Source organism: Heteronotia binoei, chromosome 21 (assembly GCF_032191835.1).
Source record: "Heteronotia binoei isolate CCM8104 ecotype False Entrance Well chromosome 21, APGP_CSIRO_Hbin_v1, whole genome shotgun sequence".
Lineage (NCBI taxonomy): Eukaryota > Metazoa > Chordata > Lepidosauria > Squamata > Gekkonidae > Heteronotia > Heteronotia binoei.
Genome location: NC_083243.1, coordinates 180,139,027 through 180,281,093, shown reverse-complemented (window position 1 = coordinate 180,281,093; position 142,067 = coordinate 180,139,027). Strand labels below are relative to the sequence as shown.

At 45.2% G+C, this 142,067-nt stretch overlaps 2 protein-coding genes across 3 annotated transcripts in view; one reads left to right on the top strand and one right to left on the bottom strand.

Moving 5' to 3' along the window:
• MARCHF4 (membrane associated ring-CH-type finger 4) overlaps positions 1-26,242 on the bottom strand; it is a 278,747-nt gene extending 252,505 nt beyond the window's left edge. The window contains exon 1 of one of the 2 annotated variants that reach the window (XM_060262009.1): positions 25,612-26,242. In XM_060262009.1, the coding sequence (XP_060117992.1) occupies positions 25,612-26,115 (504 nt within the window). In that variant the 5' untranslated portion in view covers positions 26,116-26,242. The remainder of the gene's footprint in view (positions 1-25,611) is intronic. The other variant, XM_060262010.1, reaches the window with a different exon arrangement.
• A 50,503-nt stretch (positions 26,243-76,745) lies between these two features.
• SMARCAL1 (SWI/SNF related, matrix associated, actin dependent regulator of chromatin, subfamily a like 1) lies at positions 76,746-141,092 on the top strand. The gene is made up of 17 exons (XM_060263250.1): positions 76,746-76,909; positions 81,976-82,904; positions 87,998-88,048; positions 89,114-89,374; positions 89,692-89,742; positions 93,649-93,832; positions 94,490-94,640; positions 96,596-96,754; positions 101,296-101,361; positions 110,953-111,093; positions 121,696-121,914; positions 125,370-125,440; positions 126,867-126,969; positions 128,739-128,921; positions 131,116-131,216; positions 138,021-138,117; positions 139,864-141,092. The coding sequence occupies exons 2-17, from the start codon at positions 82,001-82,003 to the stop codon at positions 140,068-140,070; spliced, it is 2,949 nt and encodes a 982-aa protein (XP_060119233.1). The 5' UTR covers positions 76,746-76,909; positions 81,976-82,000; the 3' UTR covers positions 140,071-141,092.
• The last annotated feature ends 975 nt before the right edge of the window (positions 141,093-142,067 follow it).

Genomic DNA, 142,067 nt, shown 5'->3' with positions numbered 1-142,067 from the left:
TGAAACACCTAGGCAGAGCAAACACCCTTCTAAAGCTATTTGCTTCCACAGAAGCCAAATATGCTGCCAGTTCAATAGTACTTTTTAGCAACGCCCCAAGTTTTGATGCACTAGATTGTCGCTTTATATCCTCAACTCTGTGTTTAATTAACCCTTTTGCTTGTTGGGAGTCCCGTATGTACTAGAGATGGGCATGAATCAAATGACAAACTGTGATTTGTGTATGAATTGGGCTGGTTTGTGGGTTCGTTTTGAACCATTTTGGGAGCAAGTGCCTCCCATGGACCCTCCTGAACTTCCCAAACCTCCCATGGAGGTTCATTAGGGTCGGGAAGTTTTCGTCCTTCCCCCCAAGCCTCAGCTTCCCTAGGAGCCCTGGAACCATAGAGCACCTGGGGAAGACAATTCAGGGAGGGAAGCAGTTCAAGCTCTCTTCCCTCAGAGCCCCAGCTGTGACTGTGGGGAGACCTCTCCCTCAGGATCAGCTGTTTTGAAGGCTCTGCTGGGCTGTCCAGCTTCAACCAGGCAGCCCAGCAGAGCCTCAGCTGAGCCCATGGGAGACCTCTCCTGGATCTTTTTTTTTTGCTTCCCCAGCTGGCCTGCCAGGGCTGGGGCTGGCTGAGAAAGAGAACGATAGAAGGGGAGAGATCTCTCCATTGTACCCTTTAGGCCCATAGGATACAATAGACAGATTGTCCCACTTGTCTCCAGAGAAGAGTTTTAAACGTTAAACCCCTTCTCTCTAGTCACTCCCACAGTAGCGGCACTATCTCTTCATTGTATCTGGTGGGCCCATAGGATACAATGGAGACATCCTGGGCTGGAGAAGGGAGGGGTGGTATTTAAATGCCTCTCCCTCCCCCAGCCATGGGGCTGCTGCAGGCTGGCTGGAGATGAGAGGGGTGGCATTTAAATGCCTCCCCCTCCCTCCTCCAGCCATGCGACTGCTGTCTAGTCTCCCCAGCCCGTCTGCAGTGGCAGGCGGGCTGGGGAAGGGAATGGAAGGGTAGAGCAGGTCAGTTTCACAAACTGACCCACTCTCCCCCCCCTTTGCTTCCCCAGCAGGCTGCTGTAGAGGGCTGACTGAGGAAGGGAAGGGAAGGGAAGGGAAGGGAGGGAAGGGAAGGGAAGGGAAGGGAAGGGAAGGGAAGAGAAGAGAAGAGAAGAGAAGAGAGAGAAAGAGAAGAGAAGAGAAGAGAAGAGAAGAGAAGAGGAAGAGGAGAGGAGAGGAGAGGAGAGGAGGGGAGGGGAGGGGAAGGGGAGGGGAGGGGAGGGGAGAGGAGAGGAGGAGGAGAGGAGAGGAGAGGAGAGAGAGAAGAGTAGAGAAGAAGAGAAGAGAAGAGGAAGAGAAGAGAAGAGAAGAGAAGAGAAAGAGAAGAGAAAGGATGAGAAGAGAAAGAGAAGAGAAGGAGAAGAGAAGGAGAAGAGAAAAGAGAAGAGAAGAGAAGAGAAGAGAAGAGAAGAGAAGAGAAGAGAATGAGAATGAGAAGAGAAGAAGGGAAGGGAAGGGAGGGGAAGGGAGGGGGAAAGGGGAGGGGAAGGTGGAGGGGGGAGGGGGAGGGGGAGGGAGGGAATGGTAAGGGAAGGAGGAAGGGAAGGGAAGGAAGGGAAGGGAAGGGAAGGGAAGGGAAAGGGAAGGAAGGGAAGGGAGGAGCTGGTCAGTTTCAGTACCCAAGGGAAAGTAAACTCCAACAACATTTAAATGCCTGGAGCTCACTGGGAACTGGATGACCCAATGAACCAAGAAACAGTTCGGGCAATCAAACAAACTGTGAACCAAACTGAAAACACTGGTTCAGGCAATTAAATGAACCATGAACCAACACAAATCACCATTTTCCTGTTGTGCCCATCTCTAGTATATACAGATCTAGACCTTCACCTTGTTTTGTGGGTTGCCTCATTGTGCTGCCCCATTAGGTATAGTCATACAGAGATTTCAGAAGCTTTCGGACTACTTCGCTAAGGAACACTATCTTACCAATGTATTTATCTCACCTATCACAACAAGAAAGAAACTATGGCTAGAACAATATCTGGAAGTCTGTTCATTCCTTATTTTTATGGTAGAAATAATGCTGTGGTTTTGCTGTCCATTACATGAACTCTGAAATGATTTCCAGGTTATTTACAACTAGATTATTCATAGAAGACAGAAGAGAAGCTACTGCCCAATGAAACTTACTAGTAAAATGTTTTCTCATCAAAATCAGAGTGGTTTGCAGTAAAATACATATTGTCAATAAAATACTAGTATCCTCAGATATACCATGTAAAACTAATATCAGTATTTTAAAAATTAGGGCAGCCAGTGTGGTGTCATGGTTAAGAATGTCCGACTAGTATCTGGAAGTCCCCAGATTCTAATTCCAACTTGTGCCATGGGAAGCTTGCTGGGTGACCTGGAGACAGTCATAACCTCGCAGCCTAACATACCTCACAGGGTGGTTGGGAGGATAAAAATGGAGGTGAGAAGAATGATGTCAACTGTTTTGAGTCCCCACTGGAAGGAATATGACTTTATTTAGAAGAGTATAACTTTACTTAGGATTGCACTGTAAAATCTGAGTTATATAAACATGTTGTCCTACTCCACTCTACTAAGAGGTCAGCCCTATATGAACATATATGAGCATATGAAGCTGCCTTATACTGAATCAGACCCTGGGTCCATCAAAGTCAGTATTGGTCTACTCAGACTGGACATGCGGCTCTCCAGGGTCTCAAGCTGAGGTTTTCCACACCTATTTGCCTGGACCCTTTTTTTGGAGATGCCGGGGATTGAACCTGGGACCTTCTGCTTCCCAAGCAGATGCTCTACCACTGAGCCACAACCCATTCATGGCTCTCCCAGGGTCTCAAGCTGAGGCTTTTCACACACTACTTGCCTGGACCCTTTTTATTTGGAGATGCCAGGGATTGAACCTGGGACCTTCTGTTTCCCAAGCAGATGCTCTATGTCACGGCCCGAGTCTATGACACGAAGCTGCGGCTGCTATCGTCCTGGCAACGAGCCAGGACCTCTCGCAGACAGCCCAGGCGAAGCACAGGGAGTGGTCGTAAAACAGTCCAGTTGATTGATAACGTAAACAGGCAGGCTGGAGGGTGAGACGGAAGCTTGGTCAGGGAAGCCGAGAGTCAGGAGCCGGGGAGCCGAGCCGAAAGTCAGAAGCCGGGAACAGAGCCGAGAGGTCAGAAGCCGGGAAGCAAAGCCGAGATCAAACGATACCTAAGCCAGTCCGATAAGCAAAGCCAGAGTCCAGAATACCAGTCTATGGGTCAGGCCGGGTCAGGAATGCACAGGTTCTTTCCGAAGCAAGGGGTGCGAGACGCAGACACATCCAAGGGTGTGTCGCTTGTTGCCAGCACAGTTTGGCCTGAGGCCAGGATCCCAGATATACTGCTGGCTAATTGGCTCGTTAGAACTCCGGGCTCAGATCTCTTCTAGCCCGCATGCGCGCCTCTCTACGCCTGTTCCTGAATTCCAGGCGTCTCCTCTCGCGCAGGCGGGCCCCAGGTGTTGGTGAGTCTGGGGGAGATGAGCTAGTACCTGGTGTGGCCAGATTGGTTTCAGGTGGCCCCTGCTGCTGGCTGGCTCCTTCAGGACTTACGTCCTCTGTTGCTGAAGGCATCTGCACAGCAGGGGCGGGGTCAGAAGCAGGCACCTGCTCTGAGTCAGCAGGGGCAGGCATGACACTATCCCCCCCCTCAGGCCCCCCCTCATCCAAGCCGCCTGGCTTATCTGGGTAGGCCTCATGAAACTGCCGGAGCAGGTCAGGGGTATGCAGGTGGGCAGCCGGTTCCCAGGAGCGATCCTCGGGAGGGTAGCCTTCCCAGTCCACCAGGTACTGGAGTTGACCTCGGTGCAGCCGGGAGTCTAGGATCTGGTGGACTTCAAACTCTTCCTCATCGTCCACCAGCACCGGTGGCGGAGGCGGTGGTGGAACGTCCCTGTTTGGGTCCGGCGCTGCCGCTGGTTGGAGGAGGGAGCGGTGGAATACGGGGTGTATCCGGAGGTGGGCCGGAAGGCGTAGGCGGAATGCCACGGGGTTGACTTGCGCCTCTATGGGGAAGGGCCCGATGAACCGATCGGTTAGCTTGGAGGACCGGCCAGGAGTCCGGAGGTACCGGGTCGAGAGCCAGACAGAATCTCCGACCTTGAGGGGGGCTCCGTCCTGGCGATGTCGGTCCGCGGCCAGTTTGTAAGCGTCCTTGGCGCGCTGGAGCTGAGTGCGCAGGAGGGCGTGGAGCGCGTGGAGTTCCTCAAGTCGGTCGGTGGCTGCGGGAACGTTGGCGGAGGGGCCGAGCGGAGGGAAGAATCGGGGGTGCAGTCCATAGTTGGCGGCAAACGGCGTGGTCCGCGTAGAGCTGTGGACTGCGTTGTTATACGCGAACTCTGCCAGGGGTAGCAGAGTGGCCCAGTTGTCTTGCTGATAGCTGGTATAGCAGCGCAAGTACTGCTCCAAGGTGGCGTTGGTCCGCTCGGTCTGCCCGTCGGTCTGGGGATGGTAGGCGGAAGACAGGTGTAGTTCTGTCCCCAAACCGTGCTGGAAGGCCTGCCAAAAGCGGGATGTGAATTGTGGGCCCCGATCCGAGATGACCTGCGTGGGTAACCCGTGCAGGCGGAAGACGTGGTTTAGGTACAGCTGGGCAGTCTCCGGCCCGGATGGTACTCTGGCACAGGGGACGAAGTGGGCCATTTTGGTGAACAGGTCCACCACAACGAAAATGCAGGTGTGGCCCTGGGATCGTGGCAGGTCTACGATAAAGTCCATGGACACCACGTCCCAGGGACCGGCGGGAGTCGGCAGGGGTTGCAGGAGACCGGAGGGCTTGGCCGGTACGTTCTTGGCTCGGCGGCAGACCTCGCAAGAAGCCACGTAGCGACTAACGTCCGCTCGGACGCGAGGCCACCAGAAGTCCCGGGTCAACAGATGGGCGGTCTTGTGCTGCCCGAAGTGCCCAGCCGGGGGGGCATCGTGGGCCAGCCGGAGGATGCGGGATCGGAGAGGCCCGGGAGGGACGTACAACTGCTCCCGATGGTAGAGCAGCCCATCCCGGGTGGATAGTTCTCCGGCAGGGTCTTGCTGCGGTTCCTGCAGGTGTTTCTGCGCCCACGGGTCGGTGTCTTGGCTGGCCTGTATCTCGGCCACCAGGGCGGGTGCGGTCAGAGTGGCGGCAAAGACCGAGGGTGGCAGAATACTAGCCCTGGGGGCTTCGGTGGCACTAGAGGTGTTATAGTCCGGCCGGCGGGACAGAGCGTCGGCTCTCTGGTTCTGGGAGTGCGGGACGTAGGTGATGGTAAAGTCAAATCGTGAGAAGAACAGGGACCACCGGATCTGCCGCTGGTTCAGCCGGCGGGTGGTCTGCAAATGTTCCAGGTTACGATGGTCGGTGAAGACTTGGACCGGATGCCTGGCCCCCTCAAGGTGGTGGCGCCAGACCTCAAAGGCCACCTTGATAGCCAGGAGCTCTCTCTCCCAAATGGTGTAATTGCGTTCGGCAGCCGAGAGCTGCCGGGAGTAGTAGGCGCAGGGCTGCCATGGCTGGCTAGGCTCGTCCCGCTGGGAGAGCACGGCTCCGAGGGCCACATTGGAGGCGTCCGCTTCCACCATGAAGGGCAAGCTCGGGTCAGGGTACCGCAGAAGGGGACTGGAGGAAAAACTCTGCTTGAGCTGGCGGAAGGCCCGGTCGGCTTCGGGGGTCCACTGAAAGGGCTCCTTCGGTCGGAGGAGTCTGGTCAAGGGCTTGGTGAGGTCGGCGTAGCCCGCGATGAATTGCCTGTAATAATTGGCGAAGCCCAGGAGGCGCTGGATGTCCTTCCGACTTCGAGGGGCCTGCCATTGAAGGATGGCGTCGACCTTCCGCGGATCCATCTGGGTTCCCTGGGGGGAAATGATGTGCCCCAGGAACTCAACGGACTGGAGGTGGAAAGCACATTTCTCCAGCTTGGCATACAGGCGATTGGCTCGGAGTCGCTGTAGCACCTGGCGGACGTGGTGGATGTGCTCCTGTTCGGATGCAGAGTAGACCAAAATGTCATCTAAATAAATGATCAGGAACCGGTCTAGCAGGTCACGGAAAACGTCATTCATAAAATGTTGGAAGACGGCGGGGGCATTGGTGAGCCCAAAGGGCATGACCAGATGTTCGTATTGGCCATACCTGGTGCCAAAAGCGGTCTTCCACTCATCCCCGGCTTTGATACGAACCAAGTTGTAGGCCCCGCGAAGGTCGAGCTTGGTGTAGATCGTGGCCCCTTTGACGCGGTCGAGGAGCTCAGGGATCAGTGGGAGCGGGTAGCGGTTCCGAATGGTAATCTTATTGAGGGCCCGGTAGTCGTTGCAGAGTCGCAGGTCCCCGGTCTTCTTCTTAACGAACAGGACAGGTGAAGACAGGGGCGAGGTGGAGGGTCTAATGAACCCTCGGGCCAAGTTCTTGTCCAAGTACTCCCGGAGGGCAGCCAGTTCCGGGTCTGCCATGGGGTACAGGCGGCCCGCGGGTAGCGGAGCGCCGGGCACCAGGTCGATGGCGCAATCGTAGGGCCGATGTGGGGGAAGCTGGTCTGCTTCCTTCTCATTGAAGACGTCCGCGAACTCCTGGTAGGGAGTTGGGAGTGTGGTGGCGGCCCCCAGGAGGCTGGTGGTGCGTGGGGAACCGGGTTGGTTGACAGGCGGCACCTGAGTCGAGTCGGGTGGTAGCGGGGAACAGGGTGCGAGGGTACTCGAAAAGCTCAGTTCACGTTGCACCCAGTCCACATGGGGGTTGTGGGCTTGCAGCCAGGACAGGCCCAAGATAACAGGGAAGCGTGGCATGCGGGCCAAATCGAAGGTCTGCTTCCCTTGGCGCTGTTGGACCCACAAAACGAGTGGTAGAGTTTCGTGGCGGACCGGCCCCGAGCGCAGCAGACGACCATCCACTGCCTCGACCAGTGTAGGAGTTCCCTTTTCCCGAACGGGGACGCCATGCTCCTTGGCAAAGTGGCTGTCCATGTAGCAGCAGGCAGCCCCTGAGTCCAACATGGCATGGACGAAGATCCACCGGTCGTCGGGAAGCTGCAGGCGGATCGGGACCAGGAACGGGGTGGGTGGTGGATGGACGGAGCTAGAGGACCTCAAGGAGTGCCCCAGGCCAGGAGATCCGGCTAGACCTGGGGCTGGCCTTTTACCGAGGCAGCGGAGCTCGGGGTGCGCTTTGATTTGGCCGGGCAGGAGCTTGCAAAATGCCCGTCCCCTCCACAATACAGGCACAGGTTGTGGGTGCGCCGTCGGTTCTTCTCCTCAGGGGTCAGGCGAGGGCGGGCGCCGCCCAGCTGCATGGGTTCTACAGCCGGCGGTAAAGCTGGGGTACCTGGAACGGGAGCCGCCGGGGGGGGCCTTGTTGGAGTAGTGCCCCTCTTCTGCCTCTGGCGCCGACCTTGCAGTCGCCCATCAATGCGTAGACACAGCAGGATCAGGTCCTGGAGGGCGGCTGGGCGGTCGGTGCGTGCCAGTTCGTCCAGGACGGCATCGGAGAGGCCTTCAGTGTACTGGTCCACCAAGGCAGCTTCATTCCAGGCCAGGTCTTGAGCCAGCAGCTGGAACTCTGTGGTATACTGAGACACAGAGTTCTGGCCTTGGTGCAGAGCCCGTATCTTGCGATTAGCTGTCTCAGCACGCACAGGGTTGGCATAGGCGGCCTGGAAGTGTGCCTTGAACCGTGTGTAGTCTGCTAGCAGCGGCGAGGGCTCTAGCAGCAGAGGAGTGGCCCACTTGGCCGCTGGCCCTTTAAGCAGGCTCAGGATAAAACAGACTTTTGTTTTGTCTGTAGGGAAGTCGCCCTGCCTTATCTCCATGTATAGTTCACACTGGGCGAGGAAGGCAGGGAACTCTTCCAAGTTTCCTGCGAATTTCTCAGGAATGCTCACCGGGCAGCGAGAGCGGGGAGCGGCGGCGGCAGCCAAGGCCACGGCATTGGACGCAGTCTGCTGCTGCAGAGTAATCACCGCTTGGGTTAATTGCTGCACCTGGTCTAGGAGCCCCGGCAAGGGGTCCATGCCTCCTGCCGCTTGGTCCGTCATGAGCGTGCCTGGTGAGTTTTGGGTGCTGGCAAGCTGTCACGGCCCGAGTCTCTGACACGAAGCTGCGGCTGCTATCGTCCTGGCAACGAGCCAGGACCTCTCGCAGACAGCCCAGGCGAAGCACAGGGAGTGGTCGTAAAACAGTCCAGTTGATTGATAACGTAAACAGGCAGGCTGGAGGGTGAGACGGAAGCTTGGTCAGGGAAGCCGAGAGTCAGGAGCCGGGGAGCCGAGCCGAAAGTCAGAAGCCGGGAAACAGAGCCGAGAGTCAGAAGCCGGGAAGCAAAGCCGAGATCAAACGATACCTAAGCCAGTCCGATAAGCAAAGCCAGAGTCCAGAATACCAGTCTATGGGTCAGGCCGGGTCAGGAATGCACAGGTTCTTTCCGAAGCAAGGGGTGCGAGACGCAGACACATCCAAGGGTGTTCGCTTGTTGCCAGCACAGTTTGGCCTGAGGCCAGGATCCCAGATATACTGCTGGCTAATTGGCTCGTTAGAACTCCGGGCTCAGATCTCTTCTAGCCCGCATGCGCGCCTCTCTACGCCTGTTCCTGAATTCCAGGCGTCTCCTCTCGCGCAGGCGGGCCCCAGGTGTTGGTGAGTCTGGGGGAGATGAGCTAGTACCTGGTGTGGCCAGATTGGTTTCAGGTGGCCCCTGCTGCTGGCTGGCTCCTTCAGGACTTACGTCCTCTGTTGCTGAAGGCATCTGCACAGCAGGGGCGGGGTCAGAAGCAGGCACCTGCTCTGAGTCAGCAGGGGCAGGCATGACACTCTACCACTGAGCCACAGCCCCATTCATGGCTCTCCAGGGTCTTAAGCTGAGGTTTTTCACACCTATTTGCCTGGACCTTTTTTTGGAGATACCGGGGATTGAACCTGGGACCTTCTGCTTCCCAAGCAGATGCTCTACCACTGAGCCACCGTCCCACCCCATATTCTGCATCAGGTGAAGTTTCTAAACACTCTTCAAGGATAGCCCCTCCTAAGCCCCACACAAGCATATCTCTTCCTTCTCCTGATACGGCTGCAGCAACCAAATCAAATAGAGATGGTAAAATGTACCTTCAGTTAACCGGTGTTACTTATACGCTGATAAACAACATGGGCCCGATTGCCGCTCTGCACAATATGCTTTACTAGTCACATCTGGAAAGTGAGCATTGGCTGTCCTCATCACTTCCACCTTATCCGGATTCAGTTTCAGCTTGTTTGCTTTCCTCCACCCGACCAATAAATGCCAAGCGTTGCTTAAAAACCGAGACAGCTGCTCATGGGTCTGCCACTAATGAAAAATAGAGTCGGGTGTCATTAGCAAGTTGATGACACTGCACTCCCAAACCCAGCAGATTTCTAGAGATATTAAACACCAGGGAGGGGGAGAAGATGGAACTCTGCAAATCTTCTAATGAGATCAGGGAACAATTCCGAACCCCTGGTTCTGATACGCTCTGTCAGCTAGAGAGAGTCTATGAGGTCCTAGTGCTAAATGTTGTGCAGGCGCAGCAACTTTCTGCAAGGATCCTGAGGAAGAAAGTGCCAAACTGTTTTAAAAATTCTGAACCACTGCCAGCATGGACAAACTGCAGAACCTGGCAGAATCCTTTCTGGCTTGAAGTCAATGGGAAGCATCCTTTTCTGCCCAATCTGAAATGTACTAGGAAATGAGAGCTGGTGTCCATTTTACTCTTACTATGTGGGTGCTGCAGGAAGCAGCGTTTCTATGGCAAATTTGTATACTGGCTGCTGCCGTATCCTGGCATGTGAGCCAATGCTATCGTGTTGTCAGTTGCCTGCCATGGTGCATAACTGCAAGAAGGTGAGAACGCTTAGCATGCAATTACCACGATGATGGTTGTATCATGGTACAGCTGAATGGTGGGAAAACCATCCCAGGGCTGCCATTTGAACTGGTATCCTTGTGGCAAGCAATTTTCTGAATGCTATTTATTCGATTTGTAGACTGCCCTCCCCTGTTTACAATGTTTACAAAGCGGTTGTGATGACAACCCTCATCTACGGCTCCAAATCGTGGGTTTTATACCGTCATCACCTGCGACTCCTTGAGCGCTTTCATCAGCGCTGCCTTCGCACCATCCTCAACATCCACTGGAGTGACTTTGTGACCAACACTGAAGTCCTCAAGAGGGCGGAGGTTACAAGCATCGAGGCACTGCTGTTGAAGACGCAGCTGCGCTGGGCAGGGCATATTTCTAGGATGGAAAACCACCGCCTTTCCAAGATTGCTCTGTATGGCGAACTTTCCACCGGCCATCGAAATAGAGGGGCACCAAAGAAGAGGTACAAGGACTCCTTCAAGAAATCCCTTGGCACCTGTCGCATCAACCATCACCAGTGGTCTGACCTAGCCTCAGATCGCAAAGCATGGAGGCACACCATCCACCAGGCTGTCTCTTCCTTTGAGAACACACACATAGCTGGTCTTGAGGACAAAAGGAGATTGAGGAAGAATCGTACTGCTACAGCACCAACCCCAAATCAGACTTTTCCCTGCAGCCGCTGTGGCCGGACCTGCCTGTCCCGCATTGGTCTTGTCAGCCACCAGCAAGCCTGCAGCAGACGTGGACTACTGCACCTTTCTTAAATCTTCGTTCGTGAAGTCAAGCCGAGAGAGAGAGAGAGACTGCCCTCCCCTATACATAGGGTTAATTGTCACTGCAAGCAGCTATGTGAATACTATGCACCATTGGTGCCTGGGTGTTTTCTGACCAAGCATCACCCTCTCTCTTCCAGGAAGTAACAGAGCAGAGAAACCTCATATTGTTGGTCCTGCATACTGTTGCTATACGGAGCCATGTGTTACGAAGTGGCTGGTCACATGTACGTGTGTGGATGAGTTAGATAACCTGTCTTCCTTCCAAGGAAATATTGGACATTTTCAGATTGTGATACGAACACGCACAAGCAAAATGTTAATGGCCGTATTGGTTCCACAGAATAGTGTTATGTGTGATCCTTTTTAGTGGTGTTTTTTTTTTCACGTGCAGAAGGGTAGACCAGTATAGTGAACGATAGACCAATTTCGCACTGGACCTTTAATCCTGGTTTAACTCTGTCCCCAAACTGACATTCTACACTAGAATCAGAGAATCAAAGAAACCAACTCTATGACTCTGATTTTAGTGTAGAATGTCAGCTTGGAGCAGGGCTAAACAAGGATTAAAAGTCTAGCGCGAAATTGGTCATAGTTTTAAATTATTATTTTTTTCCCAGTCGTCTGTTTCTACAAAAAATTGCCGCACACCCCCAGCTGGCCTTACCTCTGCTGAAAACGACAACGAAAGATGTGGTAAGCTTGACATTCTACGAATACTTTCCTGAAAATAAGCCCCACTGAATAAAATAGGACTTATTCTGAGTAGATCTGCTTAGGATTGCTCCTTAAAAGGGGGTTGGGGTCAGCAGGGAAATAGCTTGAAAGGTGTTGTGTATGAGGCCCAGACTTATATGGGAGTTCCCGCCAGGCTCATTGGAGCCAGAAGGACTGAGCTGAAGGACTCAGCAACAATGGGCAGCAGGATCCAAATCCCTGCTGCCCTGCTCCAATCACGGGCCTCTGCTGGTTCGAATGATCCAATAACGTGCTTGTGCGGGAACCCTGAGTTGTACGTAGTTGGCCCCGTGGGCCCAGCTCTTCAGTCTTAGAGAGCAGCCCTATACGATGCTCTACCTAATAAAGAGCTATGATCACTGCCACCTCGCCTCTTCACCGCATTTGAACTGACTATAGTATAAAAGGGAACGCTTAAAAGCATCTCTGTCTGTCTGACTGCCTACTCCTCCGTTCCTGTCTCGACCTGTACATCACAGCTTCAGTGGCTGCATTCTTTAAAGAAAAAAAAGTTTTAAAATCCTATGAGTGAGCAACTCACCATGCCTGGACATTGTGGGGTGCTACATCACTCCTTGTGCGTATAGGTGCAACCTCCTTGGAGGGGATGCCTCTCTCTCTTTGTGTGAGCCCTACCGGACTTTAACCAGTTCCGCAAGGCTTGCAAAACCACCCTCTTTCAACAAGCCTATAAGGAACACTGATAGCAACTTCTAGCCATCTGAATATACTTTACTGAATGTAGCACCTTTAATTTATTGTAGTTTTAAAAAAAATTATGTAACTGTTTTTTAAATGTATTTATTAACTGTATTTTATAATTGACTTGTATAATAATCATGGTACATACCATATCCTGTTAGCCGCCCTGAGCCTGCTTCGGCGGGGAGGGCGGGATATAAATAAATTTTATTATTATTGTTATTATTATTATTATTATTATTATCTTTATCTTAATCTGGAAGCTGCCCTCTGACCCCTCCTCTCTCTGTGCATCCTTTGTTCTTCCCATTCTCTATATAGCTTTTCATGGAGTCACATGTCTCTGCAGGGTTCTCCTGCGGAAAGAATGGCCTCATACTCCCATACACACGATGCTGAATTCGCTGGCCATTTGTGATAGGGAAAGTTCCCTTTCGATTAGGCTTCTCTCTCACCTTTCCACTACAAGTTGAATGCAAATGGAATCTACTTGAATCAAGATTTATTGGGAGGGACGATGGCTCAGTGGTAGAGCATCTGCTTGGGAAGCAGAAGGTCCCAGGTTCAATCCCCGGCATCTCCAACTGAAAAGGGTCCAGGCAAATAGGCATGAAAAACTTCAGCTGGAGACCCTGGAGAGAAGGGGAGGGACAGTGGCTCAGTGGTAGAGCATCTGCTTGGGAAGCAGAAGGTCCCAGGTTCAATCCCTGGCATCTCCAAAAAGGGTCCAGGCAAGTAGGCATGAAAAATCTCAGCTTGAGACTCTGGAGAGCCGCTGCCAATCTGAGAAGGCAATACTGACTTTGATGGACCAAGGGTCTGATTCAGTATAAGGCAGCCTCATATGTTCATATGTATGTTCATAAGATGGCTAGCTGTGTTAGTCTGTCTGTAGCAGTAGAAAAGAACAAGAGTCCAGTAGTATTTCAAAGACTAACAAAATTTGTGGCAAGGTATGAGCTTCCCGAAGAAGCGGGCAGTGACTCAGGTAAGCTCATACTATGCCACAAATTTTGTTCGTCTTTAAGGTACTAGTGGACTCTTGCTCTTTTCTACAGCTGCTCGAATAAATTTTTGTCTTTTTGTAATATACTTCTTGGGAGATTTATTTACTGTACACAGTATCACACTTCTGTGACTGGGCAAAGCTCTGCTATATTAACCAAATATCCCAGTAACATGATCCATGAACAGCAAGAGATTACCATTTCCTGAACCAGCTAGTCTTTAAACTAGTAGAAGTGTGCTGTCAAACCGCTTGTTCTGGGTCGTTGTATGCTTTATTTAACTGGCTGCCAGTGTAATCCTAAAGATGTATACTCAGAAGTAAATTTTACTGACATCAATGGGACATTATCTAGTAATTGTGTTTTGGATTATAGCCTCAGTATGATACTCTTTAGAACAAAGGGTCAAAATGAGTGGAACAGCAACTATGCTAACTGCATTGCAAATAGTTGGGCATTTCTCTTGTTATTGAAAAAGGAAGAAAGCAACCTGCTAAAGACTGTTTCCTGCTAAAGACTCTGCAGAACTCTGAGTTTTTCATTGATGAAAGGACAGATGGTCAACAACTGTCCTTATGCTTGAAAGTACAGAGATGTAGGGTCTTAAAAGGCAAATATTCAGCTGTCTTAAAGCTCCAGTGCTCTCTAAAGCAGAAAGTTACCCCTTAACTCTCCTTACAATCTCTGTCTCTTACACACACACACACACAAATATACACAAGCGCATAGATTCCATGTTTTCTGGACTGGTACAGGAAGATAATCAATAAAATGAACAATATAAGACCTGTGATGGAAATAATTGCTTACAGCTCAAAAAGGGTGGTTCTCTAAACATATTAAAACAAATAAAGGCCCTGTTCAGAAGCACAGTATAACCAGATGTTGCTGCTATTTCCTTCTGGATTTAAAGTGGCTGATCAGGCAGCAACATCTGCCTCCTGGTATTAACTCATAGTAGCCCCCCCCCCCAATCCTTCTCGGAACCAGATTATTTTGTTACCTGCTCCTTTGCGGTGTTTTTTGAGTTCTCGTAGTTTTCTCCGTCTGGATAGTTCTGTTGTGATATTTACCAACTTCCAGATGTCGGAAGACTGTCCCAGAGCAAAAGGAACCTCAGAAATCCAGTTTACAGTCACCATTTTTTTTACTATTTAGTGATATGCGCATAACTGCATAATCATAATGTTTTAACCTATGTGCATGTGCACACATGCACACAATGCATGTATGTGCATGTACGTGCGTGCGCATAATGCACACATGTGCATAATAGTGGAGGGGAAAAAAGAACTGCATGGTGCCGTCGTGTGGACGGCAGAAGACAGTTTCACCGCGGAGTGATTCGAATTGCAGTATGGCAGTCTGATCAATAATATCCGGAACAAATATATTCGGAACAGAACCGGGTCAGTTTAACACGGACTCAACACGCTGTGTAAACCGGGCCAAAATGAAACTAAATAAATGAAACTAAATAAAAAAGGAACTAAAATTTCACAAAGGGCGTTTTCCCACATAGCTTACCTCGGAGCGACGTCCTCGGAGCGACGTCCCTCTTCACCACGCAGCGTTTGCGCGGATTTCGCACCAACTGTTCTGCAGAACCAGGAAGAGCCGTGGCTTTTGCGTCGCAGATGTAAACTGGTTTTAGCGGTTTACATCTGCAACACAAAAGCCACGGCTCTTCCTGGTTCTGCGGAGCAGTTGGTGCGAAATCCGCTCAGACGCTGCGCGGTGAAGAGGGACGTCGCTCCGAGGTAAGCTATTTGGGAAAACGCTCAAAGTTTACCTTGTTGGGGTTTTTTTTGAGAGGCACAGTTTTAAAGAAGAGGATTTTTTTTTTTAAATCTCAAGACATTTGGCTGAAGCCATCCAATTAAAAAACAATTACCAAGTACTGTATCCCAGCAGCCATCCTTTGCCTAACTGCCTGATCTTGCCAATCAGCACTCTGCTTCTGTATGGAGATCATGTGAAGGAACTAGAGTAGAACATCTGGATCTGATTCCAGGGCAATAGCGGCTTCCCTTGAAGCCCCCTGCCCCAATCCTGCATGTCACAGCTCTGCCTTCATGCAGCAACTTGTACAGTATTTTGGCCCTAGTAGACCCACGGAGTCTTGTACAAAGATATGTTAGCCAAAGTGGACAGTATATTACATTTCTGGGGAAGGTCAAGTTGCTTTCCATACTGTGAACTGCACTGACATTGCTCTGGAAGGCTGCTTCCACACGGATGTTCTGTTCCACCTTGTCTCCCAAAATGGGATCTCCCCCTGCTCAAGCATACACATGACATTGTCATACTGTCATCCACTTCCTGGGTTTCCCCCATCCTTCATTACGATCTTTCCCAGACCTGCTTTAGTATGATTTTTTAGAGTAAGATTTTTTAGAGTGGGATGGTTTAGTTTTTTACAGTAAGTTCATAGTCACTGCCATGTGAGTTGGAAGGTGTGGACTTTGAGACCTTCCTGTCCACATTGGTACCATTTCCCCAGTATTTATTTGTGTGTGCCATTTTAACTTCTCCTACCAATGTACCATTTCCCCTCAGTATTGATTTGTGTGTGCCATTTTAACTTCTCCTACCAATGTACCATTTCCCCTCAGTATTTATTTGTGTGTGCCATTTTAACTTCTCCTACCAATGTACCATTTCCCCTCAGTATTGATTTGTGTGTGCCATTTTAACTTCTCCTACCAATGTACCATTTCCCCTCAGTATTTATTTGTGTGTGCCATTTTAACTTCTCCTACCAATGTACCATTTCCCCTCAGTATTTATTTGTGTGTGCCATTTTAACTTCTCCTACCAATGTACCATTTCCCCTCAGTATTTATTTGTGTGTGCCATTTTAACTTCTCCTACCAATGTACCATTTCCTCTCAGTATTGATTTGTGTGTGCCATTTTAACTTCTCCTACCAATGTACCATTTCCCCTCAGTATTGATTTGTGTGTGCCATTTTAACTTCTCCTACCAATGTACCATTTCCCCTCAGTATTGATTTGTGTGTGCCATTTTAACTTCTTCTACCAATGTACCATTTCCCCTCAGTATTGATTTGTGTGTGCCATTTTAACTTCTCCTACCAATGTACCATTTCCCCTCAGTATTGATTTGTGTGTGCCATTTTAACTCCTCCTACCAATGTACAGGGCTTGGGGGGGGTTGGGCGGAGGAAGGGTGCCAGCTTTAAAAACACTAGTATTGATTACTCTTCTATAGTATCATAATGTTATAGCAATACAGCTACTGATTTTTTTTTAAAAGCTGCTAAAAAGCCCTCAAGTAGTATGTGTGAAGAGTGGGTAAGATCGGATACTGAGGATGGTGAATACCTATGAACAGATGTTCCATTTCCTCTGCAAGTACCCCTGCATTTGTAGTGGCAATGAGTGACAGTACTGAATGATCGCTGTGTGAATGCAGCTTAACTTATACCGTTTTCGCACACAGCTTACCTGGCAGTCACAATCCTGTTCCCTCCACAGCATCCGGTCGGATTTCCTACCATCTGCGCCAGAGTTACAGGAAGTGCCACAGCTTCTGCGTAGCAAACGTAAACTGGGTTTTAGCGGTTTACGTTTGCTACGCAAAAGCCACGGCACTTCCTGTAACTCCGGCGCAGATGGTGGGAAATCCGACCGGACGCTGCGGAGGGAACAGGATTGTGACTGCGAAGTTAGCTGTGTGCGAAAACGGTCTTACTCTACAGGACTGGGAAGCCAAAGAGGCTGATAACTTGGGGGGGGGGGGAAGAACCCTAATTCAGCAACTATCATGGTTGCAGGTAGCCATGCTGGTTGAAAATATAATCTAAAACACAAAAGCCATGTAAATATATTTTATTAGGCTCTATAAACTTAACACAAAGCAGTGTTCAAGTTTTCATGTTCTCCATAATTCTTCATCTGCCCAGATATAAGACAAAAGCAAAAGGCAAGAAAGGAAAAGGTGGTGGTGGGGAACTGTTTCAGGTCCTGCTTTTCAGGTTTTTGTATCTGTGCACCGTTTTATCTAGGCCAGCCTGCTTGGCATTCTACACAGCATGATCACAAAAGACCTTAAGATGCTTTGGAAGCAAACTTTTCACCGCTGGTACCTTGCATTTTATCGTTTTTTAAATTGTAATTGTAGATAGCCGAATCGATCGTTCGCCACCCTGAGTCCGCTTGTGAAGAAGGCGGGATGAAAGTCTAAAGTAACAAAGAAATAAATAATCCAGCCTGACAATGCTTTCCCACCGTTTGGGGGTTATTTTGGGTTGGTCTTAATAAAAGGCATTTCATGGGATTTGTTTTTTGGATTCTACTTGGCTTGCTATCTGCAGGATTACAAAAGTAATGCTATGGATGTATGTGCCTTCTTTGTTGGGGAAATGAGGGATGCAAGAACCCTTTAATGCTATGCCATTTCCATTGAGTTCATTTGGGGAGGGAGAGAAGCTGCCCAATTGCATCAAGAAAGAGCGATAGTTGTTCTACAAAAACCTCTTATTTATTTAACTTCAATCCCAAATGTAAATTCATTAAAACACATAAGAATCATACGTCCATAATCAAATTCTAATACTTAAGCCTTGTGCACAGTAATTTTGTAAAGGATATCCTTGATGTTCTCACCACGACCCGGAGAAAATGGGCTGTTGGCGAGAACAACCAAGAACAAGAATACATTTACACCTTAAGTACCTTTTCCCATCCATAGGAGCCAACGTAACTGTCAATCATTTCTTTGACAGGCATCTGACATACAGTGATATATACAACAGAGCTCAATCCTTTGTCTTTCAGAATCATGTGAATCTGAGAAAGCTGGGTTAAGCTAGGGTGACTCAGAGAGTCAGGATTAACTAAAACAGGAAGCAAGACTTTGATACCCTATCCATTTAGCATTTGATAGCATACAAACATTCCAAAATGCAAAAGTCATAGAAGACAAAATATATGTATAGCACTATCTGTACCAAGAAGGTCACATCACCTGAAGTGTCCTAAAGCCTCCTGGAAAACAAGCAAAGTTTTATCCATAGAGGCTAAGTACTATAGAAATTGAAATAACATAGGCTTAGCAGAGAAATGAGACTCAATCAAGCCCCAATTCTTTTTTTTTATTATTGTTCACATCTCACTTCAGCAGAATTTAGGGTTTTTCTTGCTCTCTTTATGCTCCCCAGAGAACTCTGGGTGGCAGGTTAGGCAGGCAACTGGTGACCGCCTGCCGTCACTTGGGAGAATCATGGCTGAGGGGAGATCTGAAACTGGATCTCTGCTATATAACACCACCTTTCCTTGGACTTTCAGGAGCCAGTGCCGATGTGATAACATTACTGTCATTGTAACCTCTGTTTCCTGTTGCCCAGTTCACTTGATCAATACTCCTCCTTGCTCCAGCAAAACTCAGACCCCCAACTCTTGTTAGAGAATCCTCCACCTTGAAGCTTCCATAACAAGTCTATATTTTCCATCCCCAGTGAACAATGCTTCCAGGAGTTTGCTGAAACTGTGAGACTGGCACCAAATCTCTGAAGCTTTTCTAAGTACAAGTTCCTTCCCACGACATAGGATTGCCTCCGTTTCCATTTCCCTTCACAAATCTCTGTACCAAATCCTTTACCTTCTGGATGCTGCACAAGTATTCACTGCCCCTTGCTAGATGGTGGATCTTTTCCTGCAGTACTTATTAGACAGTAAGACACACTCCAGCTGTCTCATCCCATTGCTTTAGAGGCACCACTGGAGACCATAAAATGGTACTTGCTCCTTCCATTCCGAAGACAATAAAGTTTACTTTTCTGGGATGGATAGTTTGTGCTGAGTTCCCCACCGTTGTAAGAGGAGGAGAAGCTGCTGTGCCTTCTGAGCCATTTCACGTATAACTTTAAGGATTCCTTTGTCTAGAAGGTATAAGTAATCTCATAAAAATCTGCATGAACCACTCTTTACATTCAACGTTTATAGAACTGCCCTAATAAATAAAGGCTAACTACACAAGTTAGGGCTGAAGAGTGAAATCTTTTTTCTATAAATGCTACATTTGCGGTCCAGGGTTGGAGTCTGCTCATACTCCTGGAAGTATTGTTCATATCAGTAACATTCCAGTTTAAGACAAAATACTTAGGACGGTCCTGTCCATAAGCAGAAAAGACCAAGTGTTGAGTAGCACCTTCGACTAACAAAATTTGTGACAGGGCATGAGCTTTCATTAGTCGCTGCTCACTTCTTCAGATACAGCTAGAATGTGAGTCCATCTGTCCTAATTATCGGAAAGTGGAGTGGTTTCAGATGATGAATGACATTAGCAGGCAAATGACAAGAGCAGGTGAATGCCAGTACTGCTGCAGACTGACTGACATGGCTACCCATCTTATTCTTATTCTTAAACACAATTTTATTGATAACGTATGGTAACCATATCCATTAATACCTTCTTTTTATCTATCCCATATGCTATTTTCTAATCCCCCCTCCCCCCGTTACTTGACTCCCGCCGAAGTCATACACTTAAAATACTAACATTTAAAGGTACCCTTAAACCATAAGAACCTATATTCATATTCTATTTTTTTCTATTACTTGATGGTTATTAAAAATTGTCCAAAATCCTTTTATATTCCATTCTTCTTCTACATAGCATCTAAACTTTTTCCACTCCTTTTCATACACTTCCAAATCATAGTCTCTTAAGATTCTTGTTAGTTTGTCCATCTCACTCCATGTTATAACTTTTACAATCCAATCCCATTTTTCTGGTATTCTTTCTTGCTTCCATAACTACGCAGACAATGTCCTAGCCGCTGAAAGCAAGTACCAGATCAAAGTTCTATCTTCTTTTGAAGATTTTTCCATTTGTAATCCCAATAAAAAAAAGTCTCTGCTACTTTCTGGAATTCGTATCCCAAGATCCTTGAAAAACATGGCTACCCATCTTGATCCTCTCCACAAATTGCAGTGAACGCATGCACAATCAATCCCATCTGTGCATTGACACACCATGCAGGGTGCTGGCCCTGCCTCTTTCTGTGTGATCTCTGAGTAGTCTGCAAGGTGCAAACATGGAGGAAATCTCTGTGCGCATGCTCCCTCCCCAAGGTCATCAGTGTTTGGAAAGTGTCAAGCATGTCTAAATCTGATTGATAATTGATGGTTGTAAGGTCCTGCTCGGGCCTGGTTTGGAGAATGTCACAGAGGACCCAGATCTGTGAGTTTGTTATTCTCTCATGTTTATTACCTTACTTTATGGTTGTTAGTTAGAAACGGTGAGAAGGGAACTAAATAATCAGTGCCTTCCCAGGGAACCTCTGAAGGGAGGATCCGCCATCTGTGCATGGCAAGGTCGGAACCAGATAGCACCCTGGGAATGTGAATAGTTTTGACACTGTCTGTGTGAATGCTCTCATCCCGTCCGTTCCCCCTCCCTTGGAATTCTTTTGAAGTAGTCCTCAAAAGTATTGTATCAATGTAACAGTTTCATTCTTCTTAAGGATCGGCTTCAGCCACAGTATCGGTCTATCACTAAACGTAGTCTTTGTATCAACCTCGACTCGTCATTGAACCCGCATGCTTGACAGGAAGTAGCCCAATTCATCATGGAGAGGAGGCATATGCATGGGCTCACCCTCCACATTTTTGCAACTCATCAGTCATGTGGACAGGGCCGCCATGCTTGGGCCCGCTCTCCGTCACCACAAGGTATGTCGTCTGTGCAAGGCTGGTTTTATGTGACACGAACACTTTATTTTTCTGGATTTTGGTGTTGAGTAATTCTCGTGTCCCATTCAGTGCCTGTACACCTGAACCCCACAGTTTGGTGTAGTGGTTAAGTGTGCGGACTCTTATCTGGGAGAAACGGGTTTGATTCCCCACTCCTCCACTTGCACCTGCTGGAATGGCCTTGGGTCAGCCATAGCTCTGGCAGAGGTTGTCCTTGAAAGGGCAGCTGCTGGGAGAGCCCTCTCCAGCCCCACCCACCCCACAGGGTGTCTGTTGTGGGGGAGGAAGGTAAAGGAGATTGTGAGCCGCTCTGAGACTCTTTGGAGTGGAGGGCGGGATAGAAATCCAATATCTTCTTCTTCTTATCCAGGTGTTGGTCCCTACTTTCAATTGTAAAATGAACACTCGCTGGATCTTGCCCAGATTGCCGGCGGTTTGGGCTGGGTTGCCATCAATATGCAGATGACACCCAGCTCTATCTACTAATGGACGGCTGGCCCGACCCCGCTCCAGGGAATCTCGACCGGGCCTTACAGGCTGTTGCGACATGGCTCAGGCTGAGTGGGCTGAAGCTGAACCCAGCGAAGACAGAGGTCCTTTGCGTGGGTCGCGGCGCTCTGGGAAGGGAAATAGCTCTCCCGGCCTTCGATGGTGCGCTGCTTTCAAGCAGCGCACCAGGTAAAGAGCCTGGGTGTTTTACTGGAGGCCCAGATAGCAGCCACCGCCAAGTCAGCATTCTTCCATCTGAAGCGGGCAAGGCAGTTGGCCCCTTTCCTTGAACACCGGGACCTCGCAACAGTGATCCACACAACGGTCACCTCAAGACTAGACTACTGTAACGCCCTCTACTTGGGGCTACCTCTGTGCCAGACTTGGAGGCTGCAGCTAGTGCAGAACGCGGCGGCCAGGCTGTTGTTGGGACTCCCGAAATGGGAACATATACGGCCGGGGCTACGTGGACTGCACTGGCTGCCAATTATATACCGGGTCCAGTACAAAGTGTTGGTCATTACCTTTAAAACCTTATATGGCCGAGGACCTGCCTACCTGAGGGACCGTCTTTCCCCATATGAACCCCAGAGAGCACTGAGGTCAGCCGGGAAAAACCTAATGACCATCCCTGGGCCGAAGGAGATTAAATACCAGAATACTAGAGCACGGGCATTTTCAATCGCGGCCCCTCCCCTATGGAACCGACTCCCCGAGGAGGTGCGGGCCCTGCGGAACCTTGATCAGTTCCGCAGGGCCTGCAAGACCGCCCTTTTTAAGCTTGCACACTTGGACTGCTAAGAAGATCGGTAATTAAAGATCCGCCAATGCGGTTTGAAGACCTATACCGCTGAATAACTGTACTTATTGGATTGGTTTTAATGTTATTAAGTTTAATGTTTTAATGTTTTATATTGTTAAATCTAAAGGTTTTTATCTACTATTGTATGTTTTTATAAAATGTTGTTAGCCGCCCTGAGCCTGCCGAGGTGGGGAGGGTGGGATATAAATAAAATTTATTATTATTATTATTATTATTATTATTATTATTATTATTATCTTTCTTGCAAACATACATGCAAGATATACTTGCTTTCATTGTAACATGTAAGCTGGCCTACTGTGGCTGGGGTATAACTAAAGAGGATATGCTGCCCACTTATTTGAGAAATTCCCAGTGAACACAGCACGGCTTGCTTTCGAGACAGTGCTTTCCCCCTTCTGAATTGGATTTGCATTCCACAGGTTGATTTTTAAAGAGAGAATTACTGCTCATTGTCCCTTTTAAATATCCGCATGGACCCTTTGTGGCAAAGACAGTCTTTTATCCCATATATTAGGATGGGCAAATATAGTTTAGTGCATCTCTACGGCTCAGTTGTGAGCCTATGTAAAGCTGATTAACGCAAGCTGCATTCCTCTCCAGACCGTTAAGAACATAAGAAAAGACCTGCTGGATCAGACCAGTGGGTCATCTCGTCCAGCACCCTGACTTACATATTGGCCAGCCAGTTCCTCTGGAGGGCCAACAACAGGGTATAGAGGCTGAGGCCTTCCCCTGACGTTGCCTCCTGGCTCTGGGATCCAGAGGCTTAGTGCCTCGGAATGTGGAAGTTCCCTTTAGACCATGAAGCTGTCTAATCCATTTTAAAGCTGTCTGTGCCTATCACTATATCCTCTGGCAGCGCATTCCATATTGTAATTACTTGCCGTGTGAAGAAGTTTTCCCTTTTTCCCTTGTGAATCTACCGCCCATCAGCTTCACTAGATGCCCTCAAGTCCTAGTATTTTGGGAGAGGGAGACAAAGTCCTCTTTATCGACTCTCTCCACCCCATGCATAATTTCATAAACTTCTATCATGTCTCCCTGAGTCATGTTTCACGTTCACTTTGTTTTCCACTACTGAATGAGATTTAAGGGCCGCCTCAGTCACACATTCACCCGTACCTGCTGCATGCTGTAAGCCAGAACCGTCCAAACGTTCTCCAGAAGTGAAAGTCAGAAGATACGGTCCAGTACAGAGTAAGAAAGTGGCAGCAATGGTACTTTTGCTCCCCATCTTTTGCTTCAAGTCCTCCAAGAGAGATGTGGCAGAGTGCAGATTGCATGAATTAGCTTCACATTGCTTCACAACCCAGCTGTAGAAAAGAGTACTGGAGTTGCATGAAATGAGCAGAGCGACAGCATTGGAAGGAAGTGGTGTACATTGTCTCAAAAGCAAGACCGGCTGTGTTCGCTGGGAATTTCAAATAAGTGGGCAGGACGCCCTCTTATTTAAACCATTGCTGCTCTCAGAGATCTAACCTCAGAGCGGACACCAGACCGTGCTACCATACCTTTAAACAGAGGGTGACCATCTGTGTACAATTCCAAAACAGACAGCCTCAGCACAAGGATGCTTGTTCCTCCTCTTTTCAACCGTTGCATTGCGTTTTTTAACATTCGCATTCCTGTTACATTTATAATTCTTTCAGAGTAGAAAGGGCTCTAAAATCCTCAAGTTGGTCAGTTTCTTAATCAGGTATGGTAAGGCATGCAGGGTTACACTTCCCTTAAAATAATTTGCAGTGGGGTTCTTATTGAGAGGCTCCAAGATAATGACACCCAAGGCCAGCCCATAGGCAAACCTAAGACCCCTTTTTCCAAGACCAGGGAGCTACCCCCACCTTTACAGAATTAAACGCTCTATATAAGCAGTACATCACAACATCATTATCATCATTCTCCTTTGCAATGCTGCTAAAGTTGTCTTAATCACTCGCAAATGGGAGACAACCCACGCAAAAAGCAATTGCCGCAAAACAACAAAGTTGAAGGAATGCACCATTAAGCGCCATTAATTTCAAAGAGATAAGTGTGCACAGCCATACTCATACAGCCCAATGGGAATCTTTCCCGCTCAGCAGTCAAAATGAAATCACATAGAAGTCACACAAACAGGAACTATGCATGAGAAACTCCCATTAGACACAATCCAGATCATCTGACTGTCCCGATGCCAGCAATGAAAGTTTCAGAACCTTAGTTGTACGACATCAATGGCTCATTATTTTTGTATATTAAGAATCATGATGTGGGCATGCTTTCTAAATACATTTCCTGGGGAAGCGGTTTCATCTCACTGTTTCTAGTGCCCCAGCTGTTTATTTCTTTACTTTGCTTTGACCTGCATGCCTTAAACATTTGTTTCAGAGCCACCCAGTGAAACAGTGTTCAGAGACAGAGATCTTTGATTAGGGAGCTTGCGCTTTTTCTCAGTATTTGAGATGGTGTTCTTGCCGTCATTGCTGAGCGTCAGAAATTACCCAATCAGTTACATCACACTGCATTTAAAAAAACAACAACAAAGCTCTCGTTTTTTCATGACTCACAATATTTCCAGCACGAGAAATGGCATGACATTTGAAAGCTTTATAATAAATTTGAAATACTATCTGGGAGAAACTGCGCAGTCCACCTTTTGTTTCCAAACTGGAAGCCACCGGTCCCACAAAATCAAGACACTTGCTATTTCATCAACCAACTAAAAGCAAAACAGAACCTCAGACCGTAATAAGAGGGCAATAATAAGGATGTCTAACTGGGAGTAATTCCCGGTGAACGTGGTAGGAAGCAGTCAATGTTCATTTCTATGTCCAAGGACTTTGGCAAGGCACAGAACGAAGTCTAGGCAATTGTGTGGCATCAACACACAAAGTTCGTTCATATACATGGCTTTCAAACAGGATATTAGCAGAACACTCTGTTCTCCTAGAGCCAAAGGCAGCTGACAGGAAGCCCCCAATATTAATTCAGTTGCACTTTCCCTTTTTCCTACACCATGCATGTCGTAGAAAAGTGTAGCCCTTCATTTGCAGCAATTTCACAGGAATACAAACAAATGCGTCTGCAAGAAAGCACCACGTGGATCTTGCTCTTTTTACCTGCGTTTTTTATATGTGTCTTTTACCTCTCTGTATGTTATGCTAGGCAAGGAAGATTAGTCCAGTGTGCATGCGATGCTTGGGGAAAGGAGAGACCTAAGTGTCTCTTGTTTCTTGATAAGTTCTGTCCGTGTCTGTGAGTGCTGTGGGCCCGCTGGGTTGGTAGTCCCTCTGATCGGGCTGCTTCTCTCTGTCTAAGTTCCAAGCTGGAACACTTCACTCCTAACTTCTTCTCTGTCCCATTTACCTCAGTCTTCCCAACAACACCCCCACACACACACACACACACACAAATGGAGCATCCCATGGGGTGGGGGAGAACTGTGTGTGTAGAACTTCATATCAAAAGGTGTACTCACCTGCTCTGGACCCTGAAAGCAGATCCTGCAGAGAGGGGTCCTCATCCCACTGTCCAAACTGCTCCCCAGAGAATACCGATCCTCTGCTTTTGCTTTGCAGAAGTCATCGGAGGAGGCGCTGCTCATCATAGACGCGGGCTGCTCTCCCTCTCCCCCAGGACTCCCCCACTCTTCTTCCATAGGGGTTGTTGTCCCCACTCCTCCTCCACCACCACCAGTGGTCGGTGCTCTCCAAGGTCCCCTTCGCCCTCCATGAAGCACAGTCAGCGTGTTGTTATTGGAAGCCTGCAAGCTCAAGGCCGGGTCTCCACTGTTCATGGGAAGGAAAGGTGGTGGCGAGGGGGGAGGGGGAGCAGGGGGTCTCCGCAGGAGGAAGACCTTCAGGTCATTGAACAGCATGCGACAACGGCACTTGAGGAGACCCTGGTGGCGCAACATCTGTCTGGAGATCAGCAATCCGTAGTAAGAGTACCATAAAATGATCGCACTAGTTGGTATTAACATGTGCCTTCCCTTCCAGACAGGGTTGGGTAGGAAAAAGGGCCAGTAGAGGGAGCCCAAGAACAAGAGGGCTGTTTTAGTTAATTTCAGTTTGCCTACCCTAGCTCCCACCCACCCTCAATCATACATATAAATTAGATCCAGTTTAATAACAAAAAAAAATGGAACTTGCAGGAAGATCTTTAGGATATTTCACAGCAACCCCGTTAAAAAAAAACAAACTAACAGCATGAGGTTATCATTAAAGAACTTCTCACCTTTTCCCTTCCAGGGCTCTCTTGTTGCTGTTTTAAGAAACAATTCCACAATTTTTCTTTCTTTTTTTCTTTTTAAAAGAAAAAAAAATTAAATCTCAAAGAAAACGTTCCTTCTACTCCCAATGTGCTGGGATGGTTCAGAGAAACAATGTCGTGGAAATGGATAACAATTTGTGACTCCCGAAAAGGAGGGGGGGGGGGGGAGAAGAGGAATTTCAAGTCACCAAAAGATGCAGAGAGAAAAATATAGTTCTTTCAACAGTATTTGGCATGTCAAGTATTTCTCCTTATTACAATTTTTTTTTAGTTTGAACATTTAAAAAAATGTGCTTCTGACAGAACAACGGCAGAGCAGGCAATTATGAAAATGCAAAATTACTTCTTGTTGCTATTGTCGTCGTTATTGTTAACAGTAATATCAAAATGTACTTCGTTGATCAAAAAAGATGCACATTTTTTTGGTGGGGGAGGAGAAAACACCCCCCTCAGTGTTAAATTCTCAGAGGTTACTGGAAACGTTGCTGTATGAAAATATTCTCAGTAAAAATATTGAAAGTCCTGAAAGGAACTGAGCGAGTATTAAATGAGGTTAATTTGCATTCCCCTATTCAAGGCAATTTGTTCTGCCTTTCCAAATGCCAGGGATTGCTTGGACCACACGCAAGCATTTTTTTTTTTTTTAAATGGGCATTGAGGAGGGGACCTGGGACCCTAGTTATTCCTCAATCCTTATTCCTAGTTATTCCTCAATTCCTTAAAGTCCCTTTTCCTGGACTTTAAAAAAGAAAATCCGTTGACATTGGTTCTCGCCTTTGCCTAAAATTGCCTACGGGAACGTGTCGCTTTACATGGTCGCATCCCCTTCCCCATTTCACAAAACGGGGACGTCATCGAACCCACGGGCAGCCCGCACAGACCACGGTGGCTGACGCGGAGGAGAAGGCGCTCTCAGCAGATGTAGGAATCTCCTTTGGATGCATAAGGTCCCTTCCTTTCCGCCGCCACAACCATCTCCGGTTTCGTCTTCCTCCTGCTCTGTCCGCCTCCTCCTCCTTCTCCTCCTCCTCCTCTTTCTCTGACTGCTGTTTTCGCTCAATGGCATCGACGCTCAACCATTGCGAGTCTTCGAAACAGCGAGCAAGACATCTAGCGGCGCGCCGCCCTCGCCTATGGAATCGAAACAAAGGAAGCCTCGCTGGAACGACGATGCGCCAGGCCGAGAGCGAGACGGCCCAAAAATGGGATCGTTTCCCTTACAGCGTCCACCTCTGGCGACGTTCGGGCTTCTTTTCCCCTTGCCTCGGTCTCCTCTCGGCTCTCCCATCCGGCTTGCCGTGATGATGTGGCTGTTGCTACCTCCTTGGGATGCAATGGGAAAGGAGGATAGTTTTGCAGTGCAAATGGGGCGGGGGGGGGGGGTTGGTTGTCGAGGAAGGGCGGGAGCGAGGGAGGGAGGATGGGTGGGACGTGAGCCGTTCTCCTCCTCCGCCTCCTCCCGCTCAATCCTTCCCTAAAGAAAGCCCAACCCGGGAGGAGGGAGGAGAAATGCAGGTTGTTTCCCCCCCCCCCCCAGCCTTGGCTCTTGTCGTCTCCAATCCCAACAAGCGGTGTCAATAACCCATTTGGGATTGGAGGGGAGTCGGGGGGGGGGGGGAGGAGGAAGGTATTGCTTACAGAGAAAAATGTGCCCGGGAACTTGGCAGCGGGAGCAGCAGGGAGCTGGTCAAAGAGCTACTGCAGACCAAGAGAGAGATCTTGGGGTCATGGTAGATAATTCACTGAAAATGTCAAGACAGTGTGCGTTTGCAATAAAAAAGGCCAACGCCATGCTGGGAATTATTAGGAAGGGAATTGAAAACAAATCAGCCAGTATCATAATGCCTCTGTATAAATCGATGGTGCGGTCTCATTTGGAGTACTGTGTGCAGTTCTGGTCGCCGCACCTCAAAAAGGATATTATAGCATTGGAGAAAGTTCAGAAAAGGGCAACTAAAATGATTAAAGGGCTGGAACACCTTCCCTATGAAGAAAGGTTGAAACGCTTAGGGCTCTTTAGCTTGGAGAAACGTCGACTGAGGGGTGACATGATAGAAGTTTACAAGATAATGCATGGGATGGAGAAAGTAGAGAAAGAAGTACTTTTCTCCCTTTCTCACAATACAAGAACTCGTGGGCATTCGATGAAATTGCTGAGCAGACAGGTTAAAACGGATAAAAGGAAGTACTTCTTCACCCAAAGGGTGATTAACATGTGGAATTCACTGCCACAGGAGGTGGTGGCGGCCACAAGCATAGCCACCTTCAAGAAGGGGTTAGATAAAAATATGGAGCAGAGGTCCATCAGTGGCTATTAGCCACAGTGTGTGTGTGTGTGTGTGTGTGTGTATATATATATATATATATATATATATATATATATATATATATATATATATTTGGCCGCTGTGTGACACAGAATGTTGGACTGGATGGGCCATTGGCCTGATCTAACATGGCTTCTCTTATATTCAGTTTCAGCACCAGGAGTCTCCGGACAGCTCCCTGGTCCTGCTTGGTACGTCAGGCTAGGCGCGACCAGCACAGGGAGCGGAGGGGGGAGAGAGAGAGAGAGAGACGCCGAGCTGTCAGCCGCCTGCTAGGCTCGCTCCCCTCCTTACGCAGCAGTAAATTGTTAGTTTCTGCAAGTATTTATTTGGACGGGGTGAGTTTATCGTTTCTGGGCGTTTGTCCTGTTCTGTTTTCACGTGCGCGTTTGGGAAGCCGTGGTCAAGCTCTAGGGAGCGTGTCCTCGTGTCTCTGCGTGTGCAGGCGCGCCTACGTCCTTTCACCTTTATGGATGGGGATGATATGGACGTCCTTGTTTGTGTATGCCTTTGTGTCTGTGTATAAGAACGAGCCATTCTACGTCTGAACAGACCGTTCCTGGGTTGTTGCCTCTGTGTGTGTGTGTGTGTGCACCATCAGTGCGTGCCATTGATTATCTTTTTATCTTTTTTTTTTTTTTTTGCAAAATCCATGGCTACCAGCTCTGTGCATATGGTTTATCTGTGTGAGAAAGAGGAATGTTCTCTTTTCAACATGTGTTGTTGGAGAACTGCAGGTATTAAGAACATAACGGGTGGGTGCACAAGAACTTCTGGTATACTTTTGCATCTGGCGATTGTTTTGCGAGTTTTTGTGTTAGTTTGTTAACTACGGAAGGTTTTAAGTGTATCAGTGTCAGTGTGTGGAACTATGTCTCTAAAAAAAGGTATGTCTCTGTGAATCCGTATGCTTGTTCCAGGGGAGAGTTATATGCGTGTGACAAGCTGTGGGTGCATGCATGTGATGTGAATAATATGAGGGCTAAAATTCTTTCTCTGTCAGTATCCATGTAATATAATCTGCATACTTGTGCTCTATATTTGTGTCGTCTCAAAGCTGTGAGAGTTGGCGTCCCCTGTTCTCAAGTGGCAGATTTTTTTAGCAAGTCTCCTCCCAGAAACACAAGCCAGCGCAGCCTCCAAGAACAATTACATTTAAGCACGCCTATTAATACTTTTCTGCAAGTAGAAAATACTTTTCCAAAGAGGGAATGAAAGTAGTCTAGGATCATTAAATATACAAATAAACATAGAATGGACATCGAACAATCCATTTTGTATACTGAATTTAGTGGTTAATCTGGAAGGACTGGAGGGGGGGGGGGTATAAATCTCTTGGCAGACTTTTTCCCAGCATTTTAACCAACTACAACAGGTGTGATGTTTAATAGTTTTCATTTCATACCAGAAGGCTTTTTGTTGTTGTTGTCGTCGCTGTTATTCGTTAGTACACTTTCTTTTATATACATTTCATTGCTGCAAACTCTGAATCCCATATTCTATGCGGCATGGGCAAATTACATTTGAGATTAATATGTCAGCCAATCAAGGATCTGAGGAAAGCATCTTGGCAGCAAAGTATGTAGCATTGCATGACCACTCTCTCTCTCTAAAAGCTTTGCCTTTTGCTACTTTTTCACCTGCAGCTGCTGATGGGTATTTGTCATCAACAGAAACCTTCACTTTTGCTCCAAATTTGCATTTTTAGGTAGGGGCGTGTGTGTAAAGGGCCATAAGTCTCAGCCAACCTATGGTGACCGCATAGAATTTTCACGGCAAGCGGTTTTTTTTCATGCAAGTGGTTGGCCATTGCCTTCCTCTGTAAAGTCTTCTCTGGTGGTCTGCCATCCAAGTACCAACCCTGCTGAGTTTCCAAGGTCTGACAAGTTTGGATTATACTATAGCATTCCACACCCCAGGGTTTTTAAATATACACCTGAAATATAATGTGGGAAGAGGTCTTTATGTATAGATATGTGTAGATCTGCCCCCACTTATTTGTCTGATGTGCCACCGCCGTTGTTATGCTGTTATTTCTACTTTATATGTGTGTGTTTCTTTTTAAAAGTAGTTGTTAGATTTTGAGGTTTATTCCCTTCTTTTTTCTCAAAGAAAGAAACAAAGAAACACACACACAAAAAAAACCCTAATGGTGTGCAAAGGTTATACTGGGCCAGGTCTCCCTTTGTGATCGAAATAGTCAGTAAGCTTGGCTGAGAAAGCAGCATGAAGTAAGATGAGGTTTCTGCCTTTCCCAAAGGGTGATTAACCTGTGGAATTCACTGCCACAGGAGGTGGTGGCGGCCACAAGTATAGCCACCTTCAAGAGGGGTTTAGATAAAAATATGGAGCACAGGTCCATCAGGGGCTATTAGCCACAGTGTGTGTGTATATATAAAAATTTTTGCCACTGTGTGACACAGAGTGTTGGACTGGATGGGCCGTTGGCCTGATCCAACATGGCTTCTCTTATGTTCTTATGTTCTTATGCCTTGAGACCTAAGAAAGGGCAGAGAGAAAACGAACTCCTCGGCAAAGCAAAGCAAGTGCAATTAATGTTCTGCAAATAAATTGCACATCAACATGCTGGAAGAGTTTAAAATACCTGTTATTGCAGGTGGCTGTACAATTGCAAATTAAATTTGTCTTTCACAATGGACCAAATTGCTTTGCCCAAACTTCGGAAATATATTCAGGATTCTGACTAATAGAGTACTCTAAGAGATTACCCTAATAGAGTAATCTGTTGAAAAAAATAACATTAAGGGGGGCAGTTTCTTGCTGACTGATAAGTGAGCAGAATCAGGGAGGAAGTACGTGGTGCGAGCAGAGAGAACTGTTTCCCCCTCCAGTTAAGCTGATAGCTTCATTCTTCTGAAATAAGTACTGTGCTGGATGATTTTGGTCAGGTTTGATTCAGAGATAAACATATACTTAAGAAGCCCTTGGCATCTCGTTGGCTTTCCTGTATCAGATTTTTATCTCCCAGCCAAGAGGTACTCCTCAGTAAATACTATTACAATCTCTCCATTTTAAGCTTTTTATTAAAGCATAACTATTAATTGCTTCACATTGACTAAAATGGCAGAGGATCACATCATCTGCCCATCATAGTTACCTAGATAATTAAAAGAGACCAATTACATGAGTCCATAAAATCTCTTACTCCAAAAATAAGCAGGCCACAGGCTAGAAGCCCCTTTTGGAGAGTGGAATCTATGTAATTATATCTGTCTGATGTCCCTCCCCTCCTAAAAGCCCACCTTCCCTAGACTCCACCCCTCAAATATCCAGGAATTTCCCAACCCAGAGTTGGCAGCCCTATCTCCTTCCCACCCAAAAGCCAACATACCTTTATCTGCCTTTCTGTCTTGAGCTTTCTATCACCTCCCTCCCTGCAGCCTTTGCCTAAGAAAACTACATTTTTTTTCTCTCAACCGTGGGGACCAAAGCAACTTATGTTATCCTCCTCTCCTCCTTTTCATCTGCAGAAGAGCCCTGTGAGGTAGGTTAGGCTGAAAATATGTGATTGGTCTAAAATTACCCACAGTGCGTTTCCACAGCCAGATGGAGATTCAAAACTAGGTCTCCCAGACTCTGCTCAGAAACTCTACTGCACCACACTGGCTTTCGTCGGGTGTTTGCTATTGAACTGTAGCAAGCAGCTAGGCTTAGTTGAGTCATGCAAGTCAGTTATCATCCCCCAGTTATCATCCCCCAGTTAGTTGAGTCATGCAAGTCAGTTATCATCCCCCAGAAATTGCTGCCAGGCCTAGGGTTGCCAGCTTCAAATTACAACTGAACTCCAGACATCTGTCCCCCTGGAACAAATACCTGCTTTGGAAGGTGAACACGCTGAGGCCTCTGCACTCCCCAAACTCTGCATTCCTCAGACTTCATTGCAAATTCTCCAGGAATTTCCCAATCTGGAGCTGGCAATCTTAGTCAAGCCTGGCCCCAATGACTCCTCCCTCAAACAAGCCCGGAAAGGGCTCTGCCCCCTCCCCCTGCCTTTTCACTCACATAAACTGAAGACTGAAATACTGTGGTTGCCTAGCACCAGCAACTGAGGGAATCTGTTCCTTAAAGCTACAAGTGCTCCTGTTATTATTTTGGGATTTTTTTTTAACCACCCAATGTGCTACAATTTGCCTGTTTTTTGTTGTCCATCTTTTTTTTTGTATTTAACAAAAGGTGAAAATTTCCAATTACGAGCTGTAATGATTGTTGTAAGTATAATCATGCCGCGCATGACTGATCTATGTTTTGTTGAAACATATTTACTTATCAAGGCCAAGGAATAAACCTGAGGGTCCCTAGGCAATTAAAAACCTGTCATTCTATGAATTTCATCAAGCACTCCAAACCAAACGTTCGGAATCACGTCACAGCGCCTTCCTTTTTTGTCTTAACGAAGTCTATTTAAATTACAAGTTTGTCATACAGATGGATCTATTTTGGTCGTCAACCAATGCCCCCATCTTTGAATAATATCTCCCCTTTTGTGGGGCTGGACTTGTCCGCCATTCTTAGATGCTCTCTGTACCTTTATTTTATTTATTTATTTATTTATGTTGATGGACAAAGGCTCTGCAAGTTCTGTAGAAAGTTCTTTGAACACTCTTGGGTGCATACCATCAATCAATCAATCAATCAATCATCAATTTTTATTTGTATCCCGCCCTCCCCGCCGAAGCAGGCTCAGGGCGGCTAACAACATAATCAATACATTAGTTTTACAAGGTATTTAAACATAACTAATTAACACATTAATTAAAATTCTACTAAAACTCTAAAATCAATAAAATCATTAAAATTAATATACTGGTGCTATTGTATAGGTTTCACTAGCAGTTTCCCTTAGTCGGTGAAGGCCAATCGAAACAGGGTGGTCTTGCAGGCCCCGCGGAACTGTTCAAATTCCCGCAGGGCCCGCAGATCCTCTGGATCTGGCCCAGGGGATTTGTACTCATTCAATTTGTACTCAACTAGGACAAATAAATAAGTTATTTATTTATGGGATTTCTATGCCACCCATTCTGCCAAAGCAGACACAGGGCAGGTTACAAACAAAATATAATACAACATATTGTTAAAATGATATGTGTTAGATGGCTTCTAATCTACACAAATCCATATAATTATGTCACTACTTTGTTTTCTTGCTCTTTTCCAAAGTCGTTCTATTCCAGGCATCTAGACTCCTTTTGGCATGCTTCTCTAAGAGCTCAGGCTAGTTCTGTTTTATTACAGAGAAGTTTCTTGGGTTTTTTTTAAAGACCAGCAACTGTTCCCCTATATTTCTGGCTATGTCCATGACAGTACACACATGCCCATTGAACCACTGACTCAAACTGGCTTACCATACATCAATATTACCCCTACTACCTTCCCAGCTGCGGGTGATAGCTACATGAGAACATCAAGGTCAGCCTCTGAATAACAGTTGCTTAGAAGCAATTAAGGGAGAAAAAGGAAATGCTCAAGAGATGGAGGCAAGGACATACCTCTGAAGAAGAGTATCTGTGGGTCGCTAGGCGCTGTAGGTCAGCCATAAGAGAGGCCAAAGCTCATGGTGAGCTAAAGCTGACCGGGGAGGCTTGCCGCAATGAGAACATCTTCAGATATGTGAGCAGCAAATGAAAGATAAAAGAGATGCTGGGTGAAAATGGACCAAGTGACAGAGGACAGAGAGGAAGCAGAGAGGCTTAATTATTTTGCCTCAGTTTTTTCCCCTGAAGAAGAGTACAGGCTCATCTAGAGAGGGTAGTAGGCAAGGCATGGCATCCAGACTGCTGGTTGACGTGGGCAGAGAAGTAGCTGAGAAGTACCTGGCTGAATTGAATGAGTACAAATCCCCTGGGCCAGATGGTATGCACCCAAGAGTGTTCAAAGAACTTTCTACAGAACTTGCAGAGTCTTTGTCCATCATCTTCCAGACCTTTGGGAGGACAGGAGATGACTGGGGGAGGACAGATGTAATCCCAATCTTCAAAAAAAGGAGGAGGGACGATCCAGGAAAAAAAGGAGGAGGGACGATCAGGCCAAGCAGTCTGACCTATGTCCCACTGGCAGTCTTTAAGCAGCAGCTGGACAAACACTTGTCAGGGATGCTGTAGGCCAGGGGTGCTAAGCTCATGGCCCGTGGGCCACATCCATCCCACACAGGGCTTAAATCCGCCTTCTGAGCAACTTCTGTCTCTTGCTTCCTTTCCTGGGCACAATAGCTTGCTTTCCCTCCAGCTCCCTCTTTGGCTCTTTGCTTTCTGCTTCCTGCCTTTTGCCTCCCCCCCCCCCCCCTCTCTCTCTCACACACACACACATAAACACAGAGAGCTCCATGGCTACTTCTTGCTTTGTGCAGGTGAGATACAAAAACCCCTCCCTCCGTCCCCTCTCTCTCACACACACAGGCAGAGCTTCTTTTCCCTTCCCCAGGGCTGTTCTTTCTCTTTTGGGGAGGAAGGGAGCGAGAGGAAAGTGAGAGATAAAAATGAAGTTGGAGTCCCCTGTTGGCAGCCTCAAGACCAATGTTTTTTTGTGCAAACACACTTCTTTGGTACAAATTTTTTTTATTAGTTTTAAGTAGAAGGAAAGACATAGAGGAATACAGAAAGAAAAAAGGGGAATACAGAAAGAAAAAAAGGGGGTACAACAGAAAAATAGGAGAAAAACAGAAAATATTTCAGTTACAATTCTACAACAAAAAGGGGGAAAAAATACCAAATTTCTTCTACCTGCAATTCTTTGAGTTTTAACCAAATATTACCATCAAATTCTACAGCTTTTGTAGCTTTTTAAACTTTTATACAATTCTAATACCTATGTTATAAATCTAAGTTATTTATCTTTGATGCGACAAGGATCAAATCACTTATCGAAAAAGAAAAGCAAAGAGAAAAACAAGAGAACTAAACTAACTGAATAGTTTTAAAATATTAGAAGTAAGCATATACAGGTAAGATGAATATACACTCTTTATCTATAAAACTAACTTATTTGCTTCCAACAGGAGTTGAAAATAAGAGCATGATACTTTGTCTATGTCAATATAAACCGATTCCAAAGTTGGCAATCAAGAGCAGATCTTGGGTATCATATAATATCTATATTCTCTTCATTAATGTGAGTTGAACATAACCAACTATTTGTGTAAGTTGATTATTAATTAATCATTCAGAAATTATTTAGAAGCTTTTGGAGAGACTATCTCCAACTATCATATTACTTTAAAAAGAGGAGGCTTGATAAACCATAACGACCTCATTCCCCATACATATTTATTTTTGCCTATGGAGAATATAAACCAATTCCAAAGGCAGAGGTCAGGAACAGATCTTTGATATCACCTAATATCTGTATTCTCTTCATTAAAATGAGTTGAACATAACCAACTATTTGTGTAAGTTAATTATTAATTAATTATTCTGAAATTATTTAAAAACTTTTAAAAACACTATCTCCAACTATCATATTACTTTAAGAAGAGGAGGCTTGATTAACCATAACGACCCCATCCCCCTTACATTTTTTTTTTTTTTGCCTAAGGAGAAAATAATGCAATCTCTACAACACAGTCTCTACTGGGTTACTCCGCTTGTATTATAAAGTATAAAACCTCCAGATTATAAAGTTCCAGCTTTCAGTTCAAAATAACATATCAGTTCCATTACGTTGTACCGTTGGTGACCAAATATAAAGTTTATAATCCCTTCTTTTTAAAGGCTTTTCAAGTTCTGATTTTTTTGAAGCAGTATATAGCTTCTCTCCTCAACATGCTCATCTGTTCTGCTGAGAATGATAAGGCTCTCACACTGTCACTTTCTCTTGCAACAGATTTAATGTCGTGATTTCCGCTCTTCTTTTAAAATTTCATAGGTTGTCTCCATCTTGATTTCATCCAGCACATTTCCAGGCTGCTGTTTATTCACTTTCTCCAACTCATTTGACACCTCTGGGATCTCTCAACATTCCTACTCATGTAGATTTTCAATTTTGCTGTACCTCAGAAAAATGTTTTCCACCCGCTTTTCTATCAACTCCGCTAAAAGACCGATTCCGTGCTTTACAGAAGATATAGTAGCAAAAAATGTTTTTTATCATCCACTTCATTTTGCCAAATCATCTTTCCACAGAATTACTCAATCCAATAACAAAAGTCAATAAATAGCTCAGAGTCCCACTTAGTTTATCCTCCAACTCTCCTTCTGCCGTGTGCTTTTTCTTTACATTCCAGTTCAAACTGCATCAATTCTGCTCCCTCATCAGATAAATTCTCTTAGAAAAATATTCAGCTTTTATTCAGACTGTATTATAATATGTTAATGTTCCAATTGTAGCTTATTTAATTATAAACCAAATCAATTTGAGTGTCTGTATTCAGTCCAATTAAAAATACCAGAGAAAAGAATGCCAGTTTTGAACAGTTTGTTCCTTTCCTGTGGGGGAGGCGGAAATCATCCTCTTCCCCCTCCTTTTGAACAGCCCCGTTTGGTTTTACTATAGGAATTCCATTAGTCGGTTAGATTGTAAAGTAAACTTACTTGCATGGTAGAGTTTCAGTAATTGCAGTAGAAAAGAAGACGCTTAGAAAAGCTGCTAAGATGAAGGAAAAGTTGGGCATTCACATCTTGTTGCCATCATGGCAATCGGTGCAGTGGAGCATCGGAACAACAGGAGACTCAGGGGCCGACTGCTGTCATTCTCCCCGGCTCCTGTCAAGCTCCTTGCTGTCAGGGAACCCTTGCCCAGGCCCCCTGGGGGTACCACAGCTGTGGCACCCCTTCAACTGTCCAATTCGGGGGGCCACTAAAGGCCCTGCGGACTTCATCGAAGACAAAGCGCTGAAACCCGGAAGCTCCCAAGCACACTTCTTTGGATGGATGATGGGTGGGAGGGAGAGTGGGTAGATGGATGGATTCTACTGACAAGCACAATGTACATTGAGGAAATTATTTTGGCAATGGCTGCTGCTGTTGTTGAAAAATTATTTTTTAAAAAAGATTAGATTTCTCTGATCCTATCTGGATTTTATTTTCTTTCAAAAAGACCACGATTAGGAATTAGAATCCTTGGACTGGTTCTTATATTTGGAGAGTGGAGTGATTTCAGATGTCAAATGATAACAGAACACATTGGTAATGAGGCAGGAAAACTAGCCTGTAGAACAGAGCTTCATCATCAACTGCAATTCCTCAGTCTCTTCCCTTTGAAATTTCTTCGTAAGAGCACTGCTATTCTTAGATCAGCAACTGAATGTTCTGGTTTCTAATGTCAGACTTATGTCCATTTATTCTTTGCATCCTCCTGGACTGATTTCTCCTGGATAGAACTGAGACCTACATTTTTTTTTTTATTTCTAGCATTTTACCAATGCTGGTATCTTCATGCCTACTACCCTTCTGCATATCGCACCTAATCCAATCAAGCCTGCTATTGTCATTCACCTGCTATTGCCATTCAGCATCTGAAATCACTTTTATAAAGTTTATATCTCTGGCACCACATGTTACATTTTATGGCATTCATGGCCCAGCCCAACAAAATGACATTTATATCAGATCCATCCCTTGTAACAAACAAGTTCAACACCTCCATTCTAGAATGATCCTGCATTGAGCAGGGGGTTGGACTAGATGGCCTGTTTAGCTCTTTCTGACTCCGTGATTCTATGAAACTGGGCCATGGCTGTTCTTTACTTATTTTTTGTGGAGTTCTCAGAAGCATTTGGCTGGTACTGTGGGAATGGGAACAGGATATTGGTCTAGAATGAACTTTTTACTGTGTTATCCTAAGCAGAGTTATATTGATGGGCTTAGAAGAGAGTAACTTTACTTAGGATTGCACTGTTAGCCTAGTTCATCAGAGTTTACCTTATGTTTTAACACCTTACAGAACTGTTCTCAGATCCTCACAGGATAAGTTTGATGATCTCATGAAACCAATTACCTAGGGTGTAGATGGGCTCGGTCTTGCTTGAGGTCTTCAAAAGAGGCTAGACCAATGTTTTTCTCAGATGTTCTAACTTTGGGTTGCCTACAATGAGTAGCAGATTGGACTATATGGCCAGTATGGTCCCACCCAACTCCTCAGTTCTAAGATCGTAAAACAAAATAGGGTACAGATCCTTGTAAAATCATTGCTTGGCACCTGAAATGGCAGAATTGGGCACTTCTGAAACAACCCATTCCTAAAGTCTGCTTCGGCTTTTTGTGGAAGATACAACTAGAAACTAGATGTAACTCATGATTCCTAATAGAGAAGGAAGGAAGCATAGCCATGGATGGACCATTCCTGAAATCTCTTGAATCACCCCTTTAGATGCCTGGGAAGAAGCCTCTCATGCATATACTTTTTTGCTTGCTTATATTTCTATTTCTGTGGAGAGGATTATTTATACTTACTAATTTGTTACTAGGAAATAACTGCAAAATATCCACAGGATGGGGGATAGCTTAGTGGGAGCAAATCTGATTTGCGTGCAGACGGTCCCAGATTCAGTTGTCAGCACTCCCAGTTACCAGGCTCAATTAGTAGGCTGTGTAAAACATGAAGCTGACTTATACTGAATCAGACTCTTGGTCCATCAAATTCAGTATTGTCTGCTCAGACTTGGAGGGGTCTCAGGCAAGTGGTCTTTCACCTACTGCCAGATCCTTTAACTGGAGACAGCAGGGACTGGACCTAGAACTTTCTGCATGCCAAGCAGATACTCTATCACTGAGCCGCAGTCTCCTCCCACATATTTTCCTGATTCCCTGGAGAGAATCCCTGCGAGTTTAAGTAGATAGTACCGACCTTAATAGACCAAGAATTTGATTCAATATAAGACAGGTTCATGTGTTCATGTGACAAAATTAATAATAATAATAATAATAATAATAATAATAATAATAATAATAATAATAATAAACAACTTTTATTTATATCCCGCCCTCCCCGCCAAGGCAGGCTCAGGGCGGCTAACAAGACATGGTAAGACCATGATACAGTAAAACAATATATAATATAATTAATAATTTAATAATAATAATAATAAATGTTATTTGTATCCCGCCCTCCCCGCCGAGGCGGCTCAGGGCGGCTAACAACATCCATACATGTACAACAATAGGTAATAGATAAGACTTAGTTAACAGTAAAAACATCTAAACATTATAAAAACCCGTTAATAATTTAAAAAATTTAAAATTCACAGTTTGAGTTAAATTAATCTGGCAGCATAATAATATTCTGATGCTGGTGCCTGCCAGTTTAAGTATCTATACTGACGAGAATCTTGAGACACGGTTACTCTAGGTCAGTAAAGGTCAATTTAAACAGTAAAACCAATAAAACAATACGACATTATAATAAATTATGTATAAGATGGCACGGTGGTTCAGGAGTTCCGTCTTAAAAAGCTAGCTGGAAGAGGACAGTTTTGCAGGCCCTACGGAATTGGTTAAAATCCCGCAGGGCCCGCACCTCTTCCGGCAGTTGATTCCACCACTGGGGGGCCTTCGTAGAGAACGCCTGTTCTCTGGTAGTTTTTAGTTTGGTTTCTTTTGGCCCAGGGATTTCGAGAAGATTTTTTGAACTTGATCGTAGTTCAAAATACAGATTAAAATACAGATTTTTTTTTTTGTTTAAAATACAGATTTTTTTGGGGGGGGGACATTTTTTCAAATCTCATTCTAATCCTCATTCCTACTCAATTATCAGACACGGTCATTAAGAAACGCTAGTCTTGTTTTACATCACAATAGTCTCACTAACTGATTAAGCAAATTTAATCACATTGACTTTTATCAAGTGAACTCCCTTTCTGGATTAGCTGGTGTGAGGATCCAGTTACCCTGGCGGGGGGGGGGGGGAGTAGATATGGATCATGGACAAAGTCATCCCTACTCACTTTGTGGCAGAAGAGAAGCCCAGACACAAGTCCAGTGTCTAACACCATGATTTAATTGATCTTACATAGCTAACTGGGGCTGTTCGACAAGTAATGTGTATTGCCACAGTTACTGAGGGATCTTTACTTGCCAAAGAAGACAAAGACTGATTCCTCACTAGCAGTTGCTTTGCCCCCAGGCTTCTGCTTTTCCTAGCCCAAGCAATCAATTCCCCACCAGTAGCTGCACAGGCACATTTGGATCTGTGGCTCCCTCTGATTTCCCTTGCAGCTTCCGGAACTCTACAAAACAAGAGCAGGAAGCTGCGAGGGAAATTGGAGGGAGTCACAGATCAAAATGCACCCACACAGCAACTGGTGGGGAATTGATCACTTGAGCTGAGGAAAGCAGAAGCCCAAGGCAGAGCAACTGCTACTGAGGAATCGGTCAGAGACATCTAGCCTTGACTTTTTGCCAGTCAAATCCTCCATCCATCTCTTTAGTGTCAACTAGTCTCCTGAGTTCCAAGTGGTTCAAACCTGCTGTAAAAGTTCCTTTCCATTTCTGCCCACTCCATATTTCCTCTTCACATAAACAATTGGCTCTCTGTGGCATATTTATGCCACAGTAGATGGAGAGATGAGTGGAAAACTCCATGATTCAACTTCATTTGATTACACTGGTCTAGTCCATGACACCTGGACATTGCGGTTGAAGTGAGATGGGTGAATCTCTGAAGTGCAGGTCTGAGATGCTATGCAGGTTGGTTGTTCTGACTCTCAGGCCTCTTCCAAGTCTGTAGTTCTAGAACTGTGGAAACAAGCTCTGATGGCTTTAGTGATGTCCAGTCCCTCAAGAAGCCTTTGCACCCGCCAGATGGAAATGAATGCTTCTCCCTCTGAGCCCATCTGACTGGTGATAGAGGTCAAGTAAATGGGTTTGAATGTGGTTATGTTTGTAAGACTATACCTGTCAGTTGTGTGCATGTGGGAGGGACGGTGGCTCAGTGGTAGAGCATCTGCTTGGGAAGCAGAAGGTCCCAGGTTCAATCCCTGGCATCTCCAAAAAAGGGTCCAGGCAAAGAGGTGCAAAAAACCTCAGCTTGAGACCCTGGAGAGCCGCTGCCAGTCTGAGTAGACAATACTGACTTTGATGGACCAAGGGTCTGATTCAGTATAAGGCAGCTTCATATGTTCATATGTATGTTCATGTGTACATTTGAGGGCTGACTGAAAGATTTTGGATGTCTAAAAAGTTGTCAACCTGGGATGAAGCTAAACTCTGTCTTAAGAACTCTTCAGCCTCTAGTTGTATAGTGTTGGACATAGGAGACCACCCAAAAGCACTTTTTTGAGCGGGCATGTCAGGAGCATCCCACAACATTTAAATGGCCCGTGCCCCAACCTTTAGGCACATCAGCAATACACAGCATGTTAGCACAGAGATGCTATATGCATGTGAAACTTTCAACTGCTAGGTATGCCTCCACATGTCCGATGTTATATTTAAATCAGCTCCTCGAAAGAGAGAGTGCAGTAGCAAGTGTCATAATGTTCTGACTAGGCCATTCAAAAGTAGAAAGCTGGAAGGCAGCCATTTTATTTTTAAAGCATTTTCTTCAACCTACCATCCTGCACTAAGCAAATCTTTCTTTTTTTCTGCCTACCTGCTCCATCAAAAGCAGCAGAGAGCTTCCAGTACCACTTCAGATTCCTTTAATGGGACAGAGACAGCCTTGATAGCTTTGTTCTCAGCCAAGTCCCCTGGCAAGCCGTCACTTAAAGATACATCAGTGAAGACTTCTGACTGAATGATCAGCAGCCACATGCTTCCTGCACTGTCTCCTATGAGCACTGTGAGTGTCACAGCAAGACTTCCTGTGTCTTTTCTGGAGGAAAATGCTATTACAGAAAAAAGTGTGCGTGATAATTAAGCAGAACATCTCAGATAAATACAGTGGGCAGAGGGTTTTGATATGTAAGAACATAAGAGAAGCCATGTTGGTTCAGGCCAGTGGCCCCTCCAGTCCAACACTCTGTATCACATAAGAACATAAGAGAAGCCATGTTGGATCAGGCCAGTGGCCCATCCAGTCCAACACTCTGTATCACATAAGAACATAAGAGAAGCCATGTTGGATCAGGCCAATGGCCCCTCCAATCCAACACTCTGAGTCACATAAGAACATAAGAGAAGCCATGTTGGATCAGACCAATGGCCCATCCAGTCCAACACTCTGTGTCACATAAGAACATAAGAGAAGCCATGTTGGATCAGGCCAATGGCCCATCCAGTCCAACACTCTGTGTCACATAAGAACATAAGAGAAGCCATGTTGGATCAGGCCAATGGCCCATCCAGTCCAACACTCTGTGTCACATAAGAACATAAGAGAAGCCCTGTTGGATCAGGCCAGTGGCCCATCCAGTCCAACACTCTGTGTCACATAAGAACATAAGAGAAGCCATGTTGGATCAGACCAATGGCCCCTCCAGTCCAACACTCTGTGTCACATAAGAACATAAGAGAAGCCATGTTGGATCAGGCCAATGGCCCATCCAGTCCAACACTCTGAGTCACATAAGAACATAAGAGAAGCCATGTTGGATCAGGCCAATGGCCCCTCCAGTCCAACACTCTGTGTCACATAAGAATATAAGAGAAGCCATTTTGGATCAGGCCAATGGCCCATCCAGTCCAACACTCTGTGTCACAGAAGAACATAAGAGAAGCCATGTGGGATCAGGCCAATGGCCCCTCCAGTCCAACAATCTGTGTCACATAAGAGAAGCCATATTGGATCAGGCCAATAGCCCATCTGGTACAACACTCTGTGTCACGAAAGAACATAAGAGAAGCCATGTTGGATCAGGCCAATAGCCCATCCAGTCCAACACTCTGTGTCACAGAAGAACATAAGAGAAGCCATGTTGGATCATGCCAATGGCCCCTCCAGTCCGGCTCTCTGTGTCACAGAAGAACATAAGAGAAGCCATGTTGGATCAGGCCAATGGCCCCTCCAGTCCAACGCTCTGTGTCACATAAGAACATAAGAGAAGCCATGTTGGATCAGGCCAATGGCCCCTCCAGTCCAACACTCTGTGTCACAGAAGAACATAAGAGAAGCCATGTTGGATCAGGCCAATGGCCCCTCCAGTCCAACACTCTGAGTCACATAAGAACATAAGAGAAGCCATGTTGGATCAGGCCAATGGCCCATCCAGTACAACACTCTGTGTCACATAAGAGAAGCCATATTGGATCAGGCCAATAGCCCATCTGGTACAACACTCTGTGTCACGAAAGAACATAAGAGAAGCCATGTTGGATCAGGCCAATAGCCCATCCAGTCCAACACTCTGTGTCACAGAAGAACATAAGAGAAGCCATGTTGGATCATGCCAATGGCCCCTCCAGTCCGGCTCTCTGTGTCACAGAAGAACATAAGAGAAGCCATGTTGGATCAGGCCAATGGCCCCTCCAGTGCAACACTCTGTGTCACAGAAAAACATAAGAGAAGCCATGTTGGATCAGGCCAATGGCCCCTCCAGTCCAACACTCTGTGTCACAGAAGAACATAAGAGAAGCCATGTTGGATCAGGCCAATGGCCCCTCCAGTCCAACACTCTGTGTCACAGAAGAACATAAGAAAAGCCATGTTGGATCAAGCCAATGGCCCCTCCAGTCCGGCTCTCTGTGTCACAGAAGAACATAAGAGAAGCCATGTTGGATCAGGCCAATGGCCCCTCCAGTCCAACACTCTGTGTCACATAAGAACATAAGAGAAGCCATGTTGGATCAGGCCAATGGCCCCTCCAGTCCAACACTCTGTGTCACAGAAGAACATAAGAGAAGCCATGTTGGATCAGGCCAATGGCCCATCCAGTCCAACACTCTGTGTCACAGAAGAACATAAGAGAAGCCATGTTGAATCAGGCCAACGGCCCATCCAGTCCAACACTCTGTGTCATAGAAGAACATAAGAGAAGCCATGGTGGATCAGGCCAATGGCCCCTCCAGTCCGGCTCTCTGTGTCACAGAAGAACATAAGAGAAGCCATGTTGGATCAGGCCAATGGCCCCTCCAGTCCGGCTCTCTGTGTCACAGAAGAACATAAGAGAAGCCATGTTGGATCAGGCCAATGGCCCCTCCAGTCCAACGCTCTGTGTCACATAAGAACATAAGAGAAGCCATGTTGGATCAGGCCAATGGCCCCTCCAGTCCAACACTCTGTGTCACAGAAGAACATAAGAGAAGCCATGTTGGATCAGGCCAATGGCCCATCCAGTCCAACACTCTGTGTCACACAGTGGCCAAAATAGATATAAATAAATAAATAGATTATATATATATATATATGGAGAAAAGGACTTCATTCTCTACTTTCTCCATCCCATGCATTATCTTGTAAACCTCGGTCATGTCACCCCGCAGTCAACGTTTATCCAAGCTAAAGAGCCCCAAGCGTTTTAACCTTTCTTTATAGGGAAAGTGTTCCAAACCTTTAATCATTCTAGTTGCCCTTTTCTGGACTTTTTCCAATGCTATAATATCCTTTTTGAGGTGCGCAGACCAGAATTCTACACAGTATTCCAAATGAGACCGTTCCCCCTGGGATCCCCCCTCCGCACCCCACTGCTGTGAGGAATTTTGGTGTTGGCTAGAAAGGAGGCAAGGCAAAAATGGCAAGGCAGAATACAAATCAGTTTATCAGCCTATTAATAAGCAGATGTCCTGCACAGTTGATGCACAGTGGAACAACATACAAGAATGTGTTGGGGGAAGGGGGGAGGAGATACAGACCATGCAGTTATTTAGGAGGGCATTTTTACAAAGGTAATAGGGCTATATTGGAATGGAATGGTTCAGGACAATGTTTAAGAAAGGAAAAGAGACTGTGGATTATACTACTGCCATTCTGTCCGCTACAACATGCTGGTGTGAATGCCCACGCCTTCTTCTGTACTATGAATAGGTACATGAATAGCCCTTCTACCCTATATGTACAATATTTCCAGCTAAAGAGCTGAGAAAAGCAATGAATATATTTAACAATGATTTTCAGTTATGGGAAATAGAAGAATGGGAACTTTTCAGATTCTGACAAGAGAACAAGAGTCCGATTGTTTGTCAAATATCAGCTCCTGCACTTCTGGCTGTTCTTGTAGCCGTCGCACTTCCAAGAACCAGCGTTCCTTCTTTGGACCTAGACCAGGAAGACGCTGGCAGATGCATTTATAAAGGTCAAGCATATGATGCTCTGCTTTATCTACTCAGGTTGCTTAGTCTAACAGGTAGCGACTCCCCAGAGACCCAGGTGGTGAAGCACCTCCCCAAGTCCTGCTCCCTGAGATCCTTTAACTGGAGATGCCAGGGAATGGAAGTGGATGCATCATGTACTTTAATGCTCTACCTTCCCAAGGGATAACTTGCCATTTCTTTTTTGCAGTGTGAGATCCAGTACTGAAAGGAAATGGGTTGAATCCTACTGAACATCTCCACTGACTACCCCCATCCCATTGCTGACCACTGACTCTTCCTTAATGGGTTCCCTGTCTCCTTGGAGCATAAGGGGGGCATTTGGGTTGCAATAGGCGGGCAAGAACACTCTGCTGACAAAAAAAAGAATACAACAGGGGTAATTTTTGGTAGGAGCAAAGCAGGTATTTTCTTCCATTTTCCCTCAACAGAGGGGCCTACTGCAGTGTGAAGGACTACGTGGAGTTCCATACATCCCATGTTTCCTGTCGTGGGTAGAATTCATTCATCATCATTGTATTACCAATGATGGTATTTGGGGCAAGGAAGGGATTTGTCCCTATAAGAAGAAGAAGATATTGGATTTCTATCCCGCCCTCCACTCCGAAGAGTCTCAGAGCGGCTCACAATCTCCCATAACTTCCTCCCCCACAACAGGCACCCTGTGAGGTGGGTGGGGCTGGAGAGGGCTCTCACAGCAGCTGCCCTTTCAAGGACAACCTCTGCCAGAGCTATGGCGGACCCAAGCCCATGCTAGCAGGTGCTAGTGGAGGAGTGGGGAATCAAACCCGGTTCTCCCAGATGAGAGTCCGCACACTTAACCATGACACCAAACTGGCTCTCCAAGAGATGGGGCCTGTCATTTGTGCTGCATGAATGGCATTATTGTTCTGTATGGTGCTTTCTTGGAATATAGTTTGGTGTAGTGGATTGTGTACAATGATGTAGGTGTGCCCTTGTTGATGTATTTCAGTTGATTTTCCAACAGTGGCCAACTGACTGTTCCTAAAACCCAGTATTTTTTTTGATTCTTTTTATTTAGAGTAAAAGTGTAAGGTTAGGGGATTCTATTACAAACCTTCTTATCCTAAATTGCAGTGCCACATCGCTTCATCTCCAGTTTTCAAACTCTATTCTAGAAGTTTGCCCTTTGAACTGAAGGGGTTGAGAGTCTCCAAGTGAAAATCTGCCTTTTAATTAAGCCATCCAATATAACGGAGCATGTCGTTATAAAAGGCCTGGAGCTGGCTCCAAAGGCGCTGAGCCAAAGGCCAAATGGGTAACTACCCAAGAAATGCAGTAATTAGCTTAAAAGGTGGGTCCTCAAGGGGCCTGGAACAGAGACATTAACAATGCAGACCTAAGCAGAGTAACATTTTTCTAAGTCCCTTGAAGTCAATGAGTTTAGAAGAGTATACCTTTGCTTAGGACTACAATGTAAGCAGGGAGAAAGCGCTGAGTATTTAGGTATTGTCCTGAGTATGATGGATGTGGCTGAGAAGCCTCTGGTACTTTCAGCTAAAAATTTTAATTGAAGAAAGCTTCAGTCCAGGGTTCTTGAGTGATAACACCGCCTCTGTTTTATTTATCTCCCAAGAATGTTAAATTCTTCATTGTGGAACTGTGGAGGGCAAAATGAGGATGGTTGGCCTACGTCAGTGGTAGTGTCAGACCAAAGGAGATCGGCGGCTGGATCTTACGACTGTGTTTTAAATGGATACAAGAGCCACACAGAAACTAGGGTTGCCAGCCTCCAGGTGAGGCCTGGAGATCTCCCACTTTCACAGCTGAAATCCAGCTTTCAGAGATCAGCTCCCCTGAAGAAAATGTCTGCTTTAAGGTTGCCAATCCCCAGGTGGGGGCAGGGGATCCCCCGGTTTGGAGGCCCTCCCCCCCCCTTCAGGGTCGTCAGAAAGCAGGGGGAGGGGAGGGAAATGTCTGCTGGGAACTCTGTTATTCTCTATGGAGATTTATTCCCATAGAAAATCATGGAGAATTGATCCACGGGTATCTGGGGCTCTGGGGGGGCTGTTTTTTGGAGTAGAGGCACCAAATTATCTGTATAGCATCTAGTGCCTCTCCCCAAAATACCCCCCAAGTTTCAAAAAGATTGGACCAGGGGGTCCAATTCTATGAGACCCAAAAGAAGGTGCCCTTATCCTTCATTATTTCCTATGGAAGGAAGGAATGGAAAAGGTGGCCAGAACTCCCTTTGGAGTTCAATTATGCTTGTCACAGCCTGGATCTTGGCTCCACCCCTAATGTCTCCTGGCTCCACCCCCAAAGTCTCCTGGCTCCACCTCCAAAGTCCCCAGATATTTCTTGAATTGGACTTGGCAACACTAGTCTGCTTTGAAGGGTGGACTCTATGGCATTGCACCACGCTGAGGCAACTCCCTCTCCCAGATTCACCCCCAAAGTCTCCAGGTATTTCCCAACCCAGACCCGGCAACCCTACAGAAACCTGATTGAGACTGAGAATACAAGGGAGGGGGAGGCAGGGTTTAGCTGCACAGTTTTGCCCCTGGCCTATTGCTAACTCTAGGATGGAAAGGAAAAAGATGGGGACTCTCTTTTTCCCCTTTCAGGGCTAATAACATTATGGGTGAAATGGTGATGGTTTTTATTGATGAAACTATTCAGAATGCTGTCTAAACCCCTCTTCCCCCAGCAGTAAGGCCCCGCTCCAAATCAACTACTTAATGCATTTGGTTATTTATATCCCACTTTTCTCTGCAGTGGGACTCCAAAGCTACTTGCAACATCAGTCTCTCCTCCATTTTATCCTCACAAAAACAAAAATATCCCCCCTCTAAGATGGGCTAGGCTGGGAGTGTGTGACTGGCCCAAAGTCACCCAGTGTCTTTCCGTGGCACAGTAGGGATTTGAACTTGGGCCTTCCAATCCTAGTCCAGCAATCGAAGCACTACATCACACTGGGTCTCAGGGTACTAGCTTAACCGCTATTACCCCTCTAAAGTGTCACATTTTGTTTTACCTCATGCTTGGAGAACTAATAGGGTTGCCAAGTCCAATTCAAGAAATATTTATTTATTTATTTATTTATTTATTTTATTTTATTTGGGATTTATATCCCGCCCTTCCCACAAGTGGAATATCTGGGGACTTTGGGGGTGGGGCCAGGAGACATTGGGGGCAGAGCCAGGAACAAGGGTGCGACAAGCATAACTGAACTCCAAGGGAGTTCTGGCCATCACATTTAAAGGGACAGCACACCTTTTTAAATGTCTTCCTTCCATAGGAAATAATGACGGATAGGGGTGCCTTCTTTTGGGGCTCATAGAATTGGACCCCCTGGTCCAATCGTTTTGAAACTTGGGGGGTACTTTGGGGAGAGGCACTAGATACTATACTGAAAATTTGGTGCCTCTACCTCAAAAAACAGCTCCCCCAGAGCCCCCAAAACCTCCAGATCAATTCCCCATTATACCCTATGAGAATCAATCTCCACATACGGAATAATGAAGTGCTCAGCAGACGTTTCCCTCCCACCCCGTTTCTGGCGACTGAAGCGAGGGATTGGCCTCTCTACTCACGAGTTGCTGCCAACTTCTTCAAAGTAACACCGACACACCATCCCAAGAGGAAGCCTTTCAATCGGAGACTGAAGCCTCCAAAGGCACATGGTTCTCTGGGGGCGGGGCTTTCCCCTGCCGGCCAGCTGACTGGGGGCAGGAAGCAACCTGGGAAAGCGGAAGAACCCCCACTGGGAGCTGGGGATTAGCAAGCCTAAAAACTAATGTACGGAGAGGAAATTATATCACTTCCTATGTTTAGGCCCTGTGCTTTCTTGGCAAACTATGCCATCCTTACAACACACAAGAAGTTGGGAGGTATCTTATTGACTAACAAGTTTATTGTGGCAGAAGCTTTCATGGATTACAGCCCTTTTTGACAGCTGTAAACTCTAGCTCACAAATGTTTATGCTGCAACAAATCCATTAAGGGATTGTTGTGTGCCTCAGAATTCATCCTCACAACAGTTCTGCAAAGCAGATGCTGCGAACAGGCAAGGACTAGTCCAAAGTTAGCCGGTGCTTTCCAGTCCTGTGATTCTCCTATTGCAGCTAACTGCCTTTCCAAGTCAGCTAAAGCAAGAAGGGCCACTGTCCCTTCTGTCTATTTAACAAACTGCAGATAAAAAGGATTCTTCTGCAAGTACCCTTGTCTCAAAGCACAACAGTGCGCAGACACATTTTGAAGCACTTCTCCACTCTGTGTTCCCAGCTGAGTATGTATCCTAAGCAGAAGTACACGGAAGTCAAGCTGCCCCTTAGACTAACGTATTTGTCAGCAGCTTTGTTAAGACTTTAAGGTGCTACTTGACTCCTGTGTAATTTTACCACAACAGACTAGTATGGATTTCTCTGAAAATCCTAAGCACAATTATGCCCTTCTAAGCCCATATCTCTGCTTAGGACGTTACTGCAAATCTCGAATATGTAATAGTCACCAAAATGGCAACTTCCAGAAGTGGCTGAGTTGGTGGAAAAATCGACAGTGTATTTATAATCCATGACCTGCCCCTTTTTATCACACCTCCACACAGGTGGCATCTGTTTACCTGAAACAAAGACAAGTGAAATGACTGCTGGATTTCAAGCCAATTAAGAGGCTGCTGAGTGGCTGTCTGGATGTACAACGCTGCCAACCGACAATTGCCTTAACTGGTACGGCAGTGATGCATCTCACCCAAGATGCCCTTTTCTGAAAAAAAAATTTACACTGTCAATTCACTTTCAGACCTTTCAAACCAGATATGTTTGGGATCAAAAGCATTTAAAGGACTACTCACTCCCCCAGAAACCTGCCCAGCAGTTCAGATCATCTGCAGAGATTCTGCTTTGGGAATCTCACCTTCAAAGGTGATATGAGGGACAAAGATGTTTTGACAGTGCTTCCTCAACCTTGGAAGATCCCAATCCTCAGAGGGGTAAAACAGGAGTGCATTCTAGCTCCCTTGCTCTTCAGTCAATACCTCAGTGACAGCGGTGAGACTGACAAGCCCAGAGTTTATTCCACTTTCACTTGGCCAATAGAAGGAACCTATCCTTATGTATGTTGATGACATGGTTCTATTTTCTCTCACACAAGTTGACCTAACAGAGACGCTGCACAGGCTTAGCAACTTCTGCAAAGAAGAATCTCTATGTATCAATCACTCTGTGATGGTTTTTAGAAAGAAGCCCCATAAGTTCTGGTGGTACATAGACAACATTCCAATAGATCAGTGCTTCAGTTTGAAATACCTTGAGGTAACATTTTCTGAAAATCTCTCCTGGAAATCTCTCCTGGTGATTACAAAGTCCTCAGTGGTGAGATTGAGTGGAGCTATTCTTAAATTCTATTGCTCAAAAGGTGGCTTCTTGATAGACCCTGCTTTGAAATTGTTAGAGAGTAATTACCCAACTCTTGTATGGGGTCAAGATTGGAGGTTGGAACGATAATATGATAACTAGTCTGGAGATAACACAAAACTCCAGTTTGGTGTAGTGGTTAAGTGTCTGGACTCTTATCTGGGAGAACCAGGTTTGATTCCCCACTTCTCCACTTGCACCTGCTGGAATGGCCACAGCTATCGCAGGAGTTGTCCTTGAAAGTGCAGCTTCTGTGAGAGCCTTCTCAGCCCCACCCACCTCACAGGGTGTCTGTTGTGGGGGGAGAAGCTATAGGAGATTGTAAGCTGCTCTGAATTTCTGATTCAGAGAGAAGGGTGGGGTATAAATCTGCAGTCTTCTTCTTTTTCCTTTCTAAATAGAATTTTGATCCTACCTCGGGGCACTCCTGCTGCAAGCTAAGTCTAGCCTGCCTTCCATTAGGGCTCGTGCCCACACTGCCTTAATTAATTAAGATGATATTGGTATCCTGAGACTTGGAGGTTTAGAGAAAAAGAAATGGGGGGAAGGGAATATTTCTGTCTTTAGCTATGCGTGTTGTGGGGGAACAGAGGCCTGTGGCTCAAATGCTGGAACAAGGTGATTGTGGTATCCTGAGACTTGCAGCTTTAGAGGAAAAAAGAAATTAAAGATATATCTTTTTTGGTACCAACAGGAACTTATTTGCATGTTAGGCCACATCCCAACATCACCATTGTTTCATACAGGGAGCTTTTTTGGTAGAAAAAGCCCAGCAGGGACTTATTTGCATATTAAGCCACACACCCCTCATGCCAAGCCAGCTAGAACTGCATTCCTGCTAAAAAAGCCCTGGAATAGCCTTCTTTTTGTCTTTGTGCATCTGTACATGAGTGGGAGGAGATAAAGCTGGTTCACAAAATATAGAAAGTTAGGTGATTCTGCTGTCCTGGGCCCCACTGGAACTAAACACATGGTCCCCTAATGTCAGGTTTGGGTATCAGAGAAGCCAGTGTTTACTGTGGGTTTACTGTGGATTCTGAGATGCATTTGAAGATTCATATTGAGTATCCAGTATGTGAGTGGTGTAGTTGTTAGAGTGTTGGTCTAAGATTGGGGAGCCCAGAGTTCAAATTCCCACTTAGCCATGAAATACAGTATGTGACCATGGGCCAGTCACAGACTCTCAGCCTGCTTTGTTGAATGGCTGTGAGGAAACGAGAGAGGGAGAGGCCATATTTCCTTCCATGCACAAATGAAATATGTACTCAGATTGTTTCAGTGAACGAGTTCATGACATCTTTCCTCGCAAAGCCCTCATTCTTTGACTGAGATTCCGACGATTGCGAGTGGGGGAAAAAAAAGTATTTTAAAAACCACATGATTAATAATTGACGACTTATGTCTTTGAAAACATAAATAATTCCAAATTTAAATAAGTTAATATAGGTTGCTAAACGTGGGCCTGGATAAGGCTCAGACCTATGCCCCCCACCACCACCACCACCTCCACGGAAATTGAGAAATCTAATCCCTTGCTAGCCACAGCTCTTTGGAGAGAGGAAGTGATTGTTCAACCCATTTGAGTCTATGGCGCTGACATACACAATCTTTATGAAGATGGCTTTAAACTACCGCATGTCGTGGGTGGCCTCCATACAGCAAGTTGTTCTTGCACAGAGAGAACTACTGCCTTCTTGCTACGTTAAATCTGACGGTGGCAGATGCAAGATATTCTGCAACATCGTAATTTGCGGGGATCGGCTGCATTGTTGCAACCCTTGTAGGAAGCAATTTACAGAGACCCCAGCTTTAACAGCCTGTTGGATAAGGTACTGACTGAGGCCAGAGGGTCCTGATGCTTCTTCAAATGTGTTTATATGTTGACTTTGAATCCTGCTTCATTACAGTCACATCCTGTTGCATGGAGATGGTCCAGAGGGGAACCGATGAAGCGGGAAATCCTTCCCCTCAAATGGTAAACACCACTGAAGTGGAGACAGAATCCTTCCAGGGTAGGAATCACTGTGGGAAATGGCGGCATTCATCCAGTTCATGCTGCACTCGTGAATCAGAAGGAAACAATGAGTTCGACCAGAGCTGAAATAAATTAGAATAGCAAAACATGAAGCCAAACGTTAACAATTTGTCTTCAAATTCAGCGCTCTAGAACATGCACATACCCAATTTCCAGTAGTCAGTTTCAGAAAACATGAATTTGGGATATAGCTTGGGATCTTGGTCATGTGATGGGTGATCAGGTGAATCTTTAAGAAGGGAATCAGTTGAATAAGAAGCTGTGTTGACAGCTCTTCTGTTGTTGTGGAGAGTGAGAGTCTTGATGTTGGAGGACATTGTTCTGAGGAGGAGAGATGTGATCCCTTAGAAGGGGCTCGGGGGGGGCAAGTGAGTTTCTGGTAGTAGGTTATTTGATCACTAGGGATATAGAGTGTGGGGGTCTGTAACAGGTGTTTTGACCACATGGTGTCTTGCTTGCCTGATGCAAAGGTTGTGGTGGACATCACACGTTATCTAGATGGGTTTATAGATAGTGCTAGGGAGGAATCAGCAGTCATGGTCCACGTTGGCACCAATCACACTGGAAAATGTAGTCAAGTGGTCCTGGATGAAAAAATTAGGTTATTAGATACCTCGAAGGTAGCATTCTCAGAAATGCTGCCAGTTCCATGAGCAGAGCCATCTAAACAGGCACTGATCAGGCGACTCAAAACCATGGATGAGAAAGTGGTGCTAGGAGGAAGGGTTTAGATTTTTGTTAGGCACTGGGGAACTTTCTGGGACAAGCTGAATCTGTACAAAAAAGATGAGCAGCTTTTAAACTAATCCTAGGGGAAAGCTGACTGGAGCTGAGGAGCCTCTGGTTTGGGACAGGTCAGTTCAAAGAGACAACTGAGTAAACATTCAGGTTACTATTGATAGGAGTGTAACAGAACTTGGGAATGAGAGCATGATGGAGACTAAGGATCACCTGTGGCGACTAAGGGGCTGAGGAAGATAAGGGTTAATGGATGGGGAACACACATTATACATGTCTATATGGCAGTTCTGGAAGTCTCTGAGCCAAAATGGGGGAGCTGGAGTGCTTGGTGTTCTGGAACAAAGCCAATCAGCAGGGTAGTGATCTTGGACTAGCTTCTGAGTGGGTCTCAAGATCTGGTGAGAGATTGTTACACCAGTTGGGACCAGTGACCAGAATGCTATTAAGTTCAGCATTCAGGTCAATGGAAAATTACCCCTAAAATCCAAAATTGTAACATTTGATTTCAAAAGAGGTAATTTTACAAAAATGAGAGAAATAATAAAAAAGGAAGCTGAAGGGGAAACACAAGAGGGTCAAATTCCTAGAGCGACATTTTCCAATGGGCCATGCAGCCCTTAATGCTGGGTCGCGGGACCTCCCATCGACATCCCCCATAGCCAGCGGAAGGCAGGAGGCCTAGCTACGCTGGCACGGGGGCATCCAGACTTCGCCCTGACCAGTGCAAGTCAGGGGACCCAGCCGCACTGGCACAGGGGCCTCCTGACTTGCTCCTGGCCAGCAGAGGTCAAGGGACCCAGCCACGCTGGCGTGGGGACATCCAGACTTCCCCCTGGCCAGTGGGGGTCAGGAGATCCAGCCGCACTGGCACAGGGGCCTTACAACTTCCCCTGGTCAGCAGAAGTCAGGGAACCCAGCCGCGCTGGCATGGCAAGAGTCAGCTGTGTGGTGAGAGTAGCAGTTTTAAAGGTGAGTTGCTCCCATCCTGTTTCTTTCTGTTTGTCTTTTCTTTTCTTTTCTTTTCTTTTCTTTTCTTTTCTTTTCTTTTCTTTTCTTTTCTTTTCTTTCCTTTCCTTTCCTTTCCTTTCCTTTCCTTTCCTTTCTTTTCTCTTCTCTTTCTTTCTTCCTTTTGTCCCTCCTTTCTTTCACTTCTTCCCTCCCTTTTCCTTCCTATTTCCTTTTTCTTTCTTTTTTCTCTATTTGTTTTCAACTCTCTCTCCCCCTTTCATTCATTCATTCATTCATTCATTCATTCAGTCAGTCAGTCAGTCAGTCAGTCAGTCAGCCAGTCAGTCAGTCAGTCAGTCAGTCAGTCAGTCAGTCAGTCAGTCAGTCAGTCAGTCAGTCTTTAAATTACCTTGTCTATTTGTTTAATTTACCACTCCGCCCTCTCTCTTTCTGTCAGTTCCTTCTATCCTTCCCATTGCTAATCTGAGTAGACTGGGGTGGGGTGTGGGGTGGGGAAGAAGCTTGAAATGCCTTGCCATTTCATGTTTTCCTAGGCTGCCATTTCATTTCTTTCTTTCTTTCTTTCTTTCTTTCTTTCTTTCTTTCTTTCTTTCTTTCTTTCTTTCTTTCTTTCTTTCTTTCTTTCTTTCTTTCTTTCTTTCTTTCTTTCTCTCTGTCAGTCAGTCTTTTCCCCTGTCTTCTTCCTTCCTTCCTTCCTTCCTTCCTTCCTTCCTTCCTTCCTTCCTTCCTTCCTTCCTTCCTTGCCATTGCTAATCTGAGTAGACCGGGGGGTGGGGAGGAAGAAGCTTGAAATGCTCTGCCATTTCATGTTTTCCCAGGCGACAGCATTTTATATTTTTAGTTTTCTGCTGTGTGATCTGCTGATTTTCTTGATGTTTTATTTTTAAAATTGCATTGCAAAATCCCACAATTCTCCTACCTTTCCTAAACAAAATATTGCAAGAGTTTTAAGCATGTTTGTACATCATTTCCTGTCTCCCAGCTCCACTCCCAAAGTCTCCTGGCTCCTTGTTTTAGTGGGCCACGAAGAAGAAGAGTAAAAATAACTGGGTCACAGATGGCGGGGGGGGGGGGAGTTTGGGAAACCCTGCCCTAGTGGATGCTTGGAAACTATTTAAAACCACATTAATTGAAGCCCAAATGGAATGCAAGCCATAGGTTAAGAAAGGCATTGTCAAGTCAAAAAGAAGGTCTGTATGGTTCACAATGCAAGTCAAGAAAGATATCAAAAGGAAATAGGTTTATTTTTTAAAATGGAAGGTCTTCCCCAATGAATTGAACAAGAGGGACCACAGGCTGTGGCAAAAGAAATGTACGTCAATAATTAAGCATGCAAAAAGAGATTTTGAGGAGTGGCTTGCTAAAAGCCTCAAGCCAAGCAATAAACATTTTTAAATATCTATCTAGAGCAGGAAACCAGCCAGGGAAGCAGTGGGGCCTTTAGATGACAAAGGAATCAAGGGATTGCTAAAGGAAGATGGAGAGATTGCAGAGAAGCTCAGTGACCTTTTTCACTTCTGTGTTCACTGTGGAAAGTATATCCATGCCACAATCCCTGTTTTTAGGAAGGGAGTCTGAAGAAATGAGTCAAATTGAAGTTACCAGAGAAGGTTCTAGATCTACTGGGGAAATAATAAAAAAAAGTCTTCAGGTCCTGATGGCATATACCTGAGAGTTCTTAGAGAATTCTGATGTGAGATAGTTGATCTACTAACCTGTATATGTAACCTGTCTGTGATGAATTCAGGCAGTTAGCCTGGTAGCTGGGAACAGCTTGCACTGATAGGCTGAGCAGCAGTTATGGTAACCAAAATGTATCAATTTCTTGAATACTGGCAGAGTGAGAAAAAAATGCCTCAGAGTTAGTTCTGCTTTGGGGACTGAGTGCAGAGCTGGAAGACAGCTCTGGTGTGAGTTCAGTCTGGAGACTGAGGAAGACAGTTGTGAAGATCAACTAGAAAGGGGCTGAGACAGCCTGTAGGCTGAGTTCCTTGAGAGGCAGAACTGATTTGGGAGTTCTGTCTGACAGTTAGAGTTATTGTGAAGAAACTCTCTGACTAGAAGCTGAGGGGTTCTGTCAGAACAACAGGGCAGACTCCTGGTACAAATTAAGAACACCAACACACACAGGAAGTGAGAGACTAGATTCTGGTGATTAGAGATTGTCTATTTGGTTAATTGTCTGCCTGCTAGTTGATTAGTTTATAATACCAACCAATTAGTATTATTTCCCTTTCCCTGTCTTTGTAAATCAATAAATATACTTTTTGGTTTTACATTTGAAAATGTTTGGTGCCTTGTTTAATTTCTGACAGGATTTCAGTGTGTGTGCCTGAGGTACTAGGGGAAGGTGACAGGAAAAATATATAGTGGTCACCCTCCCAAGCTGACCCTGACTGGTTCTTCACACTACCACTAAATTCACCTGCTGTACCAAAAGCCTGGAGAGCAAATGTGACACCAATTTTTAAAAAGGGATCCAGAGGGGAACCAGGAAATTACAGGACAGTCAGCCTAATGTCTGTCTCAGGCAAATTAGTAGAGACTGTAAAGACATAATTATTAGGCACACAGAGGAACAAAGCAACAAAGCCTGCTGAGGGAAAATCAGCATGGCTTCTGCAAAGGACAGTCCTGCCTCACCACCTTTTGGAGTTCTTTAAAAAAGTGAAGAAGCATGTTCACAATGGTGACCTGGAAGATATTATATACTTGGACTTTCAAATGGTTTTTGACAAGGTACCCCACCAAAGACTCCTGAGTAAACTTAACAGTCATGGGATAAGAGGATGAGGTTCTCTTATGGGTTAAAAACTGGTTAAATGACAGGAAGCAAAGAGTAGGAATCAAAGGTCATTGCTCACAACTGAGGGGAGAAAGCAGTGGGGTCCCACAAGGACTGGTATTGGGGCCAGTACTATTTAATTTATTCATAACTGATCTGGAACTAGGACTGAGTAGTATAGTAGCCAGCTTTCCAGTTAATACCAAATCATTCAGGATGGTGAAAACTGAGGTTGACTATGAATTGCTCCAAGAGGACCTCCGCAAACTGGGTGAGTGGGTGACAATGTGGCAAATGAAGTTCAGTGTTGGTAAGTATAAGGTGATGCACACTGGGACAAAATCCCCAGCTTCAATTATAGGATAACAGGTTCTGAACTTGCTGAGACTGAGAGGGGAAAAGATCTTTGGGTCCTAGTGGATAGCTCAATGAAAGTTTCAGTCAGGTGTGCTGCAGTGATGAAAAAGACAAACTCTACATTAGGAATTATTAGGAAAGGGAATAAGAATAAAGCAGCCAATATTGTAATGCCCCTGTACAGATCTATGGTGTGGCTTCATTTGGAATACGGTATACAGTTCTGGTCACTGTATCTCAAAAAGGTCATTGCACTCTGACCTGGATAGCTCAGGCAAGTCCAATCTTGTCAGATCTTGGAAATTATCACAGCTGACCCTGGCAAGTACTTGGAAGGGAGACCTCCAAGGAATACCAGGGCTGGGATACAGAGGCAGGTGATACAAGCCACTTCTCTGAAAAACTGCCTAGCCCCACTAAGGGTTACCAGAAGTCACCATGACTTACAGGCATGCAAGTGCATATTGTCAGGATGAACTCCTAACAATGGTCCTGAATGTTCTTGAATGTTCTTGAAGCTAAAAGTGTGGTTGCATTTGTTTGATCAACAAAATAGTCTCTGTAGTATTTTCATTGCTTATGAATTATGTTTTGGTTATATTTTTCATTGCTTATGAGTTATTCACATATTCATGTATCCATATACATATTCCTATGTAGTAGTATAGACTGGTGTGTATCATGAACAACAGATATGTCTATAAGACTTGTATTTCGCCAACTGTTATGTTCTATACTTAATCTTTCTGAGTAACTAAAGTGAGACTGCTCCAAGTAATGGGCCCAGAAGAGGGAAGTGTGACCCTGAGAGAATTGCTGGTTATCACATCTCCCTGGAAACTGAAGACGGAGACATGAGAAAGTAGCTTTGGACTGGAATAGGCAACCTTGAGGTGCCCAAAAGTTTATGGACCTGAGAACTCTTTTAAATACATTTTGGTGCTGGAATTTCATGCCCAGAATTCTGGAGTGTAAAGTTGGGGCCGTTAGTTTTTCTGTATATATATTAGTTAAGTTTCATTTTACTTCAGTTCTGGCAAGTACTTTCTTGCCGTAAGTGTTTGCTTTTCTGATTTATCTCAAATAAAACTGCTTCTTCGTTCATCCTGAGAAGTTCCCTTGAGTGATACTCAAAGCAAAACCTTACACGTACACACACAAAAAAGTATATTGCAGAGCAAGAAAAAGTACAGAGAAGGGCAACCGAGACGATTAAGAGGTTGGAGCACCTTTCCTATGAGGAAAGGCTGAAGAGTCTGAGACTTCAGTTTACAAAAGAGACAACTAAGGTGGGGGGCAAGTTTACAAAATTATGCATGAGGTGGCGATATTTGAGAGAAATTTTATTCCCTCTCCCAAAATACCGGAACCTGTGAGCATCCAATGAAACTGATGGACAGTAGGTTCAAGATGGACAAAAAGGAAATACTACTTTACACACAGAGTGACTAAAATGCAGAGTTTGCTGCTAGAGGATGTAGTGATGGCCACAGGAATAAGCAGATTGAAAGGGGGATTAGATAGATTTTTGGATGATACATTTATCAATGAACGCTATCCATGATTAATGATGCGAACCTCCACATTCAGAGGCACTGAACCTTTGAATCCCAGAGCCAGGAGGCAACATCAGAGGAAGGCCTCAGTCTCAATGGCCTGCTGTTGGCCCTCCAGAGGAACTGGTTGTCCACTGTGTGAGACAAGACGCTGGACTAGATGGACCACTGGTCTGATCCAGCGGGGTTCTTCTGGTGTTCTTATGAAGGCCTTGGCCTCTGTGTCCTGTTGTTGGTCCTCCAGAGGAACTGGTTGGCCACTGTGTGAGACAGGGTGCTGGACTAGATGGACCACTGGTCTGATCCAGCAGGGTTCTTCTGATGTTCTTATGAAGGCCTTGGCCTCTGTGTCCTGTTGTTGGCCCTCCAGAGGAACTGGTTGGCCACTGTGTGAAACAGGGTGCTGGACTAGATGGACCACTGGTCTGATCCAGCAGGGTTCTTCTGATGTTCTTATGAAGGCCTTGGCCTCTGTGTCCTGTTGTTGGTCCTCCAGAGGAACTGGTTGGCCACTGTGTGAGACAGGGTGCTGGACTAGATGGACCACTGGTCTGATCCAGCAGGGCTTTTCTGATGTTCTTATGAAGGCCTTGGCCTCTGTGTCCTGTTGTTGGCCCTCCAGAGGAACTGGTTGGCCACTGTGTGAAACAGGGTGCTGGACTAGATGGACCACTGGTCTGATCCAGCAGGGTTCTTCTGATGTTCTTATGAAGGCCTTGGCCTCTGTGTCCTGTTGTTGGTCCTCCAGAGGAACTGGTTGGCCACTGTGTGAGACAGGGTGCTGGACTAGATGGACCACTGGTCTGATCCAGCAGGGTTCTTCTGATGTTCTTATGAAGGCCTTGGCCTCTGTGTCCTGTTGTTGGCCCTCCAGAGGAACTGGTTGGCCACTGTGTGAAACAGGGTGCTGGACTAGATGGACCACTGGTCTGATCCAGCAGGGTTCTTCTGATGTTCTTATGAAGGCCTTGGCCTCTGTGTCCTGTTGTTGGTCCTCCAGAGGAACTGGTTGGCCACTGTGTGAGACAAGATGCTGGACTAGATGGACCACTGGTCTGATCCAGCAGAGTTCTTCTGATGTTCTTATGAAGGCCTTGGCCTCTATGTCCTGTTGTTGGTCCTCTAGAGGAACTGGTTGGCCACTGTGTGAAACAGGGTGCTGGACTAGATGGACCACTGGTCTGATCCAGCAGGGTTCTTCTGATGTTCTTATGAAGGCCTTGGCCTCTGTGTCCTGTTGTTGGTCCTCCAGAGGAACTGGTTGGCCACTGTGTGAGACAGGGTGCTGGACTAGATGGACCACTGGTCTGATCCAGCAGGGTTCTTCTGATGTTCTTATGAAGGCCTTGGCCTCTGTGTCCTGTTGTTGGCCCTCCAGAGGAACTGGTTGGCCACTGTGTGAAACAGGGTGCTGGACTAGATCTGATCCAGCGGGGCTCTTCTTACGAATTAGAAATGCTGCATTTTAAAATTACAGTTCAGAAATGTTCAGCATTATGCAGATGTGCAGATTTTTTTTGAACTCGAGGAAATCCAGAGAATTGAAGTAAATGCAGTCCCCTCTTCTTCTTTTTTTGAACCATTGATGTTTTAAAAAATTAAAGCAATTTTTTTGTGTTGAAAAGTACAGGATTATGAGTACATAGGCTGCGGAATTTTGACATGGACATGACTGCCACACAAATTTACCTTGTTCATGCTCCCTGAATTATGTGTGAATTGACTGGACCAGTTTGATGTTTCCTGGTAAAGTTCATCTTGAGCAGGAGGTGGTGGTGGGTGCTGTGGCTCAGTGGCAGAGCATCAGCTTTGCATGCAGGATGTCCCATATCCAGTCCCTGGAACCTTCAGTTTAAAAGGATCAGGGAGTAGGTGGTGTAAAAGACCTCTAGCTGAGACCTTAAGAACATAAGAGAAGCCATGTTGGATCAGGCCAATGGCCCATCCAGTCCAACACTCTGTGTCACACAGTGGCCAATTTTTATATATATATATATATACACACACACATATATATACACACACATACATATATATATATATATATATATATATATATACACATACATATACATACATATACATACATATACATATATATACACACTGTGGCTAATAGCCACTGATGGACCTCTGCTCCATATTTTTATCTAACCCCCTCTTGAAGCTGGCTATGCTTGTAGCCGCCACCACCTCCTGTGGCAGTGAATTCCACATGTCAATCACGCTTTGGGTGAAGAAGTACCTCTTTTTATCTGTTCTAACACGACTGCTCAGCAATTTCATTGAATCCCCATAAGTTTTTGTATTGTGAGAAAGGGAAAAAAGGACTTATTTCTCTACGTTCTCCATCCCATGCATAATCTTGTAACCCTCCATCATGTCACCCCGCAGTCGACGTTTCTCCAAGCTAAAGAGCCCCAAGCGTTTTAATCTTTCTTCATAGGGAAAGTGTTCCAAACCTTTAATCATTCTAGTTGTCCTTTTCTGCACTTTTGCCAATGCTATAATATCCTTTTTGAGGTGCGGTGACCAGAATTGCACATAGTATTCCAAATGAGACCGCACCATCGATTTATACAGGGGCATTATGATACTGGCTGGTTTGTTTTCAATTCCCTTGGAAAACTGCTGTCAGAGGAGGCAATACTGGACCTGACAGACCAGTGGACTGATTAACTATAAGGATACTGCACGTTCATAGGCCATGCCCAGCAGCTTTTCTAGGGCACACTGGCCATTTGGTTATTACAATTTACAGTTGGTTTTGGCCAGTCTAACGATTAAATCAACTCAGGTAAGGGAGGGGAGTCAGTATTCCCTGTATCATACTCACCTAGGTCATTAAATTACCTGACTTGTATGAAGTGCAGAATTGCTTATAGTTTGTCTCTTCTTAGTGTTTGGGCAGTCAGATATATCCTTAAAGTGACTAATATCAGATAGTTTGCATTGTCTGCTTTTTGCACAGTCAGATGTATCAAGGAGTGATTACAAGGGCTAAATGCAAGATTAGTTGGGTTTGTGGGCAGATGCCCAAGACATACAGTGAACCTAAGTAGTAAGTCTCACCTCAGACTTATTTTTTCTATTACATGTGCCTTTTAAAATTAAAGGCAGTGGCAAACAAGTGCAAAGATACAGAATTATTCAGGAGGGCACTTCTATAAAGAGAATAGGGGCGTACTATATTGGAACTGTTCAAGAAGAGCCTTACAAAGGGAAAGGAAGCATATACTATATATTATGTCTAGAATATATTATCTGTTTATTGTATGTATTACCTGTCACTGCTTGATTTTGTATTGATATAACACAGATTTTTCTCTATTGTATCTGCATTTTGTATCACATCTAATATCCTATGCTTGTTTTAGAGTTCGGAATCTTAGTCCTAGTCTATTGCTTATTTTGCTCATTATTGAAGATATTGGATTTATATCCCGCCCTCCACTCCGAAGAGTCTCAGAGCGGCTCACAATCTCCTTTCCCTTCCTCCCCCACAACAGACACCCTGTGAGGTGGGTGGGGCTGGAGAGGGCTCTCACAGCAGCTGCCCTTTCAAGGACAACCTCTGCCAGAGCTATGGCTGACCCAAGGCCATGCTAGCAGGTGCAAGTGGAGGAGTGGGGAATCAAACCCGGTTCTCCCAGGTAAGAGTCCGCACACTTCACCACTACACCAAAGTGGCTCTCCCAGTTTATTTATTGTCTCAGTTTATTTATTTCATCAATTTACATGGTGTAATCTGCTCTGAGTCTCACTGAGAAAAGCAAGACTATAAATGTAGTGAATATAAATAAATCATGTCATAAATCATAGGGGAGGGACGGTGGCTCAGTGGTAGAGCATCTGCTTGGGAAGCAGAAGGTCCCGGGTTCAATCCCTGGCATCTCCAAAAAAGGGTCCAGGGAAATTGGTGTGAAAAATCTCAGTTTGAGACCCCGGAGAGCCGCTGCCAGTCTGAGAAGACAATATTGACTTCGATGGACCAAAGGTCTGATTCAGTATAAGGCAGCTTCAGATGTTCATGGGGAGGGATGTTGGCTCAGTGGTAGAGCATCTGCTTGGGAAGCAGAAGGTCCCAGGTTCAATCCCTGGCATCTCCAAAAAAGGGTCCAGGCAAATAGGTGTGAAAAGCCTCAGCTTGAGACCCTGGAGAGCCGCTGCCAGTCTGAGAAGACAATACTGACTTTGATGGACCCAGGGTCTGATTCAGTATAAAGCAGCTTCATATGTTCATCATGAAAACTGAGTACATCCAAACAGCTCATCAAACAACTGGCTCCCCGTTCCTATCTGGTGAGGAGGATGTAAGCTGAACCAGCTGGTGACTGAAGATAAGAGTAAAGAACATTACAAGCCTCTTCATCTATAAAAGGAATAAAAGCATTCTGCTTCTTTCTCATTGGGGTCAAGGTTGCAGACCTGCATCTTTAGAAACAAAATGCTTTTCCATCCTGTTCTGTTTCTAGCCATAAAACGCAGCCTCTCGCGCATATAGTCGTTTAAATAAACTCCATCTCAGGCTTTTGCTCTTGCTCTGTCTTCTCCTTTGCAGGATCAAATGCTTCACAAAGCAATCCTTTTCATACCCCAGGGACTAAACCTTGGCAACTCACCCCCTGCCATGCCAGTGACATCTCTTTGGGAAAAAAAATAACAGCAACACATGCAAAGTGCACTGCTTTTATGAGCACTCCTGTTATCGCATGCTGAGCGTTTTTCCCCCCGGAATGAATGTTGTTTCAGATCTGTCAATATTTCATTTGGATATATGCTAGCTACGTTCTTCCTATCTCTTCCATTTAATGGAAACATTGCATGTTCAGACCCAGAGTAACTTTGCATAGTAGAACACAGGAAGCAGAAATTGCACCATCCTTTGAAACAAAAGGGAGACAGAACAGAAAGACTGTTTCATATTTGGAACAAATGGGAGGGGCTGACTAAGAAACTGATAAAAGCTTAGGGTTGCCAAGCCCGACTCAAGAAATATCTGGGGACTTTGGGGGTGGAGCCAGGAGCAAGGGTGTTACAAGACTGTTTAAAGCAAGCGCTGGAATCAGAGGGGGGAGGGGGCGATCCCAGCGCTTGCTTTAACCATCACAGCTGAAGGCAGGAACACAGGCAAGTAGGAAGCACCCGCCCCCTCCGCAAACGCAGCGCTGCGAGCGCCGGCCGTGGAGAGGGCAGCGTGCTTCCTACTTCCCTGTGTTCCTGCCTTCAACTGTGATGTTTAAAGCAAGCGCTGGGATCAGAGGGGGGAGGGAGCGATCCCAGCGCTTGCTTTAACCATCACAGCTGAAGGCAGGAACACAGGGAAGTAGGAAGCACGCTGCCCCCTCCGCGGCCGGCACTTGGAAAGCGCTGGGGCCACGTGGAGTGATCCCACGCTTGCCTGAAGAAGATGGAGCCAGGCAAGCAGGCGCCGGGGACGCGCCGGATCGGAGGAAGAGGCAGCGGATCACCCCCTCACCCCCCGAAGGTATGTACCTTCGTACCATAAGACGCACACAATTTCCCCCCCACTTTTTTTTGGGGGGGGGGGGGAAGTGCGTCTTATGGTCCGAAAAATACGGTAAGTTTTTGAGAGTGAAAACTCCCTTCTGTCAGATATGAATGGAGTCCTCAGATTCAAGTCAGAAGGAGGGAAGGGTGTTACTACTGGTCTCTCAATCATTTGTCCAGAAAGGGCAGATAAAAAAAAAACTGGGCAAGAATTGGCCACGTAATTTATCTGTATGGATGTTTTTTAAGTAGTGGGTGGGTAACTTACACTTTGAGCGGCCAAGGAAGGTACCATGGGTTAGTGATTGATTGATGATGAACATCAAAAACTGGTTAATGTGGTCCTTACATGATTTTAGCAGTCAGGATGGGCAAGAATTGAGGGCACACAGAGTGGCCTCCACAGATCCCAGGATTCTGTCAGCATCCATTACGGTAACTGCATCAACATAATCTATACAGATACTAGACAAAGTGTTAGACCTTTCTTCTTCCTGGTCTATATTGCAACCATCATCGTGATCAGAGCAAATACATGGTATTTATTTATTTACTTACATTATTTATAGCCCATCTTCAGCGCTGAGACTCAAGGCGGATTCACAGAGCAGTCAATAGAATCATCAGGATGGAACATCCAATGAACCATGTGATATGATTTGGACTGCGGAAATCTGAAGCCAAGCAGATATCCTAACAGAATTGAAACAAAACCTAAGTGTTAGCATGACTTGTTAAATAATGCAGAAATTACATAGTAAAATCATATTTACAACTACAGACACTACATACTGTAGTATAGTCCTCTGTTCCTATCCCTTTACCAAAGTAATTTTTCTGAGCCATTTCATCATGCTGCAACTCTGTTACTTGTGTAAACACTCCCCCTCAAAAAAAACAAACCCAGCCCTCCTGAATCATTCATTTTTCCATAGTTTGTGAAAAGCTAGGAGACAGGGAGCCTTCTTGACCTCATCAGGCAGGCTACTCTATATGGTGGGACCACAACAGAGAAAATATGTGTATGCGTAGTTGTTGGTTTTGCCCACCTGCAGACAATCCTGCTCAGGTGCGCGACGCTGTCATGGTGGAGTATAGGGGGAGAGTTGGTCCTGTGGATAAAAGGGACCAGGACCATAAAGAGCAAAAAATGTTTTGCAAATGTGTCATAGCTAATTGTCCCTGAGACAATAATGGCTCAAATTTAGTAGTCAACAGATACTGAGATACTGTAAACAACTGCGATGGCCATGAACTGACAAATACATCTTTCTATCAGCGTCATGACCCCTTCATAATGTATTCCAATGGACCCTGCAGCATGCTCTGTTGGATTTTTTATGGTTTTCTGCCAGTGTCTTTCTAGACGTATTCTGGCCCTCTTCAGGTCACCCAGCTCCAAGATAAGCCATGGAGCAGTCTTACATCACAAGGACAGGAGAGGTTGACAGGCATCAGTCATCTCAATAGCTTTGAGGAGTTTTGCATTCCAAGCTCCCACAACTTAAGGTCAACCAGAGATCATTATAGGAAATGTAGCCCTGTTAGTCAGGAGGTTGGCCGCACAATGATGGTACAACCACAGCCATGTGCTGTTGGCCCAGTACACATGTTTTCACTCATTTTCTCATATACATGTACTAGTACTGATGCCCATTCAAACTTATCCATCGCAATAATTGTACAGGCAAAGTGTGAGGAAATGACCCCTCTTTCCCCAATATCATAGTCACCAGTACGGTTGCCAGGGCGCCTGGAGAAGTGAGCTCGCACACCTTTGGCCAGAGGGTGTGAGCAAAACCATCCAGGGACTAAAAGGGACTCATTTGTGTAAACAGCCTAAGTGTGTAGGCATTCTAAACCGGTATAGAGTGCTTGCCAACGTGCACGGACGTTTCCCCGTCACTGCGTGGGTCCACCATGGTGGGGAAGAAGCTGCGCCGCCACGGAGCTTTCCAGGCGACCGGTGTTGAAGCACTGAGCATGGAATCCACTGTGTCTCGCTAACACCACTTGTAGCCATCTTCCTGACAGGCTGGACTTCATTCCTTCATAGTGGGAAGCTCACGTACACACCCTGAGTCACCCTTAGCCCGCAAGCAACCCATTTGCTCCATGAATGGATTAATAGCTCAACTGTTAGTCCTGATTGCCTAGCAATACCCTAAACAATAACTCTTGCCCAGAAGATGATGAGAAAAGAGGAAGAACTTCTCCTGTCACAACCAAGTCCTTTTGTTTCCACCGGGGATACCTAGGTCAATATTTGATTCCCTATTGTCACCTTCCCAGATAAACCCACTTAATCCCAAGTACCTAGCCATTTCCATACTGACACCTTTGGAGCTGCCCCAGGCCCTGTCGCAACCTGGAAGTTTCCAGGGTGCCCAGGACGAAGGTGAAGTTCATTGGTCAAAGCAAACACCCAATTGGATGTCACCAAAGGACTCACCATTGGCTCTGCTGATGTCCAGCCCTCATGGTCATCACAGAGCCTCCCATTCCTCCTCCCCGTTACCTCCCATCCCCTAAGGGCTGAGGTGAGGCCTTATAACCTCTGACCCAACTCCACTCATGTGTGCATCTAACAGTATCCCAGTTCTACTGTCTAGATCCATCCCCAATTCTGGCCACAGTTTTGGGTCCATTTCCCCTGTCCTCTTATGTCGCCATTGGAACCTTCCTCGAAGACTACGATGGTAAATATTACCCTGTGTGTCTACCCTTATATGTTCCCCTATCAATCTATCTGTGTTTCTTAGACCTGTGTGAATGTGTGATTGTTTTGTATTTTTATCTTGTGTGGAAGAACTATTATTCTAAATAAATTACAATTGGGTTTTTTATTAAATTAGAGTTCTTTTATTGAGCAACTACCCACTGGATGGTTGAGCCTGGTATAAATTGGTAAAAAGATTCCTAGTGAGCCAGGTGCCCACCTAATTCCCCAACCTCGTTTTGAGGGCATTTAGGCTTACAGAAGAGCATATTCAGAATATTTCAATTATCCTAGACTTTCTTATCAACGTCAATTTAATTCTGTAGGTAATGATTACATAACTAAACTTTCCTGCCTATAGGAAAACTGCAGGTCCTAGCCTAGTTTCCTTCTCGGTGTGCCAGCATGGAGATAGAGTTGCCATCCTCCTGGTGGGCTTAGATTTCTCCAAGAATTATGACTGATCTCCAAACTAAAGATCAGTGCTCCTTGGAGAAAACGGCAGCTTTAGAGGGTGAATTCCACCGCACGATGTCCCCACTGAACACCATCTTCACCCCAAACTCAGGCTTTACCCACAAACCTTCAGGAATTTCCCAAACTGGAATTGGCAATCCTTCATGAAGATGGGAAACCAAAACTGCCTGCAGTGGCTAAGACCGGGAAAGACTGTACCATGTGCTATATTGTGATCACTTTGCTTAGGACTTGGTTGTTACCTACAAGTCCCACGGAACTTCTCCCTGTCCATCTATTTGCCTTTCCCCTATCATGATTGCAACATCCAGAATCTCACAGGAAGGAAAGATGGAGAGGCCTTTACACCTCTTGGCACTTTGGGAGGGGACAAATTGTTGTTCTCTGCAGCTTTTAAAGCTTGGGAGTGTGATGAGGAAAAGGAACGGCATACTGAAATTGCTATTATTAGCAACTTCTGCAAGTCTATTCGTTTGATTCAATGCTAAGGGGAGTGTCATCTTAGTTTAACCTACAAGAACATAAAATGTCTCCAAGATTAGTTACAAGTTTTTATTAGGTGTACTCAATGGTTAAACAGAACCGCAGAGTGCAAAGGATCCTGGGAGAGCTAGAAAATACAGCTGACATCATATATAATAAAGTACTTTGCATTCTTGCCTTCGGTACATTTATACTGCGTCCTGAATCCATGCTGTTGTGTAACAATTTAGAGAGGCAGTGAACTATTTAGTTTAGGCTGTCTGGCACTCAGTAAGAAGAGAGAACTGAAGCCAGATTGGGGGTGGAGCCAGGAGACATTGGGGGTGGAGCCAGGAACAAGGGTGTGACAAGCATAATTGAACTCCAAGGGAGTTCTGGCCATCACATTTAAAGGGACAGCACACCTTTTTTAAATGCCTTCCTTCCATAGGAAATATTGCAGGATAGGGGAACTTTCTTTTGGGGCTCATAAAATTGGACCCCCTGGTCCAATCGTTTCGAAACTTGGGGGGTATTTTGGGGAGAGGCATGTGGAATGCTGGCCTGGATGAAGCACAAGCCGGAATTAAGATGACATTTCAGTGATATTGTGTTTTCTTATTTTTAAACCATATTGGGAGCAATATCCCAAGAGACAGTTGGAATATTTTAAATAAATATGTAAATACATAATAGTCCCCATAGTTGGGGGGGGGAACACTTCAGAAAAAAGAAAAGAAAAACATACTGTTATAACGTTTTGGAGCTGCAGGATCTCTACTTTTTTTTTGTAGAGATATGAAGCGTCTTGAAAGATGCAATGGTTTCTTAAACACTTTATTAAACAAGATGGTGATGATTCCTGAAGGAAACTTCTGAACAGGGCACCACACCTGTTATTTACCAACTACCTTGAGTCCGCCTGGAGGCTTTCAACCCATCATCAGGACAGAAGAACTATCTGTAAGTTAACAGGTCCTGTTTGGCAAAGAACGTGACAGGAGGGAAGCTTTCTCCTTTTTTTTTTGTTTTAAACAATTTATTCATTTGCAATATATTGTTACAACAATCTTTCAAAAAATATTAAAAATAATACCAAATATAAACAATACATCGCTTCCCCCCCCCCTCTCCACTCCTCCCCTCCCTTTTTTTTTTTTACCTCTGCCGGTGTTTAATAATAATAATACTGACCAAAATGGCGGAGCGGAGCGGCAGGATTTCGGGCTAGCTCTGAAACCTGCCGACTTTTAGCCTTCAGGGGGGCCTCTCCGAAGGTCCGTACTCACCCCGTCGGGGGGTGGTAGTACAAAGAAGGGGCGAGGGGAAGGAAGAACCAGGTTGGCTCTCCGTGTGTTCCCCATACCTTATTTCCCGAAGGCAGCAAGTGTCGGTAGACGTCTTAGCTCCAGCCGCTGGTCACGGAGGTTGTGCGTGGAGGTCGGATGGAAGAGGCATGAATTTTTCTTTTTCTTCTTCTCCTCTATAAAGGCTTTTTTTTTTTTGGACCTGATTGAAAGCGGAGGCCACACTATTTGGCTGGTGCTTCTCGTCTGACTGTGTTGGGAAAGACTTCAGAACGGAGTGAGAGCTGGGCGGAGGCGGCGTGGGAGAGCTGCCGTGGAGCAACGCGACAAGGCAACGTGCAGGAGAACTCGTCGGGTTTTTTTTTCTTTCCTTTCTTTCCCTTCATTTCTTGCCTTTGACTTTTATATTTATTTAAAGTCAACGGTGAAGGAGCGGTTTAGACTTATGCTGGTTTATTTGTTTAGCTGATTATCTGGGGCGTTGGCTGGAACGCGGAAGTAACAGAGAAGAGGCGACGGTGGCTCGGAGAGCCCACTTTGAAGCGAGAAGAGCAGAGAGAATAGGACAGTGATTTGTTGAGCCGGTGAAGGAACTTTAAGGAACTTTAAGGAATAAATCTGCCAAGTGGACTATCGGCTCATAGAATAAGAAAAAGGACTTTACCAAAAATAAGTTTTTATAAGTAGGCTGTGTGACGCTATGTGAAGCTATTTTGGTTGGTTGGACATTACGCTGTTGGTTGGTCATTACTCTGTTGATAAAATTAGTGGGAAGTACAAGATATAAGAAATCTCTAGTGAGCTGTGGTAGTGGGGTTTAGTCCACCCTGCTTGTTGTACTGAACGTTGGTTGTGTTATAAGTTTATAAGTCAAGACCGGGAATTCTTAAATGCACTATTGCACTATTGAGTGCGATTAGTGCGTGTAGTATTGTGGGAGGTATTAATTGAAAAAAAAATATATATATATATAAGTGTTAAAAGAATTTATTTTGACTAGTGCTGATAAAGTGTGATTATAGATTGATAGGATGTCTCAACAAGGGAAATTTAAAGCCTCTCCAGGGCAACCTAAAACGGTTGGTGCTGCAATTGCACAAGACTCAATTAAAGAGCTACAGCAGAGTTTTGCCGAGGCACTTAATCAAGTACAAGTTTCACTGTCTCAACAGATACAAGCGCTGGGAGATAAATTTGATGGCTTAGACCATAAAGTTACGGATACCAAAAAAGATGTAGCAGAAGTGGTTAAGATAACTAAATCAATAGAACATAAAATGAAACAGACTGAAACTAAAATGGGAGATCTGGAACAGAAACAGAATGAATTAAATAATAAAATAGCCCAGATGGAGATGAGACAGGCTGAATATGTGCTCAGATTTTTAAATGTGCCTGAAGAAAAAAGTGAGTGTCTACTAGAAATGATGGCGGATGCGTTAACAAGTAGTATAGGTACAGAGAAGGAAGAAGTGGGAAAGCAGATTGACAGTATTTATAGGGTTAACACATTATATGCCAAAAAGAATGATCTCCCGCGTGAAATACATGTGCGATTTGTCCGAAAAGTGATCAAAGAAAAGGTTTGGAAGGAACTTAGGGATCGTCAACTAATGATAAAGGGAGTTAAAATTAAAATTATGAAAGAAGTGCCCTGGGCAATAAGGACTCGAAGAAAAGAATATTCAAAATTAGCTGAATTTTTGCAGGAGAAAGGTATAATTTACAGATGGTTAATCCCTGAAGGACTATCCTTCACATACACCAACTCCAGATTTAGAATAGACTCACTTTCGGAGATGGAAGAATTCATTAATAAATATGCAAAGAATATCCAGGGAAAGGGCTGGTCAAAAAATCATAGAGAACCACAAGAGGGAACCCCACAGACTGAATTTGATCAGTACTCAAAAGAGCGGGAAGAGGGAGAAGTGGGCCAAGAAGAAGGCTTCTATAGAGAAACTAGGCTGCAGAAAAAGAAAAAATCTCAGTGGAGGGAGTGAAGATCCAAAGTTTAAAAATAAAATAAAAACAAATTAAAGGCTAGAACTAATTGAACATAATGAAGATAATCTCAGTTAATATAAATGGCTTAAATCTGCCCCAAAAAAGGAAACGTGTCTTTCATCAACTCAAAAAATTTAAGGCAGATATTATCTGCCTACAGGAAACGCATATAAAAAAGAAGGATGAGCATTTATTATTGAATAAGGGCTTAGGGAAGGCTATTTGTACATCTGAGGAGGGTAAAAAAAAGAGAGGATTGGTAACCTATATTTCAGGTGACATACAAGCGGAATTAATTTTTGAAGGGAAGGATGCCCGTTTTCAGGGCATTGAGATTGTTAGTCATGATGATAAATTTCTCCTAATAAATGTTTACGCACCCAATGAGTCACAAGGTACCTTTTATAGAGATTTATGTCATAAGGTGAGAAATTGTGAATATGAAAAGATAGCTATTATTGGAGATTTTAACGCTGTGAAAGATCCATATCTGGATAGAAGTGCTTTGAACAAGGATAGGGGGAAAACTAAAAGGAAAGGAAGTAGTGTTCTCCCTCAAAATTTTATTAATTTGGCCGAAGACTATGGCTTGACTGATATTTGGCGTATATTAAACCCAAACAGGCGGGATTACACATATTTTTCAAATAGGCACAATTCCTGGTCAAGGATTGACATGATGTGGCTTTCAGCGGGTATGCTCAAAACATTACAAGAGGTAGAAATCCTTCCCTCAACGATTGCAGATCACTGTCCCTTAATGTGTGAAATGAGAAGTAAGGAGAGGAGATCTGGTTGGCGAATGTACCATAACTTAACTAATAATAAGAGGTTTGTGGAATTCATACAGAAAGAAATGACGTTCTTCTTTCAAGTAAATGCACAGGCTGAGGTGTCTCAAACGACGTTGTGGGAAACAAGTAAGGCTTACTTTAGAGGATTGGTTATTAATTTTCTGGCAAATAAGAGAAGGGAAGATGCAAGATTAAGAACCGAGCTGACTGATTTAATTAAAAACAAAGAAACTCAATTAAAGCAAAATCCCCTACAAAGGGGAATTAAAGAGGAAATTAAGAATTTAAAACATAAACTACATTTATTGTTGCTGGAGGAAATGGAAAAAAAAATAGCATATTCCAAGCAACAGTATTTTGACAACGCTAACAAGCCAGGGAAATGGTTAGCCCATAGAATAAGGATAGAAAGGGAAAAAAGAATAATTAAAGTGTTAAAGGATAAAGAAGGAAGACCTAAAGTCGGTTTGGAAGACATAAAGATGATAATAAAAGATTTTTATTCAGCGTTATACAAAAAGGCGGATATTTGTAGGGAAGAACAAGAAGCGTACTTGAATAAAAAGCCATTGATGGAAATACCGGAAGATAAAATAAAAACTTTAGATGAGCCAATTACTATGTTTGAATTAGAGGAAGCCTGGTCTAAGTTAAAGAAGAATAAAGCGGCTGGTCCGGATGGTATTCCGGCAGAATATTATATTACTTTTAAAGACCTGATAATTAATCAATTTAAAAGTTTAATACAGGAGGTCTGGTGTTCGGCAAAAATACCGGCCTCCTGGAGATACAGTAATGTGACACTTATACCAAAAGAGAAAGGACAATTGGATGACATTAAATACTACCGTCCAATATCTTTGTTGAATGTAGATTATAAACTTTATTCTTTAATTTTGGCTAACAGGCTTAAAAAGATCTTACACACCACAATCCACCCAGACCAAACGGGATTTTTGCCATCCAGATACTTACGTAATAATATTCGTATTCTTGCTAACATTATGGAATATTTGGATTTATGTAGGGATAAGCAGGCTGCTTTTATTTTCATCGATGCTGAAAAAGCGTTCGACAATCTTGACTGGAATTTTTTATTTGAAATCTTTAAGAAACTTAATTGTGGAGGAGATTTTTTTAGAAATATTCAAGCGATCTATGACAAACAATTGGCTAGGATTGTGGTGAACGGAGAGCTAACAGATGAAATAACACTCGAGAAGGGTACAAGACAGGGTTGCCCGCTATCCCCTCTGCTATTCATTTTCTCTTTGGAAGTCCTGAGCAATTCGATTCGGATGAATGATAAAATCAAAGGCATTAAAGTAAAAGGAGAGGCGTACAAGATGTTGACGTACGCAGATGATATGGTTCTGATTTTGCAGGACCCTCTTGATTCAGCTGAGGAAGCTTTAACAGAATTAATTAAATATGGTGAGGTGGCAGGCTTAAAAGTTAATAAACAGAAGTCAAAAATTTTAACAAAAAACATGCCTGGTTCAGCATCTTTGGAATTAGAAAGGAAGATGGGCTGCAAATTAGAACATAAAATAAAATACTTAGGTGTACGCCTCACAAATAGATGTAGTACCATCTATGACAATAATTTTATACCGTTGTTAAAAGAAACGGAAATACTGCTCAAAAAGTGGAATAATTTAGGACTATCATTTATGGGGAGGGCAGCACTGATTAAGATGTGTATTTTACCAAAGATTCTATTTCTGTTACAAACGGTGTGTTTCGCTGTTAAGAAGCCGTTTTTTGCTAAAATGAATAAACAGTTCAGATCTTTCATATGGCAGGGTAAGAAACCCAGAATTAAGTGGAAAATTCTGTTGGATAACAAGCAAAATGGAGGTTTAGCCCTCCCGGACCTGGAAATATATCACCTAGCCTGCACGATTTTATGGCTTAAAGATTGGGTTCTCTTAGAGAACAGGCGGATATTAGCAATAGAAGGCTTCGATCTCCAGGCCGGTTGGCACGCTAACCTTTGGTATGTGGGGAAGCCACAGACTTATTTTAAAAACCACTTGATTAGAAAGTCCCTTTTGGAAGGCTGGATTAAAATCAAAAATAAGATTTATAGGGGGAAGACCCCTAGATGGTTATCGCCGGAGGAAGCAGTAGTTCAGCCTAGCTTATGGAAAGTCACAAAACCAATTAGATATACTGATCTTTTGGATGATATGGATAAATTAAAAAATAATGAGGAGTTGGCCAACCAGGGAGTGAAAATTGACTGGTGGTTAATGATGCAGATTACCGCGAAATTTAACAGAGATAAAATCTCAGGATTTACTAGACCGAACTATGATTTCGATAAACTGCTATTATCAGGCTCATATAAATTAATTAAAAGGGTATACAATTATGTTTTACATATGGAGTTAGAAGAGGAAGCAGTTAAGACCACAATGATAAAGTGGGCGCAGAATCTGGAGAAAAACATCATGTTAGACCAATGGGACATTCTATGGAAAAACAATTATAAAATAATCAAACCGGTTAGCTATAGAGAGAATTTCTTTAAAATGTTTCATAGGTGGTACTTCACTCCGTCCCGGTTGAGTAAAATGAAGACGGAAATGTCACCAAAATGTTGGAAATGTGAATCTAAAATAGGCACTTTTTTCCACTGTTGGTGGACATGTGAACTAGCAAAAAAATATTGGGTTATGGTTTATAATTTATTAAAAGAGATCTTAAAGGAAAACATACAACTAAAAGCTGAGATAATGCTTTTATCTTTAGTCCGGGATAATTTACCAAAAGAAGACGAATACATCACAGTTTACATTCTAACGGCCGCCAGAATCCTCTATGCCAAGGTTTGGAGACAAAAAATTATTCCCCAAAGGGATGAACTAATACAAAAAATTGTGAATATTGCGGAGATGGATATTCTCTCTAACATGATCAGAGGTTTATCAAAAAAAGAGGCAATTGACAAATGGAAAAAATTTCATGATTGGCTTGATTTATTAAAATGAATGAGGAAAGAGTGTAATAAGAAGATTGAAATGTTGAAATGGTTACTAAGATAATGTATGTTGGAATTATCTATGTCTGTATACGCCACAAGCAACTTCAATTTGTGTAATGTATTTAGATAAAGTATTTCGTGTTCTAAATAAAATCTTAAAAAATTAAAAAAAAAAAAATAATAATACTAATAAACTTTTATTTATATCCCGCCCTCCCTGCCAAGGCAGGCTCAGGGCGGCTCACAAGACATGGAGTGTACCATGATTATAATAAATACAATTATACAGTAAAATACAATTAAAATACATTTAAGATAAATTAATTAAAACCACTACAAATTGAAGGTGCTACAGTACAACGCAGTATATATATGTATATGTCAAGATGGCTAGGTGTCACTTCAGGATTCCATCTTATAGGTCAGTTGAAAAAGGACAGTTTTACAAGCCCTGCGGAACTGATTATAGTTTACTAAAAATTAAGAGAAAAAGAAAGCAAGGAAACTTAACAAATCAAGAATCTCCATTTTAAAACCTTATAGCAATAGGGAAGAAATTAAAACAAACAAAAAAAAATTCATCTTCATTTTTCAAGGAGAAATTTTCCCCTTTATAGACTTTTTAAGCTATAGTCCACTATGCCATTCAACTTTTATCCAAAACTCCCTAAGCATCCCAGGAAGGAAGCTTTCTCAAGCAGCCTAAGCGAGGAGCACATCGCCGCCTTTAAGCGGCCGACTGGTTAGAACTTCATTTCCCGTGGTACAAAGCGGGTTTTCCCCTCTTGACAGCCGTCCCAGCAATTCGGAGGGCTAAAGGAAAGGGAGGGGCAGGGTGCCGTCCGCTGTGCATCCTGGGAACTGTAGTCGCCGAGAGGGAGAAGGCGAAGGAGATGAACGGTGGGGCTATAGTGTCGGCCTCTGGCTGCAGCGGCTAACCGATGTCGGCGGAGTTTAGGTAACAATGCTTTTAAAAGATGCAATAAAGTAGCCTTTGAAGGAGCGAGGTTTAGGTCTAGGAGGAATCCCAGTTTAAAAGGTTGGAGGCATTAAACTGGGGGGATGAGCATGGGACGGGGAAGTTTAGCCTAGGTGGTGAGAGCTGGAGGTCTGACTTCTGCTGGGTGCAACGGGGCAACTGAACCCCACTTCGCAGAGTTCATAAACGTAGCTTTAGAGCATGCAGGACTCAAGTCTGAGCTGGAGGGGCTGCAAGCATGACCCAACTTCGTTTCATGCGTTTGTTTCATAAAGGTATTGGAATAGCACAGGTTGTAAGTACACAGTGCTGAGATGTGAACTCTTTTTAAAATAGTTGGGGCTGAAGTTTAGGCTCAAGATATCAGAAAGTTGAAGATGCTTTGTGAGGGCGCTTCCCCCCCCCCCCTCCACTCCCGTAAGAAAAAAAAAAAAGCTATTGCAGATATTTGCCTTTTTAAAGAAAGTGTAGATTTGAATGGAGGAGACAGGGACAGAAGAAGTGTGTGGTGTGCGCTGTGAAGGGTAAAGCTGTTCTCAAACCGCTTTCACGTTGCAAAAAAAATTGTCTTCAGCCTTCTAATATCTTGTGGAAAAGTTTTTGCGAGTGGCCCTTGGATTATGTGTGTTGTTGCTTCTGCCTATAAGAAGTTTCTAGAGCTGAACATGACACCTATTTAAAGTATCTATCTGCATGAAAACTGATCGTTTCTATTCAAATTTTAGGCTGGGTGAGTGGGCGTCAACGTGGCAGATGCGGTTCAATGTGGCCAAGTGCAAAGTAATGCACATTGGGGCTAAGAATCCCAGCTACAAATACAAGTTGATGGGGTGTGAACTGGCAGAGACTGATCAAGAGAGAGATCTTGGGGTCATGATAGATAACTCACTGAAAGTGTCAAGACAGTGTGCGTTTGCAATAAAAAAGGCCAATGCCATGCTGGGAATTATTAGGAAGGGAATTGAAAACAAATCAGCCAGTATCATAATGCCCCTGTATAAATCGATGGTGCGGTCTCATTTGGAGTACTGTGTGCAGTTCTGGTCGCCGCACCTCAAAAAGGATATTATAGCTTTAGAGAAGGTGCAGAGAAGGGCAACTAGAATGATTAAAGGGCTGGAGCACTTTTCCTATGAAGAAAGGTTGAAACGCTTGGGACTCTTTAGCTTGGAGAAACGTCGACTGCGGGGTGACATGATAGAGGTTTACAAGATAATGCATGGAATGGAGAAAGTAGAGAAAGAAGTACTTTTCTCCCTTTCTCACAATACAAGAACTCGTGGGCATTCGATGAAATTGCTGAGCAGACAGGTTAAAACAGATAAAAGGAAGTACTTCTTCACCCAAAGGGTGATTAACATGTGGAATTCACTGCCACAGGAGGTGGCGGCGGCTACAAGCATAGCCAGCTTCAAGAGGGGGTTAGATAAAAATATGGAGCAGAGGTCCATCAGTGGCTATTAGCCACAGTGTGTGTGTGTATATAACATTTTTTGCCACTGTGTGACACAGAGGGTTGGACTTGATGGGCCGTTGGCCTGATCCAACATGGCTTCTCTTATGTTCTTATGTTCTTAAATAATGATCTTGGCTTGCAGTACTTACGTCGTTCTTTTGTTGCCGCTTGTCTGTTTCATGAAGTGCTGCTTATTTAGCAAGCGCATGAAGCCCAAGAACTTCTTTAGTGTTTTACTTGATATGAGGCAGAGGATTAGATTTTAGATTTTCTTCCGATTGTGCTAGCATGAGGCGGGGTAGGGGATGCAGTTTGAATAGGCACCTGTTGGCTGGTTGTGTGAAAACTTGTCAATCAGATACTTGAGCTAGACATCTTCCTTCTAATTGAATACGGCCCCCCCCCCCCACCCCATCAATGACAGTTTGAAAAAAGATACTCAGCATTTTTGCTGTGAGTGAATTCAAACTAAATTGGTCAACATAAGAACATAAGAACATAAGAACATAAGAGAAGCCATGTTGGATCAGGCCAACGGCCCATCAAGTCCAACACTCTGTGTCACACAGTGGCAAAAAATGTTATATACACACATACACTGTGGCTAATAGCCACTGATGGACCTGTGCTCCATACACTGTGGCTAATAGCCACTGATGGACCTGTGCTCCATATTTTTATCTAAACCCCTCTTGAAGGTGGCTATACTTGTGGCCGCCACCACCTCCTGTGGCAGTGAATTCCACATGTTAATCACCCTTTGGGTGAAGAAGTACTTCCTTTTATCCGTCTTAACCTGTCTGCTCAGCAATTTCATCGAATGCCCACGAGTTCTTGTATTGTGAGAAAGGGAGAAAAGTACTTCTTTCTCTACTTTCTCCATTCCATGCATTATCTTGTAAACCTCTATCATGTCACCCCGCAGTCGACGTTTCTCCAAGCTAAAGAGTCCCAAGCGTTTCAACCTTTCTTCATAGGGAAAGTGCTCCAGCCCTTTAATCATTCTAGTTGCCCTTCTCTGCACCTTCTCTAAAGCTATAATATCCTTTTTGAGGTGCGGCGACCAGAACTGCACACAGTACTCCAAATGAGACCGCACCATCGATTTATACAGGGGCATTATGATACTGGCTGATTTGTTTTCAATTCCCTTCCTAATAATTCCCAGCATGGCATTGGCCTTTTTTATTGCAAACGCACACTGTCTTGACACTTTCAGTGAGTTATCTATCATGACCCCAAGATCTCTCTCTTGATCAGTCTCTGCCAGTTCACACCCCATCAACTTGTATTTGTAGCTGGGATTCTTAGCCCCAATGTGCATTACTTTGCACTTGGCCACATTGAACCGCATCTGCCACGTTGACGCCCACTCACCCAGCCTCAACAGATCCCTTTGGAGTTCCTCACAATCCTCTCTGGTTCTCACCACCCTGAACAATTTAGTGTCATCCGCAAACTTGGCCACTTCACTGCTCACTCCGAACTCTAAATCATTTATGAACAAGTTAAAAAGCATGGGACCCAGTACCGAGCCCTGCGGCACCCCACTGCTTACCGTCCTCCACTGCGAAGACTGCCCATTTATACTCACTCTCTGCTTCCTATTACTCAGCCAGTTTTTGATCCACAAGAGGACCTGTCCTTTTACTCCATGATTCTCAAGCTTTCTAAGGAGCCTTTGATGAGGAACTTTATCAAAAGCTTTCTGGAAGTCAAGGTAAACAACATCTATCGGGTCTCCTTTGTCCACATGTTTGTTCACCCCCTCAAAGAAATGCAACAGGTTAGTGAGGCAAGATCTTCCCTTGCAGAACCCATGCTGAGTCTTCCTCAATAACCCGTGTTCATCAATGTGCCTACTCATTCTGTCCTTGATAATGGTTTCTACCAACTTTCCCGGTATTGAAGTCAGACTGACTGGCCTGTAGTTTCCCGGATCTCCTCTGGAACCTTTTTTAAAGATGGGGGTGACATTTGCTACCTTCCAGTCCTCAGGAATGGAGGCAGATTTCAATGAAAGATTACAGATTTTTGTTAGAAGATCCACAAGTTCAACTTTGAGTTCCTTCAGAACTCTCGGATGTATGCCATCCGGACCCGGTGACTTATTAGTTTTTAATTTGTCTATCAGTTGTAGGACCTCCTCATTTGTCACCTCAATCTGACTCAGGTCTTTCAACACCCCTTCCAAAATTAGTGGTTCTGGGGCGGGCAAAAAGTTCTCGTCTTCTACAGTGAAGACGGAGGCAAAAAATTCATTTAGCTTTTCAGCCATTTCCCTATCCTCCTTCAGTAATCCTTTTACCCCATGGTCATCCAAGGGCCCCACTGCCTCCCTGGCTGGTTTCCTACTTCTAATATATTTGAAGAAAGTTTTATTGTTGGTCTTTCTTCATAGGCCAATACTATTATAGGCCAATACTATAGGCCAATACTATAATTCAACTATTATGAGGTGTGTCCAGACAAATGGTTGTATAACGTGAAGGTGCGTTTATATTTTGCAGAGTTGCATAGTCTATTTTTGAAAGGACCGATAAACTTCTCTAAACTGAGGGCTTGAATAAGTGTGACCATTTTAGTGTCTAGTGTGATTACTCTCGTGTGTGTGCAATTCTGGTCACCGCACCTCGAAAAGGATATTATAGCATTGGAAAAAGTGCAGAAAAGGGCAACTAGAATGATTACAGGTTTGGAACACTTTCCCTATGAAGAAAGGTTAAAACGCTTGGGGCTCTTTAGTTTGGAGAAACGTCGACTGCGGGGTGACATGCTAGAGGTTTACAAGATTATGCATGGGATGGAGAAGGTAGAGAAAGAAGTACTTTTCTCCCTTTCTCACAATACAAGAACTCGTGGGCATTCAATGAAATTGCTGAGCAGTCGGGTTAGAACGGATAAAAGGAGGTACTTCTTCACCCAAAGGGTGATTAATATGTGGAATTCACTGCCACAGGAGGTGGTGGCAGCTACAGGCATAGCCAGCTTCAAGAGGGGGTTAGATAAAAATATGGAGCAGAGGTCCATCAGTGGCTATTAGCCACAATGTGTGTGTGTGTGTATATATATATATATAAAATTATTGGCCACTGTGTGATACAAAGTGTTGGACTGGATGGGCCATTGGCCTGATCCAACATGGCTTCTCTTATGTTCTTATGGCTTTCTGCTGTTATCTAATGAGGAAATTTGTAGTTTTCAGTATAATGCTATATCAGCTCCGATCCAGAGTTCTAATGCAGGTAAACACAGTTCAGCACAACAAATGCTTCCTGGTACCATCCTGGACTTAAGGGAACATGCCATACCAGTGCTTAATTTCTATGATGGAAGTTTTTAGGTATCAGTTTGCTAGGAAGTCAGATACTCTGTGCTAGATGTTCTCCACAGTTATGCTGCACGATATGTTTATTCATATTTCTCCTGGCCTAATGTATCTTGCAGTGTAACTGTGAGGAGTAAGGTTGCTCACCTTGAGTTTTGGAATAAACTGGGAATAATCCCTCTGAATAGCTTGTTCCTGTAAATATGGGCTGAAGTGGCTCTTGTATGTTTAGCTGACAAGATTCTTCGTTTATTTCTAAAGGCTTTCAATGAGTATTTAATGGAAGATGTCATCTGGGCTGACAGAAGAACAGAAAAAGAGGATTGAGGAGAACAGGCAGAAGGCTTTGGCAAGGAGAGCAGAGCGACTGGCAGCTCAACAGGGTAGTGTTGCTAAGAAGTTGCCTGACTGCAACAGTCTTAAAAGCTGCCAGGGAAATTTGCAGCAACCTTTGAAGAGAGAAAACTATCATCCTAGGCTTGGAAGTCATCACCTCAAGGACTCGAGCAACCATGGTGTACGGAAGAGCCTTCAAATGGAGAGTAGTCACTGGAGCCCGCCCCAAGCAGAAGCCATGTTGCATAGTGTGCAACAGAAGAATTATCCAGAGGACTCCAGTCAAGATTTAGTTACGCATCCAAGCTGCACTAAATGGTCCTTATCAGCGATGCCGGATTCCTTGAGTTACCCTCATTCACATTCCTCAGATCTGCCTTCTCAAGAACAAAGTCAGCCATTTTCTCATTCTGATTTGTTACATCCACCTAAATATTGTGCAGCAGCCCAAAACCTTGCGGAACAGTGTCATTCTAGGCTTGGTGGTAATGGAGACTCTGCGAGTACCAACGATCTGCAAACCCTGAATGAATCCACCAATGGGTGTGATGGTGCCGCCACCAGGAGTACAGGTGGTTGTGAAAAGCTGGGAACTGCTAGAAATCTAGACTCTGAAAAGGAAGGCAGTAGCTTATTGCAGTTCTATGGTATGAAAAATCCTTTGGGGGCCAGAGGACAGAACTCAGTAGCCGCTGGGATTGCAAGAAACTTGCAGACCACACCTGTTCAGCGAAAAACACACGGCATCCTCAAAGGGAAATGTGTGAAGCACTCTGAAGACAGGTTCCAGATTAACATAGGGTACAATGCGGAGCTTATTGAAATGTTCAGAAACTTACCAAGCAAAAAATACGGTAAGACTATTGATTATTGTCCTGTGCCTTGTTGGTCATTGTGTAATAGGCAGTGCATATAGAAATCTTCATAGCTGGGATTGTGCTGTAAACTGTAGATGTGTTGTTGAACTGAGGAGCTTTTGCTAAATCCTGAAAAACGTTGCTTTCATTTTCCCTCCAAAAAGAGCATGCATCTTGCCCTCATAGATGCAGAGTTTAAACCTGGACAAGCTATAACCTATGAGGTGTCCAGGGTGTCTGTGTTTCTTCTGTAGCCCTTGAAACCAGAATAAGGCTCTTGGAACCTTAGTGGCTTGTAGTCTTTGTACTTTATGTGTTGCTTCTCTGTTTATGAGCTCTTGTGTTGGCCCTGACAGTCTCTTGACTGTAAATTTAGTGGAGCTTTTCCTCTGAGGAGTGCACTGGCAGTTCCAAATTAACCAGCAGATTGTCTCTCACTGAGTTCTTTGTATAACCTCTCTGACTGACTTGTACATGCATTGTGGAGGGGGGAAGAAATTTCCTATATCTCTCCTTGCACACTGAGGGAGGGAGACCTGTAGCTCTCCTCACATACAGTATATACATTTGCTTTGCTGCTGAGTTACAGATGAGGAGGGAGGGTAAAAGTTGGTCCCATTTCAGGTAACTGAAGTTGTTTTCTACACAGCGATGATTCATGTAGCTCACACGGCTACAGAAAATGCAGACGGATTCACGGTGAATCTGGAGTATCCACATGGCCCTAGTCTGTACATTTCCCCTTCCTGAGCCCCTTGTGACCACCAATCCCCCCACCCCCTTTCATGCCAGCGGAGTACTTTTGGGTTTAATTTTAAAAATTGGCAATTGACATATTAATATAGCTTTATCCCTGTCTACTAGGAGTTTAGATCCTATTATTTTCTGTCCACTAAGTCAGATCCTATGACTCCCTTCTACTCGAGCTTTCTTCCACCAGAAAAAAGTAACTCTTCATTGCAGGGAGTCTTTCTCTTATGAAGGAAGACTTAGCAAAAGAAAATAATAGGATCCACCCCTGCTACTGGTGGTGGTAAATTCCATCAAGTTGCAGCTAAATTATGGTGAGGCGACCCATAGCGTTTTCAAGGCAAGAGATGAACAGAGGTGGTTTGCTGTTGCCTGCTGATATATAACAGCCCTGGACTTCTGCGGTGGTCTCCCAAGTACTAACAAGGGTCAACCACGCTTAAGCTTCCATTTCCTCACAAGATTAAGCTAGCTTTGTCATCTAGGCCAGGGCAATCCAACACCTCAAGTCATCTAAATTTCCAGTTTTAATTTTTTAAAATAGCTCTGTGCATTGCATAAATATGAAGGGAAAGGTAATGTCCAGGCCTCGTTTTAGGCAGGAGCTCACAGGAGCAGAGCTCCGAAACCTCTAAATTTTATTGTGCTCTTTCTCTCCCTCCCCTCTCCCCCCCCCAAAAAAAAAATAATTGCTTCCGTGCTCCGTTGTTCAAACCCCTGTGAGAATTTTGCTGAGCTCTAAGATCTGACAAACTTTCTAAGATTTCCCCCCCCCACAAAAATGAGAAAATAAGCAAAAACGTATCAAGCAGACGGATGGAAATCTTCGTCATGCCACTGTGGCCGTAGAGGAGAAAGTAGTTTTAAAAGTATGATGGGAGGAAGGTTTTATTGTGACAATTATAATTCAGGAAGCATTTTAAGGGAGATGCTGAGCTGATATAATTTAGTACACTTTCCAGTGATGTCCGGGATGTGCGCCATAGGCAAATGAGTTATGCAAATGAGTTGTGCTAATGAGCGCTCCGGCACCTCTTTTTCTACAAAATGACCCCTGGTAATGTCCATACCAAAAACAGCTAGAGTTTTCCTAATTTTTAAAGCTGGAGAGTTAGATGGCCGGTAGATGCGCTGTTATAATGATAATGCTGCAGTAATATGTGAACTGATGATTTAAACCCCCTAAAATAGCCCCTCTAGTGCCAGGTGGAAAAGAGCGGGAAGGGGACTGAGGCAAGGAAGCTGGTACGGATGTGGGTGGAAGCTGCGAAATGTGCGTATTCCTATCCCCACAGCATAAGAACATGCTTTGACTGTAGAAAGCCAAATTTAGGAAAGTTCACAGCAAAATGAGAAAAAGGATGGAAAATAGATGTTCTGTTGATAGTTCCTCAAATGCCAGACTGGAGCAAAACTACTGTGTGGAGGCAGCCCAGAGCCTCAGTGGTGATCCTGGATTCATTTTCTGCCTAACCAGTGGCCTCCTGAGGTTTCTGGAGCTGAAATAGTCTTTCCTCCTCCTCGGGGGTTTTTCTGAAGTTGATATGGACCGTTTTTGCACACAGCTCACCTCGCAGTCACAATCGTGTTCCCTCCGCAGCGTCTGCCGGCTTTCCCACCATCTGCGCCGGAGTTGCAGGAAGTGCCGCGGCTTTTGTGTAGCAAACGTAAACTGGGTTTTAGCGGTTGACGTTTGCTGCGCAAAAGCTGCGGCACTTCCTGTAACTTCGGCGCAGATGGTGGGAAATCCGAACAGACGCTGCGGAGGGAACAGGATTGTGACTGCGAGGTGAGCTGTGTGCGAAAACGGTCCATGGTTTTTAAAAATTTGCTTCACTTAACCCATCACGTAATTGATAAGAAGTTATACTTGAATTTACAGGGAAGCTTGTGCCTTGTTTTTGAAATCTTACCTAATTTTTGTTATCGGCGTGCATGGACTACATTTCTGTGCCTTGTTATGCATACGTGAAGTCTCATTGTGAGTCCTGGTTTGTGAGAAGGATTGGCATTAACAATTAAGAGATTTGCAAAGACTGTTTCTGCACGGGGGATCTCACGTGTATCTCGCATTCATGTTCTGTGTGTGACCTTGAGCGTGTACTGAACCTCTGAATGCCAGTAATGCCCTCAGAGGTAACTGAGGAGCTGTAGTACAGTCAGCACGTTCTGCATGAACACCGGGTCATGCAGGAATCTCTTGTGTAGGTTTAGTTGCTTCGGAGTAGTTTTAAAAGGGCCTTAGAGTAAGCTGTGGTCCCTGCAGCGTTGGTAGCACCTACTTGGCTCAGACTCATGCCAGAGTGATTACGGCAGTGGGTGTAGTCTTGCCCATTTGAGCCCAGCAGACCTTTTGGGATGTCCAGTGCCATAGTGGCCACTTGGCTCAGCTTGTTTCACAATGCCTGCAGCCCTCCAGAGCAGCAACCCACCTGGAACTTTTCTGGCAAGGTAAGGTAGCCCTTTCTTCTGAATATATCAGTATAATGTTATCTGGTGAGAAGTGTTTTCAAGTCACAGTTGACTGGCAACCCGGTAGGGATAGCCTGCCATTGACTGGCTCAGCATAGCAGCCCTGGACTTCCTTGCTGGTTTCTTAAGCAAGCACTTAACCAGTGCCAATCATGCTTAGTTTCCAAGGTCTAATGAGGTCAGGCTTGCCTGGGACATCCCTAGCATAACTCTTTCGATTCTTGTTTAAACAATTTTATTAATAACATATGGTTACAATGTTTAATTATATCCTTACTATCTCTAACCCATATGATATTTTCAGTCCCCCCTCCCTCCGTTTCTAGACTCCCGCCGAGGTTATATACTTAAGTTCAATTATAAAGGTACCGTTAACCAATCAAAATTCGATGTCTTTCTATTCTTACATTCATATTAAACAATAATAATAATAATAATAATAAATTTTATTTGTACCCCGCCCTCCCCCGCCGAAGCAGGCTCAGGGCGGCTAACAATACGGTGACCAATGGTGCACCAACAATAAAACAGTTACACTAGAAACATTAAATTAACATTAAACTAACCTTAAAAGCCTGAATTAAAACAATTAACTAAAACATTTTATGACGCTATCCTTGACACTCTTCTAGTTGATGCTGATGGCGGATTTTCAGTTATTCATAAGCTAATTTAAAAAGGGTGGTCTTGCAGGCCCTGCGGAACTGATCAAGGTTCCGCAGGGCCCGCACCTCCTCTGGGAGTTGGTTCCAGAGATGTGGGGCTGCGGCCGAAAAGGCCCGAGAGCGAGTATTCTGTAGTTTAATTTGTCTTGGCCCAGGGGTAGTCAGTCTGTTCTTTCCTACTGACCTCAGTGCTCTCTGGGGTTCATACGGGGAGAGACGGTCCTTCAGGTAGGCTGGTCCTCGGCCATATAGGGCTTTAAAGGTGATAACCAGCACTTTGTACTGGACCCGGTATACAATCGGTAACCAGTGCAGTTCGCGTAGCCCCGGCCGTACATGTTCCCATTTTGGGAGACCAAGTAACAGCCTGGCCGCCGCGTTCTGCACTAGCTGTAACTTCCGGGTCCGGCACAGAGGCAGCCCCATGTAGAGGGCGTTACAGTAGTCCAATCGTGAGGTGACCGTCGCATGGATCACCGTTGCTAGGTCCCGACGCTCCAGGAAAGGGGCCAACTGCTTTGCCCGCCTCAGATGGAAGAAAGCTGACTTGGCAGTGGCTGTTATCTGGGCCTCCATTGATAATGAAGGCTCCAGTAAAACACCCAGACTCTTCACCTGCTGCGCCGCCTTTAGCTGCACACCATCGAAGGTCGGGAGGGATATTTCCCTCCCTGGAGCGCCGCGACCCACACAGAGAACCTCTGTCTTTGCCGGATTCAGTTTCAGCCCACTCAGTCTAAGCCACGTTGCGATAGCCTGTAACGCCCGATCCAGGTCTTCCGGGGGGGAGGCGGGCCGGCCGTCCATTAGCAGATAGAGCTGTCCAATTGTCCAATGTCTTGGACAATTGTCCAATGTCTTTTTTACGTTCCTTGCTCTATGTATCCTCTAAATTTCTTCCACTCCTTTTTAAACACGTCCAAGTCATAGTCTCTTAAATTTCTTGTTAGTTTGTCCATCTCACTCCATGATAAAACTTTCACAATCCAGTCCCATTTCTCTGGTATTTTTTCTTGCTTCCACAGCTGCGCATACAATGTCCTAGCAGCTGAGAGCAAATACCAAATTAAAGTCCTATCTTCTTTTGGAAATTTTTTCCATTTGTAATCCCAGCAGAAAAGTCTCTGCAACTTTCTTAAAGTCATATCCCAAAATTTTAGAAATTTCTAAATTTATAACTCTTTCGATTCTGATCTGTTTCAGATCCTGCAACAAAGATGTGGAATTTCAGTCTAGAAGACTACAGCCAACTCAGTAAGTAAGCAGATTGTACAGTGGTATCGTTTTGGGCAGGTTTTTTACGTGCAGAGATCTGGGCAAGATTCTTGGTGGTCATGCACATTCCCGAAGTCAAATCCAGTTCATGCTGAATTAATGATGGAGAAATGAATTGGTTTTATTTAGAGCAATTCTCAATAAAAGTTCTGCATTCAGGTGTACGGAGCAGATATGTAGAAGAGAAGGAAGGTGGAAGGGAGGGACGGTGGCTCAGTGGTAGAGCATCTGCTTGGGAAGCAGAAGGTCCCAGGTTCAATCCCCGGCATCTCCAAAAAAAGGGTCCAGGCAAATAGCTTGAGACCCCGGAGAGCCGCTGCCAGTCTGAGTAGACAATACTGACTTTGATGGACCAAGGGTCTGATTCAGTGTAAGGCAGCTTCATATGTAGGAGGGATGGTGGCTCAGTGGTAGAGCATCTGCTTGGTAAGCAGAAAGTCCCAGGTTCAATCCCTGGCATCTCCAAAAAAGGGTCCAGGCAAAAAGGTGTGAAAAACCTCAGCTTGAGACCCTGGAGAGCAGGGGAGGGACGGTGGCTCAGTGGCAGAGCATCTGCTTGGGAAGCAGAAGGTCCCAGGTTCAATCCCTGGCATCTCCAAAAAAGGGTCCAGGCAAATAGGTGTGAAAAACCTCAGTTTGAGACCCCGGAGAGCCGCTGCCAGTCTGAGTAGACAATACTGACTTTAATGGACCAAGGCTCTGATTCAGTATAAGGCAGCTTCATATGTTCATATGAAACCTGAAGTTCAAGATTTTGTTTCGAATGGGGTTTTTTTTGCGACACATCAATACTTCAAAATTCTGAATGGTATCAGACTCTTTACTCATCTAGAACAACTTACCAATGGTCTCTGCTGAGTGAGAAGTAGAGAGAATCACTAAAAATGTTCAACTTTTGAATTTGTTTAGAGGGTTTTTCTAGGCACTAACAAGGCTCTGTTTGGCTTTTCTTCTGCATGTAAAAGTATCTGGCAGAGTTGCTGCAAATTTTTAAAAAATTAACTCATTTGTTCCTTTTTCTTAAATATCATGGTTTATCTCTAGTGGAAGCAGTGGAGCAAATTCCCTCTGTTACTTTGTCACCCTTGGACGGAATGGAAGCAGCCACCAAGACCTGTCTGCCATCTTCCGTTTGTAAGGGTCCTCACTTGAGATCCCTCTTGCAGACATGCTGTGGTTGGAAGAAACCATCAGCCTCCGTCAGGGGGAAATGTATACTGATATCCTGTTCTCGGTTCGAAGTAGATATTGGCTATGCTGCTAGCCTTATAGCAGTGTTCAAGCAGATGAATTCTAGAAATTATGGTAAGTGATATGGCCGGTGTTGGCTGTAAACTTTGTATTACTCTTTGCTCTTAGCGTTTGTGTCTTTTCCTATATGATCTGCTTTGTGTAAGCAATATCTATACAAAATACAGGTTGGGACTTGGCACTCTGGGGTTAATTCTAGTCTTATCTGTTAACTGAATTCCATCAAAGATATTTTGAAGTGCCATGTTTGTATGTGGCAGGCAGCTAACATGATCATGAAAAGTTAGAAGAGTGACCATAATCCAGGAGATTACAGTGGATGTATTTCTTATTTTCTCAGCATTTTTGGACAGTATTTATGACTTTTACAGACATGAAGACTAGAAAATGGAGTTTCCTCCTGGAGGACTACCTCAATCTAAGTAAGAATCTGTCTTTCCATAGAAATGTTTAATTGTCTATATATTTAAATTGTTTAATTTTTATGTTTGACCAATTTCTGGAAGCCGCCCTGAGCCACCTGTGGGAAGGGCGGGATACAAATCACGAATAAATAAAAAAAAAATAACAAAGCAATCATTTTTTTTCTTTTTTAACCTTCTTAGAATTAGTTGTTTTAATCAGAAGTGGGTAAAGAATTAATGTTGGCTCTTCTGCTGCCTTTCAGATGGAGTAATATGATTTTTTTTGCCTACAGCTTCTGTGTAAAAAAACGAACTAACCTATTATAATTTGAATGTTGCCTTTGACTGTCTTCTATAGCAGAAGGCAGTTACAGCTTCTAGAGCAGTGTTTCCCAACCTGTGGGCCATGACCCAAAACTGGGTTGCAAAGCATCTGCAAGTGAATTGTAGTCCAGCCCTCACCCTTTTCACTGCTTACTTCTGTATCTCGGAAACCAAGATCTGGCCCTGAAAACAGTATATTTCAGGTCATACATAGTTGGTATTTTTCTTCACTGCTTGTACACGTCGATCGAGTATAAAGTATCCTGATGGTCACTGGAGTCAATGAGAATTTTAGTGGGGGATTGAAGGGAGTAATGGTAAAGGAGAGGGTGGTCACAGATTGCAATGTAACTTCTATAGGAAAGGTTGTGTATGTTGGAATGCCACTTGCTTGGGGTTCATAGTGATGGCAGATGCACCCTTTGTGTGATGTTTGTTGGTTTCTCAGGCTAGCCGCTGTAGCAAATGGAATGCTGAACTAGATAGGTGCCGGGGTCATAGTTTGCCTAGGGCTCAAAAAAACTTTAGGCCAGCTCTCGGTGGGCTACCACACCAAGTAAATTTGGACTTGTTGGTCACCATAACAAATAATTTGGGAACTGCTGTTCTAGAGCGGTTGATTAATCATACACTTTCCTATCACTTCTAGCAGCTCTTAAGTAGGGTATTTTATTCAGGAAAGGTTCCAGCTTCCATACTGCACTTCCTTCCTGAAAGATGGAGTTTCACCATGATGCCCCACTCCAGAAACTGCAGCAGTGAGTGGGATCTTCTTTCAAGGAATTCTTGAAAAAAAAAGTAAATTCACACTGTCCATGTACGTCAGTGTGAAGCCATTCTGGAAAGAGGGAATCGAGTCAGATGTCTGTTTTTAGCAAACATTCAGACAGATTGTGATGCAAAAGATGCCGTTTTGTGAAAGCAAATTAGCAAAGGCGCCTTTGGCAAGTTGTCACTAATGCGTTTTGTAATATGGCGTAGGGGTTATGGCGTAGGGGTTATGGCTTAGTGGTCAAGCATGCGCTTTGGGTGCAGAAGGAGTTGGTCTCGATCCCTGACCTTTCTAGCTACAAGATCTTGGGCAGAAAGTTTGGGGAGTGACCCTTTCCTCACCGAGTCTCTGGAAATCTGCTGCCAGTCAGAGTAGACAGTGCTGAGCTAAATGAACCAGAAGGCCCATTCAATATAAAGCAGCTTAATGAATAAATAATACAGATTTATTCCTGGATTCCCTTTTCTAGGCTCCAGAAGAATCTGTGAACCCATTGGTGCATTCTTATCTCTATCCACCTAGGGAGATGAGCGCCGAAACCTAATTCCAGATGTGTGGTCCTTAACTGAATTGAGCCAGCTGCCCTGCCAGTCTCAAATGTGGATTTTTAAATGTCCTACCGAAACCAAAATTTTCAGAGGCCCCTGCTGTTTTCATCTTGACAGTTTTACCTTCACACCCACTTGCTCAATTCTCAAGATAGAAGGTCACCTGGGGATAGAGAGAGAAACTTTTGGATGAATCACTCAAGCTACTGAGACATCCTAATTTTCCCAAGCTTGTCCGCAAAACAGTGACAATAGTGTAATTGCTGCAATTTGCCATCTTATAATTCTAGCATGCAACTTTCTGAGTGTAATAACAGAGTAAGGTCTCTGCTTCAGCAGGGAGAGTGGGAGACAGCTTACTGAATCGAAGTGTGCATGCTGAATAACCCATCACGCATGCACAAATGGAAGTCCTTTCATTTCTGTGCTTTCAGAACTGAATGGTTTTGCTGCCTTCACTCCAGAGATAACTGCAATTAAGATTGGCAGCCTGGGGTTGCAGCCCATACTGAGGCTGTTGTAATGAAGAAAAGCAGTACAAATTTGAGTGCATCTGCGCTGTCAGGATATTGTATTTTCTAGATATCAATATTTTGGTGATTTTTTTAAAAAAAAGAAAGCTGCCTTTAAGAAGAAGACGACGATATTGGATTTATTTCCCGCCCTCCACTCCGAAGAGTCTCAGAGCAGCTCACAATCTCCTTTACCTTCCTCCCCCCCACAACAGACACCCTGTGAGGTAGATGAAGATATTGGATTTATACCCCGCCCTCCACTCCGAAGAGTCTCAGAGCGGCTCACAATCTCCTTTATCTCCCTCCCCCACAACAGACACCCTGTGAGGTGGGTGGGGCTGGAGAGGGCTCTCACAGCAGCTGCCCTTTCAAGGACAGAGGCTCAGAGCGGCCTACAATCTCCTTTCCCTTCCTCCCCCAGGACAGACACCCTGTGAGGTGGGTGGGGCTGGAGAGGGCTCTCACAGTAGCTGCCCTTTCAAGGACAACCTCTGCCAGAGCTATGGCTGACCCAAGGCCATGCTAGCAGGTGCAAGTGGAGGAGTGGGGAATCAAACGCGGTTCTCCCAGATAAGAGTCCCGCACACTTCACCACTACACCAAACTGGCTCTCTGTAACGAACTGGTTAACTTTCTCTTTGGCATTTAGTGCAGTGCAGAGATGTTCTGATTGCCTTCTCAAAGAACGCATCAAGCCACTGCTCAAGTTAAAAAAAAGAAAATATATTAAACAGTTATAAATCCAGAGTTGTTGTTGGCATTTCCTGGAATGAACAGCTCGATCATTTTTTTAGTTTTAATTTAGGAAAAGATGAAACATTTCAAATTACCTGAATGTCTGGAAATTCCTACTGCTTCTCATTATTGATAAGTTAAACATAATTACGAGAAGGTAATAGTGAGGATCGGTTGCTTACAGTGTTTATGGGCTTGTGCTTTGGAGGATTGTAGACTGAGATGACAGAGAAATTTCTGTGTGTTTAGTATTTGAGTTTGTTTTTTCTGTATTCAGAACTGTGTGTTTCCCACGGTTCTGCCCAAGTATAGCATAGTTGTATAATTTGAATGAAGAATCTAAGAATTTGTTTGATACAACAGTGACTTTCTGGTCCTCCTCATTACTGTGAAGGTAGCTTGAGCATTTTGGGAGGGCAGTGCCTTGTGAAATCTTCAATGCCAAAAGTAATGAACTGGTGAGATTTCAAGTGATCAGTGGTTGAGGGCTCAGTACTGTGAGCAGCACTTCAATTATGCAAATATATGCAAAGCTGGTGGGCTGCCCCATTCATAAAAGTTGGTTTGTCATAGAATTTGTGTTATGTGGAAAGACAAGTTAAAGGATTAATGTAATTCACATGCCCCTTACTGCCTATGACCTATTGTGCTTTCTGAGACTCGATGAGAACTTCCTTTTGATTATGCCATCGGTGGGTAAGCATTTTTAATAGCTGCGCTATGCTCATTGAGCTTCCTCACCTTCCAAACTCACCAGCTGTTAAACCTGAGTATTTTCCAAAAGTTGTTGTTGGTGTGTTCTCTACACGTGCATATGTGGTGTGTGTGCACCTTGCTGGATGGCTTCATTGGGCATTATTTTTGTAAGCTCCGTACCGAGGGAGGGTAACCCAATTTATATTTTGAATAAGCCTTAAAGAATTGCATAGAAATCCAGATAACTAACTGCATTGTTTTTTGCACTGATTCAAATTCATACGTTAATTGCTGCGTGGTTACTGATGCATCAAATCTTTTTGCGTGTGTTCAGTCGAATTGGTAAAAAGCCTTCCAGATGTGGAGGTAGAGCCACTTCCCAAGCCGATAATAGAGACCTTTGCTGCTCAGTTCGAGAAGTCCTTTCTAAAAACCGCGGACATCCCTGAAGCAGATCTTTCAGGCGTGGATCCAAAAGTTGTGGCGAGCCTGATGCCATTTCAGAGAGAAGGTGTGAAGTAAGTTACATGATATTCCCCCGAAGCTTACCCGTTTGTTTAACGAGCCTTTCCCTTCATGGTTATAGAAAGGGAAATATGTATCTTGTGCTGTTGGGCTCGTATAGGAGATATAAACTGGATAGGAGATACGTGCTGTTGCAGGTAAAAAAACAAAATGATGAATTGTAAATAGTTTCTCTCTTCTATTATTAATAGAATCTTAGCTTTCACTTACTAAACATTCAGCATTTCCAGGAAGTGCAGCTCTGTACCATCTACAAGCTTTTGATGTACCAGGCCTTAATTACCAGCTTTTACTCCTGGGTTCTGCTTTCCCTGCATAGACATAGTTAAATCTGCTGCCTGATTAGGAGGCTAATCAGAAACTGTAGTAGTGATTGGGATCTTCTTTCAAGGAATTCTTGGGGGGGGGAAAGCAGATGCCTGCTGCCCATGGACTCTGGCCTTCCTAGACTCAGATATATTCAGCATTGTTCTGATTGCCTTGTTCAGATATGAGACTAGAAAACTCCTTTTTATGCAGTGTGACCAGGCAAGCATGTGGAGTTGGCATGGGTGTACATCACATCCAGCCTTGAGGCTTGAGAAGAATTGCCTTCATTGTGGAAACGAGTAACCCATCAGTTTGCCCACTCTCTGTTTTGTGATCTTCAGTTTTGCCATTTCCCGAGAAGGCCGCTTGCTCCTTGCTGACGACATGGGCTTAGGGAAAACTATCCAGGCAATCTGCATTGCTGCATATTATCGAAAAGAATGGCCGCTGCTGGTGATAGCCCCGTCTTCTGTGAGATTTACGTGGGCAGAGGTAACAATTGCGTTTCCTGAGCTTCTTTGTAGTTCTCCGTTTTTAGTTGGTGGTGAAAAAAACATGGGGGGCACGCAGAGCAGCAGTAGAGGAACGCTGAGGATTAATCCAATAAGATGCAGGCTAAAGCTTAGTGTACTCTGAGGTAGCCGTGGTGACAAAGAGAACGCATTTCTGCCACCATTGCATCTGCGCAGCGTGGCACAGCAAAGCTGTTCTGTGTGGCTAAAGCCCTGTTGGGATCTGGTCTGCTACAGGAGGTGTACTACTCAGGGAGCTGCTGTGACCATTTTGCTTAGTACTTTGCAGATTAAAATGTATCGCATCCATACTGACTTGGACTCTGTATCAGCAGTGACATGGTCAGAGTGTCACGAAGCTGACTTCTCTAGCTGTTTGGGATACTTTTCATCTTCTTTAGACTGAGAATATGGACAGGATCATTGGAGACTTGAGGCCTACTCCCTACTTGTATGATCCTCTCCCTTCCTGACTGCTTAAATCTGCCAGAGGGGGCTGGTTGACTGGGTCCCAGAGGTAGCTAAGAGACGGGGTGATTACCCCCAGTCTTGAAATGCAATGAACCACAGCCTCTACTAAAGAAGCCTACCTTGAAAACAGAAGCTTTAAGTAACTATAGACTAGTCTGATATGTTCCATTCTTGAACCAGGTAGTTGGACAACTTCAAGCATTTCTGGATGAAGTGGATTATTTGAATCCTCTCCAGTCTGGTCATGGGACTGAAGTAGACTTGGTCACCACGATGGATGGCCTGGACCGGGAGATGCACGGGGGGAATGCAACTGTGTTGATTGTCCTGGGACTCACAGTGGTTGTTGAAATTGTCAATCATAGTATCTTTCTGGATCGCCTTTCCAGGCTGGGACCAAAAAGTGCTGTTTTGTGGTGGTTCTGATCCTTCCAAGAGAGTAGGTTTCAGGAAGAAGTGCTGGGAAACTGCTGCTCAGCACCTTGACTTCTGGGGTCCCTCAAGGGTCCATCTTGTCCTCCATGGGATACTGTGATCAATAGTATCAAAAGGTGCTGAGAGGCCCAGGAGAATTAACAGATTCACACTCCCCCTGTTTATCTCCCCGTGTATGTCTTCCACTAGAGGACCTGGGCGCTCTATCCTAACATTTTAAGTAACAGTCTTTCAAGGCAGTTCCTATTGTTGTGCTTTTCCTAGTTCTCCCTTGGGTGATCAACATGTTTCCCTGTAGGAAACACTTGAGATACAGGTGGAGATTTCACAAAATGAAATACGTGCTCATGAGAAAGAGTTCTCCACATAGAAAACTGGTATGTCTTGAAAGAAGGTGGAGTTAGAACCCTTTTCTTTGGCATGCAAGCTCTTCATAAATGATAATGCCATCTAAAGCAGCATTTCACTATGTGAATTTTCACCTACAGCCTGAAGTTGGGGTAGTGAGAACAAGGCCGATGTGACCATGGGACAAGATACTGAGATCTTGTTTTCCATTGACAGACCCAGAAATGGAGCCCAAACTGCTATTGTGATCTGAAGTGTGCTATGGATTGCACCGACTTATGCTCTTTTCTTATTTGAATGCTTTATTGGTTTTTCAGTGTTACAGTTGCATCTTTTGCTTATATTCATGCTTTTTTGGGGGGGAATTGGTTTTTAAAAGATTGTTTGTAGTTTGCTTTGAGTATCTTTAAATATAAAAGAGGTGCAGAAGTCTGTTTACATAAATAAAGAGTTGGTGCAGATGCCTTGGAAACCCCTGTTTTCAGATATAACATAGGAGCATCCATGGCTTAGTCCAGCTGTGTGCTATGGGGCTGAATAAGATGAACGATCCTGCAGCACTTTAAAAAGGGACTATGTAAATGCACACGGCTGGTTTTTGTTATTTGTAGGTTTTTGGCTGTTGAGATGCAAAAAGGCTATTTTCTGATCGCATCTCCTTTTCCCTTCTTGCTGTTGTAGGCTTTCTGCAGGTGGCTTCCTTCCTTAAGTCCTGATAGCATCAGCGTCATAGCAACAAGCAAGGACTGTCTGTTGGCAAGACTGATAAACGTTGTCAGTTTTGACCTCCTCAGCAAGATGGAGAAGCGGCTCCGGGCCACTGTGCGAGTTGTGATTGTTGTAAGTAGAGCTTCCTAATTGGGGAGAGGTGCTTCCGATCATGACCTGGCAGTCGAAGTCGGGCATGGGAAATCTCTTCAGCACGAGGGAGGGACATGACTATGGACATGGTGGATTGCGAAATGGCGGAAGGCGATTCCTTTGACTACCTCGTACATAACACTTATGTGAATTGTATGAATGCATGGCATGCGTGCTATCTTGTGCTGCTGTTTTCTCAATACCCAGTAGTGGTATCTGTTTGACAGTTTTAATGAACATCTTCATTGGTATTCAGTGGCATTTTAATTTCTCCTGTTCAGCAATTACAGTAAACACTAGCAAACAAATGGTGTTAATAATAATTTTTATTTATATCCCGCCCTCCCCGCCGAAGCAGGCTCAGGGCGGCTCACAGACATGGAAGTACCGTGATTACGTTTAATACATTATACGGTAAAATACATTAAATAAATAATTGGTTAAAACCATTCCAATTAAGGTGCTACAATGCGAACATATTAGATGTATATCAGATGGCTAGGTGTCATTTCAGGATTCAATCTTGTAGGCCATTTGAAAAAAGGCTAGTTTTGCAGGCCCTGCGGAACTGATTATAGTCTCGAACCTCCGCTGGTAGTTGGTTCCACCAATGAGGAGCCGTTACTGAGAAGGCCTGCTCCTGGGTTGTTTTCAATTTGGCCTCCCTTGGTCCAGGGGTTTTTAAAAGATTTTGGGAGCTAGATCTCAGTGCTCTCTGGGGGATATATGGAGAGAGGCGGTCCCTAAGGTAGACAGGTCCTCGGCCATATAGGGCTTTAAAGGTAATAACCAGCACCTTGTAACGAACTCGGGACACAATTGGCAGCCAGTGCAGCTCCCGCAACCTAGGCTGCATGTGTTCCCACCGAGGTAGTCCCACCAACAGCCTGGCCGCCGCATTCTGCACTAGCTGCAGTTTCCGAGTTCGGTACAGGGGCAGCCCCATGTAGAGGGCATTACAGTAGTCCAACCTCGAGGTGACCATTGCATGGATCACCGTTGCCAGGTCGCCGCGTTCCAGGAAAGGGGCCTGTTAAGGGCAGCAGACAGATTTTGTGAAACTTACAAAACTATGGAAGTTTCTGTCTGGTCATCTGCAGCTGAGGTGACCAAAAACCTCTGATGTTCCATCACTAATCCCAAGCATCAGAGAAGTAAGGTGTTTACTCCTCAGAACTATGGCAGGAGCCTTGAGACTTAGAAATGTTAATCAATGCTAACTTGCCTGATTTTTGGATTCTAACGTATTTTGGGCTTGCTACCGTCATCAGTTTTTCAAGTCTGTCTTAGAAAAAAGGAGGAATAGAGACTTGATTAGTTTTGGTGGAAGTTATTGTTCTCTTGATTGTCACAGCTTGCACACGGGGCTGATTTCCCATTGTGCTTTCATTGCTGTTACAGAGTGTCCTCATGATTTCCGGTTGCCTACAGGGGGGATTCTTTGGTTTTGCCTTCCAGTCCCCTTATGCCACCAGTTCTCTTCCCCCAATATACCACTGGAAGGCTTTTTGCTGGCTTTAGAAAAAATGGTACCCATGTGGGAGGGGCTGGTCACCTTTTCATCCACATGGTGACCAAAGACACTTTGAATATCATCTTTTTGAGAAGAATCCTACCTAAGCAGGTTTGGGGGAAGATGCAGTGAGCGCAGAGGAAAACCTGGAAGGCCAGTGTCTTCATAATAATAATAATAATAAAATTTTATTTATACCCTGCCTTCCCCGCCGAGGCAGGCTCAGGGCGGCTTACAAGGTGTGGCAAAAGCCATGTTGAACAATAAAACAATTATACAATTCAATACAATTTACCATTAAATTTTTACATAATCTAAAACAGTCTAAAATCAGTCTAAAATAGTCTCATCTCATTGCTATCTCAGTTATATTAATGTTAATGATGGCGTGATGTTTATTTCAGGCTCCATCTTGGAAGGCTAGCCGGAAGAGGCCGGTTTTGCACACCTACGGAATTGGCTAATGTCCCGTAGGGCCCGCACCTCTTCCGGCAGCTGGTTCCACCATTGGGGTGCTTTTATAGAGAAGGCCTGTTCTCTAGTTGTTTTTAGTTTGGCCTCCTCTGGCCCAGGTACTTCCAGAAGGTTTTGTGAGCTGGATCGCAGTGCTCTCTGGGGAACATATGGAGAGACATATGACAGCGTTGAGCAGAAACCCCCCAAAGCCCATTGCCATTCATAAGGCAAGGCAGAGCTAAATGTTCATTTAGAAGTAGCTTGCAGTAATAACTTGAAGTTAAGTAATAACTTAAAGCCCTATATGGCCGAGGACCTGCCTACCTTAGGGACCGCCTCTCCCCGTATGAACCCCAGAGAGCACTGAGGTCAGCAGGGAAGAACTTGCTGACTATCCCTGGCCCAAAGGAGGTAAGACTCCAGAGTACCCGTACTCGGGCCTTCTCAGTTTTGGCCCCACAGCTGTGGAATCAACTCCCAGAGGAAATGCGGGCCCTGCGGGACATTGAACAATTCTGCAGGGCCTGCAAAACCATCCTGTTCCAAATGGCCTTCACCAGCTGATACTACTAAATTGCCAAGTAAACTTGCCGATGGAATAGCACTAAATGTATTAATGTTTTTAGAATTTTATGGATTTTAATTAACTGTCTTCAAATGTTATTTATTATACAATGTATGTATCGAATTTTATGCTGTTAGCCGCCCTGAGCCGCTTGGTCGGGGAGGGCGGGATACAAATAAAATGTGACTGACTGACTGACTGAAGTGTTTTAGGGACAGCATGTCATTCACCTTTGGTTACCGTTATATGACTTGAGATTTTGATGGATACCATGAATTCTCCCTCAAAAAATCTGCTCCAAGTTCCCAATTTCTGTTATTTTGTTAAGTCTTTCATGGAATGTGTGAAGTATAATAAAATTCTGGATGCCAAATTGGCAGAAAGCTGGAGCGGGCTGCCCAAATGAAATGCAACAGGATTCTGGAGTGCTATGAGAAAACTTTAAGTTGTGACCCATGAACAACCTGAGCCCATCTGAGTGTACTTGAGCCGTGTCCATAGATGTTCAAAGCAATAGTCTCAGTTAATGTTTCCTGAATCCAAGAGGTGGAGGTATAGTTAAAAAAAAAAAAGACTTCCTCTGCTGGATTGGTATTCAAGGGTTGTTTTAAAATGTAATTAAAAAAAAAATTAAACACAGCATTTTGTTTTGACATTACGTTTTTTTAAAAAGCAGCAACAGTTTAAAGCTCAAAAAATTGCTGGGGTGTAGGGGAAAAAAAAGAAAAAATCGCCCACAGCTCAGACAAATGGCTGAGGCTTTGCCTGGCACCTGAGAGATGACCAAGGGAGCTCCAGATGAGCAGCCCCATAGAGCTCTGCCTAAAAATGCAGGTATCAGTAGTGCTGGCTCTTGCTCCTCAGGAACAGGAGGCAGAAGGCTCCCCGACTAAATCCATTTTATTTGCGGCAATATTCTGTCAACATGTCAGAGATGAAGGTGTTGGGTTAGTAATCCATTTCCATTTCTGGTTGCCTACAGAGTGATTGACCTATAATGTTTAGAACAGCCCATTGATTTCGGGGGAGAGTGAGATCAGGTTGCGCAAGGAGAGCATGCATCTGTGTGATCTGCTGTATAGATTCTAGGGGTTTTTTGTGGAGGAATTGGCAATTGCCTCCGTCTCTGTCTCTTCTGCTGACAATGTGGGAGATGATCTCATCCGAATCTTGCATTTTCCACTGGTCTTGAATTGTCAGGATTCTCATTCATGTGCTGGATATATTACAGTATTCAGAGCCTGTGCGTCAGATCAAATAGCTCCCACAGGGTATCTTGCTTCCCCACCTCCCTCTTCAATCCCCCGTCTGCTGGTGGCTGTTATTAGCATAACCTTATTGCTAACCAAGATTGCAAAAGCAGTATCTGAGAGCTGAAGGGGGTATATTATCCTCTCTGTGCATGGCTGCCTACTTGCCCAAATGCAACCAGATGAGTACATTCCCTGGGAGGGTGCCAGTTTCCACTGTGTTCTGAAACTCAGTCTTGCAACAGCAATGGAAATGTATCTCATTCCAGGAGGGGAGCTCTCAAATGGTAGGTTATTATCTACCTGGTGAGCCTTTAGCGGCAAACCAGTGGGTTCCTAATTAGATTTCCTCCATCTGATGCTTTTTCATTAACCCCTTCATTTGGGGGTGTCAGTGCAGCATGGGATTCCCAATTAGATCTGCGTTTAAAGGCAGAACGGATGAGAGCAAAATAATTCAAATTTTGGTCATTCTTCGTCTTCTTTCTTTCCTTGGCTCAGATTGTTCATGGGTCACAACTTAAGGTTTTCTCATAACACTCCAGAGTCCTGTTGCATTCCATTTGGGCAGCCCACTCCATCTTTCTGCCAATTTGGCATCCAGAATTTTATTATACCTGCCCCGTTTCTCTTCTTTTCTAGTAAGGTGCCCTCAAAACATCAGGATTATTTAACTGCTTTTCAGTTTGCCTTGACTGTGGCTGACGCCTTCATTCTCTGCTCTTTCCTGTTCCAGGATGAATCCCATTTTCTTAAGAATGTCAAAACTGCTCGTTGCCAAGCTGCATTGCCTCTTCTGAAGGTGCGTATCCCAAGATTTTCAAAAGGGGAGGATTGGGTTTTGCATATTGGACATTCAGAAGGCCTAATACATGAGCATGAATGTCAGGAAGAGATGGAAGAACTGAAAGGATTTTGTTAGGGTATATGATACTGTGGTGACAGGTTTGAAAGCCAAGAGAGAACCTGGAGTGTGCCTAGGCACAGTGGCTCCTCCTGTATTGAAAACTTCCAAAAGGAACAATAGCAAGTCGTCTTCTTTCTTCCCCCTGTACCAGGATTTTCCAACCCACGTTTGAAAGCAAACAAAAAAAGAGATTAAAAACCAGATCTTTCATGTAGCAGCCGTGTCTTCCAGACACTAGTGGGTTTGTAATATCCTCATTTCATGCTGGGTTGGGTTTTGCCTAGAGACTAAAGCACAAGATAGAATGTAGCTGCGGTAAATATAGTTTGATCATTTGGGAAGGTTGCAATGCTCCTTGTAATTTATTTTCGGATTTTTTAGACGTTCCCTTGTAAATGTTAATATGGGAAGCTCTAGCTTACCCTTTTTTGTAAATGATTTCTTATTCTTCCTTCTCTGTATTTTTCTGTTACGTGGTTGTGTGAGTGTCAAGCAGCTGAGGACACTTCTTATCTGCCTTTGAGAAGGACTCATGAGAAGGTCCCCAGTCCATGGAGAGCCAGTTTGGTGTAGTGGTTAAGTGTGCGGACTCTTATCTGGGAGAGCCAGTTTGGTGTAGTGGTTAAGTGTGCAGACTTTTATCTGGGAGAACCGGGTTTGATTCCCCACTCCTCCACTTGCACCTGCCAGCATGGCCTTGGGTCAGCCATAGCCCTGGCAGAAGTTGTCCTTGAAAGGGCGGACTCTTATCTGGGAGAACTGGGTTTGATTCCCCACTCCTCCACTTGCACCTGCTAGCATGGCCTTGGGTCAGCCATAGCCCTGGCAGAAGTTGTCCTTGAAAGGGCGGACTCTTATCTGGGAGAACTGGGTTTGATTCCCCACTCCTCCATTTGCACCTGCTAGCATGGCCTTGGGTCAGCCATAGCTCTGGCAGAGGTTGTCCTTGAAAGGGCAGACTCTTATCTGGGAGAACTGGGTTTGATTCCCCACTCCTCCACTTGCACCTGCTAGCATGGCCTTGGGTCAGCCATAGCTCTGGCAGAAGTTGTCCTTGAAAGGGCAGCTGCTGTGAGAGCCCTCTCCAGCCCCACCCACCTCACTGGGTGTCTGTTGTGGGGGAGGAAGGTAAAAGAGATTGTGAGCCGCTCTGAGGCTCTTTGGAGTGGAGGGTGGGATATAAATCCAGTATCTTCATCTACCTCACAGGGTGTCTGTTGGGGGAGGAAGGGAAAGGAGATTGTGAGCCGCTCTGAGACTCTTCGGAGTGGAGGGCGGGTTATAAATCCAATATCTTCATCTACCTCACAGGGTGTCTGTTGTCGGGGAGGAAGGTAAAGGAGATTGTGAGCAGCTCTGAGACTCTTCGGAGTCGAGGGCGGGATATCAATCCAATATCTTCATCTACCTCCCAGGGTGTCTGTTGTGGGGGAGGAAGGGAAAGGAGATTGTGAGCCGCTCTGAGGCTCTTTGGAGTGGAGGGCAGGATATAAATCCAATATCTTCTTCTTCTTCCATCTGGTTCAGCCGTGGCTGGTCTGTGCTTCTGGGAAACTTTCCAGGAGGGGATGAAGGCATCAGCCCTCCCCTGTTCTTTATCCTCAGCATAGGTATTCAGAGGTACACTGTCTCTGGACACGTATCTGTTTCTACAAGTTGACAAAATAAGGTGATTTTAGTTTTTGGTCACCTTAAGCTGAGCTAACCTGAAATAACCTTAAGCTGAGCTAACCTGAAACTATCCTAGGTCAAACATATAGATGCTTTGCCAGATGGGGGAAAAACAAATAAACAATTCTTAATTATTCCTAAATGTCAGAGAGATTGAGATTTTAAGCACTTGAGCATAAATGAATTTCCAGGTCACAGAATCACTTTCGAAGTAATTTTTCAAGGCACAACAGGCCTGAAAAATTATGATCTGCCTTTTATTTGCCATAAATATTTATATGTCAATATCCAAGAATTAAGTTGATTTCTCCGGAGGCCAATATTTACTCTTCCTTGAGTATTTAGCAGACTGTTTCATAAATCTGATTTTTCTAATATCTCATATGAAAATCCTCGGTGAAGTGGATAGATATATAATCAATAATATATTAGTAAAGACCCAGTAACTTTCATATTTGTTCTGAAATTCTGCTGAAGAGCAGGACTGGATATTCTATTCTGAAACAAATGTACACATCATTATAATATTAAAAGCTCTGTTCTAATATTTGATATCATCGGGGTATTGATGACTTCCTAAGATAAAGTGGCCTTTTTAAACTATCCAGTTCTGCTTTCCAATATGAATCACAAAGGAAATGACTTTGGGACCATAATGTATAAAATCTTCAAGTGGGCCCATGCATAAAACATGGGGCTAAAGAATGAATGTCCTGATCTTTCAAAAGTAATTATTCAGATAAATGTTCTGGTTTATCCAGTGTGGTGTCCTAAATCCTTCATGTAAAAAAGTGGTTCCTGTTCTTTTATTAAAAGAGGGGCAGTGACTCAGTGGTAGAGCATCTGCTTGGTAAGCTAGAAGGTCCAAGGTTCAATCCCCGGCATCTCCAAGAAAGGGTCCTGGCAAATAGGTGTGAAAAACCTCAGCTTGAGACCCTGGAGAGCCGCTGCCAGTCTGAGTAGACAATACTGACTTTCGTGGACCGAGGGTCTGATTCAGTAGAAGGCAGCTTCATATGACCATATGTTCAAACATTAGATGTTGTGGGCCCAAGTATGGCAAACTTATGATACAAGAATCCTGGGACTAGCTTCAGGATGCCCCTGTGCTGTTTCCAGGGTTCTTTTATCATAGGTTTGTGGGGTCAGGTTGCATCAAGTCACAGCTGACCTGTGGCAACTCCATAAGGTTTTCAAGGCAAAATTCATTCAGAGGTGGTTTGCCATCGCTTGCCTCTGCATCATGCTTCGGTAGTCCTTGGAGGTCTCCCATCCAATTACTTGTCAATGCCAGCCCGGCTTAGCTTCCAAGATCTGATGAGATCGGGCTATCCAGGTCAGGTAGGAGGGCAGTTAGCATTAAACCTGGTGCTGTTCTTCCTAGTATGGAAGGAACTGCTTTCAGTCTTTTTGGAAACTAGGATTGTTTTGAAACGTTATAAAGTCAGGTAATGCACTTCTCAGGGAATCTTCCCCCCCCCCCCCCCTTTTCTTTTGAGCCAGAAACAATTGTAAAAATTGTTTAATCCTTAAAGGCATCTGTGGTGCTTCACTTGGCATTGAAGAACCGGCAATTAATTCCTTTGCTTTTCACGAGCGTGGTAATTGCACTGTCATTAAAAGTCGCCATTTTGAAACCACTCTTTGATGTAGGGGTTGCCTGCTCTGGGTTGGGAAATTCTTGGAGATTTGGGGGGTGGAGCCTGAGGAAGGAAGGGTTTGGGGAGGGGAGGTTCCTCAGCAGGGCATAATACTATAACATCCATCTTCCAAAGCAGCCATTTTTGCCAGGGGACTAGGGTTGCCAAGTCCAACTCGAGAAATATCTGGGGACTTTGGGGGTGGAGCCAGGAGACTTTGGAGGTGGAGCCAGGAGACATTAGGGTTGGAGCCAAGATCAAGGCCGTGACTAGCATAATTGAACTCCAAAGGGAGTTCTGGCCGTCACATTTAAAGGGACGGCACACCTTTTCAATTCCTTCCTTCCATAGGAAATAATGAAGGATAGGGGCACCTTCTTTTGGGGCTCATAGAATTGGACCCCCTGGTTCAATCTTTTTGAAACTTGGGGGGTATTTTGGGGAGAGGCACTAGATGCTCTACTGAAGATTTGGTGCCTCTACTCCAAAAAACAGCCCCCCCCCAAGCCCCATATACCCGCAGATCAATTCTCCATGATTTTCTATGGGAATAAATCTCCATAGGGAATAGCAGAGTTCCCAGCAGACATTCCCCTCCCCTCCCCCTGCTTTCTGACGACCCTGGAGCGGGGGGGGAGGGTCTCCAAACCGGGGGATCCCCTGCCCCCACCTGGGGATTGGCAACCCTACAGGGGACTGTTCTCGCCTGGAACTCAGTTGGTAATTTCAGGGGATCTCCAGCCATCGTCTGGAAGTTAGTAAGAACTGAAATAAACCCCTGCGTTACTTATACATTGCAAATAATTGCTCCGCAGCTATTTCTTATATCCTATTCATGTATTCTTCACCAAAATGATTACAGATGTCCATGAATACAGCGCAGGTCAAAATACAAATTAATTTCCAATTGCTGTAATGGTACCAAAGTCCCCTGTCCGTATCCTTTCATTGATAGACGTGTGCAGTACAAGACATGTGCTACCCAAGCAAGAAGTAGCACGCATCTATCGACGAATCTATCGACGAAAGGATACAGGCCGTGGACTTTGGTACCAATTGGAAATTAATTTGTATTTTGAGTTGCGCTGTATTCATGGACATCTGTAAGCATTTTGGTGAAGAATACATGAATAGGATATAAGAAATAGCTGCGGAGCAATTATTTGCAATATATAAGTAACACAGGGGTTTATTTCAGTTGTTACTAATCAGTACGCTGGTTTCTGGTTTTGCCTACCGTCTGGACGTTGGCAACCCTTCTTTTTTAATGTATTTCAAACAATTTTATTAGTAACATATGGTAATAAATTTCAATTTCTTATTTCATGAATAATTACTTTTTTTAATCTATCCCATATATTACTTTCTACCCACCCCTCCCCCCGTTACCTGACCCCCGCTGGTGTTATATACTTAAAATCTTAATATTAAAGGTACCCTTAGTTAATAAGAGCCAAAATTAATATCCTCCTCCCTCTTGTACTTAGTCATGATCAAAAATTGTCCAATGTCCTTTTATTTCCCACTCTTTTTCGACATATCTTCTGAACTTCTCCCACCCCCGTCTTAAATACTTCTAAGTCGTAGTCTCTTAAGGTTCTTGTTAACTTGTCCATTTCACTCCACGTCATAGGAAGTTGGCAACCCTTCTTTAAAGTAATCTGAATGATCTGAAAGTGATCCTGGTGATGCGTACACTTTAAATGAACAGTGCTCAGACTCATTCTGAAGTTAGAATGGGCACGAGTGAGAAGGCTGTAATTCTTTATTACAGAATATGAAATCCACCAAATTTTACAGCACCAACCACCCAACCAGTCCGAGTTCCTTCTCAGGGCTTCTGCATTGCTATAATCATCATATCCCCACCACAGAGAGCCAGTTTGGTGTAGTGGTGAAGTGTGCAGACTCTTATCTGGGAGAACCGGGTTTGATTCCCCACTCCTCCACTTGCACCTGCTGGAATGACCTTGGGTCAGCCTTAGCCCTGGCAAGAAGTTGTCCTTGAAAGGGCAGCTGCTGGGAGAGCCCTCTCCAGCCCCACCCACCTCACAGGGTGTCTGTTGTGGGGGAGGAAGGGAAAGGAGATTGTGAGCCGCTCTGAGACTCTTCGGAGTGGAGGGCGGGATATAAATCCAATATCTTCTTGTGCGGACTCTTATCTGGGAGAGCTGGGTTTGATGCCCCACTCCTCCACTTGCACCTGCTAGCATGGCCTTGGGTCAGCCATAGCTCTGGCAGAGGTTGTCTTTGAAAGGGCAGCTGCTGTGAGAGCCCTCTCCAGCCCCACCCACCTCACAGGGTGTCCGTTGTGAGGGAGGAAGGGAAAGGAGATTGTAGGCTGCTCTGAGCCTCTGTCCTTGAAAGGGCAGCTGCTGTGAGAACCCACTCCAGGTCCACCCACCTCAAAGGGCGTCTGTTGTGGGGGAGGAAGGTAAAGGAGATTGTGAGCCGCTCTGAGACTCTTCGGAGTTGAGGGCGGGATATAAATCCAATATCTTCATCTACCTCACAGGGTGTCTGCTGTGGGAGAGGAAGGGAAAGGAGATTGTGAGCCGCTCTGAGACTCTTCGGAGTGGAGGGCGGGATATAAATCCAATATCTTCATCTACCTCACAGGGTGTCTGCTGTGGGAGAGGAAGGGAAAGGAGATTGTGAGCCGCTCTGAGACTCTTCAGAGTGGAGGGTGGGATATAAATCCAATATCTTCTTGTGCGGACTCTTATCTGGGAGAGCTGGGTTTGATGCCCCACTCCTCCACTTGCACCTGCTGGGATGGCCTTGGGTCAGCCATAGCCCTGGCAGAGGTTGTCCTTGAAAGGGCAGCTGCTGGGAGAGCCCTCTCCAGCCCCACCCACCTCACAGGGTGACTGTTGTGGGGGAGGAAGGGAAAGGAGATTGTGAGCCGCTCTGAGACTCTTGAGTGGAGGGCGGGATATAAATCCAATGTCGTCTTCTTCTTCACACACTTTGTGTCAGGGCAACATGCACTTTTTAAATGCTAAGCAGCCAACTTAGACAGAATAAGAAGGGGCTGGAAGGATGATTGTAATTGCACATCCAGCTCAATGCAAAGCATGTCCGGTAGCATTTGGTAGACGGCATGCTATGAAAATCATTTTAAGCCCAGAAAAGCATTGCCTGGGGACAAGATAGATTTTCATGTTCTACTTACTTTTTGTTGCTGTGTTTCTCCGCCGTCCTCTCACACTTTGAACTTGTTGGGTGCAACATTCTGTCGTATCCGCTGAAATGTGTAAATACTACTCGAAGTTCTTTTTTTTTTACCCTTTGTGAGCTGATTCCCCACCGCCGCCTTTTCCTTCGGGCTGTCACCAAATGTTTTCACTGCAGAAATCCTTCAGCGTTACCTCGACCAGTAATATCACTCAGCTAGATGGGATCAGATTGGCTTCTTAAGGGGTAACGAAATATCTTAGTGGTGGTCTGCTCTAACTACTTCCATTGGCATAATTCCCGGGCCTAATTCCTCGGCCTAACGTATCAATTGCAATGACTGTTAGAGAATTTGCACGCAGCAGAAGACGCTGAAGGAGAGGGACAGGCAAACACAGGAATTAATAGACAAGAGAGATAACTGTATTCAACAGTGGAATATATTTACCAGGACAGTATCCAATATTCAGAGTCGTTGCCAGGCCAAGGTCATACACAGTAATCAGTACACGCTTCAGTAGATAACAGTATACACCAGTAAGTATACACAGCACGATCCAAGCACAGTAGCACAGGATCAACACAAGCAGTGTTCGCTGCCACTCGGACGGTGAGTCTCTCAGTACCCACAATCCTTACAGGCAGACAGAGCAAGCTCACTGAGCTTCCCTAAATACACATACCAATCATGCAAGCTCACCAGAGGTTGCATCAGCTCTGTGAGTCAGCACAAAGCCTGGTGAGGTCATTCCACCTTACCTCAGTAACAGGTAACAGCTGGGCCATGAGGCAGCATGACATCGCAGAAACAACATTACTAAGATGGAGTCAGTCAGCCATTTTAGGGCTGAGTTCCAACAATGACTACTGGATGCTTTCTCGGAAATAAGACCCACTGAGTAAACTTGGAGTGGACTTTAAGTAGATCTGCTTACGATGGCACTGTCGGAGCCTCAGATTCTATAGGTCTCCTGGGAGATTGGCTGTACATTTCTGTACTTATTTTAGCCTGTTTCGATTTAGGAACTCACCTAGGAGCATCTTATCAGTATTCTGACTCTGAAGTTCAGGTGAAGCGGAAGATCCCAGGAATTCCCCCCCCCCCTCTCTCTCTCTCTTTTTTTTTGCTATAGTGGTTTCAAGGCCAGAGATATGTTTATAGGTGGTTTGCCATTGCCTGCTTCTGCATAGCAGCCCTGGTATTCCTTGGTGGGCTGTCATCCAAATACTAACCAGGACAGACCCTGCTTACCTTTTGGGATCAGGCTAGCCTGGGCTATCCGGGCCACGGCCAGGAATATATAGGCACAAGATAATATCCATGCTTCCCTGAACATTTCACTGTAGTTCTTGACTGATACTTAGTCCTTCCTGTACTGTGTTTATTCCAGAATCCGTTCCTTGTTAACAAGGTTCTGACACTTCTAAATAAACCCATGTAGTTTTTGTATTATAGCTAAAGGGAGCCTCTGATGGATACGATGTTGTCTTTGGGGCATTCCTTGAAACTGGTGGGAGCTATACAGGTTAGCCTGTTAATATTTTTCTACTGGACACCCAGACAAGGTCCTAGAGGAGTAACCTAGGAACTAAGTTGAAGGTGTCCAAACCTGAATTTACTTCTAATATTTGATACAGTAAGATTATGCAGTTCCTTTGGTTTCAGATCACACATGGAAATAACTGCCACGTGATTAACACATGGAATTCTCTGCCACAGGAGGTGGTGGCAGCTACAAGCATAGATAGTTTCAAGAGGGGATTAGATAAACATACGGAGTAGAGGTCCATCAGTAGCTTTAGAACATAAGAACATAAGAGAAGCCATGTTGGATCAGGCCAATGGCCCATCCAGTCCAACACTCTGTGTCACATAAGAACATAAGAGAAGCCATGCTGGATCAGGCCAGTGGCCCCTCCAGTCCAACACTCTGTGTCACATAAGAGAAGCCCTGTTTGATCAGGCCAATGGCCCATCCAGTCCAACACTCTGTGTTACATAAGAACATAAGAGAAGCCCTGTTTGATCAGGCCAATGGCCCATCCAGTCCAAGACTCTGTGTCACATAAGAACATCAGAGAAGCCATGTTGGATCAGGCCAATGGCCTATCCAGTCCAACACTCTGTGTCACATAAGAACAACGGAGAAGCCAAGTTGGATCAGGCCAGTGGCCCATCCAGTCCAACACTCTGTATCACACAGTGGCCAAAAATGTATATATATATATATATACATATATATACACACTGTGGCTAATAGCCACTGATGGACCTCTGCTCTATATTTTATCTAACACCCTCTTTTAGCCACAAAGTATAGATGGAACTCTTTGTCTGGTGCGTAAGATGCTCTTCATTCTTGGTGCTTGGGGGGGCAGCAGTGGGAGGGCTTCTAGTGTCCTGGCCCCACTGGTGGACCTCCTGACGGCACCTGGTTTTTTTGGCCGCTATGTGACCATAGTGTTGGACTGATCCAACATGGCTTCTCTTATGTTCTTTCGTTGGATAAGATGCTGATTTTTGATAGTTTGCATTTATGTAGCGGGTTTGTTTGTTTTTTAACGCTCAGGCTATGTCAAAAATATGGAGCACAGGTCCATCAGTGGCTATTAGCCACAGTGTATGTGTGTATATAAAAAATTTTGCCACTGTGTGACACAGAGTGTTGGACTTGATGGGCCGTTGGCCTGATCCAACATGGCTTCTCTTATGTTCTTATTAAATCCTTACAACTCTTAAGGCAGCATCACTATGCCCATATTACAGATGTGAGACTGAATCTGACAGAGATTGGCTGGCTGAAGGTCACCTATTGAGTTCCCATCAAAGCTGAGATTTGAAGAAGGTGGTGCTTTACTGTCAGCTCAGTCTCTTCCCCACTGTGCTTCGGTAGCTCTGTTCACGTTAGTCTCTTTGAAACCAGAGCCTGTTTTTTTTCAGCTCTCCTGGGGGTGGTGGCCACATCATTAACAGCCTACAACATTTGTTCCACCTCAGGCGGCCAAGCGAGTCATCTTGCTGTCGGGAACACCCGCCATGTCACGCCCTGCAGAGCTGTATACTCAGGTAGCAGCTGTCCGACCATCCTTCTTCCCACAGTTCCAAGCCTTTGCACTCCGCTACTGTGATGCTAAGAAGGTAACTTTGGTATACTTCTAGTGGGAGTCAGCTGTTTAATTTGCCCTTGGATTACTTAAGATCAAGGTGGCCTGTTCCTTTTAGTGAAGCAGGGGCTTCCTTTTCTGTCCCTTGTAATGGGCTATATTCATATCAGCATTTGGAAGTCTCGTTCCTGGGAAGTAAGAGATAATTTGCTTTTCCTTCCTTGAAAGCATTTGAAACTCCAGGTAGATCTTGGAGAAGCAAAAACTGTTTTACTTGCAGTATTATTTGGCGAAGGGCAAATCTGCAACGGGAGGTGGCTGTAGCACAATGGAAGAGCACATGTAGTCCTGTCCAGTGGGGAACTGAATTTTGAGATTAAATTTACTGTTATTCATTTGTGGGTGGCAACATTCAGCTTGATTTTTGGAACGTAGCTGCTGGCTTTTCTCTTGCAAGATGATGAAATGCTCTGGAGAAACTTGAAACCTTACATCCGTTATTGTCTTATTTTGGTTGGCCCTTAATAAAAGGTGTTCCGCGGCTTTTGTTTTTTGGATGTACGTATGGTAAAGACTCAGCCTTTAGTTAAAAGATACTAAAGCAGAGCTTCAGGTGCATATACCTTGGGATTCTGCAACAGAGAATTAACAGGGCCTTTTGAAAAGACTTTGAGCTCCTGCAGCCCTTGTAGAAATGCCTTCTTAGTAAGCTGTGCCCTTCCGGAAAGTAGGAAGGGAGTCCTGGCTAAGATCATCTTTTAATCTTAAATAACCTTTTAATAATGTCCCCCAGAGGCTCCTGTGTAATTCTCTTTCATTGTTAATAGCTCACCTTGAGTGGGTAGTCAATTGTCACAGGTCTTTTCCAGGATCCCTGGAGGCTACTCCGTTGCAGTTAAATGTGCCATTGAACAATAGCAGAGTGAACTGAGCGCAGGAAGAGGTTAGGCAAAATAGAAATCGGAGGATGGTGAGAGAGTCTCACCAGAGAAGAGGCTTTGAAATTCATGATCCACGCCTGGCTGCAAGCCATGTCTCTTTTTATTCCCCCTCCCCTTTCCATTTTGACCTTCACTCTCCGGTGCTTTCTATGGGTCCAAGTATACCTGTTTCAGTGATGGGTACTCTCACATTTTGTGTATGCATATATTGTGCAAACTAAAGAAATGCAAACTGGAGAGCCAGTTTGGTGTAGTGGTTAAGTGTGCGGACTCTTATCTGGGAAAACTGGGTTTGATTCCCCACTCCTCCACTTGCACCTGCTGGAATGGCCTTGGGTCAGCCATAGCCCTAGCAGAGGTTGTCCTTAAAAGGGCAGCTCCTGTGAGTGTCCTCTCAGCCCCACCCACCTCACAGGGTGTCTGTTGGGAGGAAGAGAGCCAGAGTGCCCAGTAGACATTTCCTTCACCCCCACCACACTTTTTAAAGGGGGGGGGGTCTCCAAACCAGGGAATCCTCTGCCCCCTCCCTCTCTCACACACACAAATACTTACTAGATCTGCTTCCTGCAGAACTCTGCTTGCTGTGAAAACGAAAGCAAAAGAAAGGGAGGGGCCGTTCTCCATGGAAACTGTTACTGACCCTTTCCAATGAAGCCCTTCCTGTTTCCTGCGCAGCCTTAAAGGGGCACACATTTTACAAACGGAGCAGGAGCTCTACAACAACATGATGCCTACACGTATGTTCTCCCCCCCCACCCACCCTGCTTCCGGATTTTTGGAGAGCGGGGGAGGAGGCTGCAAATTCGGGAGTCCCCTGCCAGGGCGGGGGGGGGGGTGGGAAGCCTACTTTGCAATCATATCTGGACAGCTGGGGATCTTTCACTGCAGTGAGGAAATGGGTGAGGCAGGAAGGCTTCATTACATTTAAAGGGAGCGGAGATACATCGTTCTCCACTACCACCCGGTCTTCTTGCAACAATACAGGCCCTCTGCTAAAGCTGTGAACTCATTCCTGTTCCATGTATTTTCATGCACAGCCAAACACACTAACTAGAAAGATACCAGTGACTGAAGATGTTATTGTTCTTGGTGTATGTTTACACATTATTGAAAAAAAAAATGATTTTTACTCCAGAGACTGGAATGGTGAGTGGGAGAGGTGAAGAGTTACATGTGCCACACACACACACACACACACACACACACATTTCCTACAAATTCATGGTAGTTAGGATGACTGTAAAGATGAGTTTGGGGAGAGGTGCTTGCAGGGTTGAATTGGTGGGCAGGAGTGTGGGTACTTGACCCTTCCTAATTCTACCCTGTAAATATCCCCCAAGACTGTTCCCCCACCCCACACATACAGAGCAGGTGTTCATCCAGTCATGAGCCCTACTGGGGGGAAATTTTCAGACATAAGATTAAATGTCCCCCCCCCCCCCAGCTGTTTCTCACTTACAAACGCTCTCTCTCAGCTGAGCTTTTTCCAGTCTTTGGCTTTACCTACATGGCAGGATTCTTGCGTTGTGCATTCATTGGTGTTGCAAATGCAGAGACGTGCATTTCCTTACGGAACTTTCACATAGGCGTTTTCTATATACTTCCTTAAGCCAGACATCATTTCCCCTGTATTTTCCCCCACCACGCCGCTAGTGTTATCTCTCAGCTTGACTTCGCGAACGAAGATTTAAGAAGGGTGCAGTAGTCCACGTCTGCTGCAGGCTCGCTGGTGGCTGATAAAACCAATGCGGGACAGGCAGATCCGGCCACAGTGGCTGCAGGGAAAAGTCTGATTTGGGGTTGGTGCTGTAGCAGTGCGATTCTTCCTCAATCTCCTTTTGTCCTCAAGACCAGCTATGCGTGCGTTCTCAAAGGAAGAGACAGCCTGGTGGATGGTGTGCCTCCATGCTTTGCGATCTGAGGCTAGGTCAGACCACTGGTGATGGTTGATGCGACAGGTGCCAAGGGATTTCTTCAAGGAGTCCTTGTACCTCTTCTTTGGTGCCCCTCTATTTCGATGGCCGGTGGAAAGTTCGCAATACAGAGCAATCTTGGGAAGGCGGTGGTTTTCCATCCTAGAAATATGCCCTGCCCGGCGCAGCTGCGTCTTCAACAGCAGTGCCTCGATGCTTGTAACCTCCGCCCTCTTGAGGACTTCAGTGTTGGTCACAAAGTCACTCCAGTGGATGTTGAGGATGGTGCGAAGGCAGCGCTGATGAAAGCGCTCAAGGAGTCGCAGGTGATGACGGTATAAAACCCACGATTCGGAGCCGTAGATTAGGGTTGTCATCACAACCGCTTTGTAAACATTGATCTTTGTGCCTTTTTTCAGATGCTTGTTGCTCCACACTCTTTTGTGCAGTCGGCCAAATGCACGGTTTGCCTTTGCCAGTCTGTTGTCAATCTCCTTGTCGATCTTGGCATCTGAGGAGATGATGCACCCCAGGTAGCTGAACTGCTGGACTGTCTTCAGAACTGATTCACCCACAGTGATGCAGGGAGGGTGATAATCTTCCTGGGGTGCAGGCTGGTGGAGAACTTCTGTCTTCTTCAGACTAACTTCTAGGCCGAATAGCTTGGCAGCCTCTGCAAAGCAGGACGTCATATGCTGCAGAGCTAATACCGAGTGGGAGACGAGTGCAGCATCATCAGCAAACAGTAGCTCTCGGATAAGGTTTTCCATTGTCTTGGAGTGAGCCTTTAGTCGCCTCAGGTTGAACAGGCTGCCATCAGTGCGATAGCGGATGTAGACACCATCGTCATCATCTAGATCTACTGCGGCTCTTTGAAGCATCATGCTAAAGAAGATCGTAAAGAGAGTTGGCGCGAGAACGCAGCCTTGCTTTACACCTGTGCCTATTGGGAAGGGCTCCGAGAGGTCGTTGCAGTGTCTGACTTGGCCTCGCTGGTCTTCCTGTAGCTGGATGATCATGCTGAGGAACCTTGGGGGACATCCTAAACGTTCCAAGATTTGCCACAGGCCTTTCCTGCTAACGGTATCGAAAGCTTTGGTAAGGTCGACAAAAGTCACATATAGACCCTTGTTCTGTTCCCTGCATTTCTCTTGGAGCTGCCTGAGAACAAATACCATGTCGGTGGTGCTCCTCTTAGCTCTGAAGCCGCACTGGCTCTCTGGGAGGAGTTCTTCTGCAATGGTGGGCACCAGTCTGTTCAGGAGTATTCTGGCAAGGATTTTGCCTGCGATGGAGAGCAGGGTTATCCCTCGGTAGTTGGAGCAGTCTGACTTTTCCCCTTTGTTCTTGTGTAGAGTGATGATGATTGCATCGCGAAAGTCCTGTGGTAGTTTGCCTTGCTCCCAGCAGGTGACAAGTACTTTGTGAAGTGCGCTATGTAGTACTGTGCCCCCATGCTTCCAGATCTCTGGTGGGATTCCATCAACTCCCACTGCCTTGCCACTTTTCAGTTGCTTGATGGCTTTAACAGTCTCTTCTAGGGTGGGGATCTCATCCAACTCTGTTTTCACTGGTTGAAGTGGGGTGAGGTGGATTGCTGAATCTTGAACTACGCGGTTGGCACTGAAGTGAACCTGAAAATACTCCGACCACTGGTTCAGTATGGATGCCTTGTCTGTGAGGAGCACTTGACCGTCTGCACTACGCAAGGGACTCTGAGCCTGATATGATGGACCATATACTGCCTTCAGGGCTTCGTAGAACCCTCTTAAATCACCAGTGTCTGCACACATCTGGGTTCTCTCAGCAAGCTTGGTCCACCACTCGTTCTGAATGTCTCGAAGCTTGCGCTGGAGGTTGCTACATGCAGCGCGAAAGATTGCTTTTTTCCCAGGACAGGAGGGCTGAGCAAGATGTGCTTGGTAGGCAGATCTCTTTTTCAGAGATCAACAGGATGGTAGTTTTTAGGTGTTCCCAGAGTGCTTCTGGAGAAAGGTCTGTGGGGCAACTGGGGTCCTCAATTCTTGACTAAAGTTTTGCCTAGAAGGCAGCTTTAACTTTGGCTGACTGAAGGCGGCCAACCTGAAGCTTCCTCCGAGGGATACCTCCTCTCCTGGGTGTGGGTTTAAAGTGAAGATTGCAGTGTACAAGACGATGATCCGTATGACATTCCGCACTGGGCATTACTCGGGTGTGTAAGACATCTCGAAGGTCTCTCTGGCGCACCAGAATGTAGTCGATAAGGTGCCAGTGCTTGGACCGTGGGTGCATCCAGGTTATCTTCAGGCTGTTCTTCTGCTGAAAGATAGTGTTGGTGATGGTGAGCTGGTGCTCCGTGCAGAATTCTAGCAGGAGGCGTCCGTTATCATTGCAGTTGCCAATGCCGTGTTTGCCAAGTATTCCTTTCCAGGCTTCCGAGTCTTTACCTACTCTGGCATTGAAGTCGCCAAGGATGATCACCTTGTCCTCTGTAGGGGTCTTCCGTACGAGGTTGTGTAGATCAGCATAGAACTTGTTCTTTTCTGCAGGATCTGCTTGAAGGGTTGGGGCATATACACTGAAGAGTGTTGCATGCTGCTTGTTTTGAAGTGGGAGGAGCATGGACATGATGCGATCTGAGTGACCTGTTGGCAGGTTTTCGAGTTTGGAGGCAATGGAGTTCCTGACCATGAAGCCAACGCTAGAAAGGCGGCTCTCAGCCTTTGACTTACCCGACCAGTAGAGGGTATAGCCGGCACCATGTTCTTGAAGGCTACCTTCCTCAGGGAAACGGACCTCACTGAAAGCTGCTATGTCAATATTCAACCTGAGAAGTTCGTGGGCAACTAGAGCAGAGCGTCGTTCAGGGCGACCACTGTCTACTGTGTCAAGCAAGGTTCTGATGTTCCAACACGCAAGCTTTAGTTTTTGCACACTTTGTGAGGCAGGTGCATGCCTTTTCTTTGTTGTTATTTTTTGACCGCAAGTAAGGATGTCGTTGACCGCGGCTAGCCAACTGGGGTGGGGGAGATGAGCTTTGTTTAGGCCACCTTTTCTAGGCCCCTCTCCGTGTGGAGCAAGCAGTGCTGTCCCTAGATAAGGCTGCTTGGTCATTCAGGGTGCTGCCAAAAAATGCTTTCGTCTCCGGGTCAGCATCAGGCGACCAGTACCCTGAACCGCCTACATGCAGCATCGGGACTGCGGCTTCCAGTGGCATCTTCCACCTGCCGTTTTGCCCCTTGCCCATCGCTGCAGGACTTGGTGTGTTGTGGGTGGTGGATGTGGATATGCCCTTCAGGCCTGCGCAGAGGAATTTTTAGGTGAAGCACAGTGTGCGTGGTACTGGCTTCACCCTTTCACCTTGGGGTCATCTGCCATGGCCCAGTAAGCCGGGGCGCCGGCAGCGAGTCCTCCAGGTGGTAGGTGTTACATTAACGAGCTCTATCTGCCCGGGTTTGATGTTAGAGTTTTCCTTCTCTTGGCTGGCGAGGTTGGTGAGCCTAGCCTGCCCATCCGGTTACACTGCCGGACATTCGGTCTCACCGTGACGTGGCAAACTCTGTGAGAAACGGGGGGGACCAGCGGGAAGGTGTTGCCACGGATGCAGTAATGCAGGAGAGGCCATTGCAGTGACCATCTGCCAGGCATAGCCGGACAGTGACCACGCGGCGTTCACTACACCAGGAGAGGAGAGGCTATGTATTGCGCATACACTTTCCCTGGAGGGGCAGGATACCCAAGAGGGAGCCCACCTCCCCCCCCCCCCCACTATAACAATTAACGTGTATATATGTCCTCTAATGGAGGGGTGAACAGCAGGAAAGCGACCCTGATATGGGTGGGCCATTTGAAAATGCACGACCTTCTGTCCAGGGAGTGCGATAATGCACTTGCACTTTACTCTTCCCGGTAAGATTGGAATAACACAGGTTTTGAAAATAGGATATTGAGGAGGGGGAAGCGACTACTGGAGTGTAATTATAGAATTATGCTGTGGGGATACTCCCAAAAAAGTGCTGCAGAATTGGAAGCCAGAACAGAGATAAGTCTCTATAATAATAATAATAATAATAATGATAATGATGATAATAATAATAATAATAATAATAATAATAATAATAATAATAATAATACTTTTTATTTGTATCCCGCCCTCCCCTCCAGGGCAGGCTCAGGGCGGCTCACAGCATAGGAATACAATATACAGCAACAGTTATAATTATAAAATCATCATTAAAACAATTTACAAGTTATATTAAAATTAACATTATGGTGCTATAGACATTAGGTCTTCAGTAAGGTTCAGTAGCTAAAAACATATCCAGCGGCACTTTCTTGGCTTGGCATTAGGTGAAGGCTATTTTGAAGAGGTAGGTCTTACAGGCCCTGCGGAATTGATCTAAACATCGTAGGGCCCGCACCTCTTCTGGGAGTGGATTCCACAGCAGTGGAGCTGCAATGGAGAAGGCCCGATCCCGGGTGGTCTTCAATCTGGCCTCCCTTGGCCCAGGGATATTCAGCTGGTTCTTTCTGGTACAGTTATGACTGTAGCCTTTGAGCCTGGGAAAAAACCAGTGGAAAGGGGAGGGCAAACTGGGTTGGTGTGAAAGCATTTCCCAGGGAGATTGGTGATATGGGAAAGGTTGTGCACGCCTTGTCAGCGGGCAAATGCCATCATATTACGATGCAGTCAGTGTTACAATATAAACGCAAGAGCAGAAGGCCTGTCTTTGCTCTGTAGTGTACAATTCTGCCCCCAGTTGTTCCAGAATTGGTTAAAAATCATTCTGGGATCTGTAAAGCTAAAAACTATGATGGTATAAGTGGGGCCTCCTGAAAATAAATTGTATTGCCTTGGTTGAACGAAATTCTCTAGTCTGAGCCCTTGGTTTAAAAAAAAAAAAAAGAAAAGGTTGAAATTCTCCATTGAAAAGAAATTGATTCTGCTTGGTGGCAGAAGCCCACAAATCTCTGGCAGATGCAGTAAGTAAAGATATGGAATTAGTTTATTGGTTTACAATCCAACTGCTTGGCACTTCTGGCTCATAAAAAACTGGTAACAAATGAAATGTCAACCGGTTTTATTTATTGGCAAAATTTTGCAAAAGTTCATACTCCGAAGCCATTTTTCTAAGCAGTCGATGTTAGTAATGAACATTAAGAAGGGGAAATGCACTGAGATTGGCACAGAATGGATGCTCCAATGTCGTGAAGGTTCAGAAGCTTCTCGTAAAGATATAATTAAGTAACTGCTTCAGCTGAAAGGCTTTAATGTCTCTACTCAGTAAACTGCAGCTTCTTGAATTTGATTTTGTTTTTTAATTTGCTGGGATCCAGGGCATTTGTGTGTTCTAGCAAAGTGAGACAGGAACATTATGGGTGCTAAATGGCAAAAGCAGCTAGGGTGTGGCATTTTCAGTCTAGGATATCGTTTCTCCCCCTCCTTCCCCAGTCCTGGAGTGCTCTCAGTTACCTCTTGCAAATAAATTATCTGCTACCTAGACTCATCTTAACATGTGGAATTCACTGCCACAGGAGGTGGTGGCGGCCACAAGCATGGCCACCTTCAAGAGGGGTTTAGATAAAAATATGGAGCACAGGTCCATCAGTGGCTATTAGCCACAGTGTGTGTGTGTGTATATATACATATATACTTTTTTTGGGCCACTGTGTGACACAGAGTGTTGGACTGGATGGGCCATTGGCCTGACGTAACATGGCTTCTCTTATGTTCTTAAGTTCTTACTTCACTGTCTTGATTCATGTTACTATAACCTCAAGACTCGACTATTTGTAATAGGCTCCATGTGGGGCTACTCTCGATGACAGAAGCTTCCACTGTGTGTGTGATTCCCCTCAACTCACAGCCGACTTACGGCAACCCTGTAGAGTTTTCAAGTCAAGAGACAGACAGAGGTCGTTTGCCATCGCCTGCCTCTGCATAGCAACCCTATCCTTGGTGGTCTAAACTCTGGGCCAACCCAGTTTAGCTTTCAGAACCTGACAAGACCAGGCCAGACTAGGCCTTCTGGGTCAGGGCAGAAGCTTCAATTACATCCTCAGCAGTCAATACAAACTGCATGAGTCCCCCACAAGGACTAGCAACTGTGTTGCAGAACGCGGCGGCTAGGCTGTTATTAGGGCTCCCGAAGTAGGAGCACATACAGCCGGGGCTGCGTGGACTGCACTGGCTGCCAGTTGTATACCGGGTTCGTTACAAAGTGCTGGTTATCACCTTTAAAGCCCTATATGGTCGAGGACCTGCCTACCTGAAGGACCGTCTCTCCCCATATGAACCCCAGAGAGCACTGAGGTCAGTGGGGAAGAACCAGCTGACTATCCCCGGGCCGAAGGAGGCAAAATTAAAGAACACTCGTACACGGGCCTTCTCCATTGCAGCGCCACACCTATGGAACCAGCTCCCGGAAGAAGTGCGGGCCCTGCGGAGCCTCGAACAGTTCCGCAGGGCCTGCAAGACCTTCCTCTTTAGGATGGCCTTTACCTAACCGAACGGCGGATGGATTCGCCTCAAGTGACTCTGCCGTAATATTTACATCTAACGGAATAGCACCAGAAATATTAATTTTAAAATTGGAATGTTTTTAAGTGAATGTGTTTTTAAAACTCGTATAATTTATTGTATGGATCAAGATGTAGTTAGCCGCCCTGAGAGCCAGTTTGGTGTAGTGGTTAAGTGTGCGGACTCTTATCTGGGAGAACCGGGTTTGATTCCCCACTCCTCCACTTGCACCTGCTGGCATGGCCTTGGGTCAGCCATAGCTCTGGCAGAGGTTGTCCTTGAAAGGGCAGCTGCTGTGAGAGCCCTCTCCAGCCCCACCCACCTCACAGGGTGTCTGTTGTGGGGGAGGAAGAGAGCCAGTTTGGTGTAGTGGTGAAGTGTGTGGACTCCTATCTGGGAGAACCGGGTTTGATTCCCCACTCCTCCACTTGCACCTGCTGGAATGGCCTTGGGTCAGCCATAGCTCTGGCAGAGGTTGTCCTTGAAAGGGCAGCTGCTGTGAGAGCCCTCTCCAGCCCCACCCACCTCACAGGGTGTCTGTTGTGGGGGAGGAAGGTAGAGGAGATTGTGAGCCACTGTGAGACTCTTCGGAGTGGAGGGCAGGATATAAATCCAATATCTTCTTCTTCTGAGCCTGCTCCGGCAGGGAGGGCGGGATATAAATAAAATATTATTATTATTATTATTATTATTATTATTATTATTATTATTATTATTATTATTATTATTATTATTATTATTATTATTATGTTGTGGCTGCTAAGCGCCAGGTTGCAGCTCATGAGTAAATGCGCAGCAGGGCACGCGCTGGCTCTCTGCAGAGATAATAACCTCCTATGGCTCCATGGCCATTTCAGCAACAAGAGGAAAAAATCCACAAGGGAGAAGGTGGGAATTCCTTCTCCTTGTCCTGTGGCCCTGAACCAAATATTGTAGCTTTGAACATTGAATTTGGAATATCGGAGCTTCAGGAGTAAAACACAAGTGAGGGTGGGGAGTGAGCCGGGTAAAGCAAAGGGGAGCAAAGCCAACAAATGATTGGCAAAGAATAGGAGTATTGCTGCTACCAAAGGGCTTCACCGAAAAAGTTGCGCCTATGGCAGTTAGATTTTGCCCCCGACAAGCATCTCCATGTTTCTCTGCACACGAGGACTAGAACCTTGCCTCTTTTTTTAAAAAAAATGCAAATTGTAGCTTCTAACGTCAGTTTCCCACTGGATAGATGTATTGTAACTCTTTGTGATTACTTTTAACGTTGTTGTGGCTGTTGGTCACTTACCTAGAGGCCGTGGGGATGGGATTATTCCGGATCGTCCAATCTTGGTGAGCTGAAGCTTTTGCTGGAAGAATCCATCATGATTCGCCGCCTGAAGTCAGAAGTGCTTTCCCAGCTCCCCGCGAAGCAGCGCAGAGTGGTGCTCGTGGCACCGGAAGGCATGAATTCAAGGACCAAGGCTGAATTGGCAGCAGCTGTAAAGCAAATGACCAGGGGCTACAAGACTGTGAGTCAGAACGAGTGCTTTGTTGGGAAGAACCTCATTACCGGTGTGGAGGGGCTGGGTGAGGATGCTTTCTTCTGCGCTGGTTTGCTGCTGGTGCAGATGGCTGATAGGAACCACTTTAAAATGGAGAGCCAGTGTGGTGTAGTGGTGAAGTGTGCGGACTCTTATCTGGGAGAACCGGGTTTGATTCCCCACTCCTCCACTTGCACCTGCTGGAATGGCCTTGGGTCAGCCATAGCTCTGGCAGAGGTGGTCCTTGAAAGGGCGGACACTTATCTGGGAGAACCGGGTTTGATTTCCCACTCCTCCACTTGCACCTGCTGACATGGCCTTGGGTCAGCCATAGCTCTGGTAGGAGTTGTCCTTGAAAGGGCAGCTGCTGTGAGAGCCCTCTCCAGCCCTACCCACCTCACAGGGTGTCTGTTGGAGAGGAAGAGAGCCAGTTTGGTGTAGTGGTTAAATGTGTGGACTCTTATCTGGGAGAACCGGGTTTGATTCCCCACGCCTCCACTTGCACCTGCTAGAATGGCCTTGGGTCAGCCATAGCCCTGGCAGAGGTTGTCCTTGAAAGGGCAGCTGCTGTGAGAGCCCTCTCAGCCCCACCCACCTCACAGGGTGTCTGTTGTGTGGGAGGAAGGTAAAGGAGATTGTAGGCCGCTCTGAGCCTCTGTCCTTGAAAGGGCAGCTGCTGTGAGAGCCCTCTCCAGCCCCACCCACCTCACAGGGTGTCTGTTGTGGGGGAGGAAGGAAAAGGAGATTGTAGGCTGCTCTGAGCCTTTTTCCTTGAAAGGGCAGCTGCTGTGAGAGCCCTCTCCAGCCCCATCTACCTCACAGGGTGTCTGTTGTGGGGGAGGAAGGGAAAGGAGATTGTGAGCCGCTCTGAGACTCTTCGGAGTGGAGGGCGGGATATAAATCCAGTATCTTCATCTACCTCACAGGGTGTCTGTTGTGGGGGAGGAAGGAAAAGGAGATTGTGAGCCATTCTGAGACTCTTCGGAGTGGAAGGTGGGATATAAATCCAATATCATAAAAACCACTGTTGGCTCTGCAGTCCGGTATGTTTGTAGGGGTAAGAGGGAAGCAAGAGCACCAAGGCGCCTACTTGGAATCACCCGGGACTAATCTAACCTGCCATCTATGTCTGCTAGAGTTTGATTGCTCCTAAAGATAAAACATATAAGATTCAAAGGTAATCTTTAAAATGTGAATAGGCACAAGATGATAAGTAATTGCCATTTCACACAACGATGTGTCAAGGCAAGCCCATGTTTGTCCCTAGGCTTGTACTTGGCGGAGAGGTGACACAAGTTGTACGTTCCTGATGAGAATACTTGCATGCATTGTGTTCGTATACCCAAATATTTTAGTTGTGCATTGTCGTTAATGTGTTGGTTTAAAATCTACCACGCAGAGAAGATCTCTGCTACAGTTGGGGGTAAAAAGCATCATTAAAGAAAACTCAACATTTAGCAGAAGAAGAAGATATTGGATTTATATCCCGCCCTCCACTCCGAAGAGTCTCAGAGCGGCTCACAATCTCCTTTCCCTTCCTCCCCCACAACAGACACCCAGTGAGGTGGGCGGGGCTGGAGAGGGCTCTCACAGCAGCTGCCCTTTCGAGGACAACCTCTGCCAGAGCTATGGCTGACCCAAGGCCATGCTAGCAGGTGCAAGTGGAGCAAGGAGTGGGGAATCAAACCCGGTTCTCCCAGATAAGAGTCCGCACACTTAACCACTACACCAAACTGGCTTAAATAACCTCCAGTTATGTTACAGAGGATTCAGGGACTCAGGGTTTTTCAAGGCAAACAGTTCATTAATCTGGAGCACTTGCTAAATCTGTGTGGGGCTTAATGTCTTCCCAACATATAATGGTGCGTGAACTTTACATACAGTGTAGTATCTTCCTCTCCAATATTACAGCTTCCGCACAAGTTACATACAATTTTGCAATCCCATGTGCATAATCTGGACAATTATGTGTTGAAAAGGACTGCTTTAAAAATGATGATTGTACACCTGCAAATAACTGGTACAGTTAACGAAACGATTCCTCGTACGCTGTTACCTAAGATCGGCAATAGATATACATTTTAGACACCCTCTTCTTTTGGAACAAAAATCAAGACTACAAAAGTGTTCAGTGATTCTTATTTTTTTCTACAGCTGCATAAGAACTACAAGGTTCCCTGTAAGGAGACAGCACATATACTGAATAGACTGCAGCATGCTTTTAACCTACAGTTTCATAAGCATGTTTCTCAGACATTCCATCAGTGCGAGCCAAAATCCTCTAACAACTAAGCTTAATTCAAACTGTCACACACGCTCAAAGAGATTTAAAGAATTATAACATAATGGCTCCTTTCTGCTAGGCTTGTCTAAAGTTCCAGGCACTTCTGCCTTTCACGTGGTGGTTTCCTGCTCCTTTAACAAAGGCCCTGTGAATTCTTGACCGAAACAAATTATCTGAATTTGGAAAAGAAAAGGATTCCCTGGATGGAGGGCTGACCCTGCCACTGGGCAAACTAGGTGATCACCTAGGGCACCAGTATTCTGGGGGCATCGAATTGGGCGCCCTCCATGTGACTCAGTGATGTTATCAGTACAAGGGGGGGGGACAGAAGTTAGCTTTGCCTACGGTGCCAGACAGTAGGTGGATGTAGGTGGTGGAGTTAGGAAATAATTCTTAAAATTTCAGACTGCCAAAAACCTGTTGTCTTGAACTATTTTTAGTCAGCGGGAGTATTTGGTCGTATGGGACTTGGGCAAGGTATCAGTGGGACGTATTTAAGGATGAGGAGGATCAGGGCAGAGCAACTGCTCCTGTGTCAGTTTGGCGGCCGCTGACTTGTCCTAGAGCCTGCAGCTCTGTTGCTCCTGGTGGGATTTTTGCAGGTCGTCTTCAAGCATTTTGAAATGTTTAGAAATGTTCCATCCGCTTCCTGATTTTTAGATACCTTGATGAGATGGCTGCAAGCATGCAGCAGCTTGCTACTCCAAAAAGAAAAGGGGAAAGCTTGGTCAGATGGTATTAATTTCTATGAGATGAGTGCGGAGGTACAGGCTGTGGGGCTTCTCACCAATGAGACGTAGACCGTTTTCGCACACAGCTCACCTTGCAGTCACAATCCTGTTCCCTCCGCAGCGTCCGGTCGGATTTCCCACCATCTGCGCCGGAGTTACAGGAAGTGCCGTGGCTTTTGCGTAGCAAATGTAAACTGGGTTTTGGCGGTTTACGTTTGCTACGCAGAACTGCAACTTCGGCGCAGATGGTGGGAAATCCGACCGGACGCTGCGGAGGGAACAGGATTGTGACTGCGAGGTAAGCTGTGTGCGAAAACGGTAATATTTTCGTTAAAAGATCCTGGATCTATCCCTCTCTTTGTCTGAGCTGCCATTGCAGCATCCTGACGGGCATTGCCGACCAAACTTTTAAAATTTCTTTTTTGCAGAAACAAGAAGAGAAGGAAGCCCTCATTCTCTTTTATAACAGGACTGCGGAAGCCAAAATCCGCTCAATCATGTAAGTTTGTTTCTACGGAAGGGCCATCTCTCAGTGGTACCAGATTCAACTCCCAACATCTCAAGTAGAAATGATCAGGTAGTAAGTAGGCGGTGATTTAAACATACACACGAACTCCCCCTCTATCCTGGAGAGCCTCTGCTGGGTGGAGAAGACAATACTGACCCTGATAGACCAGGGAGCTGACTTGGTGTCTGGGATATGTAGAAAGGGAGCTACATTATAAGATTGCAGCACAATCTAGGTGAGGAATGTGCCTATTAAAACACCTAACAAGTCTGCCCTTTGGCAATACATTGTTGTTGTTGTTATTACTGCTGCTGCTGAATTGCCCAATAGCAGGGGCTATTGCAAGGCTCTGGGTGACATACAGAATTCATAAAAACATACAGAACAAAACACTTCGTAATTTAGCAACGTTCTTAAAAACAGTTGGCAATTGTTAATCACGATCCAGATTGCCATCCACTTCACAGGATGGGGAAGAGGCCAGTCACAGATAGAGAATGAAAAAGGGTGCCAGCTGAGATGGTAACCATTAGGGTTTGTAGAATCTTTCGGGCTCAAGTGCCGTGTTCTACTGGAGAAAGTTTTCCTTCCAGACGTTTCGTTCTCGGCTGCAGAGAACATCCTCAGTGGCGTTGCAGCCGGAGCAGGCGCTCTGACCTTCTTGGCTGCTGTGCATTGAGTGGGGCCAGGGCTGCTGGAGAGCTGCTATTTCTAGGAAGCCCCACCAAACAATGGGCACATCCACAAACCAATTGCCCTTTCATCACACCCCCTCCAGCCTAGAAATAGCAGCTCTCCAGCAGCCCTGGCCCCACTCAATGCACAGCAGCCAAGAAGGTCAGAGCGCCTGCTCCAGATGCAACGCCACTGAGGATGTTCTCCGCAGCCGAGAACGAAACGTCTGGAAGAGAAACTCTCTCCAGTAGAACACGGCGCTTGAGCCCGAAAGATTCTACAAACCCTAATGATGTTACCAGCCGTGAAAACCTGAAATCTGAGATGGTAACCGTCTCTGTCCTCAACCAAAGGCCTGGTGGAACATTTCTGCCTTATGGACCCTGCAGAATCACTTCTGCCTTATGGACCCTGCAGATCCCACTTGGCCCTGATGGAATTCAGCCGTGAGTTGCACCAGGTTGGGGCATCTGGTCAGGGACAGCCGGATGTCTTTAGGGTCAAGAACTACTAGCAGATTGCTGTCTAAGGGGTATAATGCTCTCCTGGGGACAAATGAGAGGAGATAGTCTTCCTGTGAGTTGGCACTTGGCTGATTAACTGGTTTGTAAATAAAATGAAAGGCGCAGAACCACTGACTTTGCTTGTATGACACACTACATGCTCCTTGGGGCGGGGGGTGGGGGTGGGAATAGTTATGCCTGTATTTGAGTTCATTGGTTCTCTCTGCCTTCAAATACAGAGAATACATCCTAGATTTATTGGAAAGTGGAAGAGAGAAATTTCTGGTGTTTGCTCATCACAAACTAATTCTGGATGCAATTAGTGAGGAGCTGCATAAAAAGGTAAAATGATCTGCTCTTTGTTGTTATTCGTTTTGCCCTGGGAGAGCCTGGGAAGCTTTTCTGTGGCAAATGACTAAAGCTACCTGGGGCATGTTGAACATATGAACATATGAAGCTGCCTTATACTGAATCAGACCCTTGGTCCATCAAAGTCAGTATTATATGTAGCTTTACCAGTTCTCTGTTATGCACATTGCTGTACTGTTTAATGTTTTTAGGTTTTAAATTCTTGAATGTTTTAAATCTTTATATTTTAAATGCTAGTTTAAATTATGTTCAATTATCTGTTGTGAGCCGCCCTGAGCCACTTTTGTGGGAAGGGCGGGATAGAAATCATAAAATAAATAAATAAATACTCAGACTGGCAGCGGCTCTCCAGGGTCTCAAGCTGAGGTTTTTCACACCTCTTTGCCTGGACCCTTTTTTGGAGATGCCAGGGATTGAACCTGGGACCTTCTGCTTCCCAAGCAGATGCTCTACCACTGAGCCACCATCCCTCCCCTGCTCTCCAGGGTCTCAAGCTGAGGTTTTTCACACCTATTTGCCTGGACCCTTTTTTGGAGATGCCAGGGATTGAACCTGGGACCTTCTGCTTCCCAAGCAGATGCTCTACCACTGAGCCACTGTCCCATCCCATGTTCTCAGTGACGGGTAGATTCTGACAGGCTTGTTTGTTCTCTTCCTGATTTCACAAAATATGAAACTGACCAGAAGGGATTCATAACGCTGGAACAAACCAATCCATGTTTAGAGGAATTAAAACACAATAAAAGCTACTTTCTTCCGGACTTCCAGCTGCCACATCTCATATAGCAAATAAGTATTGAGTTATGAGCTATGGCTGGTTAAAATGAGCAGATGTGAAAAGTTGACCAGTGTAACTTTCTGGAGCCATACACCAGTGCAATGAGTGCAAAATGCGGTTTCAATGACGAGTCGAAGTTGATACAAAACTATGTTTATTGATAGACCGATACTTTCAGTGTAACAGATTCTTGAGAGTGATACTGCCAATACATTGATACAATACTTTTACGGCTTACTTCAAAAGGATTCCAAAGGGTGGGGGTGAGGGATAGCTCTCACACATAAATTATCATAAATGTCTACATTCTCATAATGTTATCAGGACTTTGTCCTTGCTTTCCCCAGATGTGTCGCACTCCCTACCAGGAATGTATGGGAAGGTGCTGATTACTTCTTCTCAAGTTAGTTTCGCTTCTCACTATTTCTACTTTGCAAGCAATAAAGTAAGAAGGGGGAGGGAAAAGAATAACAAAGCTAGCAAAGCTTGGTCCTCCATGATACTTCACAGACCAGTGTTATGAAGGACCCTATAACAATCAGTTATCAATGGAATTTCACCATGCTTGACACAAAGGAGGATGAAGAACAGCAGAATTATGCATAATATTGACTCATCAGTGTTCTAGGTTTTATGGGGGAAAAACATCTGACTTTCTATAGCAGAATCTCCTCCTTGGGTCTACGTGCTTTAGCTGGCTCTGATAACCAGACAAAATTAGCAGTCGCTGCTAGCCTGTCATAGGAGGGGAGCCTCCTGTGATCTTGGCCCTGATAGTATATTGAGCATATCTGAGACAGGTTTTTGTATCGAAGAGTTTCTGGATTTCTAGGATGTCTCCGCAAAACTATCTTGGAAGCAGTGGACCTTGTTGCCGCTGCTGAAGGTACCACCGCATCAAAGATGGCTCTTTGTCCATCTCTTGCTTTGTGGTGACTCGTTGCGTGTTCTGCTTCCCTTTCAGCACGTTGGGTACATTCGCATTGACGGCTCTACATCCTCAGCTGATCGTCAGTCTCTGTGCCAAGATTTCCAGTTCTCTGAGAAGTATGCTGTGGCCATCCTCTCCCTAACAGCAGCTAACATGGGACTCACTTTCTCCTCTGCCGATCTGGTTGTGTTTGCAGAGCTGTTCTGGAACCCTGGGGTAAGAAACCTTAGGCACTTGAGTGAAGGGTGCTACCCCAAAATGGGGGGTTGTTTATTATATCTGTAGTCTGCCTTTCTCACACGGACTCAAGGCTGTTTACACATAGTGAGCCAGTACAGTCAACAAAATGGAACACTCAGTGACTAATGCATCGAGATATTAGAAGACTGGAAGCACCAGAAAGAAACAAAAGCATAGCGTAAGTATTGGTATGACACATTAAGCAGTACAGAAATTACCTAATAGGATCCTACTAATAATATGCTATATTCAGCAGTAAAGGCCATAAGTCCCAATCATTTATCCAAGTAAGTTTGCGAAACCATTTTGTGCTGTAAAGCATTAATACTTTAAAACGCCTGCTCGAGTAGTTCAGTTTTGCCTAGTTTGTGAAAGACTAGGAGAGTGGGAGCTTTCCTGACCTCTCTAAGCAGGCCATTCCACAAGAAGATGAAGAAGATGTAGATATTGGATTTATATCCCGCCCTCCACTCCGAAGAGTCTCAGAGCGGCTCACAATCTCCTTTCCCTTCCTCCCCCACAACAGACACCCTGTGAGGTAGATGAAGATATTGGATTTATATCCCACCCTCCACTCCAAAGAGTCTCAGAGCGGCTCACAATCTCCTTTCCCTTCCTCCCCCACAACAGACACCCTGTGAGGTAGATGAAGATATTGGATTTATATCCCACCCTCCACTCCAAAGAGTCTCAGAGCGGCTCACAATCTCCTTTCCCTTCCTCCCCCCACAACAGACACCCTGTGAGGTAGATGAAGATATTGGATTTATATCCCACCCTCCACTCCAAAGAGTCTCAGAGTGGCTAACAATCTCCTTTCCCTTCCTCCCCCCAAAACAGACACCCTGTGAGGTAGATGACGATATTGGATTTATATCCCACCCTCCACTCCAAAGAGTCTCAGAGCGTCTCACAATCTCCTTTCCTTTCCTCCCCCCACAACAGACACCCTGTGGGGTGGGTGGGGCTGAGAGGGCTCTCACAGCAGCTGCCCTTTCAAGGACAGAGGCTCGGAGCGGCTCACAATCTCCTTTCCCTTCCTCCCCCCACAACAGACACCCTGTGGGGTGGGTGGGGCTGAGAGGGCTCTCACAGCAGCTGCCCTTTCAAGGACAGAGTCTCAGAGCGGCTCACAATCTCCTTTCCCTTCCTCCCCCCACAACAGACACCCTGTGGGGTGGGTGGGGCTTTGAGGGCTCTCACAGCAGCTGCCCTTTCAAGAACAGAGGCTCAGAGCGGCCTACAATCTCCTTTCCCTTCCTCCCCCACAACAGACACCCTGTGAGGTGGGTGGGGCTGGAGAGGGCTCTCACAGCAGCTGCCCTTTCAAGGACAACCTCTGCCAGAGCTATGGCTGACCCAAGGCCATGCTAGCAGCTGTAAGTGGAGGAGTGAGGGATCAAACACGGTTCTCCCAGATAAGAGTCCGCACACTTAACCACTACACCAAACTGGCTCTCCTGGCAGGAGCCATAACGGAGAAAGCACATGTATGGGCAGTTGTTGGTTTTGCCCGTTTGGAGATTGGCATTTGCACAAACCCATGCTGACTTGAGTGGGGTTGTCATGGTGGACCATGGGGAGAAAGGCAGTCCCGTAAATAAGGGGGTCCAGCTGTGAAACCTTAGAGTAGTATATTCCTTTATTTATTAAAACGTTTTTATCCCATCTTTCCTCGTGGTTCAAGACAGGTTACAATAATGTTTATAGGAGGAATTTCAGCTTTGATGTTGTATTCTTTGATCATACTAGAGTCCTCTTGTATCGCCACCCATTAGAACAACTAAGAGTTAACCAAATGGCAATTTGCTATGCTTTAATTAGTCACCCTTATTGTAAAAATACGTATGAGAAGTAGCTGGCTTTCCACTTCAGCTGATCTTGTGAATATTCACTTGCGAGTATCCACTTGTGAAACGGGAGTGCTACTAATTTTTAAAGGTATCCATTCATTTATTTAATTAATGGTGTTGTTGGCACAGTACCAACCATTGGTACTCATATGGAAGAAAACCAATGACTAGCCATTTTCCTATTTTACTTGTGAAATGCTGTCCACAAAATGGTTAGCATTGAGGACTGCAGCAGTGTAAAATGTGTCCTTCTACTTTCTGGTGAACTAATTACTCACCCTTCCTAACTCTTCTGTTCCTCCCCCCCCCCCCTGCAGATTTTGATACAAGCAGAAGATCGGGCACATCGAATTGGGCAAACAAGCTCTGTTTCTATCCATTACCTGGTAGCAAAAGGCACAGCTGATGACTACTTATGGTAGGTAGTCTCTCTTCCTCTCTCATATCCATTTTGTAGTTTGTGGTTTTGGGTGACCATCATTCTTGCAAAACAACCAGGACTCTTGAGTTCACTTTAGAAGATATTGGAAGAAGATATTGGGTTTATATCCCGCCCTCCACTCCGAAGAGTCTCAGAGCAGCTCACAATCTCCTTTACCTTCCTCCCCCACAACAGATACCCTGTGAGGTGGGTGGCGCTGAGAGGGCTCTCACAGCAGTTGCCCTTTCAAGGACAACCTCTGACAGAGCTATGGCTGACCCAAGGCCATGCCAGCAGGTGCAAGTGGAGGAGTGGGGAATCAAACCCGGTTCTCCCAGATAAGAGTCCACACACTTAACCACTACACCAAACTGGCTCCCTCCCTCCCCAACAGACATGCAGCGAGGTGGATGGGGCTGAGAGGGCTCTCACAGCAGCTGCGCTTTCAAGGACAACCTCTGCCAGAGCTATGGCTGACCCAAGGCCATGCCAGCAGGTACAAGTGGAGGAGTGGGGAATCAAACCCGGTTCTTCCAGATAAGAGTCCACACACTTAACCACTACACCAAACTGGCTCTCTCCCTCCCCAACAGACATGCAGCGAGGTGGGTGGGGCTGTGAGGGCTCTCACAGCAGCTGCCCTTTCAAGGACAACCTCTTGCCAGGGCTATGACTGACCCAAGGCCATTCCAGCAGTTGCAAGTGGAGGAGTGGGGAATCAAACCTGGTTCTCCCATTAAGAGTCCGCACACTTTAACCACTGCACCAAACTTGCCTTGAAAGGAACTTGAAACTGACACATCACCCTCATATGGAAGAAAACCAATGACTAGCCATTTTCCTGTTTTACTTGTGAAATGCTGTCCACAAAATGGTTAGCACAAGGCTGGGAGAAAATGTGCTGGGGATGGGGGTGGAGTGTTGTTCCTCGGATTTCTTATTGTCAGCTGTGGTGGGACTTTTCTTTTACACCTTGACACTTGTGACCTTCTGCTGCAAATCAGTAATGCTGTTCTGCTTCTCTTGAGGACGAATTGCATGACTTTCATTATGCGGCAGCCATAGCTGTCGTAGACCGGCAGTCAAATGCAGGATTCATTAAGGGGAATGAGCATTTTTGCATGATTAGCTTGCTGTATTACAGAGGTCACTTCAGTGGATGGCGTCATTTGTCTGCTCGATAATAAGGCCCAAAGTGATGCCACTGCGTCTTTGTTCCTTTAAGGATGATAATAAGCATTTACATAGATCATTTCAAATACTGAGCACAAGCTATCTCAGTAATCTAAGCATTGTAAGGCAGGTTGGGTGTTACCAAAAGCAAGCAAGAAAGAAAATGCTTAGGAAGTGCAACTAACTTACATATTAAAAACATATAAACCGTTTCAATGCAACGCAATCATGATGGTGTGGTAATGCTTGTTCAGAAGCCCACTCCACAGTGGGTTTCCAGTTAAAGGCCATTTTCAAAGAACACCTTCTTCAGGCATTAATAATCCTCTGAGTAATCACATTTGCCATATGGAGATGCAGAAGTACTCTGTTAGCTCACAGAACAAAATATGTTCAACGTCAGCCTCGAAGTGTTCAAAACCCAATAAAGAAAAAAAAAACATTGACAGTCAACCAGTACGTTCATTATTAAATGAGGGAATCCAAACCATTGCATCAGGAGGAGGAGAAACAGACACTCGTGACCATCTGCTAGAACGGAACAAATATGTGAAAACAGAGATGAAACAAATTAGTTAGCTCTGGTGTTTTTATGTCCACCGGCAGAGAAGTATGCTTCTGCCGCACTGAATGAGTTTGTTTTACTATAGTTTGGGGGGTCAGTTGTGGTTTATAAGATCTTTCTGTTTTGCTTTTCAACATTTTCCTACTCCTTGTAGATTTTTGTGCATGCATTGGTGGGGTTAATTATTAGTCCATTGGCAGTGTTTTGTGTCTGTGGAGAGCTTTCTACCGGTCATTCAAAGGCTCCTATTGACTGCTATGCAGTAGCAGTTCACTTGATATGTTTGGCATTCCTCAGTGTTATTACCTTGAATGCGTATAAGTTCTCTCCTTCCAGATATCTATGGAGTATAATTAATGTGCCCTTCCCACTCATTCGAACTGCTGTTTTTTAACCCCCAGTGACCAACTGATAACATAGCTGCCACAAGTGGCCCAGAAAGCAGGAGTGTGTGGCATGCTTTATGCAAGAGCAGAATGTCCGTTAGCCTGATTGTACCACAGCTAGACCAACACTTTTGCTTTCATTCTGCTGCTGTGCCGTACCTAAGAACATAAGAGAAGCCATGTTGGATCAGGCCAACGGCCCATCAAGTCCAACACTCTGTGTCACACAGTGGCAAAAAATGTTATATACACACATACACTGTGGCTAATAGCCACTGATGGACCTGTGCTCCATATTTTTATCTAAACCCCTCTTGAAGGTGGCTATACTTGTGGCCGCCAGCACCTCCTGTGGCAGTGAATTCCACATGTTAATCACCCTTTGGGTGAAGAAGTACTTCCTTTTATCCGTTTTAACCTGTCTGCTCAGCAATTTCATCGAATGCCCACGAGTTCTTGTATTGTGAGAAAGGGAGAAAAGTACTTCTTTCTCTACTTTCTCCATTCCATGCATTATCTTGTAAACCTCTATCATGTCACCCCGCAGTCGACGTTTCTCCAAGCTAAAGAGTCCCAAGCGTTTCAACCTTTCTTCATAGGGAAAGTGCTCTGTGTGACACAGAGTGTTGGACTGGATGGGCCGTTGGCCTGATCCAACATGGCTTCTCTTATGTGACACAGAATGTTGCACTGGATGGGCCACTGGCCTGATCCAACATGGCTTCTCTTACGTTCTTATGTGACACAGAGTGTTGGACTGGAGGGGCCACTGGCCTGATCCAACATGGCTTCTCTTACGTTCTTCTGTGACACAGAGTGTTGGACTGGAGGGGCCACTGGCCTGATCCAACATGGCTTCTCTTACGTTCTTCTGTGACACAGAGTGTTGGACTGGAGGGGCCACTGGCCTGATCCAACATGGCTTCTCTTATGTTCTTATGTGACACAGAGGGTTGGACTGGAGGGGCCACTGGCCTGATCCAACATGGCTTCTCTTACGTTCTTCTGTGACACAGAGTGTTGGACTGGAGGGGCCACTGGCCTGATCCAACATGGCTTCTCTTACGTTCTTATGTGACACAGAGGGTTGGACTGGAGGGGCCACTGGCCTGATCCAACATGGCTTCTCTTACGTTCTTATGTGACACAGAGCGTTGGACTGGATGGGCCACTGGCCTGATCCAACATGGCTTCTCTTATGTTCTTATGTGACACAGAGCGTTGGACTGGATGGGCCACTGGCCTGATCCAACATGGCTTCTCTTATGTTCTTATGTGACACAGAGCGTTGGACTGGATGGGCCACTGGCCTGATCCAACATGGCTTCTCTTATGTTCTTATGTGACACAGAGTGTTGGACTGGAGGGGCCACTGGCCTGATCCAACATGGCTTCTCTTATGTTCTTATGTGACACAGAGTGTTGGACTGGAGGGGCCACTGGCCTGATCCAACATGGCTTCTCTTATGTTCTTATGTACCCCACTGGCTTGTCTTTCTGACCATGTCTTTCTAATATTAGCGTACCTGGAATTTAAATGTAGCATTGAGACGAGCAGATGAATAAGTTCTGATACTGACTTGCATGCTGACCAGAAAATGCTCTGTGAAATGGCATATTGAGTCAGCGCCTGCTTATTGGGAATGAATCTTTTTTGCTAAAAGGAGCTAGGAGCTGACACATCGCCCTAGTGAGGCAAGTGTTTGTATTTTGTTCCTAGCTCTTTCTTGTTAAATCTTACTCATTTGTTTAACTAAAAGGTAGCATGCTTTTGGTCGTAAAACATTGCTTTCAGAGCTTCACTGATATTGATCACTCCATGCAAACCTTACTTTAAAATTCTTTTTAAAAACGTTTTTATTGAATCTTCCCAATTTTAGTATATGTGCTGCTCAAGCGAGCACACAGATGTATTGCAATACCGTTTCTCATCTTCATTTTCCATTTCCTACCCACATATCTTCTGAACTTTGCTAACTCAGAGGAAGTAAAAAACAAATTCTTGAGTATAGGCTCTTTTAAGAAGAAGAAGATATTGGATTTCTATCCCGCCCTCCACTCTCCCCCACAACAAACACCTTGTGAGGTGGGTGGGGCTGGAGAGGGCTCTCACAGCAGCTGCGCTTTCAAGGACAACCTCTGCCAGAGCTATGGCTGACCCAAGGCCATTCCAGCAGGTGCAAGTGAAGGAGTGGGGAATCAAACCCGGTTCTCCCAGATAAGAGTCCGCGCACTTCACCACTACACCAAACTGGCTCTCCTTTTAGGAATATGTGGAATTGATAAAGAGTGGATCAAAGACTAATTAAATGACCAAAATCCCCTCTTTTGTGTGGTTAGTATCAGTTATCTTCTTAGGAGGGGCCATTAGCCATATGATGCCTAAGCACACTTCATCAGATGAGGGATCAGGTATTCTGGCTGGAATGCATGCAGTTTGTTGATTAAGAGGGCAAACTAATTGATCACATGGTCACATAAAACAGTGTGGCTTGGCCATTTGGTCTAGATAGCCATAAAAGGTAATAAAGTTCCTTGCCAAATGGTGTTACTGCAAATCTAGGTAAATCACAAAAGGACACGTATATCCTAGTTGTAGAACAAAGCAGGAGTCAAGTTTCACCGTTAAGACCAACCAATTTTTATTCAGAGCATAAACTTCCGTGTGCTAAGCACACTTCATCAGACGAGGGGATCATGTATCACAATACCTGATCCCTTTGTCTGATGAAGTGTGCTTAGAGAGCACACGAAAGCGTACGTTCTGAATAAAAATTGGTTGGTCTTAACGGTGCAACTTGACTCCTGCTTTGTTCTACTACTTCAGACCAACACGGCTGCCCGCTTGGATCTATCCTAGCTGTAATTGTAGTTGGACCACAACTAGGATATACGCGTCCTTTTGTGATTTACCTAGATTTGCAGAAACACCATTTGGCAAGGAACTTTATTACCTTTTATAGCTATCTAGACCTAATGGATTGGGGCGGTGTGGCGGTGCTGATGCTGTTAGATCTGTCGGCCGCGTTCGACACGGTCGACCATCAGCTACTGACCCGCCGCCTCGCCGATATAGGGGTGAGGGGGTCTGCCTTACAATGGCTCTCCTCCTTCCTCGAGGATCGGGGACAAAGGGGGGCAATTGGGGGCGAGCGGTCCCGGAGGCGCACACTGGATTGTGGAGTGCCCCAGGGGGCAGTTCTCTCACCAATGTTATTCAATATCTATATGCGCCCTCTTGCCCAGATTGCCAGGAGATACGGACTTGGGTGCCATCAATATGCAGATGACACCCAACTCTACCTGCTGATGGACGGCTGGCCTGACTGCATCCCTGAGAATTTAGACCAGGCCTTGCAGGATATGGCAACTTGGTTGAGGAGGAGCGGGCTGAAACTGAATCCGGCGAAGACGGAAGTCCTTTGTCTGGGTCGGGGCGCTCGGGAAGGGGAAATACCTCTTCCGGTCTTCGACGGGGCGCCACTGAAAGCGGCACACCGGGTTAGGAGTCTGGGAGTTTTACTGGAGCCTTCATTATCAATGGAGACCCAGATTGCAGCCACTGCCAAGTCAGCATTTTTCCATCTAAGGCGGGCAAGGCAGTTGGCTCCCTTCCTAGAGCGCCAAGATCTGGCAACGGTACTTCACGCAACGGTCACCTCGAGATTGGATTACTGCAATGCCCTCTACATGGGGCTGCCTCTGTACCGAACCCAGAAGCTGCAGCTGGTGCAGAATGCAGCGGCTAGACTGTTGCTGGGGCTTCCTAAATGGGAGCACATACAGCCTGGACTGCGCGAGCTGCACTGGCTGCCAGTTATATACCGGGTTCGTTACAAAGTGCTGGTCATTACCTTTAAAGCCCTATATGGTCGAGGACCTGTCTACCTTAGGGACCGTCTCTCCCCATATGAACCCCAGAGAGCACTGAGGTCAGCCGGAAAAAACTTGTTGACTACTCCCGGACCGAGAGAGGTGAAGCTGCAATGCACCCGTAACCGGGCCTTCTCCTCTGTAGCCCCGAACCTATGGAACCAACTTCCAGAGGAAATGTGGACCCTGCGGGATCTTGAACAATTCCGCAGGGCCTGCAAGACCTTCCTCTTCCGACTGGCTTTCGCTGACGAAGAAAGAAATTGCTAATGATAACCGCCATCATAAAAGAACAAATAGCATTAGCACTTTTATTAATTTAATTAATTAATTTTTAAACTTAATCAGAATTTTAATGTTTAAATGTAATTTGTTTTCTTTGCCTTTCTTTGTATAGTTGGAATTTAAATGATGCTGTTAGCCGCCCTGAGCCTGCTCCGGCGGGGAGGGCGGGATACAAATAAAATTATTAAAAATAAATAAATAAATAAAAATGGCCAAGCCACACTGTTTTATGTGACCATGTGATCAGTTAGTTTGCCCTCTTAATCAACAAACTCCATATATTCCAGCCACAATACCTGATCCCCTCCTCTGATGAAGTGTGCTTAGAGAGCACATGAAAGCTTACATTCCGAATAAAAATTGGTTGGTCTTAAAGGTGAAACTTGACTCCTGCTTTGTTCAACTGCTTCAGCCCAACACGACTGCCCGCCTGGATCTATCTTAGTTGCTTGAGTTCAAGATAATTGTTTGAAATATATATTTTTTCTGTTCAAATGTCATGCTTGTGTTCTCCATTAGGCCTATGATTCAAGAGAAAATCAAAGTATTGGGTGAAGCTGGCCTTTCCGAAGCTAATTTCTCTGAGACAGCTGAAGCCACAGATTATTCCTACAAGGTAGCTAAATGGAAAACAATGCTTGCAGTTGTTTACAATTAATGGACATTAATTTAATATCTGGAGACAGTTTTGTGTACTTTCTGAGGAGCTTTGTGATAAAGACAGAACATGAGAAAATCTGTCTGTGCCTAACGTTTAGAGGAGAGAGAAAGAGAAGCAAAATGGAAGTATTGTGAGGTAAAAAAGGTAAAGGTGCAAGCAAGCACCAGTCGTTTCCGACTCTGGGGTGACGTCGCATCACAACGTTTTCACGGCAGACTTTTTACGGGGTGGTTTGCCATTGCCTTCCCCAGTCATCTACACTTTCCCCCCAGCAAGCTGGGGACTCATTTTACCGACCTCGGAAGGCTGGGTCAACCTTGAGCCGGCAACCTGAACCCAGCTTCCGCTGGGATCGAACTCAGGTCGTGAGCAGAGAGCTTGGACTGCGGCATTGCAGTTTTACCACTCTGCTACAAGGCTTGCATAGTATTGTGAGATGTGATAGCAAAGAAGCACAGCTAAACAGATGTGTTAATTTCAGATTTAGTTAGAATGATGGGGGCTGCATTTAAGTGTGTTTTAACAATTTATTGATATCATATGGTTATACAACTTAGTTATTTCTTAATTATCTCAATATTAATCCGTATGACATTTCAATCCCCCCTCTCTCCAATGTTGTATTTTAACAATTTATTAATAACCTACGGTTACGATGTTTAGTTATATCTTTTCTATCCCTAACCCATATGATATTTTCAATCCCCCCTCCCTCCGTTATTAGACTTACCCCGAAGTTATATATTTAAATCCAAATATAAAGGTATCCCAAACCCATCAAAACACACTGTCTTTTTCTTCTCATTCATATTAAAAGATTGTCCAATGTCTTTTTACGTTCCATTCTAACTCTATATATTTTTTAAATTTCTTCCACTCCTTTTTAAACACTTCCAGATCATAGTCTCTCAAAGTTCTTGTTAATTTATCCATCTCGCTCCACGATAAAACTTTCACAATCCAGTCCCATTTCTCTGGTATTTTTTCTTGTTTCCACAGCTGCGCATACAATGTCCTAGCAGCTCAGAGCAGATACCAAATTAAAGTCCTATCTTCTTTTGGAAATTTTTCTATTTGTAATCCTAGCAGAAAAGTCTCTGCCACTTTCTTGAAGTCATAGCCCAAATTTAAGATGGGACCTTTCCAGATGGTCCTAATTGTACCTTCCTTGGAGAAAGCTCTGCTGACTAACATGAAACTTACTTTTGAGTAGACCTGCTTAGGATTGTTTCCTTAGTCTCCTAGGTCGACTGTGCAGCTGCCAGCCTTGCCCCAGCAAAAACTCCTGCTGCCTTTTGATTGCTCTTTCCCGGGATTCTGACTACTAAAATGGCTATAAAACAGCAGCTATGCATGACCCCCAGCAAATGTAGCTACTGTGCAGTTTTCTTTTGGGTTCAGTGGTTGTGATTCTATCCTAGGCATCTGTTGGAGAGTGTCACTGCTGCAACCTTTGAAAACTTTCATCATTTGCTCTTAAGGGGTCTGCTTGTTATGTCGGTGTGTCTTCCTTTCTTCACTCTCACATCAGTTGGTCGAGACAGGCGGTTGATAGTATGCTGTCCATTTTAATCTCCCAAGAATTCTCAGTATGTGTCTCTCATTGAAACTTTCTTTTTCCAGCTCTGTGGACTGACCTGCCAAGTTTACTTGTCCATTTGCACCTTCATAACAAGAACCATTTTCTTTTTCATTCGATAGCATAATCCAAAACAGCAGACCATATTAAACCTTTTCCAGAGGAACTTCTCAGAAGATGCAGACGGCATGGATGAAGTCCTGCTTGTAGAAGCAATGGAAGATTCACAAAACTCTGAGCCACAGCCTTCCTCGGGGAAAGTAGAAGAGTTCTTCCCATCAAGCCCATGCAAGCAACGTCGAATCGATGATTATTTTTGCAGCCAGTAATGTGCTAGCAGAACTTTTGTTTAGTGCTTTAAGAGATTGGTATTCAAATGGAGGGGAAAAAATCCTCGTTGGATAAGATAATAGCTATCATTTTAAAATTCCATTCACATCTGATTGATTTATTTATTTAACGCACCTTTCTCACTTGGACTGGAGATGGATTACACTGAGCGAGTCAATACACCTGTGATCACGGCACACGGTCGAGGGAACCTGGTCTCGCCGGTTCTTTCAGACGCAGCCCAAGCCTGCCCATCGCTGCTTGTACGCATGCTCCACTGTGCCGAATGAAACTTATTCTTAGGTAAATAATTATGCATTGAATGGCAAGCAAAAATGCATTTTATTTCATTCTTGAAAAGATCTGTGCCTCCCACTGCCCCATCCCTGAACAGCATCTGTGGGATTCCCCTTGATGCTCCCCAGATATAGCCCATCTCTTAGCCTGGATTGGAACTGGGTTTGGGAATTGTTCCCTTTTCATGTTGCAGAAAGTGGGGTTGAACCCTTGACAGGAGGAGGACGGCTGTGACTTGTGCAGAATGGTGGGGTGAGGGCTGGGAACTTGTGGGAATGGAGGGTGCCCTGTCTCAGCTTTTCCTGTTCCTGCCCGCCTCTTGGGAGATCTGGAATTCACCTACATGGGTCTAGGAGAGGGGAGGGTAAATCCTAGGGCAGGAGAAGTGTTAGGGTAATAGAGAATTTCATTTAACACTACCTAGAAGAAATTCCTCCTCATTTCAGTAATGTCTAATATCCCCAGTTATAGTTGCTGCTGAATATAGAGACTGGGGAAAGAATTACCCTACATACAAATATCCTGGGAAGTAATTTTAAGAAGCAATTTATTGGTTCTGGAAGAAGGGGCATCTACACTATGTCAAGGGGGAGGGGGTATTGGTTTTACTTAGACTGCTTTGATAATGAATACAGGAAGAGAGTATTGTATATCGTATGTTTAAATGGTCTGCGTCTGATGTATGCCTATACTATACAACTATAAATAATTTAAAAAACAAAAATGTCTTTCAGTGCAAAGGCCTCTGGTGTGGTTAAAAAGATAAGCTAAAAATAATCAAAAGAAAATAACTAACCATTTTGGCTACTGTATTAACCTTACGCAGGATATGAACTACTAGCGGACAGGGTCCTAAATTTATTTTCCAGAATGTCCATACTTTTACTCAGGCTTTTCCTGGAACTAAGCATAGATTCAGATGCAAATTGTTCTGTGTCAGTGGAAACTGGAATGTGTTCTAAATATTTTATCCTGCCTTTTCTCCCAACAGAGATTTGGTCAGTACAAAATTAGAATATCTCTGTCAAGAGACTTCCTTATATGTGTGGTCCAATTCCACACGAGAGGCATTTGCTTTAATGTTTCAGGCTAGCAGTACATTAATCATTATGCGACTTCCTTTTAAAAAAAGGAAAACTCAGGGAAAGCAATTATCTGGGGATATTTATTTGGCCACCTAGCAGAATGGGAAAACAATGGGTATTTATTCATACCATGCATCCTTAGAGCCAATTTGATGTAGCGGTTAAGTGCGTGGCTCTAATCTGGGAGAACTGGGTTTGATTCCCCACTCCTTCACATGCACCTGCTGAGTGACCTTGGATGAGTCACAGTTCTTGAAAGAGCTGCTCTCTCGCAGGGTGTCTGTTGTGGGGAGAGGAAGGGGAGAAGATTGTAAGCCACTTTGAGATTCTGAGTGAAGGGCAGGATATAAATCCAGTCTCCTCTTCTCTATATTAATTTTGGAAACTTGTTGAATTAATTTTTATGCATCACCATTAACATGCACGTGTTTTTTTTTTCTTTACCGAGTATTGGACAGTAAGTTGTTTGGTTAAAACAATGTTATTTGGTAACATATGGTAACGAATTATATTTCTTGCATCATTAATAACTTCTTTTATCTATCCCAGATATTACTTTCTACCCACCCCTCCCCCCGTTACTTGACCCCCGCTGGTGTTATTTACTTAAAGTA

What these genes read in the sequence shown, in the direction of transcription:
- SMARCAL1 (XM_060263250.1), top strand. Translation starts at nt 82,001, where the DNA reads ATGTCATCTGGGCTGACAGAAGAACAGAAAAAGAGGATTGAGGAGAAC. An exon ending in CTGTGCGAGTTGTGATTGTT is followed by an intron (nt 96,755 to 101,295) that starts GTAAGTAGAGCT and finishes TTCCTGTTCCAG; the next exon opens with GATGAATCCCATTTTCTTAA. An exon ending in GTGAGGAGCTGCATAAAAAG is followed by an intron (nt 126,970 to 128,738) that starts GTAAAATGATCT and finishes CTTCCCTTTCAG; the next exon opens with CACGTTGGGTACATTCGCAT.